At 44.3% G+C, this 142,557-nt stretch overlaps 8 protein-coding genes across 15 annotated transcripts in view; 4 read left to right on the forward strand and 4 right to left on the reverse strand.

The window, feature by feature from the left end:
* Positions 1 to 2,453: 2,453 nt before the first annotated feature.
* Positions 2,454 to 5,229, reverse strand: LOC144112943 (RING finger protein 145-like). 4 transcript variants are annotated; one of them, XM_077645782.1, is made up of 4 exons: positions 5,152 to 5,229; positions 5,011 to 5,074; positions 4,441 to 4,608; positions 2,454 to 4,372 (listed from the first exon to the last, which is right to left on the reverse strand). In XM_077645782.1, exons 3-4 carry the CDS (start codon positions 4,601 to 4,603, stop codon positions 2,736 to 2,738), a joined length of 1,800 nt encoding a protein of 599 aa, XP_077501908.1. In that variant the 5' UTR covers positions 4,604 to 4,608; positions 5,011 to 5,074; positions 5,152 to 5,229; the 3' UTR covers positions 2,454 to 2,735. The 4 variants fall into 4 exon arrangements, with proteins under 4 accessions (XP_077501908.1, XP_077501909.1, XP_077501910.1 ...); XM_077645783.1 differs by lacking the exon at positions 5,011 to 5,074 and having other exon boundaries at positions 5,152 to 5,227; XM_077645784.1 differs by having other exon boundaries at positions 5,011 to 5,196.
* Positions 5,230 to 6,404: 1,175 nt separating this feature from the next.
* Positions 6,405 to 16,961, reverse strand: Rbm13 (RNA-binding motif protein 13). The gene is made up of 6 exons (XM_077645791.1): positions 16,820 to 16,961; positions 16,352 to 16,398; positions 15,935 to 16,261; positions 11,547 to 11,676; positions 9,923 to 10,045; positions 6,405 to 6,619 (listed from the first exon to the last, which is right to left on the reverse strand). Exons 1-6 carry the CDS (start codon positions 16,832 to 16,834, stop codon positions 6,413 to 6,415), a joined length of 849 nt encoding a protein of 282 aa, XP_077501917.1. The 5' UTR covers positions 16,835 to 16,961; the 3' UTR covers positions 6,405 to 6,412.
* A 257-nt stretch (positions 16,962 to 17,218) lies between these two features.
* On the forward strand, positions 17,219 to 27,958 carry alpha-Cat (catenin alpha). Of its 4 annotated transcripts, none has more exons than XM_077645790.1 (18): positions 17,221 to 17,357; positions 21,163 to 21,288; positions 21,362 to 21,551; positions 21,607 to 21,773; positions 21,835 to 21,954; positions 22,017 to 22,106; positions 22,166 to 22,339; positions 22,422 to 23,103; positions 24,389 to 24,589; positions 24,649 to 24,800; positions 25,064 to 25,133; positions 25,207 to 25,268; positions 25,328 to 25,615; positions 25,674 to 25,808; positions 25,874 to 25,966; positions 26,032 to 26,055; positions 26,128 to 26,260; positions 26,537 to 27,958. In XM_077645790.1, exons 2-18 carry the CDS (start codon positions 21,184 to 21,186, stop codon positions 26,539 to 26,541), a joined length of 2,691 nt encoding a protein of 896 aa, XP_077501916.1. In that variant the 5' UTR covers positions 17,221 to 17,357; positions 21,163 to 21,183; the 3' UTR covers positions 26,542 to 27,958. The 4 variants fall into 4 exon arrangements, with proteins under 4 accessions (XP_077501913.1, XP_077501916.1, XP_077501915.1 ...); XM_077645789.1 differs by having other exon boundaries at positions 17,225 to 17,482; XM_077645787.1 differs by lacking the exon at positions 26,537 to 27,958 and having other exon boundaries at positions 17,219 to 17,357; positions 26,128 to 26,403.
* Rrp5 (Ribosomal RNA Processing 5) lies at positions 27,795 to 116,500 on the reverse strand. 2 transcript variants are annotated; one of them, XM_077645785.1, is made up of 33 exons: positions 116,414 to 116,500; positions 112,366 to 112,472; positions 108,868 to 109,155; positions 107,225 to 107,392; positions 106,924 to 107,157; positions 104,052 to 104,117; positions 101,763 to 102,136; positions 95,485 to 95,541; positions 95,307 to 95,367; positions 92,467 to 92,787; positions 89,887 to 90,018; positions 89,055 to 89,096; positions 88,934 to 88,978; positions 86,766 to 86,954; positions 83,456 to 83,530; positions 83,283 to 83,378; positions 80,217 to 80,430; positions 78,615 to 78,740; positions 75,832 to 75,959; positions 73,438 to 73,607; positions 70,068 to 70,407; positions 68,448 to 68,569; positions 62,412 to 62,508; positions 61,483 to 61,677; positions 57,493 to 57,576; positions 57,320 to 57,419; positions 56,984 to 57,230; positions 54,333 to 54,900; positions 53,021 to 53,205; positions 49,107 to 49,275; positions 37,193 to 37,346; positions 28,445 to 28,610; positions 27,795 to 28,139 (listed from the first exon to the last, which is right to left on the reverse strand). In XM_077645785.1, the coding sequence occupies exons 2-33, from the start codon at positions 112,450 to 112,452 to the stop codon at positions 27,971 to 27,973; spliced, it is 5,469 nt and encodes a 1,822-aa protein (XP_077501911.1). In that variant the 5' UTR covers positions 112,453 to 112,472; positions 116,414 to 116,500; the 3' UTR covers positions 27,795 to 27,970. The 2 variants fall into 2 exon arrangements, with proteins under 2 accessions (XP_077501911.1, XP_077501912.1); XM_077645786.1 differs by having other exon boundaries at positions 116,395 to 116,498.
* Positions 116,501 to 116,732: 232 nt separating this feature from the next.
* Positions 116,733 to 117,853, forward strand: LOC144112949 (enoyl-CoA hydratase domain-containing protein 3, mitochondrial-like). The gene has a single exon (XM_077645793.1). It carries the CDS (start codon positions 116,865 to 116,867, stop codon positions 117,795 to 117,797), a length of 933 nt encoding a protein of 310 aa, XP_077501919.1. The 5' UTR covers positions 116,733 to 116,864; the 3' UTR covers positions 117,798 to 117,853.
* A 5,326-nt stretch (positions 117,854 to 123,179) lies between these two features.
* On the forward strand, positions 123,180 to 124,273 carry LOC144112952 (uncharacterized). Its single transcript, XM_077645797.1, has 3 exons — positions 123,180 to 123,318; positions 123,800 to 123,901; positions 123,964 to 124,273. The coding sequence occupies exons 2-3, from the start codon at positions 123,824 to 123,826 to the stop codon at positions 124,048 to 124,050; spliced, it is 165 nt and encodes a 54-aa protein (XP_077501923.1). The 5' UTR covers positions 123,180 to 123,318; positions 123,800 to 123,823; the 3' UTR covers positions 124,051 to 124,273.
* A 4,405-nt stretch (positions 124,274 to 128,678) lies between these two features.
* Positions 128,679 to 141,569, reverse strand: Vha55 (V-type proton ATPase subunit Vha55). Its single transcript, XM_077645792.1, has 12 exons — positions 141,356 to 141,569; positions 140,623 to 140,678; positions 139,896 to 139,994; positions 138,198 to 138,291; positions 138,053 to 138,130; positions 137,852 to 137,991; positions 137,674 to 137,778; positions 137,430 to 137,527; positions 135,008 to 135,365; positions 134,828 to 134,932; positions 130,357 to 130,486; positions 128,679 to 129,270 (listed from the first exon to the last, which is right to left on the reverse strand). Exons 1-12 carry the CDS (start codon positions 141,438 to 141,440, stop codon positions 129,119 to 129,121), a joined length of 1,500 nt encoding a protein of 499 aa, XP_077501918.1. The 5' UTR covers positions 141,441 to 141,569; the 3' UTR covers positions 128,679 to 129,118.
* Positions 141,570 to 141,615: 46 nt separating this feature from the next.
* The window catches only part of Sld5 (DNA replication complex GINS protein Sld5), a 16,051-nt gene continuing 15,109 nt past the window's right edge, over positions 141,616 to 142,557 (forward strand). Inside the window, exons 1-4 of the mRNA XM_077645796.1 lie at positions 141,616 to 141,847; positions 142,056 to 142,202; positions 142,349 to 142,402; positions 142,469 to 142,557. The exon at positions 142,469 to 142,557 is cut by the window's right edge and continues 9 nt beyond it. Coding sequence (XP_077501922.1) covers positions 141,740 to 141,847; positions 142,056 to 142,202; positions 142,349 to 142,402; positions 142,469 to 142,557 — 398 coding nt within the window. The 5' untranslated portion in view covers positions 141,616 to 141,739. The remainder of the gene's footprint in view (positions 141,848 to 142,055; positions 142,203 to 142,348; positions 142,403 to 142,468) is intronic.

Genomic DNA, 142,557 nt, shown 5'->3' on the forward strand with positions numbered 1-142,557 from the left:
CAGCAGGTCACACTTCTCTTGTCTCATTAAAATTTTCAAAAACCTTGCTAGTCAGTACAAGTATTTGTTGCAGCCTTTAAGTAAATCACATTAGTAATCGTAATACATTTTAGATTTGTCCTATTAGCACGAAAGTCGGTGTCCGTTGCAGTCCATGAAATGAAACCCTGCAGTGAAATTCCTTAGCAGTAGACCGTAAGATAGTGACGTCTACAGCAAAGAAGAAAAACTAAAATTTCTTCCAAAGGTTTCAGGAAATCAAACCAAGGACCTTTAGATTGCAAGGAGAGCATGCAACGCGTAAGCAACAAAATTGCATTGCTTCTTGGCGAATGAAGGTGGACCTAGTGTATGCGTTTCCTTATGACTGTATGCTAATGAGTAGGTGTGTCATTTGAAAGGAAGGAATCTTTAATGACCCTCGCAGCAGGGCTCACGATGAGACAATGCTTTCACATACAAACCATGTAAGCAGTTAAGTGCCCTTAGTATTTTTTTAGCAACTGACTAAAGTTTTGAAGTCATCTGTAAGTACATGGCTTTTTTAATTTTATTATGGCCAATTTCTTTCAAAATCAAATGCGCAGCTATAACATAATGCGGCATCCCTGGAGTATAGTAAATATGCATTCCCCATTTTTTTGCTACACAAACAAGTTGGCACTAAGGAACAGGAAGATAAAAATAGCTGACAGTCAAGATACAGTCCTGCCTTTCAGTTATCACCTTGTTCAAGTTGGCCACATTAGTTATTCAGTGATGTCGGAGCACTCATTCTTCCGAGTGAACATTTCCAACTCCTCGCCTCCTGGTCTGCTTTAATCCTTTCAAGTAGCTGACTGCTTGCTAGCACATAAAGTGCTCACTGATATGGACTGTTATATCTCTATAAAATCTAAACACACCATTTACTGCCTTTTCTAGCTTCTTTTGCCCAAACTGAGTCTATCTTGGCACACAAAGCATGCAGTAATGTCAGTGCTGCCAGATGTGGATGCAGGGGTTTGGCAAGTCCAAAACTGGTTTATTAGTTATTCAACTATCTTTATGACAATTCCAAAAGAATTGACGATATCCATTACCTCAGATTATGTAATCATCAGTATAGCTCAAGTTCTTCTGCCATTGTGTTGAGCATTTATTCTAACTAAAAATTTTTTGCACTGCACAATTTCACCAAGTTTTTCTCTCAATGCTTTGATTTCAGAGCTGACCTTTTGATGCTTTCTGCCATGTAGCACAATTTCAGTCCCATTTTATAAATATGTGAAGTAAATGAACAATGCAGTTATTTATTACTTTACCTGTTTGTATAAGCACTCAAAGCTAGTCTCTTTGCTCTTCACAAGGATGAGCAAAAGAAAAATGAACTGTTGTACACATTTTCTAGATAAAATTGCTTCAATACAGTGTGAACCTATTTATCCACTGTTATCCACAAGACAAAAAAAAAGAAAGAGATGATTCATCTTTTGTTTTAGCCAGTGGTATTATGCACCTGCACCAATGTTCCAGCTGACAATATTTCAAAGGAAAGGATTGAGAAGAAATGGTATTGTCCACCTCATCACCCAACAGCAAGCAACGAAAATGAGTTAAAGGCAGCATGCATAATGAACATGTGGCTAGCATAACTGAAAACCAACATGCTAATGTTTCAATGCAAGAATTAAGATCACAAAGTGTTCTGCAGGTTACTTCCACTGTTATGCCGTTACTTTGACGAGAATCTGCCAAAGAAATTTGCAGTCAACATTCACTAAGCGGAATATTTTGTACACCACGCACATCGGGCTCAAGTACCTGAAACTTTTTTTTTTCTTGCACACATGTCCCACGACAGTCCTTTCACAAAGGCATGCACACTCGCCACAGCAATGCAGACTTTCATAAAAACTTCTGTAGTCACCCTGGCCCTTCGCATAGCTTGAGAGATGGGAAACAAGTGATGCAGTTTTTCCCCGCTTGTCTGCAGTCACACAGCACAAGCCATGCACAAGTTTACGGTAGTCATGATTCAGCTGTAATTGGGTTACACATACAAGGATATTCATTCAATGCCAATGCCATTGTCTTAGTGCACATAAGGATAGTCAAGCCATTCTTATTCACACTTTGCACGCATTTGTTTGCGAATGATTTGCAAAATACTTTCAGGCTTTTCATAAAAGTGCATGTTGCGAAACATTATTGAAGAATATTATAAGCACCAAATAAGAACATGCACCCTTCAACTACAGTGTCTTCTCTCACGAGTAAGGCTTCACTGGGCAGTACATTTCAACACTCATGATAACTGCTTTATGGGGCTTTTTGCAGCACGTTCATGGTCTCGTTGCTTAGCTGTAAACTTCTATTCCACACTTTGTACACTTCTTAATGCCCATACCTATTATCATATCAAGGAAACAGAGTACAGAAAAAAAAAAAAAGAAACAATAAGAGGAAGCAGGTAATGTGACACCTTTTTATTGGTGCCTAACGCTACCACTGTACACATCAAGAGCAAGTAAACAGTATTTACAGGACTTAACACTGGAAGAAAGTTGTGTTCCCAAAGTGGAGTGAGCTGTGGAGAGCACTCTGGTCAAGTCCAGAGGGGCATCACATTTTGTCCTCACTGTTATAACGGGTCCTTGAGAGGCACCTTGGGACAGTACTTGTCCAGCACAGGTAGGAGCAAAATGGAACGTTGATCTGCACACGGCAAGAGTGGAATTGTGAGCATTGCTGCTTCAGGAAGTAACTTCCTGGTTGGTGTCCTCATCAGCTGCTGCAGCTGCAGCTGGTTCAGGGTTGCACGAAGGTCCGGGATTTTGCTGGTTCTCAACAGAAACATGGGCATGGCACAGGGGGCACTTGTCTTGTATGTACAGCCACTTGCGAAGACACGTTCGATGAAAGAAGTGTTGGCACTTTGTGACACAAGCTGATCGCATCTCAGAGTAGCAGATTGAGCACACATCATTGTGCAACAAGAGCTGCTCTGAAGTGGCTTCGGGAAGAGACTCAGTCTTGCGCACTGCCTCACGACGCAGAAGGAAGCTCTTCCAGCCAGCCTGCATGCGCTGCCACACATTGAAGTAGCAGTGGACCAGTAGGATAGATGCATTGGCCCAGTTCCACTTTCCCGTTGTGGATTCCCAGAAGCCCATTCCCACAACAAACAGGGCTACCAGAAACTCAAGAATTTTCGTCACAGCTCGGGCGGCGTAGATTACATCATCTAAGGCCTCCCAAGGTTCTGTACGCCAAGCATCATATACAAAGAGGCCATAGATTACTAGCAGGCCCACTACCTGCACAGATGTGAGGATGCAAGATGACAGCACGATCATCATCCAGAAGTCAATGGGGAAGAGAGAAGACAGTCTCCAAGTGATGTGCAATGGGAAAGCCACCAAAAAGGTGCACATTCCCAAGGTCCGAACATGTCGCCCAAGCTGCCGACTCTGTGATGCACTCAAAGCCAGCACCACTGGCTCAGTAATTTCCAGCACTGACTGCAGCATAGACGACATGACAATGAAGAGGATGATAAGCAGCACGGCCACACGGCTGGGCATCTTGATTTCAGTAAGTCCAGTCTGCAGGGCCAGCAATAACATGGTGATACCCTCTGTCCAGCCACTGTGCATTGGATTGTCATTCAGGAAAGTAAGGCTGCCATGTAAAAATGCCTTGGTTCCTGACAGGGTGAGGTAAGCCAGATAGGAGACTGTAACTGAGGAAGCAACCAAAGTCACTGGACTGGAACAGACATTGCTTGCCGAGCTCAGGGCCAACAGATACCAGGGGCTCTCCCAGGTAGGGTAACTCTCTGCTAGCTTTACGCAGAATGCAATCAGCCAAAAAACAAGAAAGTGAGTTGGCACAAAGAGCTTGTGCCAGAATAGTATCAGCAAACCAACCCAGCCAAAGCGCATGGCCAGCACCAGTGTGTCCACGTAAGTGTCCTTTAAGAAACTTATCAATGACGGCACCTGGCTGTAAAGGTAACAGGCCACGCTGACACACATCAGAGCATTGCCGAAATTGTGAAGCACTTCCAGCGACTCGGGGGGGAAGTCCAGGGTACGAGCCAGCACAGGGAGTGTGTAACATGACAAGATGGGAAGCATGGGCCGCGAGCGACCTTCCAGCAGCGCGAACACTATGCAGGCCAGCACAATGTGGGCCAGGAAGGCAGTGAGCTGTCTTCGGGCGAAGCTTTCATCAACATCCAAATGCCGTGACAGGCTTGTCTCCATCTGGATGTAGTACTTTGACAGGAGATGCGAGCAGAGAAGTAGCAGCGCGCTCACGAAGTTGGTGTAAAGACAGCGCACTCTTGGAATGGGCAGCAACAGCAAGAGGAAGCCGTGGACAAGAACTGAAATATAGTTAAGAACACTCAGGTAAGTTTCCATAACTCCGCGAAAAGTACGTGCGCGTAATTACCTAGGTTGGTCAGCGCTGCATTCAGGACTCCTGGAAGCGACATGGACTGCGGTACCGACTTATTCCGGTCATGCTGCCACCAGTAGTCGATGATAAATAAGCCTGGTACACGCATGATTATGCCGACGGCAGCATCCACTTGGGCTCTAGATGGCCTCATCATGAAACCTGCGGATATCAACGAGAGATCGGAATTTTGCTCCTCACCGGTAAACGTTTAAGGTTTCTGACCAAAAATGACAGATCGCGTCTCTCAACGCACAGTCACCCCCTTCCCTCCCTCCCTTCCCAATTTGAGAAAAGAAAAAAACCCAGCAACTCACTAATCGCATTGATGCAAAAACTCCGCACAGGAACACACCCAAGCGACACACATTTCATAGCCTCTTATACATGGACGTGTGTCACCAGCTGATCTGCGCATTACAGGCTACTATTTCAAGTGCGCGTGTAACACTTCTACACTCGACCTGATAGCGCAACGCATCCGCACGCTTTGCGCAAAACTGCTGTCATGCGTTCGAATGGGAGCAACTAATGCTGCGTTGCACTGGCCCATTCCATACGCACCCGGTTCAGATCGCCACGGCAGCAGGCATGGAATACCAGGCTCTCGACCACCAAGTTAGTAAGTCTGTAAAAGTGGCGTATTCAAGTTCGCCCCAACCGACGGCCAGTTTTTCACCAAACGTTACATGTTCGCTCACACACCTCACATCGCTGACCCACCGCCGAAATGGTAAACACAGAGCAAGCACCCCGCAGCGGCGGTGCATCGAACTACGCCGCAGAGATAACGAGGAGCATCGGTGCATCGACAAATCCCCACTCGTCCACGTGCCGATCGATGCCACCGAGTAGCTGGCGCCGCTCATTTCGGAGACGAACATCTAAAACGGGACATTTTGCGCCTCCAAAATTTGTCGAGTTGCGAAGCAGTTTTTTTTTTTTTGTTCCACTGAGCGCGTGAAAATGATAAATTACACGTTATTAACCCGCCGCGGTGGCTCAGTGGTTAGGGCGCTCGGCTACTGATCCGGAGTTCCCGCGTTCGAACCCGACTGCGGCGGCTGCGTTTTTATGGAGGCAAAACGCTAAGGCGCCCGTGTGCTGTGCGATGTCAGTGCACGTTAAAGATCCCTAGGTGGTCGAAATTATTCCGGAGCTCTCCACTACGGCACCTTTCTTCTTTCACTCCCTCCTTTATCCCTTCCCTTACGGCGCGGTTCAGGTGTCCAACGATATATGAGAGATACTGCGCCATTTCGTTTCCACCAAAAAACCAATTACTATTACTATTACACGTTATTAATTCGAAAGTGAGTGCAAAATCAAAATAAACGCTTAAAAAGGGGGCTTTTTCACTTCAGTACAGAGGCCATAAGGTCATCCGGTGCCATGCTCATCAAGCGCAGAACACAGAGAGAGTACCAACAGCACATTATACCAGAGTAATGAGCTTTTTGCTCAGCTCCAAGGCAACGCGTCTGCCATCATAAAACACATCCCCACTTTCTTGTTGCTCCCTTCACAAATACACAACTCTCCTCTTTAAACAAGCGTCAGCTGACAAGAAAAGTTTGTCAGCTACAAGTTAATGTTACTGTCAGTGTCATGATATGCACCAAAGTAGAATATATTCCATATGCATGTACATCACTCCACTTGCATCTTGTTCCTTAAGTTACTGCACTTATTTGCTTTCCAAACAAACTGAAACCACTGTAACACAGTTCCCCAAGTATAAAACATCAATTATAAGCATCATTATATTGCCAGGGGTCGAGGCATGGACGGTGGAGGATGTAGTGATACAATAAAAGCATTCCTTCTTAAAAATCAGAGCTCACCTAGGTCTTGACGAAATCCGCCTGCACAAATAAGGGAGGTGGTTCACAAATCCCGAGTATGCTCACAGACTACAAGCAACTTCAAACTGATATAGTGACACTGTAAGGCCAATGTTTAAAAATCATTTCACATTTATTTTGGATGTCGAGGGTTCCACTTCTTTTTCATACTCTATTTCTACATGTGGCCGCTTCCTTTTAGCTGGGGTTGCCACGATCTTCTCTCTGTCTGCTTCCTCCTCTTCAGATGAACTTTCCTCTCCAAGGTCTTCCAAATCAGAGAGGTCACTCTCTTCCATATCATCAGCAGCAACATATTCAACTGCACCCTATAAGGAAGCAAAAAAAGAAAGGCACTCCTTTAGCCTCTGTAATCAAGTGAACAGAAAACTAACTCATGGCCATAAATTTGTTACAGGAAATCATTTTTATGTCCTGTTGGATCTCCAAACTGCCCCATTTACCAGTATAAAAGGCCTCTTCCAAGATAAAATGTAGGGAAGCAACCAGGCCAGGCACAAAACGTATTCATACACACAGGCTCTTCAAATTTATGCATGGGTAAAGCTGTGCACAGGATGCCAAAAATTGTTTAGTGGTATGTGCAGTACACAAGCAGTCAGCTGCCACATGCAGTGAAGCATGTCCTAACAAAATATAGCATATGTACTGTAAAATACAAATATAATCCCAAGAAAAGAAAAAGGGTGAGGAGGGTGAAAAATTTTCTGAATTGTGGATAAAATGATCAAAATGACTATAGAAATTGCCTGAAAGTTTATATTTGAGCATGGACACTCACAAGGCCCTTTACAACCTCAATTATTTTTTTTTAATTGCTGTTAATGCACTTGCAACTCCTGTAATCCTTGTGACCAGGTAAGCAAAGGAGAGGTTATGGGTATATATGACAGTGGTCAGTAATGCAGCATGCTTGGTCTAAATGCAGGTATGCTATCAGAAACAATATCTGATAGCTTTCACTAAGAAAAATAAGCATATATCAGAATGCACCTTCCAATTTACTATCGTGATCAAAAGTTTACAGGATGCGAGTCTACAGAAAAATTTTTTATTTCAGCGCAGTCATGTAATACAGTCGCCTGAAACGTGTCAGGTGAGATCATGTTCCATCCACTGGTAACAATACCGCGTGACTGGGTAGTGAGGTAGAGCAGCAATAATCTTTTTTCCGAGAACATGCATCCCGTAATATTTTGATCATGATAGTACATTTGAAGTGAAAGGCAATAAAAAACAAGCGGAGGACTTTAGTAACAATAATTATACAACATACAAAGTCAACTTCATGAACCATTGCAATACAGCCCATTTCATGAAGAAATCGTATTTCTCCTGTAATCCTTGTGACCAGGTAAGCAAAGGAGAAGTTATGGGTAAAAAAAAAAAAAATTCACTGCTGAAGCATTTAGCACATCTAATGGAACTTTCAGTGCATACTAGAAATAGTAGTATATACTGCTCGCATGTGATACATAAATATAATTCAGGCACGCACAGCACTACCAATGGCAATTTGTACTGGTTGATCTAGATCAGGTTGCAACGTTACGCTCATCATTTCGAAGTAACTTGCTCCACAGACGCACTTAGCAAGAACTACAGGCCGTGCCAAGGATGCAGTCAGGTATGAGCAGGCCAAGTTTGTCTAATATCTCAGTGCAGTTTATGCCATTGCCAGCTAACCCTGTCCAATTGTTTACATCACTGATAAGGCATTGAAGACTAGCTGTACATGCTCCAAAAGACGTTTACCCAAAAAGAATGTTTTCTGAACCATCTTACAAATGGATGAAAATCTCGAGCTACACTGATGCTATAGTAGTGTACTACTGAGATGGAGAGGTATGCATTAAATACAGAGGAATGCATGCATTCCTGCAGCTAAGCCTTGGTTATCATTGGCCATATGGTTTAACTAAATGCAGCACATCTCAGGATTGTAGGCAGTGACTGCTCTGCTTTATCGTTAACCACGCCTGAAGATGAGGGGCTTAAACACAGGGGCCGGTTGTGTATGACAACTTCCACCTGCCTCCCTGACAGAGCAGGTTGCTTTTCACAAGTTTATCTGGGTTACGTTGCTCTGTGCTAGATATCGTTGCCCTGGCATCTATCTTGAGATCCTGTTCCAAATCCATAATTATGTCTCGATTATGTTGTTGGCCGGAGGGCAAACAGGTCTGCTTAGAAGAGCCAGAAAAGTGCCCCTGTGAATGCTTGCAACTTTCAGCATTTGGTTAGCAGTTCCAATGCCAGAAACCCAACAACCCCCATGCCTGAGCTGCCAGAGTGCAAAAATCCCCGACTCTGATTGCGCTTGTGCATTTTCTGGAGATTACAGTGACAAGATGGCGTGTAGCAATAACTGATTTGTTTAAAGACGAAAGGCACAGAAGAGAACAAAGCAAGAGAATTGGTGTAGCACTATAATGTATCAAACAGCCTGGTCCAACACATTTTGGCATGGTACTCTTGTGCAACAATCTCATGTGGGAAGCAGTGGCCCAATTGTACTTCCCTGTCCACCATAAAACCAAGTGCTGGTGCTTCTGTGGCAGGAAAAATATCCTGCCAGCAAATATAGGTACACTGCTTTTCACTGCGCGCATTTGCTACTCCTAATTTTCAATGCCTATTCAAGCAACAAAAATTTGGTGTTATGTCAACAGCATCAACAAGAATGTTTCAGATAAAGTAAGAGCTACTTAACTTGAATTTAAAGAAACAAAACGTTCTAATTATCGAATGACTTCAAAAAAAGTGACAAGAACCGCTTGCATCGCGGCAATGACTATTTTTCACGTTATTGAGTGCACAATGTCCAGAGCGTCGAAGCAAAACTGCTCCAAAATGGTGACGGCCTCCCCGGCATCCTTCAGGATGTGACGCGGTAGTGCTAGAGCACAAAGGGCTGCGCCACTTCTGAGGAGGCTTTACCCATGCCCTCCTGGATCGGACACGTGGCTGTGCTTCACCGTACATACAACGAAAGGTGCGTGATGAGCATGCAATTTTGTGAACCAAGCAGATGGAAGTGAGGGAAATGAGCAACAGCGCCAATCAGCGGCCGTAGCGGCGTACAGCTGGGCTCGGCTGGCTAGCCGATGCATGGCTGATAGCTGCCATCGCTGCAGGCTGGCGCGAAGCTCAGAAAACCGAAACTATGCAGTTGGGACGATTCGCTTGGACAGGACTGTCTGTTCTTTGCCATGCCTGCTACTGCCTGCACATCAGAGGTGTGCAAGCGACTCTGCAGCATGTAATTCAGGCTTGAGTAGGGCTATTTTGACGACTGCTTGCCGTGCCTGTCATTCCTAGACACGGCCTCTCTTCAGCAGCCAGTTTGAATTAACTGGTGTGCAAGACCCATAGCATCCTAATTAGAGAGTGTCGGCATAGGCTTACATGGGCATTGGCCAGGACTGCACTGGCAATTCGAATTATCCGGGTTTAAAAATTGACGGGGGTCGAATTCATGAGCTGTATCTTATGAGACAGAAGTTAAAACACTACTCTTTACCAAACTCCCAGGCTTACTCAATCTCCCACAGATGTTTTAAGAAGAAAAAAAAAAGGGGAGAAAAATAAATAGGAAACAGCTCACTAACCACATCATGCTCATCCTCTTCTTCCTCCTCCTCCTCTTCATCTGATTCCACCTCACTTTCAACTTCTTCGCTTTTGAGAGCGTTGTCAAAGGCTTTCTGGGGAAAGTTGTAAATGTCCTTGTACTGAAAAAGAAGAGAGAAACAAGCAATTGAACACAGACTGGAAGGCACAGTTCTTGCCGCCGGCTTCTCCAACAGCAACATTTGATGAAAGCTTGCAACCATTACGAATTATATACTCTTTGGAGGTTGCAGAATGCTGTCAGGTAATACACTTCCTTGAACAGTTTCATACACCATGTGGAACACTGTCAAAACTGGTATACTTGTTTGCGTTGCCTACATTCACGACTGAAAAGGAGTGGTTTCTTTGTGATGGGCAAAAATAAAAAAATGTTTTCACTGCAGGCTTATTACATGATACATTTCTTTTCTCATGAGCTTGATAAAACATATTTATTACTTTTTTTTACATTTGTTTTTGGTTGTGTCAGGTTCTCACTTATTCCCGTAACCATGCTCCCACCACTTATAAGAAGATGACAACCAGCGCGCAGTGATTTCGAACTCTTCTCCCACTCGCATTTTTTTCGAGACTGATACTTCAACGTTATTGAAACACAGCAAACAAGTGATTGGGAATGTGTATGCTTATGCAAGGATCCGTTTCCCAGAAAAATCTGTCCATGAAATATGAAGAGCGACTGTGAACTTCACCTAAGAGAAGAGCTCCCAACGGGTGCTCAATTTTCCTATGACTACAAACGTGTTATACAACTTCAAGTTCCAACAGCACAAGAAACATGTTCAAAGGACATATGCAGCACTAGAATTTAGACTGCGGATTGCAGGCTGCTCAATGAATACAACCTGCATGAGAGGAACTCAAATGTGCAGTTCAGGTCCGCTATATTTAGCACTAATTTGAGTAAAAAGATTTTCAATGAATGAGGCTGATTTCAACATACATGTCTGAAGTTCACTGATACTTTCTCCTCAGTAGTGCCTTGCAAGTTGCAGTTGTGTGGCTGCTTTGGTATAAACGCGACAGTCGCAAATGGTCGCGTTGGCCAGAAAGGTACAGTCCCACACTGCTTGATTTTCCAGCTTAGCGACTGTGAGTCACAAACAGCTGACCAATCAGCAGTGACGCAGAAGTGAACGGAAGCTTGTTCCACATCAGGCGTCTTGTTTCCGGCAACAGTCAAAATAGACAACTCTTCCTCCGAATGAGATCAATTCAGGTAAGCAACCCACAGATCACCCTTGCAAGTGTGAACATCAGTACAGCCGAGCCGCGCCCTGGTCACGAGCAACAGCTGGTTGCATGGCATTCGCAACTTGCAAGTGCGAGTGTGATTTTAGACCACTTTCAGCCATGAAAGAAGACCACAGTAACCACCTCTCATTATTTTTCCATGTGGACTACTTGCATACCTTTCATAGCGTTGCACGTGATGTATAACCACTGGTGCCACAGCGCACAGCAGATGGTAGTAAGATAACAGGCCAGATCAAAGACGCGGTATAAATATCTACTGAACTATGCCTACACAATAGTTTCACAGGATTCTTTTATGTTCAGAGACCTCCAGTTTTATTGATCAATCAATGAAATACATACCGTGCCTTGCCGTAACCGGTCCAGAAGCTCCTTCTCAATGGCCGTGTCCAGACGGGCAGCCACTAGTGCTTTCTCTTCTCTTCTCCGCTCCCGCCGTTCTATCTTCCGCTGCATCGGTACCAGCTTCCGTCTGCAACAAAAAGAATGAGCACATGGATTCTTTTCGCTACTTGTGTGCTGTAACACAGTAAGTACTAACCTACATGGTACAATTTAGAGAATCCAAAGACTGCAACCTTACCTCAGTGATAATAAAAGGGGAACTGCTTTACTAAATCCACTTTCTTTTGTAACAGCTGCGCTTTCTTAACCCATGCAGCTAGAAATGGGAAGCCATTTCTTTTTGCATGAGCTTCACTGTATGCCTTTCTTCACTATTAATGAGCTGCAGTTCATACAAAGATACGAGAATGAAATGAGTAAAAAGATACACAATCTCCACCTTTGGAACTATGTCTTTTTAGGTGTTTTATCTTCAAGCCAAAGGTACATATACGTTTTTACAAGTGTCAATGTTTCATTACAGCAAGCACCACAAGGCTTTTCTAACAGCTACCGACTGCGCAGAAGCAGTTTTTCAGGTGGCATGGAATCGCATGCAGCATATATTGAGAGGGGTGCTACAGAGTGAAAGTTGTCCTAGAGGCCTTGTCATTGCAGCCGGCACTTGCACTGCAAAAGCATCACTTTGTCAAGCAGCCATGACAACAACACTGCAGTCGGACAGATATCAGTAGAGTAAGGCTCCTCAATGCCTGCTTACAGTTGTTTGAAAAAGCGCAGTTATGAAAACTCGTTGCAGTTCCCATGCAAAGTCACTGGTTTGCTTCTGTTCTGTTTGTGCCATCTGCGGCTCGACAGTGAAACTTTCACGGAAAGGCAGCATAGAGCCAGTAACCGTTGGCTTTGAGCCGGCAGTGAGAGGCACCACCAAGATGGGTCATGCTGGCATCAATGGCAGAGCTTGTAAAAATGGCAACAAGCATAAAAAGGCTGCAGAAATGGCAAGTAGTGCCCCTATTTTCACTTGTAACCCTTCCTACCGTGAGTGCATAAATCAGATTATGTTTGTTAGCTAGGGATTCCATAAGACTTGACACAAAGTGCAAACCAACTGCCCGACAAACTTCCACAGAGCAACCAGTGACATCTGCCACCTCATACTGTTCCCAAAAACCACCACCACTATTTGGCACTGTTAATGGCAGAATGTGGGCATCATTCTGTGGGAAATTTTTCAACTGCACCAAGTTCATTAAAATTATTGCTTTGCAAAACACTGGTCCGCTCTAAATTGGAATATGCTGCATCGGTCTGGAACCCTGGGGTCAAATCTCTTATTTCTGACCTAGATCCTGTTCAAAACCGCAGTTGTCATTTCACACTTTCCGAAAATAATCGCACTGGTAGTGTAACTGCCATGAAAGCTAACCTTTCCCTCCCGTTTCTTTCCCACCACAGGTCAATAGCTTCATTATGTACTTTTCACAAAATTCATCACAATCCTTATCTTAAAGACAAGTTATTAAAAAGACCATTGTATATTTCAGCACACACTGATCCCCGCAACAAAGTTTGGATCCCTCCTTATCACACAAGATGTTCTCACGATTCAATCATGCCTAGAACTTGTGTTAGGTGGAATCACTTTCCCCGTGATTTTGCTGAAATTACTGATACTGCTGCCTTTCGTAATCTGTTACTGATTTTATACAAGTGTGGCATGTAACAATGTTTTATTTATTAGCTGCTGTTTTATGGTTTGTTTTGTGTAATGCTGCCTTTTATAATGTTGTTATTGATTTTACGTTAAGTGTGTACCTGTAACTATGTTTAATTTCTTAGCTGCTGTTTTTTGTTGTTTGTACTTGTATGTTATTGCTATTGCCACTCCCCTTTGTAACACCTATCGGCTCTGAGGGTAAATAAATAAATAAATCCAGAGTACAACAAAATATTCCAATGTTGGTGCACTCAAAATCACAAAAGCATTGGCACCTAATATATCAAGCAAAAAGCATTCTACTACAAAGTGAAGCTGGCCTGTATCCGAAAGGCTACCGGGTTCTAACTACAAAGACTTGGCTTTTACTGAAAACGCAGCTTTTATTCCCTAGAAAAAGGTGTATCACCAGCCGATTTTGCAGGTAAACTGCAATACGTCAATAAAGTTTTTTGGGCGCAGATTCCAGAGGCTGGGTTACACCACCATTCACTTGAAAACAGTCATCACGGAGTCGTTGTCGGTGTAAATGCCGTAAGTTTGACTGAGTGGGAGGAAGATTTTTAAACGCAATTTTCTCAGCAATAAATGCGTCCTTTGCTGCTGGGTAAAAATCAATACACCTAAAAAGAGCCATGGACTCAACTTTTGCTAAGCACAAAAATTGGATGCCGTTGTCCTCAGTGCCCCTTGAAACGGCTACCCCAAGGCTTTTTGGACCCTTTTGAATCGACGATTGCGCAACATCACTTGCAATCCCCTCTTTTTGTTACAACAAACTGCACTTCAGATTACCCAGTAAAACAAGTTCAGAACAGTAATAACAACAAACTGGAACATTAATTTGGCCTTGTGGTAGAGGCAGAATTTTCCATGATGTAATGATGATATCATAAACATACTGGAAATGGTCTTGTACCAGTATTGAATGGTAAAAAAATTGACTGCAAATAGCGACTCTTCCCGAAATGGCTGAATGTACCGAAAACAACTCTTCAAATTTTTGTTTAGCAAGCGAGGCGAGCATATCAACGTGCAGGTAATGTTTTTAATGTCAAAACTGCAGTGTTGCCCATAAAAATTGCCTGACCAGAGGCATGATGATGGCATGTGGGGTTAAACATCCCAGAGCAACACATGGGCTATGAGGAATGCCATAGTGGAGGTCTCCGAATTAATTTAGACCAACTGGGGTTCTTTAATGTGCACTGGCATAGCACAGCACAACAGCACTTTTGCATTTCACTTCCACTGAAATGCAGCTGCCATGGCCAGGATTCAATTCAGTGACCTTGGGAACAGTAGCCAAACGCCAAAGCCACTGAGCCACCGCGGCAGGTGAACTGAGTCAGAAAAACAGCAAATTCTAAAATTTACCTGTATCGAAATGAAATGCCACACGACTGCCAAACTTCACGGAAATGACCAGGACAAGTGAGAAGCCACAGTACAAGCTGCTGTGTCGGGTTTTATGGTGCATAAGCAACTGAGGCTATCATGTGCCAGAACACCAGAGTATAAGTTTCAATAAGCTATGTAAGCCACAGAAAAACTCTGCAGTTGGCCTTTAAGCACACCTGGGAAAGCCCCTTACACTGTTTTCTGATCACCATTGCCATGGCTGTGAAACTGTCCACGCCAACTAGCTCGAAGCCTACTATGACCCAGCTATCGTCTCCGGCCCATATATCACCAGAACTGCGCCCTTTTCCACCCAGGGTAGTTGCAACAAAGACAGTTGGCGCAGGAAGCACCAGTAGCCAGCACCAAAGAGGCAGAAGAGAGCTGGCTATCAAGGACTCTGATTGACCACAGTGTCAGCATTCTTAATGAAGATTGTGACATAGCGCCCCCCATTGGCTTATCCCTATTACAAACTTTAAATTAGAAGGAAAAATCATTCACTTCAACAAATCCTCCTTTCAAAAGTGCTAGCAGACCACAGCAAAGTTTGCTGTCAAATGTTACACATACATTTGTGTGACCTACATGTTAGGTTTGTTAACTGCTCATGCCTTTACGTTTTCTTTGCTCCTGATAAATGCAACCTGTCTGAAAATTGCACAATTTGCAGATGAAACCAAACCCACTAGACAAAAGCATTAGTCTAGAAAATGACATCAATAAGCATAAACAATTACAACTCAATGGTAACCTATTCAGGCTGTTACACATAAGTATGCCTGTATGAAAAAGAAAAATGACCAGTGTAGAGGCAGTGCTAGCACAGCAATATTGGACAATATCTCATTCAAAAGTACTTATTTCATGGTTACCCAACTAATTAATAATTAGCGGCACTTTACGAAGCAATGAAAAAGTAATTTCCAGTTTAGTACCACATAGGGCCTATTATAAAACACAATTACATGCTGCAATTTGTGGCGATATACCACTAATGTTCTCTGCATGCAAGCTGCCCCAAGAAAAACTTAGAAGCTGCCTACATGCACAGCACAGTGCTTGTTTTACACTTCAAAATTTGCCCAACTTAGAAACCACATGCAAGTCACATAAAAATGCTTCTGCTGCAGTGTATCGCTGTTTACAGGAGCAATCTTTGAACTATTGCAGTCAAACTGGACAAAAACCTCAAAATCACACATTGCAACTGTCAGCACTTCAGTGGACTGCAACAAGACACGTAGATGTGTTATGGACTTACTGGCGGGACAGACGGAGCTTGCGCATGCGTATGATATATTGATGTATCTTCAGGAGACGTTGCTTGCATTTTTGCCTCACAAAGCGGGGCCAGTAGACCAGATTTTGGTTTATTTGCTCCAGTGCCTTTTCAAAGTTCTTGGAAAGCTTGACTTTCTCCCAAAGCCGGTCAGGGAAAGCCGCCCTTTCGATGGTCTTCATGTAGAGATAGCAAATGCCTTCTTCTTCTTTGATGGTTGCGTAGAAGGAATTGGCCAGGGGGCACGATGAACGATTGCAAAGACCCGTTAAGTTGAAATCGTTTCGGCAAAACTGCTGGCCTTTTGTGCTGCAAAAAGATTGTGCGATGAGTAATCATGCATCTCGTGGCAGGGCAGAGCTGTACACAACGCTAGTGCCATCAAATCGAACCACTTACTTGACTTTGAAGGAGCAGAAACTTCCCTTGATGATGCTCCATATTACCTTTAAAGGAAGATGTCACACCACAATTAAATACATGACCAAAAGGCAAACTTGCGCGCGAAAGCGAAAAGATGTTAGGACACTGCTGAGTTCCATATCCCAATCTGTTACTAAGCACGTAACTATGTGTCGCGCATCATCTACACTTCTTTACTCGAGCTCTGCATCATCTGAAGTGTGAAACTCGTTGGACGTGACATGCCGGAACGCAATCGTTCATCACACAGTTGTATTCAAAATCCATTATAACAATTGTTTAAACCAACACCATCTCATGAGAGCGAACAGTTTGCGATTTCCTCACTAAACAGCAGAACACAAGTGCGCATGCAAGGTATGCAAGTGAAAATATTAGAATCACAATGACCTATCCGCGATCAACTCAAACAAAGCTTATGGAATACAAGCACACGAAACTTACGTCGTCGTTTTGCATGGCTTCAGTATAAACAAAGTTAACTTTTCTCTACATTAAATTTTAACACAAGCTGGAATACAGCCTGTTCAACCGCGCCTGATTTACTTCGGTCCACCTCGTGCTTTTGGCCACCCTGGCCCTCAGAAGCCAATGAAGAAAATGCAGTTTGTCACCAGCCTTCTGAAAATCTATGTGCTGGAGCAGAGCGCTACATGTGAGATATCAAACGTCCTTGCAAAACAAAATTTCTGCACATATGGCAATTAAAACTACCAAAATAATTTAAAATGTATAAAATAAAGCAACTATATATAACATAAAAAATAGTCGTTGCCAGCATCAGTTTGTTTTCTCGTCGAGTTTGGTATGCGAGTGCGGTAAGTGCGGTAAGTGCGGCAAGCAGCGAGTGCGAACAAGCGGACGCGGCCGGTAGACGCGGGCGGACGTTCCTTCTGTTCCCACTTCCGGGCGTTTGTTATGTCTTTTGAGTAGAAGTGTACGAAGCTCGTTTTGTATCTCCTTTTGCTTCTCATACAGCTAGGTACTCATGTTTGCATTTTCATTTGGTCTTTTGAAAGAAAAGCGATAGGAAGGGTATAGTAATACTTCGTTCGCAAACAAGATTTTATTACGACCGGTAGCTCTCAGTTGCAGCCTAATCTACGGGTAAGCCTATTGCTGTACTTATTTCTGGTGAAACTTGTATGTAGCTGTGCTTTTTAGCGTCTGAGCAATGTCGGTAGATTCATGATCAGGAAAGCTGAAACTCGTCTTTATTCATTTGTTGCAAAATGCCTTGTACTGATAAAGCATAACCGCCATGCATCACAAATGTAGGGCGCAGGCAGAGCTCTGGCAAAAAGTAGTATACACAACTACTTTTCTGGCCACGACGTGTTTCTGGCTAACGCCCTATAGTCGTTTGTCTTTTTTTTGCCCTTGCAAGTGCTCCTCCGTTATCTCTGTGTTTCCGGAACATCCCCATTGCGCCAGCGTACGTTTAAAATAGGCACTTCTTTGCGCGATTTTTTTATGCGAGTGTTATGAACGCCCAGGTAGAGATGGCAGCGGTAACCATATTGTATCCTGCCATTAAAAAGTATTTCTTGTGGTGCTCCTAAAAGGAAGCTTTCCTTCGAGAAGTGCGAAAGTTGCTTTGGAACTAAATGCTTCACTTGCGTAGCGACTGTGGTTCACATCCTCGTGTAGTATGGTTGTAGAACGTCGTGATATTGGCTCTGGATCTCGGTAGTGCGACCTGGGTAAAGCTATAGCCAATAGTCTGTTGCCTTTAAAATAGCACAAAACTAGCTTACCTAGATAGGCCGATAGATTCAATAGAGTGTTATGCCAGTTTATTACTTGGATCGCGGCTTGCGTATTAACGTAAAAGCAGAGTATTTGCTTGCTGTTTGAAAGTTTCGCTTAGTGTGGTTATACCGTTATACAGCGTAACACCACGCTCCATAAAAGGAGTTAATGTGGATGATGTCATCAGAGTTCTGCTGCTTGTGACTGCAGAACCGTGCAAGTCAAAATTAGCAAAATTTTGATGCGATGTGTGACTGTTCTGTGAAATCTGCGTTTTTGTGTGGCGCCATAGCTGTAAACCCAGCTTCGGGTATATAATAATGTGATAAAAAGAAAGCTCCGACCTGAGGATCGCAGCTTTTTTCTTACCACTCAGCATTTATTGCAAGAGCACTGGTGTGTTTGATACCAGCACAGTCGTGCCTTGTTAATATGGGCACTTTCGTTCATGAGCAAAGCTGTCCATAAACAGAGTTGTTCGTAATAACAGATCTAAAAAAAAATTGTTTACATAAACACCGCGTGATTATTGTCTGCCTCTGTGCATAGTGGTGTCAAGTGAAATTGAAATTAGACCTCATTCTGGGACCTACTGCCCCATTATCCTGGTTGCTTATGCTTGAAATAATGTGTAGCTTGACGCCCCCAGTGGTCTATGATAGGCTTGATGGCGTCCTATGGCTAAATGACCTAACTCCTGCTATGGCTGTTCACATCCCACAAACTGCTACTATACATATCAGCTCTCGTTTGGTTGACAGCTGCCGAGATATTTTTCACAGCCATTCATGCTATACAGAAAATTGTAAGGCACGTTGACTGGGCAGCTTTGTATTGTAAAATACTCAGCATAGTGCAAAGCTTTGCACAGTAAAGCACTAGTCATTTGCACTTTTTACTGCATTCCTCTGGTGTCCTACATTCAAAATGCAGGAACTCAAACATCTGGTTGGGGCATTATATATTTTGTTCTCATCGCCATCCATATTAATATGACAAATACATGGGTCCCAATGAGCTTCCCAGATTTTCTCACTGGACAGCGAGTTTCCATATTAACACTAACTGCGAAATTAATTCCCAAAAAATGTACCAAAATCTCCTATTTTTTTTTTGCAATTTTTGGTGAAAATGACTGTTGTCAGGTTTAAAACACGGGCTAAAGGCACGAAACATGTTGGTGGTGGTGATGATGATATGTGGCTGTTCCCTTTGTATCGGGTGGGTGCAGGACTGTTCCCAAGCCAGGAAAATTCATGAACTACTACTGCCGTCTAGTGTTAAAAATTGCCACCAACGCAATTGTCGACCATAACTAGTCTTTGGCGGTGGGAGGAGTGCAACATCGGGCCGGAGGAGTGTGACTTGTCATTGGCGATATTAGTAAAATATCCCAAGATGAGTACAGCTTGGGGTTGGTGGTTAAAGGGTTAAAAAGGATGCAGGGCTTAAAATGGTAAAAGGTAATGAAAAATTTTATTTTTCAGAAATGGCATATTCAGGTTCAATATACTCTAAAGTGCCTGTCTGCAAAGTTTCAAGGTCTAATTTGATCCCTAACTATAGTTGGGTACAACTTACATCAGTAGTGGAGCTCTGCCCACATTCAGACCCGCCACACAGAATTCTTCCACGACAAAGAGTAGTCCATTGTTAAAACTTTTCTTGTTGGCTGAGTGTAACACTGAGTGCAATGCCCTTGAATTTAAAATGAGTGGCCTTTGTTGTGCTGTGTCAGTAGGAAGGTTTGGAATAGGGGACCCAAAGAAATGGCAGGCCGCTAATGCACAAAAAAGGGTGCTTTTGGTTTCGCATTGGTCCCAAGAAATAAGCCAATAGCTTTGGGCAGCATGACGGCCCCCTTAAGAGTGGAGGCCACTTGCTTTGCCACCAATCAGTTGTCGCTGCTGCAGTGTCCTACTTGCACCTAAAATGAATGATGCATGAAGCAGTTTGTCTACACCACAAAGCTCCAGAAGTAATGTGCTGAAAGATTTAAGATTCCTTCTCGATTTTTAATGGCTGCTAGGCTTAGTGAGGACGCAGTCTGGTTGCCATGGGGATATGTTGAAAAGCGCAAGTTGTTCAAATGGGTAAATGTTCCCGACTTGGGACGTGTCATAAATAATTGATGTTCATCAGACGTGTAGTATGTATCCGTCACCAGTGTCACCAAGTCCGGGCTGTGAGGTGGGTAGGGCAAGGCAGCAGCTCTCATCCTTTTATGATGGCATACCGAGAGTAGTGCACTGATAGCGGAAGTGAATCACTTCTGGTGGAGACTATATTAGAAAGTGATGAGCTGCTGGGAAGGTGTACTGAAAACTTATCTGAATGTAACATCATTCAGTTCCATCGCATGATAAAGTTGCAGCCCTGGGCAAATGAAGAAGCTATTGCATCACGCTGTAACCCAATCTAGCCCAAGTAGACACTTGTTGTTGGTCTCATATTCTCTGATTTTGCTGTGCTGAAACTATATCACATTGAGCTTTTAACTTGAATTTTGGATATTCGTTAAATGGTGCAGCATTGAGCTTTGAGAAAGGACGTCTAAATCTTCTTAACTCACAATCCAAACTGTGTTATATGCGAAATCTGGTTGAACCAGAGGTGCTGATCACCCACATTCTACGAAGCTGACAAAAAAAGGAAGGGGGGGGGGGGGGGGGGGGGGGGGGGGGGAACAGGAGAGACCAAAGAAGAATTAACTCAATTTTGTTCATACAGAGAGGGGACATTCCAGGCAAGTGTTAAGTGATAAGCTGTGATGCAAGCATTGACACTGCAAGCAGGAACACCACCCCAGCCATTACAGTGATACAAGAAGCGACTTTTTTTGCACTTGGTGCATATTGTTAAACTGACCACACCAGGACAGTCTTGTTGAATGACATGACATGACATGCATTGTAATACTGGCAGCATAATGTGGACAACTTATGAGCACTTCAGGTTCAGTGAAGCTGACAAAAGTGCTGTAGGAATGGAAGGAGTGTCCAAAAGTGGCCCCGTGCTATTACTCTGACCCGTAGGGACACCGAGTGGTGCGAGACATGTCCACTATGGAGCCACCGCCAGTTGCACTCAAGTGGGATCCCAAGAATCTAGAGATTAAAACACTTTCTGTGGAGAAGACACTGGAGCCTCTCGTCATACAGGCAAGGAGAATGCCTCTACGCTTGTGGTAGTAGGAGGCTGTTATAGTGAAACCTGTGCATGTTGTTTGGCTAGGTAACAACACTGGTCAACACAAAAGGACCATCAAAAAAGAAGAAAGGCCGCTCCAAGCGGGCCCATGTCCTGGTTGCTGCTGTCGAGCGGGCCACAGAAAACTTCATCAAAAAGGGGGAAGAGATTGCAACAGAAAATCCTGACATTCATCAGGAAATGATGGCAGCTGTGGACGAAGTGCGGAAAACAGGTAAGTAAGGTTGTGCATCTGGGAAGGGACTGGCATGTTTGCTGACGTCTTGCAGGAGAGGCCATGAGCAAGGCCTCGCGTGAGTTTGCGGAGGACCCTTGCTCATCAGTCAAGCGGGGTAACATGGTGCGTTCAGCACGGAACCTTCTTTCTGCTGTCACTCGACTACTGATTCTTGCTGACATGGTGGATGTGCATCGGCTGCTGAAGTCGCTGCGTGTGGTGAGCGCTGCTGGATGTGTGCCTTGCGAAGTTCTTTTGTGGAAACGACGTGTTATCCCAGGTCGAGGATGACTTGGACAAGGTGAAGAATGCATCCAGCCAGTCCGAATTGATGGAGTTTTTCCGAAACTTTGGGGTCAACACTGTTGAGCTAATACAACAGGCTGCACGCAGACAGGCGGTGAGATCTGGCTGCTACCAGTGTATGCTGGAGGAGCACAACTCCACCCTTCTTTGTTGTAGGAGCTGAAGGACTCAAGGTTGCGAGACGACCTTGCTGCTGCGAGGGCAGTGCTGAAGAAAAATAGCATGATGCTTCTTACAGCTTCCAAGGTACTACAAACAGTGGCCTTTTGGTTTGTTGCCTCACAGAACTCGCTTATTGCCCACAGGTCTATATTCGTCATCCTGAGCTTTCAGCTGCTAAGGAAAACAGAGATTTTGTGTTTCGGCAAGTGTGCGAGGCAGTCAACACAATTGGTGACGTTGCACAAGGCCGTGCTGGTGCCCTCGTGCCATCCTACGAGGGCCCTGGGGAATTAGCAGCTGCACTGGATGATTTCGATGTAAGGCCTGTGTCCTAGCCTTGCAGGTATGTTGGGAATACGGTTAATAAGGTTGGCTCCCTTCCTTTGCCTTCTTTATTAGGAGCGTGTTGTTCTGGATCCACTGACATACAACGAACTGCGCACCAGGCCGGCTTTGGAGGAGAGACTGGAGAGCATCATCAGTGGGGCCGCCCTCATGGCTGATTCATCGTGCACTCGTGATGAGCGCCGGGAGCGTATTGTGGCTGAATGCAATGCAGTTCGACAAGCCTTGCAAGACCTGCTGGCTGAGTACATGGCAAGTGCAGGCCGCAAGGAGGATTCCCTGGACAAGGCAGTGGAGCAGATGGGGCGCAAGACACGGGACCTGCGGCGGCAGCTGCGCAAGGCGGTCGTGGACCATGTGTCTGACTCGTTCCTAGAGACGCAAGTGCCTCTCTTGGTGCTGGTGGAGGCGGCACGTGCTGGGGATGAGCGGCAGGTCGAGGAGTATGCGCGTGTGTTTGCCGAGCACGCCCACAAGCTGGTTGAAGTGGCCAGCCTGGCCTGCTCCATGTCCAGCCACGAGGATGGCGTCAAGATGGTGCGTTGTGCGGCTGCACACATTGAGGGCCTGTGCCCCCAGGTTGTGAATGCAGCCCGTATCCTGGCAGCACGGCCACGCTCCAAAGTGGCCCAGGAGAACATGGATGCCTTTCGGGATGCCTGGGAGACGCAGGTGCGTCTTCTTACAGAGGCTGTCGATGATATCACTACAATCGACGACTTCCTGGCTGTGTCGGGTGAGGCTGAGCTTGCACAATATATCTTGCATGGGACCCTAGGAGCATTTGTCTCTTAGTGGCCATCTTCTTGTAACTGTTATAAACAATATTGGTAGTTTAACTTTGGCATGAAGCAGTCCGGGCATTCAGCTTTCAAGCTAAAAGACAGAAAAATATGTTTCTTCAAGAATGCACATGGTTCAGCTATGGCCTAGTGGTGGTGCTTCCCACTGTTGCTAGCCAGAGAGAGAGCTTTGTGGAAAACAGGGATGCTGACCAAATCAGCACTGGGAACATACAGGATTTTTAAGCAGGAAATTGCCAAAGAAAATATGATAATTGTAGGGGAAGCTCTTTGTTGTTTGAGGCCAGGGCAGCAGTTTTGCGGACTAAGACGCATAGAGTCAGGTACCTTGAGATAGACACGTTGTGTGTTGCGTGCAGAGAGGAGGAGGAAACGGCTGAACACTTGATACTTTTCTGTAAAGGGCTTCACCCTACAGTGGAAACCAGCAAGGCTGATTTATCCAAGGCATTGGGGTTTAAGGACAGTGAAGGGAAAGTAGATTTCAAGTGGGTAGAAGTAACCAAGCGAAGGTTATCTGACTGGTGGCTAAAATCAAGAGAAGAGTAAAATTTCATAAGTCATGGCTAGGTGGCTTGAGCCCCCGCCCGATTTAAAGGGTTCAGCCGTATCCATCCATCCATCCAGCCAGCCTCTGGAGCTGCTTGACATACATTAGTGAAAATGCACACTAGAAACTGACTTCATGCCAGTTCTGCCCCAGTCTTCATTGTTGCATGTGTTTTGCACTTCTCAAGCTTATCTTTCCGACATGAACAGGTGCACGAGACATGTTATTTGGTCCCCTAGCATTCATTGTGGTATCATGAGTGTTACATTGGTAAACAGTATCCTAGATATTCTCTTCAGAATTCTGCAGGCTTGGCTATGGAAACAGTGTGCAGTCACTCACTTTAGTGTCAACGTGCGAATATCATGGTACATTGCTTTCTTATAATGGTGTTTGAAGCCAGGAGAACCTATGAGGAAAGAAAATATAGCGTGTGCTACCATTTAAGAAGGCACACAAATCAGATATCTGTGCTTGCAACAATATGGTGCTTGCAAGGGTAGTCTTTCAGGCTTGGCAGTACCATTGACATAGATGAAGTTTGAATGCCAGTCTTTGGACATAGACTTCAGATTCACTTCTCTCTTCTGCAAATAAAGGCATAGCCAACATCCTTTGGACTATTATATTGTTGACAACATTGCTGACAAATAAACTTTCTGTTGCAGAAAATCACATCCTTGAAGACGTCAACAAGTGTGTGCTTGCTCTACAAGAGAATGATGCAGATGCACTGGACCGTACTGCAGGTGCCATACGAGGGCGTTCAGCTCGTGTGTGTAATGTTGTGACCTCCGAGATGGACAACTATGAGCCAGGAATTTATACAGAAAGAGTGCTCGAGGCTGTGGCAGTCCTCAGAGACCAAGGTAGGAATGTTGTCTACACTCGCGTTCATTTACTAAAGCTGTCCTCCCACTCTTTGCAGTTATGCCCAACTTTGCCCAGAAGGTCGAAATGGCAGTAGAAGCGCTTAGTGCCAGCCCCCAGAAGGAGATAGATGAAAATGAATTTATAGATGCTTCCCGCCTAGTTTATGATGGTGTGCGTGAAATTCGCCGTGCTGTCCTGATGAACAGGGTAAGTTATTTTTCAAACAATATGTCACCTATTTACCATCTTGAAATCCTTTATTGTGATGTTGACTCAAGATGGAATGGATGGTTTAGGCAACTGTGGAACCTGGGCCTTTCTTTATTCTCAGAAGAGTAGAACCTGTGAGGACAAGTGTGTGTTTAGGTTTGCTTATTGAACTGTGCCTGTATGAGCTTCCACTGGCTTGCTTCTTGGTGTTGGCTGATGGTTTACGGTTGCTTTGCTGGGTGTTTTTTTTTTATTTTTAGAGTGCAGAAGAGCTGGACTCTGAAACGGAGATTGAGTACGAGGACAACACTTACGAAACACGCAGCAAATGTAAGCTTCTGTCGCTTTGCCGAAATGCTAGTAGGATGACACATTAGCTACATAAGTGCTCCTTCTCTTGTAGCCAGTGCCCACACTGCAGACTATGACGAGTACCCCGACATCAGTGGCATCAACAACACGCGGGTAAGTGCCTAATGTAGCCCTGCAAAGTGGCAGATGCTTCATGTTGTGCTCACATGCAGGACGCGTATCGCCTGGTGTCGGAAGAAGAGAAACAGAAGATTGCTGCTCAGGTGGAGACATTCCGCACAGAGAAGAACAAGTTTGACCGCGAAGTGGCCAAGTGGGATGACACTGGCAATGACATCATTGTGCTGGCCAAGCAGATGTGTATGATTATGATGGAAATGACAGATTTCACCAGGGGCAAAGGACCTTTGAAGACAACCATGGACGTCATCAATGCTGCAAAAAAGATATCTGAATATGGTACAAAATTAGACAAATTGGCACGAACCATCGCAGACCAGGTAATGACATAGTTGCCCTGGCTCTTGCAGAAACACTGACGTGTTTTTCTCTTCACAGTGTCCAGAATCTAGCACCAAAAAGGATCTCATTGCTTACCTCCAGCGTATAGCTCTTTATTGCCACCAGCTCAACATCACAAGTAAAGTGAAAGCCGATGTGCAGAACATCTCTGGGAACCTGATTGTGTCTGGGGTGAGAGGCTGAGATGTTGCTTGACCAGCAGTACTGTCATTAAAGTGCTCATCATTGCTTTACAGCTTGACAGTGCCACTTCCTTAATTCAAGCTGCTAAAAACCTTATGAATGCTGTGGTGCTAACAGTAAAGGCATCCTATGTCGCCTCTACAAAGGCAAGTACTCCTATTTTGTGTGCAACATTGTGCTGTGTACTGAGTTTTTTTTTTTTTTTCCACAGTATCCAAGAAGTGGAGTTGTGAGTGTAAGTATGGGCTATTTTGGATATAGCATTCATAGGTTAGGGAGCAAAAAGTGATGACAGTGTTCCTTTCAGTCGCCAATAGTTGTGTGGAAGATGAAGGCACCTGAAAAGAAGCCACTGGTTCGTCGTGAAAAGCCTGAAGAAGTTCGAGCTAAAGTGCGCAAGGGTTCACAGAAAAAGAACATCGCGCCCATCAAAGCGCTCAGTGAGTTTCAGAGCCTGGCCGAATCAGTCTGAGTGGCATGCCCTCCTGCACGGCCTTTCCTCGTAGCCCCATCCGGTGCTAGGTTGTGAAGAGCCACAAAACGTGGTCACCTCCCCAATAAACAATATCGCCTCCTGCCTTCACCATGTGTATGCAATGTGGCATGCATCCCACCTGCCCTTCTCTGCTCGATTGTGTGTCATCTGTGTGTGTGTGTGTGCTTGCTTTTCTTGTCAAAGTGCCTGTTCATAACCAAGCTAGGGTTTCTATTTGCAGCATGAGTCACTACTACTGCTGTGGCTGTCACTGCTTTCTTGCCCGTTCGAGCGAAGGACGTGCTCTACTTTCTCCTAGCACTTCGTTAGTGGTTTAGAAACAGCTTCATCTCTGTGTGGAAACGTGGTGGGCCCACTACTGCATCCAGTCTCGTAGCAATCGCACCGTATACCTTCCTGTACACGTGGAAAGTCCTGCTAGCATCACTAACCACTCTGTAATCACTACGGTTTTGGCTATTTCTGTCTCTGTATAACAGCACGAGTATGCTCAGTGGCGTTTTGCCTTCATTTTCCCCCTCTGTGATGCTGTTGCAACTTAAAAGAAATCTCTTCATTGTATTATTAGAGCCAAATGAAATATGAATAAATTATACATTTGAAGAGCGCAATTGACCACCTCACCTTCAGTTTGTACTTTCATCTTTGCACTTCCTTCAACCCTGATAAATTCACTACTTACAGTTCCAAATAGGAGAGCCGTTTATGGACTATCTCTTTGTTGCAGTGTTTTGTTTGTAGTATATTATATATTTAAGACATTACACATACTGGGTGTTTCACCCAGGATGTTTTGAAATTTCTAAAAATAGGATTAACATTGTTGGCACTATAGTGCATCAATACGTGCCAACTAGTGGGTTAACTAATGCTCATTTACTTACTCGTGTAGCCCACTGTATGTGCAGGCAGGGCAACATTTTTTTTTGTCTGGAAAAGTATGCAGGCAATATCCATATCAGTTATGTGCACTGAAGGGGCTGCTTCGCCTGCAAGCTTTTCAAAAGCTCATTTATTTTGACGCGATATGGACAAAATTTGGCTGCAGTGCCAAGGGCAAGTGCATTCTCGAAATTTTAAAAACTGATATGGATATTATTTATGGTGGGTTGCAAACCTTAAAAAGAGACCAGGAGTAATAGCCTAGAATGTATTTACTCCATACCAATTGGCATTTTTAACTGCATTCTGACTCGCTACGTTGAAAAGAGCCTGTTCTTAACTGTGGAACATCTTCGGTGAAACACCCTGTATATGTGGACCACAGGAACCTTGTGTGTTCTGTTTATGGTTACTCTTTACACAGACTGCCATGTGCACCCCCCCTTTTTTAAACTCCTTCCATTGTGCCTATGAGAGTGTCTGGTGGTACTCTTCGGTGTGCACACTAGTGCAGTTTTTTCTGGCTCTGTCAATATTCGTTGTCTTCTGAATCACTTCAGTTATGCATAAAGAAAATGCCGTGAAAACTGGTCTGGTGTGCTGCACCAAGGGTTCCATAAGTTTTATTTACAAAGACATGTATCATGCTGTGGAAAGCCACACTTTGGGACATTAAACCCCAATAGACCTTTGTACACTAATAAAAACACAATTTTCTGTAAACCTATCTTGATGAATAAAAATGTCCGCACCTTGATTATATCATACAATTTCACTGGGAAACACTTGTACGTTGCTCAACGTACTGCACGGCACGTTGCTTCACTTCTTTACATGATGCTGCATCACCGTACTGCTTCTCAAAGTCCAGCCATTTTTTAAACAGAGACTTCATTTTCTTTGGGTTCAGGTTCAGTGATGTGGCCTTCTCAAAGGCTCTCCTGTGGGTAAAAATAATACATTAGATTAAGGAATTGCACTTTAGTTTGTAATCAGAATGGCAGCAGCACATTAGAGTCTGATAAAATGAAAGAATGCAGCAGCAAAATGGCCCTCCAGTCAATGGTGTCGACAGATTTTCGCGTTGCAGTTAATCCCTTTATGACCACATTTTTAATCGAGACGTTGAGACTGGCAGTGGCTGCCACTGGCTGGAGGGCCTCCTCTGATGGGCATTTGCCGCTTTGCTCTTGAGTTGTATCCCAAATATTGCAAATGTTAAAGCTGCCTTCTGGCAGTTACTCACCGTGCATTATCGAGGTCACAGTGTTTTATGAGCATGTCCACATAGACCAGCCACAGGTCTGTACGCTTGGGGTAGTTGTCCAGAATACTGATAAACATGCTTCTCCCCCTTTCAGCTTCACCATGCTTGAATTCCATTTGTGCAAATTTGGATATGATTCCTACATCTATACAAAAGCATGGCAAACAAAATGTTTATATCAGAATCTGCTGCACTAAAAGCAAAACAAATGCTAATGAGCACATTTATGCAGGACAGAACCAAATTATTTAAAGGGACCATGAAATGTTATACACTGACGCTAGGAAAAGCACACAAGCGATCGGTATTCTATCACTTGTCATGGCACCGTAAAATTTTTTAAGCTAACTTTATTAGCACCGAAAATATCAGCGAGTAAAAATGACACTCCCCCTGAACTCCTACAGGCTGAAGCGCCAGAAAAAAATGTAAACTGGTCAGAACTGCACCCCTCCACGCCTCATCTAGCCCCATCCCGCCAACACCACATGGGCATGCCCATTGTGAAGGCTCGCCGGGTCTGCCCACTGGCGTGGTATGGGTAGGGGATGGGTAATTGCTAGGAGCTACTGCGAGCGGAGATTTTTAGAAATTAATTGACTAATACTTACGAACACCACCTCTATAGATCTGCAGCACAAGAACATGACCATCAAAATCATTTCAGGGTCCCTTTAGTACTGAATGTCGTTCGGAAAATGTCGCAACATTTATTAGCCAATTTATTTATGCACACTGGAATGGAAGAAACCAGGTCTCAATGTGGATCACTTGTTTTCACTACCACACAGACAACTTCAATTATTTTTGAAAAAGAAGTGGCGAGCCTACGTATTGCCATGCTTAAGGACTGGTACGGTTTTCAAAAGTTAATGATGGCAGCAAAAAGAAAAAAAAAGCAGACAAGTACACTGCAAAGGAGTTGTTTAAGAAACCTTATGCAACCCAGATGCTGCAATATGGGATAAAGCAGGCATTTCATCAATGAGAGGTAAACACACTTAACTGCCTTCAGGAGTTCCTACAACTAGTGCTCACTAATATTGTGCCACCTGCATTTGTGAGCCTTCCACATGTCTGTACAAAAAGCGATTGGCACAACCTCAGTGCAGGTCTAGCCTTCATGATCAATAAAGACTATGGATTCCACTCAACACATGTGTACGTGTCTTTTCACTTGTTCAGTGTATTTGTGCCATTTTGCACTTCCAAAACTCTGTGGCACTTAATACAGCGCTTTCAAAAGGGAAACAGCAAAGTAAGCCAATAGCTGGCTCTGCTATAAAAGAACTGTGCTACAAATGGGTAGCCAAACTTGTGTTGCCTTAACAATAGCACATGCAAGAACAAATCTTTCTGATGTGTCAAAATGACATTGGGCCGTGGAAGACGAAGCCATGTTCACGAAACAATTTGGTTTTCACACGGAATCAAACTCTCATTATATTCATAGCTGCATTGTATTTGTGTAAATTGCAGTACTTCCACAGGACTCAACAAAATCGAAAACTAACCTGATAAGTGAAAATAATGACAAAGGGACGATAACAGCCGAACGGAAGGTATTTCTGATTATTTTCTACACCAACGCTGTGTTAAGCAAGTAGCCAAATAATTTAATATTGGACAGCTTTCTCAGAGCCACACCATCACCAATAGCTCATACAGTAAGAAGCTGAAATATCAGATTTTTGCTGGTTTGCATGATGTTACTATAAAGGAGTTCTACTATATATGATTTTTTTTCTTCAAAAATAAGCCAAACCAAGAAAAACGCAAAAGTTTGTTATCCGCACAAACTGTAGTGCTATCCAAGCTGATAAATGCTTTACATGTCGGAGCAACTCGCACCACGTTGTAATGAAAAATTATGCAATTAATTTAGTCAGTATCGGCATATAACTTTGGATTTGACTCTTTTCAATCTGAAACTGGATTTGCTCAGTTTAGTTCTGAAACCTTTTTTTCCAGAGTTGTTTTCAAGCTCTGTTTGCAAAAAAATAAAGCTTAAAAATGACTATGGTGTGAATCCAACACAAAACCAATTGTAACATTCAGAGGCACTGCTGTACAGTCAAACCTCGATATAACAAACACGGGTATTAAGAATTGACAGCTGTGTTGAACGTAGTTGACCATAAAACGGACATGCTGAACTGCCAAGCACAAAGCTGTGCCCACTTGGATGGCAGACGGCAGGCTGTGCCTCACTACACAAATGACTGGTGGTGATGCGGCAAACGTTCACGCCAAGGTTTGCGCTTTAAGGTGTATCCAGACGACGGACCACAGACCTGTTCTGGCCCCCGGACTAGCGGTCACGTGGGGTTTCGCTTCCGGTCTACGAGGTCCGCGCATGGTCTGCTGGCCGGATCGGGCGAGAAATGCGAGAGCATTTTTTCTGGCGGCGGACCACGGACGTTTTAGCCTACTCGCACACATCAAGTCTGGCAACTGCACCACACTGCTCTTTCCCAACTCAGTGCTCCCGGCAGTCGAGGGGACGCCAGCGAAAGTAGTTTTGCTTCCACTGTTAACATGTCAATGTGGTCGGACGACGCAACGTTTTACTTGTTAGCCTTAGTACAGCTTTATGGTTCGTTCATAATTGGGCATTCGGCGCCGAGCGCGAGCGAAATTAGTCGCAACGTACATAGATATGGTTAGAAAAGAACAATTTACGCTGTCTACATGCCACAAGCGTATGCTCTTTCATGTACGCTAAACGCAGGTATTTTTCGGCACGTTGCAGCATTTGTCACATTTCCCACTTTTAGTTCAGCGTATGCAAACACAGACGGAAGGATATGCTCAGCCTTGTGGCGCCATCTAGTTGTTAGGATGGGTAACTATTCCTGTCAACAAACGTACGCTACACTTAAGCCTAGAAGAGGCACAATCGCAACTCTAAATAAAAAATAAAGCAAACATTTCACTCATACGTCATCTTATAGGCGAGGTGAGACCAAGCGAGAAATGGGTGCGCCATTTATTGCTAGTGAATGCAACAAAAAAAAAAGGCAGCAACAACGATGAATCCAGTCCGAAGCGAGCGGTCCTGTTTGGAAGCGCGCCGGCATATTCGCCGCCGTGGGAATGCTACCTCCTCCTCACCACGGCAGAAATCTGTCCCGTACCGATCGAGCTTTTCGCTGGGTATTTAGGCAGAATCTCTGCCGCGGTCGCGGATTCTGCTTGTTTTCGCCACCGAATGTCGAAGCGTGAGACAAGCGTTCCTGCAGGCTGATCAAAGAGGCTTGGCCCGCCTCGTCGTCTGCTCTTTTGGTCCGTCGTGTGGATGCTGTCGCCGGCCAGACCCGGCCGGGCCACGCGTGGTCGACCCCACGAGATCGGTCTGCCGTCCAGTTTTTCATACGACATTACTATAATGCGGGAAAGTCACCGAAGCTGCCGTTTGACCTGCCGCCTTGGCGTGCTGTGCGGGGAAGCCGTCTGACGTATGGTGCTCAGTTCTTGGCGGCCTCCGGAATTGTCGCGAGCAGCATTGAAACGGCGCTCAAGCTTTTGAAAAGGTCCTTTCCAGCCGCCATCCTTTCACGCACTAAATTGCACTTCTCCAGTGCAAGTTATTGGCAAAATTTTGTATTACTAATTTTGGCTTTATCAAACTATTTTACAATTTTTTTACCTGCACCGCTATAACGAGGTTTGACTGTAAATGCGAATATAACAGGCTTTTGTCACACACTCATGTGACAGCCTTTTTTTCATGTGTTCCTACTTCAGCAGCGGAAAAGTAGACTAGCTAGAATGTATGAGATCTAGAATATACGTAGTTTGCTTCACCGTAGCATTCTACATTCATGAGTGGTAAAAAAAAAAGGTAGATGCATACAGGACGTAAAACAATGGGATAACTGCTAGTATTGCTGATTCCTGTCTGCCTCTGCTATTGTGCTTGTAATAATGAATTGAAAAAGCCATTACCAACTAGCCCAACTAAACACTTTAACGTTCACTTTAGCAGAGGCACTTTTTTCTTCATCGGGCTAATGATATCGTCGTTAATGTCACCTTCTGGGTTAGTATCTTCCACTGACCTCTTCACATCCTTCGCAGTCGATGAGAAAGTAATGCTGGGGAAGGAATAAATGAAACCATGCTCCAAACAGTCTGACCTATGAGGCTGAAGCTGACAAAGAAGGCTCTCACGAGTGGATTTGGCTCATTTTAATTTGTATATCGGCATGATCTGGCTCATTTTTGATTTGACATAGGATAAGCACACAGATTTTCTGCAGCTGAATAGTTGGTTTTATGGGGTTTAATGTCCCAAAGCAACTCTGGCTATGAGGGACGCTGTAGTGAAGGGCTCCGCAAATTTCGACCACCTGGGGTTCTTTAATGTGCACTGGCATCGCACAGTACACGGGTCTCTAGCATTTTGCCTCTATCAAAATACGCCGGGGCCGGGATTGAATCGGCATCTTTCGGGTCAGGAGCAGAGCACCATAACCACTGTGCTACTGCAGCAGCTGCTGCTGAATATTCGTCACTGTTTAAATGAAGCTTTTGTTTCCAGAAGAAGAAAAGCTCACAGAATGCAGTCTGCATTCCATGGTGGATTCGCAACCACTGTGGTCCAGCCAAAAAAAACCTGACCGATGATTCAGGTACTCCCTAATGCGAAATTTGAATGCAGCTCATTTTGTGATATGTTGAGGCAGAAAACTTGGAAAACTATCACATTGAACGAACACCCCTCAGTGGTGTAGAGCGGCACGGTGCAACCCTTGCCCGGTTGCGACACCCTCATTCGCTGCTCCCTGCGAGAACACATTGCAACATGCTGGTCTCATTGCTTCAAGGAGGAACGCTGAAGCCACAAAAGAAGTGTCTTCGCTTGGAGCGGATCACGAGGCGTGCGGCCCACACACTCGGAGTAGCATGTACCCGTTCCCAAGGTAAACGGCGTGCACTCCACAAACGGCCCCCACAGACGTCTGTCTATGTGCTGGTTGGCCGGTCGGCTGCTGATTCATGGACTGGCAGTTCTGTGGTAATATTTTGCTGATTTGAACATAATCAGCCATGCACCACTGCAGCAATAAAGGGGCTTGCAATCACTGCGCAAGGAATCACCTCACATGGGCAAGGCAGTGTAGTTCGTCATTTCTCATAAACCCTCTAATGTGTGCAGCCTGCAACAGAAGGGTTGCTGGGGTATTTACTTGCTACCACATCCATTGCAGTCACTTCTGCGCATTCTAAGCATGATGGCTATCTGTAAAAGCATTTATGAGGCCATTACGCAACAGCCGGCACAAACTGAGTGTGATTTCTCCCACCTGCCCCTGCTGTACCTTCCACCTCCTTTCTTCACCTTCCACTCTTCCACCCCTACCTCCAACTCTGCCTTTTCATTCTTGCCCTCCCTTTGTTACCGCCCTACTTTCTGCCTTCGCCATGCTGTTCTCTTTGCTATAGTAGCTCTGCTGGTTGCTCTGATGACAATGACTCGCAAGCCAGAAACAGGTGCCTAAGAGCTGCGCTCAAAAATTATCTTCCTGTTGTCTTCAACATTATTCCTCCAAGGGAGCCTGAACACGTGCACCAAGCACTCCCAACACGGCAGAATATATGGGTTAACCACCCGGTAATGTCACCCTAACCAGCCAGCAGCCACATCTTCCAGCGCTTTGGATATAAGGGCCTGGAGAAATACTGCCGTAGAGGACTCAGAATATTTAAAGGAATACTGAATAAAAATCTGGAAATACTGAGAAAGCGCAAGATTTTCATTCGTAAGGTATGATTACCCAAATATACAGTCATCACTCCAGTTATTTTTGAGCTGATGGCTGTATTTTGGATGTTTTGTGAGCAGCCGCCAGGCTGCACTCAGTGCGCGCCTGCCTACGAGCTGGCAGGCATGATGTCAAGCCTAGCCTGAGCAGTTTTGTAGACAAACTGGCTTGGCAGTGCGCAGTTCAGGCATCTGCGCCCGCTTGTTCCTCTGGTGGGCGCGAGATGGTGCTATCAGGACCATCTCTGCGAAAAGTTGCTTTTTTGGTTCGCCGTCGCTATGGAGGATGGGGATTTCCAATTTATTCTGATTGAGTCAGGCAAGTAGTCACTCAAAGTATAAAACCACGAGATGAAGGAAGAGAATCTTGAAGCGTGGACACAAGGAAGTCAACTGAAATGAACTGTACAATAAAGCAAGAGCACGCCAAACATGTTAACCTTCGTGCAGTCCATGCTGGCTATAGCTTGCGATGGGTACAGTTGATGTCACATTCCATATTGTGAGAGCTTTCACATGAAGCCGCTAGGTGCAGCGGTTGAGAAATATTCATGTAAATAACTACTTTCTGCTCATCTCTGTTTCAAAAGAGTGTTGTTCTGGTCACTCTCAGTGCCACAGCTATCATATGGATCAGAAATCTCTGCGGCAGGTTTTTGCTCATTATTCCTTTTACCGTGTTTTCTATGGTTGGCTGAAGCTGACACACGCCATGGCAAAACCAGGTGTGCGCTAGCCATTTCATTTCAAGTACCCACTCAGGATTGCTACCCCACATCATGCACAAGCACGCCGGCTGCAACGGCGCTAGCACTTGCTGGCAGTGGACTAAACCACCAGCTGCATTTTCCTAGGTTTACACGACGGCAGGCAAGCCCGATGGCATGTGATGGCATGATGGCTGACGGCGGAGGGAACGAGCTGGAGGGAGAGGTCGTGTGTCGCTGAGTTTTAGACTGCTGGCAAGCCAGGCAGGAACGGTGCCAGGAGCGCACGTCCTTGTTGATGCCGGACCAGACGTAACATTTTGTGAGAAGATGCGGCACGATGAAGGAAATGATTGATTTACTGGCTGAAGTACTAGAATGTGCAGCTGAACGGTGCGTTGCACCGGCAAGAGGATGGGGCTCAATTCGGCCGCACTTCGGCGTCATCATCTTCGGCAGCTGGTGCTGCTCCTGCTGCGTAAGGCCGCTGCTACTGCTACAAGGTTACCGGCATCTCCGATTACTTGAGTACCATCGCGTGTAGGTCAACCTTTCTTGGGGAAAAACAACCATGCAATATGCCCGAGGTAGTTTTAGACGAGCGGCGGGAGTACGCTCCCCCAGTCGGCGACGATTTATGGCAGGACCCATGGCGCTCCAGGCATAAAAAAAAAGTTAATTTGTATGCAAATTGGATACGCTAAGAAAAATTCAAATTGCGCACTGTTTACCTGATTCGTTTGCGCTGCGGTCGCTTCCTAGGGTGAGAGATTTGTAGTACGAGAACAAATCTCCGATAATCTCTGAGGCGTGCATTGCGCCAGAATCCAAATTTACAGGACTATTTGCAGTTCAGTTTGCCGCTATAGTAAGTTGGGCCGCATGCAAGTTCATGCCTTCAATACTGCTTATCCGTTTGGGAAATGACGACAAAAACCAATATAGATAAATTATTTGTTTTAGAGAAATGCATATTACGCATTATTGCGAATGCACCCTTCACGGGTCATTCCGCTCTGCTTTTTAAGAACAATGTATTAACAATCGGAAACCTCATTACAGGAAAACAGCAATTACAATATTCCAGGCAATCAAGCTTAATGAGAGAGAATTCCTTCGAAAATACCTCCCGAACGAACAGGAATATAACACGAGGTACACAACTTACAACAAGGGTAAAATACGAACTAATTATGGCATGCAACAGCAATCATTTGTTATACCAGATTTTTTAAATCGCCACCCTGCCATTATAACCTTAGTAAATCAATCATCTTCATTAGCAGTCTTCAGAAAAAAGTTGAATGCATACTTGTTGTAACTTTAGGAGGAATTTGACTACTTAAATCATGTCCAGTTGCTATGCTTTGAATGCCTGCATTATATTTTTTTAACCCCACAATGCCACTCTGTGTCAATGCCTGTATTATTTTTACCGTTTTTTTTTCTGCTCTTCATGTGACTGATTCATTTTTTTTTTCTCGCCCTATGCTGAGGTGTTGTGTGCACTGAGAGACTGACAATCGTCAGGCATCCATGTCTTTTCGTCAGCCTCTTAGACAGACGTGTACTTTTTTTTTGTGCCTTGTTTGCCTGAAACAAACATTCAAACATGTAGGACAGGATGGAGCACCGTTTTTTCACTCTTGATCGCTATTGGCTTCAGATTACTACTCTTGTGATCGCATCATTTAGCGTTAACTGCTTTGAAGTGCAGCGGCAGGATGATGCAGGAGGGAGGGAGGGTTGGGTGGTACTTGCACCAACATGTATTTGGTGTCAACTTTTTTCTTTTTTTTTTGGCCAGCAGGGGCTATGAGTTGGGAGGGTAGACTGCAGGGCGGCAGTGCATGGTAATCTAGATATGGTAACATGGAAGTTTTCGGGGATACGGTGGCCGCAGCCGGCAAAGGACAGGGTAAATTGGAGAGACACGGGAGAGGCCTTTGCCCTGCAGTGGGTAAAGTCAGGCTGATGTTCATGATATGGTAAGCAAAGTATGTGCAATAAAGGTAGTGCGTTTTCACGATGAAATTTTTCGCCTGGTCCCATTCTTTTCTTGCTGTGCTTGGTTAATTCAAAAACCCAGTTAATTCGAATATTTTTCGTGGTCCCAGTGACTTCAAATTAACGGGGTTTTACTGCACAGTATGATACAAAAAGTGCTTGCAAATGACTATTACTGTTTGAGATAATTCACTTCAATTCAAACTGAACTTTTGGCAAGGCCAACTACGAGCAATGTGCACTTACGTTCCCTGCTTGGCAGGCTTTTAAGGGCTCGTTGCAGAAGGGCTCTGCAAGCCTCAGCCTGGTTGAACTTCATGTAGAAGAGCCCAAAGCTGAGCCAAACATCTGCATGCTGCTTGAACTTGTTTAGCATTTGCTTGTACAGCTGTTCAGCTTGCTGCAAAAAAAAACAAAAACAATTTTATCACACAGTGGAGACCAAACAAATGGTGTTAAAGCTGGCTGTAGTACCACTATGATAAAGTGGAGCATGTGCACAAGCAGATACGCCCACACACACATACTGAGTCACTCATGCACTCAACTAGTAAAATGTGAAGATGTCCCACTGGCATGCTCTTTTCGACTACATGTGGTGAGGTTTAAAGGAGTATCGACACCAAAATTTTAGTTGCATACTTTCTTGTTTGGAATAATGCGCAAGATACAGTAGCCGACGGGTAATTTGGACTCCAATAATTCGGACCTCGATGAGGTGCCGTCAGTCACCCCATAGACGTGCATACATATTCGCGACAGATATTTCGACTTCAGAAGTCCGAAAGCTCGATTTTCCGGACTAATTTCAGTCGCCTGTGGGCCAAAATCGGCCATCTTATCGTCTTTTCACCGGCGCAGAAGGCGCCACCATGGATTGAGGTGGATTTACGCTGCAGTTGGATTGACTTGACATACTTTCGGTACCTCATTGTTGCCAGTAGAGGTCCCTGCGATCTCCGACACTTTGAGGTAGCAGCCGCATTGTCAACGCCATCAAATTGCTCCTGTCGCCGAAGTTGTCGCGGGCAGTTATCGCTTGTCCCATACGTTGAAAATTAATTGGTTGTAGGGGGAAGGAAATTGTGCAGGAGCTATCTCACATCTCAGCGGGAAGAGATAAAAGAGGGACTGAGAGAAGAAAGAGGTGCCGTAATGGAGGGCTCCGGAATAATTTCGACCACCTGGGGATCTTTAACATCGCACAGCACACGGGCGCCTTAGCGTTTTGCCTCCATCGAAAACGCGGCCACCGCGGTCGGGATCCAACCCGGGTACTCCGGATCAGTAGCCGAGCGCCCTAACCACTGAGCCACCGCGGCGGGTCTCATACGTTTGCCATTCGTCGTTTCGTCACTTGGGTTCCTCTGACCGCGTCGACCGAGTGGCGCTCAGTCTTCACGAAGTTACATCCGTTCGCCGTTTTGTGATTGCGTCCAGCGGTTCTGCCGCTTTGCACAAAAAGTGCCTTATCTTTGCGTGTGTTTGACGAGCGGTGTGGTGCACACTCGGGTTGTGGACAACATGGCCCCGCCGGGTCCGTCAAAGAAGCGTGGGAAGTATTCCAACTAAATGCGGTGACCTTGCTGTCTAGCGTGTACAGTGAAAGCACAACTTTGGCGCAAATACAGGTGCAAATCGTCGCCAGCAAGAGAAATTTGTCGCGAGGTAAAATCAGTGACATTATTAAGCCGATTTCATCTCAATAAAGTGTTTTTTTCTTGTACTTCACGGATTTTTCGGACTGTTCGATTATTCGGACCATTTTCCGGGTCCCTTCGAGCCCGAAAAATCAGTCGGTGACTGTATTAATAACGCATGGATCACAACATGGGATTTGCTTATGCCTGACAGATAATTTACAAGTAAATTACAATGGAACTTTTCATCTTTCAGTTTCAACAGCTCAATGGTAGCTATGGCATCTTTAATTCATGCCATGCGAGGCATTAAAAACTGCAATGTAATCGCTGCTTTGTTGTTTTAATTCGCTACCATGTTTACACCAGCCTGCCCCAAGAGCCAGAATGATAATGAATGAAGAAGCAGCAATAACATCTATATTTTTGTGTGTGTGCGCGCGCTTGCCTCATGCAACCTGTACTAAACTTTCATGTATAACCACGATTTGGCTGTTGAAACTGAAACCAAAACTGAGAAAATTTTCACTATATACTGAAGGAACATAAGTGTATTCCATGTTGCGATTTACATTTGATAATGCCTTGCGCATCATTAAAAAAAATGCAACCCAAGTTGGTGCCCGGCTTTCTTGATGCCCTGAAGCCTCATATGCCAGGTGCCATGTAAAAATGAGGCATTGCTTTCTGCCTCTATATATTTCAGACTGCCACATGCCTGCTGTATGCTATATGAAGTCTATTGCTGCGGTGGCACCAAGCTTAACCATCAATACAGCTCAAGACCATTTACAACGTAACTGCTTATGACGTGGGACCGCATTATATTCGGCTTTTTGTGACAACCGCTTCGCTTCCCATAGAGTTCAATGTATTGGCGTACTGCTTAATACGCGGGAGCGCGTAACCGGAGACCACGTATAGTGCGGGAAAGCCTGATGGCCCGCGTACTGGCGCGGGCCCGTGGGTACCAGCGGGCACGAGGAGCGTGCTTCCCAGATTGCACAAGAAGGGGGCAACAGGCAGGGTGGGGGAGCGTCGTCAGCATGGTTTAAGGCAACGCATTTTTCCTCTCACTCTCCGACGTGCCTCCGTTGGGCAGACTGATTGGACAAAACCTGAAAGCACATGATGGCACGGCCAGACGGGCATGCTAAAGCGGCAGCTGCGCCAAGTGCGCACCGCGCGCACGTGCGGCAGCATCTTGTCACGCCTGAGCCCATGAGCGAGGTACGTGTCGTCACGAGTAGCAAAAAGTTAACGTAAGCAAGTCTGCTGACAACGTGAGCAAGTCTACCAGCCTGGGCTGTCTTCAGTTTCAATAGCGTCTGCTCCTCCGAAATTCAAGAAATGGCAAACTCTCGAAACTAAGCAGAGCATTGTGAGGGACGTCGAGAGCGGTTTGAAAAAGGCTACGGTGGTAAAAAAGTATGGTGTTGCCGATGCTACTGTGTCTGCCATTTGAAAGAACAGCGACAACTTGCGACAACAGCTGCAGGAAGACTCCGCGTCGCTTGTAAGGAAAAGGATTCATGCGTCAAAGTACGAAGATGTCGCCACTTTGTCTGAACGGTTTCGCGAGGTTTGGACCCAAAGCGTTTGTGAGTGGCTCGATATTGCAAGCCAAGGCCGGGTGCCTTTGGGGCATGATGGCTTCAACCCACTGAACGGTTGGATTCAGCGTTTCAAGGACCGGCACGAGATGAGCTCGTCGTCGTCGTCGCCGACCCTGACAGCGTTGTGTGTGTGAAGTAACCGCCACAGATGAAGACATCGTGGCAGTGGTGCGCGGTCGCAATTAGCGTCTATCCGAGTGAGTGAAAGTGCAGCAGGATTTTCGTGAAAAGACGCGCTCGACTGTTGCAACAAACTGCGCCTCTACTACGTTCAGAGAAACCTCAGTGGGCAAGCACTCAAGTGCCTCTCTGTTTTTTGAGATGAAGGCATTAGCAACGCAGTTCAATCGCAGCGCCAGACTAAAATAACATCGTTCTTTCATTCATTACGACGCTTCAACAAAAAGATCAAATAAACGTCTTTGTTGCCTGCGATTGCAGTGTTGTGTGTCTGATGCGTTGTCAGGTGCCCTTTGAAAGGTATAGGCTGGCCATTCTGAAAACGCGAATGCATGAAAAAGTTGCGTTTTGGTTACAGTGCAATACCGATTATAATGCAGATTTTCCTGACTCGCGCGGTATGCGTTATAAGCAGTCTGTGCTGTATTTCATTAGTATTTCCAAAGCAGTTTCAATTCTGAAAATTACAAGGCATGTTCAAAATGTTGCATTAAAATTACAGTTCTGAATGTCCTTTTTCCAAAAGCATATAAATAGTCCCCATTAGTGGTGATACACGTCCATCACCGGTACACCAGTGTCTGCATGCAGTCATAGGAGAATGGGGGTGACTGTTGACGGCACTAATGCTACACCTAATTTTTGACCTCTTCGTTGGACACAAACTGCACACACACACAATCCTTTATTTTGAGGTACAGTCAAAAGTTTTATGACACCGCTCCAGGTCTGGACAATAAAGCAGGTGAAGCAAAACAGCAACCATCACTTTAAGAACAACACGCTGATTAACCACCCGTATTCTTCCATGAAGGCATGCAAAGGCTAGCGTACTGATGGCACAAATGGATCACCTCAGCTGGGGTAAGCAGACATTCGCAACTTTCATTTGAATGTGATATCTTTCAATTTCATCATTTTAAAATACTTTGATTTCCTCTCCATTCTTTCATAATTCCCTTTTTGTTTTTCTTTCATGCCGATGGCATACTGAAAGGGGGGAGTGGGAATGCATGGGCAGATGCTGGGGCCTTTGTATGATATCGGAGACATTAGAGATGCTTGGCTGTAGATTCTCTAACTGCAATACTTGTTCTTTCCATAAAACAGGCTCCTTTCACATGTTAAATAATTTGTTGCCAACTATATGAAACCAGCTTAATTTGCACAACATGGCTCTGTTACGTGCAGCCTAAAGAAATGGTGCTTGACACAACTCAATAATCCTGGCAACAGTCTACTGCTTCAGCTAAAAGCAATGCGAAAAGCAGTCTTTCGAATGCTGGTTGAAATGTGTCCACTAAGCAAGAACACAGGGGGTGTGCACTGCCTTACTGCCATTGGCATACGTGGCTCGGGAACTGAGCACATGCACTTGATTAATTTCTTTTCTTTGTTCTGCTTATGGACCTTGACCAAACTCGATCCACTTTGAAAAGATGAAGGTTTGCCTCCTTGAAGATGCTATCCCCAGGATCTATGAATGTAGAAAATGACTAATTCTGCGTATATGGTCACTAAACCATTAATGCTTATGATTTATGGGGGTTTAAAGTCCCAAATCAACCCAGGCTATGAGGGATGCCGTAGTGAAGGGCTTCGGAAATATCGACCACCTGGAGTTCTTTTTTACGTGCACTGACATCGCACAGTACACGGGCCTCTAGAATTTCGCCTCCATCGAAATTAGACCAGCACGGCCGGGATCGAACCCACGTCTTTCGGGTCAGCAGCCGAGCGCCATAACCACTGAGCCATCACGGCTGCTAAACCCATCAATGCTATCTCATCATAAACTTAGAGTGGAGTTTAAGTGTTCCATACACTTTTTTTGAATTTTTGCCTGCATCAAAATACGGTTCCAGCAGCTAGGATTCTGTATAAATGTACATACCATAGATTTGCTTCACAGTGTAATAATTGAATGGTAATTGCACCAAGGTGTCAACTATTCCACTGAGAAACCATAGATTTGCTTCAAAGTGTAACAATTGAATGGTAATTGCACCAAGGTGTTAACTATTCCATTGAGAAACAAGAGGCACATCATTATCAGCCTGACTACACCCACTGCAGGGCAAAGACCTCTCCCATGTCTCTCTAATTAACCCTGTCTTTAGCCAGTTGCATCTACCCTTTGCCTGCAAACTTCTTAATCTCATCCGCCCACCTAACCTTCTGCCGCCCCCTTCTACGCTTACTTTCTCTTCGAATCCACTACGTTACCTTAAGACCAGCGATTATCTTGCCTTTGCATTGCATGCCCTGCCCAAGCCCATTTCTTCCTCTTGATTTCGACTAGGATGTCATTAACCCGCGTTCGTTCCCTCACCCACTTTGCCCGCTTCCGGTCTTTTAACGTTACACCTGTCATTTTTCTTTCCATGGCTCGCGGCGTTGTCCTTAACTTAAGCGGAATCCTTTTCGTTAGCCTCCACTTTTCTGCCCTGTAGGTGAGTACTGGTAAGATACAGCTGTTGTAAATTTTACTCTTGAGGGATATTGGTAAATTTGAATTCATGAGGGTAGAAACTTGGGCGAGTCGGTAACGGTGATCCATGGAAAGTGAGAGTAGCGCAAAACGGGACAAAGGGACAGAGAAAGACAGACACAACACAGGCGCTAACTTCCGACTGAAAGAAACCAGGGCGGCCAAGACGAACGTAATCCGTGAGGGGAAACAGGCGCATGCGCCCAGAAAGATAATGAAAAACAGGTGAATAAGGAAATACGGATGTGCACGATTCAGCGTTTCTTTAAGAAGGCCAGCTCTCTTTTGGACAGGGAGATAGACGGCTTGCTTACACATTTATCGTCCAAGGCAGCGATACGAGCTGCTTCAATAATCTCTCGCGTTAACTGATCCCGGTGTCTGGCAACGATCGAGCACTTGTCCAGAAATGGCACACAACCACACTCCTTGCAGTGTAAAGCCAGATTACTGCCAGTAAAAGTTCTCAAGTTATTTTTGTGTTCGCGAAGTCTCTCATTCAAGCACCGACCTGACTGACCAACATACCGCTTACCGCAAGAGAGAGGGATGTCATAAACAATGCCTTCAGTACATTTCACGAATTTCTTTCTGTGGTTAATGGTGCACTGCAGCTTTTGGGGACGTTTATCAGCGGGCAAAGTTTTTTTGGAAAGCGCACTTAGTTTTTCAGGGGCAGAAAAAACGACACGAACATTAGCTTTTGTCCCAATTTTCTTGAGATTGTGGGACAGGCAATGAATGTAAGGAATAACGGCAATTTTGTCTTTTTTTTCTTTCTGAGGGCACGGACGGCAGTTGACCTTCCTGGCGCTTCTTCTTTAGTATGCCTTCGGCGACAGAAACACAAATATCAGCTGGGTAGCCTGCTTGATGGAACCTTGCGAGTTGAGCGTGAAAGCTCTCGCTGATGAGGTGGGGGCATGACTTTTCCAGAGCATTCTTCAAGCATAAATTAATAATGCCCCTTTTAACGAGTTTAGAATGGGCAGATGTATAGGGGAGTAGAGGTTTGTTTGCCCGAGGTGCATAGCTCCAACACAGGTGGTTGTCCAGGAATTTAAAACGGATATCAAGAAAGCGAATCTCGTTGTCGGTTGGCATTTCGTTAGTCAATAGCAGCGGTGAAAAACACTCTTGTACCTTAGCTAAAATACCGGATGCAACTTGCTCTAAGCACGATGGCGTACACTCAACAAGGAAAAAGAAATCGTCAACAAAACGAAAGATCTTGACGACATGAGGGCTGGTAAGCCTCTCTTGGAGGCTCCTGTCAAGATGAGCCAGATACAGGTCACTAAGTACAGGGGCTAGACAAGACCCAATGCATATTCCCTGTTTCTGAATGTGAGCAGCGCCTTGCCAGTTTATGAAAGTGGAGCGGAGATAAAAGTGTAGCAATTCTAAAAAGCCACTGACGGATAAACCGGATTCATTCTGAAATGACACAGCGCCGAAATGATGGATCGAATCTTCGACAATTGTAAGCAGGTTATGATGGGGCAAGGAGTAATAAAGATCTTTCACATCAATTGAGAAACCAAGAAGGCTCTTGTCAGAAGGCTCTTGCCACTGTGTGCAAAGCACGTGCTGCAGCTTTTTGCCTCCGCTCCGGGATTCTACCCGATGACGTCAGACTTCTCTTCAATGGTCTCAACCCCTCCACTGGGCACTCCCGCAGAATATGCAAGATTGTAAAATCTGAATGTCATCGTTATGTACGTCTTCTGAGGGAGCACTTAGCCGTGCAACTCCAACAGGCACTGGAACCTAACGCCGCTAAACGTCAGCTGCGAGCGTATCTGCTTCTAGCGGACCAAACAACTGAAGCCCTGTGGCAACTTCAACTCCGATCCCTTCGATCCCTCTGCCCACCTAAGGGGTCGAGAAAATGCAACAGCGTATACGTCTCCGAAGGAGTCACCCTTCCTGAGGACGTCAACCGGTTGTTGTCCCTTGGACCCAAGTTTGCAAGGGAGACTTCGAAGACTCCGCATGAGCTACTTTCCATGGTGCGACGTGTGTCTCGCCTAGCCGACAAAGAGGACTCTGGCCGGTGCACCTCCGATGGCGTAGACGTCCTACAGTACTGTAAGCCTCGTCCTTCAAAAGTTCGTGTGGATCGTGTCGTGTCCTACCTAGCCGAACAGTCGCTTTGCGTCATCCCCTCTGACAAAGAGGGCGGGTTTGCTGTCTTTCCCCACGGTGTATTCAATGAAAAAGCCAATCATGCCATAACAGAAGTGTTTAAATGTGGAAGAAGTGTTTCACTTCCCAAACTTAAGGTTCAAGCAAAAAAACTTTGTCTCAAGCTTAATCTCGAAAGACTAGCCAGCAGCATTGAAAGCAGTAAGCGCCTCTTCCTAGAAGTGTTTTTCAGCGCAAAAACGCATAAGGCTGGCGTCCCCTTAAGGGTAATCGTTTCCGAACAGGACACTTGGCAAAAGTCAATCGCTGTGTTTCTAAAAGAAAAACTAAACATGTTGACGATAGATGACCCATTTCTAGTACGTAGTTCAGAGGAAGTGTTAAGTGCTGTGAAATCGCTTTCTGACAAGAGCCTTCTTGGTTTCTCAATTGATGTGAAAGATCTTTATTACTCCTTGCCCCATCATAACCTGCTTACAATTGTCGAAGATTCGATCCATCATTTCGGCGCTGTGTCATTTCAGAATGAATCCGGTTTATCCGTCAGTGGCTTTTTAGAATTGCTACACTTTTATCTCCGCTCCACTTTCATAAACTGGCAAGGCGCTGCTCACATTCAGAAACAGGGAATATGCATTGGGTCTTGTCTAGCCCCTGTACTTAGTGACCTGTATCTGGCTCATCTTGACAGGAGCCTCCAAGAGAGGCTTACCAGCCCTCATGTCGTCAAGATCTTTCGTTTTGTTGACGATTTCTTTTTCCTTGTTGAGTGTACGCCATCGTGCTTAGAGCAAGTTGCATCCGGTATTTTAGCTAAGGTACAAGAGTGTTTTTCACCGCTGCTATTGACTAACGAAATGCCAACCGACAACGAGATTCGCTTTCTTGATATCCGTTTTAAATTCCTGGACAACCACCTGTGTTGGAGCTATGCACCTCGGGCAAACAAACCTCTACTCCCCTATACATCTGCCCATTCTAAACTCGTTAAAAGGGGCATTATTAATTTATGCTTGAAGAATGCTCTGGAAAAGTCATGCCCCCACCTCATCAGCGAGAGCTTTCACGCTCAACTCGCAAGGTTCCATCAAGCAGGCTACCCAGCTGATATTTGTGTTTCTGTCGCCGAAGGCATACTAAAGAAGAAGCGCCAGGAAGGTCAACTGCCGTCCGTGCCTTCAGAAAGAAAAAAAGACAAAATTGCCGTTATTCCTTACATTCATTGCCTGTCCCACAATCTCAAGAAAATTGGGACAAAAGCTAATGTTCGTGTCGTTTTTTCTGCCCCTGAAAAACTAAGTGCGCTTTCCAAAAAAACTTTGCCCGCTGATAAACGTCCCCAAAAGCTGCAGTGCACCATTAACCACAGAAAGAAATTCGTGAAATGTACTGAAGGCATTGTTTATGACATCCCTCTCTCTTGCGGTAAGCGGTATGTTGGTCAGTCAGGTCGGTGCTTGAATGAGAGACTTCGCGAACACAAAAATAACTTGAGAACTTTTACTGGCAGTAATCTGGCTTTACACTGCAAGGAGTGTGGTTGTGTGCCATTTCTGGACAAGTGCTCGATCGTTGCCAGACACCGGGATCAGTTAACGCGAGAGATTATTGAAGCAGCTCGTATCGCTGCCTTGGACGATAAATGTGTAAGCAAGCCGTCTATCTCCCTGTCCAAAAGAGAGCTGGCCTTCTTAAAGAAACGCTGAATCGTGCACATCCGTATTTCCTTATTCACCTGTTTTTCATTATCTTTCTGGGCGCATGCGCCTGTTTCCCCTCACGGATTACGTTCGTCTTGGCCGCCCTGGTTTCTTTCAGTCGGAAGTTAGCGCCTGTGTTGTGTCTGTCTTTCTCTGTCCCTTTGTCCCGTTTTGCGCTACTCTCACTTTCCTTGAATTCATGATCTGGGAGAACCTGCCATATGCGCTCCACCCCATTCTTATCCTTCTAGTTATTTCCCTCTCATGATCCGGATCAGCTGCCACTACCTGCCCTAAGTAGACTTTACCACTTCCAGCCCCTCGCTGCCAAATGTGAACTGCTATTCCCTTGCTAAACTGTTGACCATTACTTCGGTTGTCTGCATGTTAATTTTTAGACCCATCGATCTGCTCTGCCTGTCTAACTCATTGATCATGATTTGCAGTTCACCTCCTGAGTGACTCAGCAAGGCAATGTCATCAGAAAATCGCAGATTATTTAGGTATTCTCCATTTATTCTTATTCCCAACTGTTCCCAATTCAGGCCTCGAAATACCTCCTGTAAACAGGCGGTGAATAGCATTGGCGAGATGATCGTGTCTCCTTGCCTGACACCCTTCCTTATTGGAATTTTATTGCAGACTTTATGGAGGACTATGGCAGCTGTGCAGTTGCTATATATATATATATCTTCCAGTATTTTGACATAAGGCTCTTCTACACGCTGATTACGCAATGCCTGTATGACTGCTGAGGTTTCCACTGAGTCGAATGCTTTCTCGTAATCAATGAAGGCTATATATACAGGTTGGTTATATTCTGCGCATTTCTCTATCACCTGAATGATAGTGTGAATATGATCTATTGTGGAATATCCTTTACGAAAGCCTGCCTGATCATTTGGTTGACTGAAGTCTAATACCCCTGTCACACGGGCATTTCAAAGGCCCTCGAACCGATAGCCTATCGACTCAGAGGCGATCAAGCGCTGCTACAAGGGCAGTTTCAATGGCCATCGAGTCAATAGTCTATCGAGTCAACGGAGCAGCGCGGAACTCCATCCAGATTTCGAGGGCCTTCGAGCGCTGCCCAAGGTTGCTAGCGTTGCTTCGAGCGGCGCCAAGCACACTTCCGTACACAACACATTCACGGTACAAAAGCATGAACAAACATTATTCGCCTAAAATTTAATGCAATCAGTCTGTATAATACTTTTAAAATTCTATCAGACTGGTTTTAAGCGCATTAATTTTGCGCTGCGGTCTTTGCAACTTGCTTGCGTACTTAGCGTTGACAACATGGTGGCGCCCTGCCTGCCCGCTTCGCAACGATAACAGCTTCGTCGCTAATCCCTCAAAGCAATATCGTGTTCTAAGCTGTTGTATTCGCCTTCGATTTGCCCATTCTTACCCTCGCATAAAGTTTCAAGAGACAAATAGCTCGTTTTTCAGATATCAAGGTGATTTCCCAGGTCTTAAGCCTGACGAAGCAGCGCTCCGACGCAGTTGGACTGGCTTGGTTTTGGCTAGTCTTGTATTAGAGTGGCTACAGCAGTGTCTGCATCTGTCCATCGCATACGACATGCGCATATGCGTGTATTTCAGCATTTAGTATACATTTATCAAATATTTTTGTTATTTTTGCAAAATTCAAAGTAGCGATTGTGGCGCCGCACAAGCTTGGCGTCAGACACGAGAATCATTTCAATGGTCATTGAGATTTGCCATGTAGCAGCGAAACAACTCCGAGTTCGATGGCGATTGAGAATTTCGAAGACCCTCGACTCGATGGCCATTGAAACTCGCCGTGTGACAGGGGTATAAGGTTGCCCTGACTCTATTAGCGATTACCTTAGTAAATACCTTGTAGGCAACGGATAGTAAGCTGATCGGTCTGTAATTTTTCAAGTCCTTGGCATCTCCTTTCTTATGAATTAAGATAATGTTTGCATTCTTCCAAGCTTCTGGTACGGTCGAGGTCATAAAGCATTGCGTATACAGTGTCGCTAGTTTTTCTAGCACAAACTCCCCTCCATCCTTCAACAGATCTGCTGTTACCTGATCCTCCCAAGCTGCTTTTCCCCTTTCCATTGCTCCCTAAGGCTTTCTTTACTTCCTCCTTCGTTACTGGCGGGATGACGCATTGCTGTGTGCTACTGTCTCTCTCATTATTGTTCTGATTACATTGGCTACTGTACAGATTTGTGTAGAACTCTTCGGCTACTTTAACTATACTATATATAGGCACACATACTTTCATACAAAAGAGAGATCGACTGCCAGAATGCCGAGGATGTCGCCAACAAAGTGCTCATTGTGGGGCTGAGTCACGCATCCAACTATCAGATGGCTGAAAACTCAGCATATGCCTCAGCCGGTACTAACCTCTTGCTTATTGCCGGCCACATAGATCTGTGCCAGGTGCATGTAGATTTTGAGAGGGTCGTTGAACTGCAGTGCTTCCTTGAAGACGCTATCAAGCGAGTCCTGGGTGCCATACAGGTGCTCCAGGTTGAGTAGGGCTGTCCACACATTCAGCTTTTCCTGCTCTTCCCTGCATTACAAAGGTAAAACAGCAAATTTTCCTGTACTCAGCACAAATCTGATCTCCACAACAGCTAAATGGCAGCACATTCACTTGAGCATAAAACCTGCCAATCCATTCAGGAACCTAGAACTCTGCTGCGCTACAAGGTTAACAAGCACCGCAATGCTATCACTCTGGACTCAAAACACCAAGTGTTCCGTTCCTATAGGATGAGGACAAATATTGAACGGTGCGCCCTCCAGAACTGCTTGCTCATTTGTGCGTAAAACTTCACCCGAAGGTCATGGCATGAATGCAACATGCAACTCAGTCAGTCATATCTCGACACAGCCCCTCACCTCTTGTCAGGTGCCCATCCGGATTAACCAGTATAAGCTCAGCTGCGTCCTAATTAGCGAGTGTCCGAAGCCATAGGCATTGGCATGGACCACAACAGCAGCCCGAATTATCCGTATTTCCAAATAAACAGTGGTAGAATTGATGAAATTTTACTGTATAATGCACTGCAGTACAAAGTTACATTGCAAGGGGGTCGCAGCAGATGATTATTATCTTCGTATGGACTGCATAGGTACCATCCGTGCCACAGCAGCAAAATTCATGCCACGAGTTACATGTGGAAAGCAGCAGGGGGCTCTTCCTCCTCATCAGATGACACAACAAGCTGTGCATATTTCAAATTTAATTCAAACAAAGCTGCCACTTTCACAAACAGGAACACAAACTTTTCTTCCCGTTCCTGAAGTGGGAACTTCAAAACCCTATAACTTCTATGAAAGGCAGTACGACTATTTTACCCTTATTGCATTCCTTGATATCCTTGATGGCAAGTGAGTACAACAAATCACATTTTAGCAAGTTCCCTTCAGCAAAAGTTCTTGAAAGCTCTTCACAAAAAAAAAATTACGAAACATATGGCATAAGTACACAAGGAATTTTTTAAATGAAATTAAATGACATATTTAGAATTTGCACGCAAAAATACATGTTCCCTGAAGATATCACAATTGTGACTACATTAGTGAAATTTTCTTTCAGATCCACCGCTGCCCCAACTACCACCAAGCAACAGCTTTGTGGAAACTTCTGGCACAGATGAAACACTAGGTCAGGCAGAACATGTACTATATATCAGCCAGAAAAGAACATGGACCATGGGAGTGGCTCAAATGTTTTACACCTTCAAACCTGGCATAGCAGTAATAATTTACTCTGACAGCAGATACTGAGCATTGTAGACTGTGCCTGCTGTGCTCATCATTTTTTGGCTGCAGGGCTTTCATGGTCCATTTAATTTTCGTGATGGTAGTACCTATATCTGCTGCTGATAGCTAACATTTGCATAATGACTAGGCATGTGACTTAACAACCCCATACACAAAGCACCACCTCTGCAAAAAGGCCAGGTTAACATGCTTTTTCAGTTCTCATAAGTAAATGAATATAAATAAATTGTAAATCGGAGGGTTTAACGTCCCGAAGCAAAACATGGGCTATAAAAGACATTACAGCCACGGGCTCCAGATTAATTTAGACCATCTGGGGTTCTTTGACATATTCCGACATCACACTGCATACTGGTGCCGTTTGCATTTTGCCTTTCATCGAAATACGGTCGCTGCGGGTCCTCAGGCTCAGTAGCTCAAGCACCCTAACTACTAAGTCACTGCAGCAGGTCTGTAAATCAATGGAAAATGAAAGCACAGAGTAGCGTCATCTGAAATAGTTTAATTTATAGGGGTTTAACGTCCCAAAGCGACTCAGGCTATGAGAGACACCGTAGTGGAGGGCTCCAGAAATATCGATGACCCAAGGTTCTTAAACGTGCACTGACATCGCACAGTACACGGGCCTCTGGAATTTCTCGAAATTCGACCACCGCGACCGGGATCGAACCCGCGTCTTTCGGGTCAGCAGCCAAGCGCCACGAGCCACCGCGGCGGCTCCGGGAGTACAGTCGAGCCCGCTTATAACGAGCATGAGCGTCACGCGGCGTCCGTTCGTTATATCCCGAAGTTCGTAGTAAGTGGATCACAGCTTTATAAAGACAGTTGCTTGTCAAAGCACAAAATTTTTCTTCGCGAAAAAGTCCGTGATGGACATCTGTTTTTGCAGCGCAGATCCGATGAGGGAGGTTTCCAGTTTTTTTAAAGCAGAAGCGTGCTCTTCACCGAGGCCCTTGGCATACACAAGTTGTCTGAGGCTTTCTATGCAGCTTATTGCTACAGGTGCGCTTATGGGTGCTGGTTCTGAAGTTTCATCCTCATCCGATTCCTCCGCGTCACTCTCATCCCGAACTTCAGAAACGATGCCCTCGTCCGTGCACGGTTCCGCAGTCTTAGCATCATCATCGACAGAAATAAAATCATTCCAACCAATGCCATGACCTCCCATGTCGGAGTCGACGACGCACTGCCACAAATCGCCGCCGGGCTGGTCATCTTCCGAGGCATCAGGCTGGGCAGCAGACACCGTGTCGACGAAGCCGGCCATGCGGAAGCAGTTCCGCACGCAAGTGGCCGTCACCTCCACCCAGGCCGCTTTCATCATCTCGACCGCAGAATACAATGGAAATGGGCACGGTGTTCCCGTCCGCCATCCCGAATTACAGCCAAGGCCCGAGATTCGAACGAAACCAACGAAACGTCCGCACCGTAACAAGAGTGACAAAGGTGCGCGACGGGGCAGACGTGGCAGACAAGCGGCAATCAAGCTAAAGATACAGACGCACAGCGCCAGCGGAGAGACCAATGAGGGGCGTCCGTGAGCGTCAGTGCAGCCACCTGTTGGCTCCCACGGAAGGCTTACTTCACGGAGCGTGGCCTCAGAGATTGACAAAGGTGGCGGCGTGGTTAATCGTGGAGGCCAAGCACGAATTTGCAAGAGAGTGAGGAGGCGAGAGAATAGTTGCGAGGAAGGGCAGGAGGGCGCTCTTGGAAGTGGCGTCGGCGGGGAAAGGGTAGCTCGCTTGAGAGTGGCACGAAACGGGGCGGGCAGTTCGCCTGTGATAAGGCTCGGGAAAACATACCGTCGGAGGCAGGTTATCTCGCATTGCGGCGCCGGATTTAAGCCGTCTGTTTGCGTGAACCAATCAGCAGGGCTTAATAACGTTCGTTATATGTGCGATTTTGTGCAATTGAAACAATGTTTTTTTTGACGGTCGCGCAGGTCTCGTTCGTTATAAGCGAAAGTTCATCTTAAGTGGGGCCGTTATATGTGGGCTCGACTGTATAAGGACTGAACTTCATGCTGGAACAACATTGAATGTCTACAGTAGGTCGGATGGGTATTTAGTCTCAAATACAAAAAGTGGGCCACATTTTACGTAGACCCCCAAAGTTCGAGCCACACGATAAAACATTGTCCCAATACAGGCCATCTCTTATTTTTAGGTGTGCAGAATAAAATTATAAAGCACTTTATCTAGGTCATTAACCACATAGACATCAAACTTTTAGCCTTCTCAGAATGCAAGTTGAAGTTACCCACGTAGCAACGACTGGAGTACAAATTTCGGACGGCACGAACATCTGCTCTTTCCATGTTTAGTTACGACAACCAGCCAGCTGTCTTACATTACACTTACATTACTCATTGGTTTTGGACACTATGCCTGGAACAAAGGCTGACCTAGAGTTTAAAAAATACAATAAGTAGCTACCTGCAGTATACCTTACCTATTAGAGTTAGAAATTCAGCTGAAAGTAGCCTTCCAAATAAGTTCTTTCCAAAATACAAAGAAGCACTTTACCTGAATTCAATAGAGGCCAAGGCACGCCTTGCCACAGCACGTGCCTTCTCAATTTCGGCCTGCCGCAAATGAAAGGCCATGTAGCGAAGCCAGACTATTGAGCTGTTGGGTGACACCAGCACCAAACGATCAAAATCGTCCACTGTTTCAGGCTCACGGCTTGGGTCGACCAACATGCGTTCCTTCTGCAATGTAATAATAACGTACATATTAAAGGAGTCCTTCAAATTTTTACATGATTGATAAATGATCTTTGTGCGTTAATACTTATCACTGAAGAGTCAAAGCCTGCATGGTATGACTGCCTGGTGAGGGCAGCCCACAACGCATAATGCAGCCAATATCTGACCCAATTCTATTTTTATTCACCGACTTCTAGGCTGTGGGTGCTTGTGGATTTTGGCTTTATAGTCTTAAGGTTACCAATATAGAAACTGTGCCAATTTCTTTTATAAATTAGAATAAGAGGCTTTCCATGTTTAAAGAGCGTGCATTAGAGGCCTCAGTATTACTAATAGAAAGGAGAGAGATAGTGTTAGAGACTATCATTTTTCCAATGCAACAGTTTGAGCAGTTTTATTTATAGCTTCATTATGATGCATTCAATTTGGAATGCATATATTCTGTCCCTTGAAAATAAAATATCACTGTCTGTTCTTATCGTATTCATGTTCATGTCCTACCACTGCATCCGTATAGGAAGCGCAGCTATACAGGAGAATATCAAAGATACGATCACAGCTGATAACAATTTGTAAAGTTCCCTAGCCAGAGTGTACAGTGTACAATATAGAAAATTTCTAATGCAGCTACGTATGATAAGCCACAACTGCGCTCTCGAGCACTAAGTATTGCCCACATATCACTAAAAGCACAATTGCCAGTCATGTTGTATGCTCTGCGAGCAGTGAGCAGCAGCGCGTGGCCCCCACATCGTTGACATCGTAATAGCTAGTTGCGGGTACGGACCGCGAGCAGCGAGCGGTGGTGAGTGGCTATAAACAAGTCCCGCCAGTTGTAAACAGATCGGCATGAATGCATTTCCACTGCTTCTCCGTACCGATTTTGTTCGTTTTGAACAATACGAACATTTATCGTGACCCTGCAAAAATCGAATGATCAAGATAATACTGCGCCACCTGTATAGTTGTGCTGTCTTCCACTGTGCGAACTTATGAGACTGAGCATAGTAGCAAGCCAGTCACAAGAACTCAAATGCAAGAAAACAATACCAAAGGGGATTGGACTTTAAGAACACCTGCAATGCAAAGGTATGCGGCACTTTGTGACAGAAAATGAATATCCCACTTGCCTTGCGCAGCTCTGCCTCAGCCTGCTCTCTCTCTTGGCGAATCTCCTTGTGGCTTTTTCTGGCTTTGCTTCCATCGTCTTCGTCATCACTGCTAACAAGAGATGGCCGCTCGTTCAGGAGGGTAGCCAAGTCTGGTGTAGCTTGGACATCCCAGCTAAACCCTTCATCTAAGCTTAGCCGCGGCAGTGGGTCCAGACGTGCTCTTTTTTCACTGCTGTCGAAAATAGGCTCATCCATTGATGAAGTTGACAACTTCCTCTTGCGAGTCGCCTTTGCCTTCACCTGCCCGCAGTCGACTAGATCAAGGAAGAGCCATCTCTCCGAGGCTTGAATCCTTCTTACGACCACATCAACCAGCTCACCCACTCTTATCGCCTTATGGTTCCGCTGCAACAGAGCTGGCAACTTTGACATCGGTATCAGCCCATCCACGCCGCAGCCCACAGTGACAAAGCAGCCATGCTTGTTTATGGTCTTGACAAATCCTCGCAGGGTAGAGCCCACAGAGAGGTTGCTCAGTGCTACCACTTCCTTATCTACAACCTCCCTGCCACTTTCAGGATGTAATCTGCAACAAGTAATGATAAAAGGAAAGGGTGACTTCTTATAAGAGCATGTAAAGAGAAGCCATGCTTGAATTCAGCTCAACAATCATGCAACGAAGTTTATTCGTGGGCTAGAACATGTACGAGAGAGAAGTTTTTGTCTGTTACAAAAGAGGTCTCTTATAAGCAGAGTTCTATGTTTTCATTATTTACTGATCAACTTATACAATTTGATGTCACCTAGTGACTAAGATTTTCACAAAAGAAGGCTATAGCCTGTTGTGAAACTTTATTAGTTGCAAAAATAGCTTTATACTTCTGTCTGCTTGACAGATACATGGTTTTCATGTCTTCCACTACACTGCAGCTGCATGTGTTGGCCAGCTTTTCACACTAGTCCTTTATTTTATTTAGCAAGTACTACCGGCCGGTCTTTGAAGCCCTGCGTCTTGTTTGCGCTGTTTGCTGTTTTAGAATTAACGTCTTTCAAGCCTTTGGCAGGAGTGAGATACAGAGGTGCTACAAACGCACACAAAACAAGCATGTAGCAACAGATGTAACGCACAAGCAGTCAAAAACAGTTCTCCAGTACAACACCAAGTATGAAAAGCAACAAAATCAAGGACATAGCAAAACAAACATTTCGTGCAACACAGAGGTAGATATGTGCCATATGCTTTGCTGCCCCACAAGTGGCAATGTTTACATCCAAGGCATTCTGTTCAGTGTGTTTGTTCCATCGAAGGTCAGAGTTTAGAACAACTTTTAAGTTTATGTATAAGTATTTACAACTAAAAGAGGCTCATTGGCTAAGTGATATAATAAAACTTCTGATTCACTGCTGCAGAAAATTAAAGTTAGCTCTTAATAACATGAAAACAAAAAATCAGATACATTTCAAGATAAAGGGAGTTCCAGGATAAGCGAAGCACAGAAATTAGCTGCGTATTGATCGTGAATTGTAAAAATTCAAGCTTCTGTCTTGTGCTATTTTGCAGGACAAAGTGCACTATGCATGGGTACTTATTCTAATTAAGTTACAATAATTACAATAAAAGGAGCCCTGTGAAGCGGTATGGCAACACACGAAACATGGCCGATGATTAAGAGCATGCCTGCTCTTGATAAGTTGGGCACAGCCACCCTTATCTGCTGAGAAGCGGCTCAGAGGCGTGCGTCTTTCCACGTGTCCCCTCCTCAAGTTGCCTTGAGAAATGCACTCTGCTCGCATGCCCCTGTCGCCAAGCTTTGAATTTGGGAGTGGAGGTGGTGTGTGTCAGCTGTTAGCACAGCACCGAAGTTGTAGAAACTATTGAGATGGGGGAGCGAGGGTAAGCACTAGCAGGGGCTTGCTTGTTGGTTCACGGCATGATATGCAGGCCATGTGAACCACTGGCTGATTGCCTTTTTTTTCGGGTTTCAAGCCCCTTGATTGTGGGCACAGCGAGAGCAGAAATGCCCACCACAAACTCCTTCCACACACTCCCGCCATTCTTGGTGAGGCTAGGCACCTGCACACTTGGTCTGACCCCAGGCAGAGGGTGGGAAGCCCTTCATTATGCAGCACTCACAGTTAAGGAGTCCTTTGTGCATGTGTTGCATCTAGCCGGCCCACTCTGTGTTCCTTGCAGTTGTAAAAATACACCGTGAGTGACCAATACTTACCGTCTCCCTCAAGCATGAATGCAACCACAGTTTGTGACCAATGAGAGAGAACCCCCTCGAGTTAAAACATCTATTATAAGTGAGGTTGTAGATTCATATTCAAAGATAACTTGTCCCTTCATACCAAGCACCCTCCATTCCCAATGTCTGCTACATAAGAGGTCTGCTTAACAGGAGAGATAATGCGACCAAAAAGGGATGTGAAAGTCTCTCATTCCCGGTTGTCTTTCAACCATGCCTCTTAAAGCAAGGTTCACCTTTACAGTAATAACTGCGCAAAAATGTCCAGTATTTCAGAGGTTTTATCGGTAGGGCTTGCTTGCAAGTTTTGCTTGTTGCTTCAGGCCGTGTTAGCTAGCACATTCACAGGTAACAGTATCAAAGGCTCTGTGAAGACTCCATCTAGCTTGGCATTTACAACAAAACATAACACGAACACACCTGGATTCCCGTGTGGAAAGGTGGTATGTGCTGGTCTCACTGTCAACATCGAGGATGTAGCACTGCAAATAGCGTTCTCGCTCATAGTCCTCCATCAGGGCAGCTGTCTGAGCAAAGTCATCGCAGACATCAGTAATACTAATTGTCCCATGATGACCAAGTGGGAGGGAGACGCATGCACCCACACCGGGCCGAGTGTTCACGATGCAGCCAACAACCACGCTGTCCACTGCCAGTGTGGTCACATCTGTGGCAAGAAGTATATAAGGCATAACAATCACTGCTTGGGGGAGCTCTCCAAGCAAAAAGCACAGGTAAGAAAAGAATGGTACACACCAAGCTGTGAGAGTTCAACCATTGAACTCTCATCGGCCCTGAGAACTTTCAGCTTCATAGCCTGTCCAGCCCTAAAGTCTCTCTGTATATAAGCAAGCCTCTGCAAGCAAAAAATATGAGGTTAAATACATTATACACACAAACACTCCATGAAAGCAGCTGACTTGGCATACCGCTGGTGGTAGGTCCATGTTCAACACTGGAAGCTTGCCCATTTTGTTGTGTGTTAATGTGAAAAACAGATTTCCCTCAGAGAACTGAAAAGTAAAAGGAAATGGAGAGGAATAACTACGATTTTTCTTTTGATAACGATGCTGTGCATAGAAGAACTTGACGTAAAACTAACAGATACTTTGAGGGGGGATGCAGGCATTTATTTTTTTTTATGCTAGGAGTCTTATTAAATTCACACTAAGTGTTTTTTTTTTATTGTAAAGTCCAAATATGCAATCAGAGTTTGAATAGTACAATTATAGCTTGAGTTATAAGGAGTTTTGTGATTTTAACTGAGCTCTTCATTACAGGCAATTAGCCAATAAAGTTTATAAATTATTTAAAATATTTACAGAATTGCATGGCCCAAAATGCACTAGTGCAATGATGCTGTCTTTACACTTTCCTCAGTGATAACAAATTAGAAAACATCATGACCAGAATGTACAAAACAGGTTGGCTGTTAATTTAGGAAAGCAACTAATTAAATTTAATACATAATGTAAAAGCCAGTAAAAATAGCATTCCGCACTGCTCTATTCTTCCCGAATAAATTGATACCAAGCTCATTTCAGCTGCCCAAGGCAAAGCAGAGAAAAAAACAACCGTAAGGCAGACTGTATTTGTAAAATCATGAACAGAGCCTGTTTTCACTTTTTGAGTGACGGGAAATCGCGTCACAGGAAAACAGCTGTAGTGCTGGCTGTGCTGCTGTGATGCCATCTTGGAAGATGTCATACACAAGGGTGCAAAATGAGCTCTCAAACGAAACCAAAATGGCGGCGGTCGAAAAGCAGTTTCAGAATTGCAATCGCAAGAAGTGGAATGTCATTTCGAAGCTCATGCTTCATTTTTCGGCTATGCGACTATTACAGTATCAATTTTTTTTCTACCTTGGGATCATTTTGAGCGGAAGATATATTGCGGAAATATAGTTTGAAGCATGTTTAGTACGAAAAAACAGGCTTTATAAAAATAGATTCTTTCGCAATTTTTTGCAATCCCAATACTCCCATCCCCCCTTAAGGGGGGACACTGGTCTTAGACCTATTTTCCTTATTCAATCCTAATGAAACTGTATCAACTTGCTCCGTTTTTTACTGATTTCAAATATGAAATTTCTTTTTAAATTAATTTGTTTGTTCTTAAGATAATTAATTTTAATCAGTCATTTATTAGTGCCTCAGTACAGAAAAAATGGTGCAATAAAAAATAATTTTCACCCATGGCTACATAGTATGGTGAGTAAAGAGTGCAATAATGATAGCAGTTTTTTCATTTTACACTCATTAGTAATTTTGCAGCACTTAGAATAGCAGCATTCAAAGTGTTAATATCATGCATAGATAAACTTTGCAAAATTATAAATTCTTGAAGCATGATTGAACAATTGTGCTCCAATTATTACATACATTGTGCCTTCAGCTTCAATTAGCAAACAATATGACATGTCTACCTGTCCTAGACGTTGAGATATTGACGTACTAAGACAGCCACGTGTCCACAATTTTCATCCTGCACAAATTGAGCCCACACAGTGATCTAAATTTAATATTATGGCCAAAATACAAATTTCCTGGAGGAGAAAACTGGTAGAGTTGAAGAATAACAGCTATAGGCTCCAAAAATGTCATTTTAAAAAAATTGATTGGTCCCAAAGACCAGTGTCCCCCCTTAATGCAATATTTACACTAAAACATTAACAGTGTACTTGTGGATTCCCTACGATTAGCTGCCTAATCAGGTGCAATCACAGCAGCTGTCATCTAAAAAGCACTTGCTGCAATTATTTCATTTCATTTTTATTTCCTTAAAGACCCCCTGTAGGGGGTTTTACATAAGGGGTGGGGTTAACATGAGGAAGCAAAACATTTTTTCATGATGACAGGTGGGATGTAATTTTTTCTATGAAGGAAAGTCGTGAAGAAACTGACATTACCGCCAGTGAAAGAAACAGTTGCACATGTCGCAAATTTCAGTGAAGTAAATATGCAATCACTGAAAAAAGTCCTCTCCAACGTTCAAACACTTGGAAGAATATGTGAGTGAAAAGTCCCCACTCATTAAAGCTATGTCCCACATACAGGGTGTTTCAGCAAACCATGACAGTAATTTTGAAAGACAAGCTTTTCGAGGTACAGGCATTCTAAGTAAAAAAGAAGGCTCTTATGGCACAGTAACATCAGTGGCAGTGGATGTCCAAAAACAGGTGAATCATGTTAACTGGTTCACTGGTTAACTCAAGTCTAATATAACCAGTTAAGCCTAGATGTAATGAACCTCCTTGTAGTGGATTCCTTGATATTACGAAGTTTCTCAATTCCCGAACACCATTCCCATTGAAGCATGTGTATTTCTGAACTCCATGTAACGAAGGTGTTGCGGCAGTTTACCTTGGTACAGCGAACTCACCACGCCAACTACTATCCATTAACTAGTGCTGCGTTACTTGAAATTTGGCCGAATCACGCAAAAGTTTTAAATGATAAAACACAAACAGCCATGAGAGGACTGTCTACGATCGCAACAGCAAATACAGTTGACACAACGCACCATGCTCACCGCAGTACACACTGTAGTCTCCACAGCTTTTAGTACTTTGTAGCGTCACACCAAGTGGCACTACAACAGTTCATGTTAAAAAGCAGAAGAAAACAACAGGCCATAGCAAAGCAGCCACAAGATGGACAGTGCAAGATGGTCCACTGCTTGGTTGCTTGCATGATTCATGCGCTGACAACAGACACTGCAGGAGTGGGAACGGTGGACAGCACCAGCAACGAGAGGCGAAGGGTCAGTTTCTGAGGGTCATGGTGGACGGACAGACCGAGAAATTTTCCTTTTTTTTTTACGAGGGAGACGCATGCAGAAAGAGGTGGATGCTTTTGACTACCCCACTCTCCTTCCCCCGCGTGTAGCGGTGTCGTGCAATCCGTGGTGAAGACAGTACTGGCGTTATCAACACTACTACAAACTGAAAAATCTCTCTCTATGTTTACGACTTCGAGTAACGTGGGTACACTATGAACATTTGCTAGGCCATTTCATTAATTTATTTTCATTTTGGCTTCCGTTCTGCACAGCCACTTCGAGTTTTCATGCAAAAACTTGAAACAAAAATTGCAGACACTATTCAATTTTGTGATACCAGGTTTAACTGTATTACAGTTAGGCACCTGGCTGCAATTAGATATTTAAGACAGGCTGTCACCTATCGGCATATCAGTTTTTAGAATTTTGAAAATGCTTTTGCACTCAGCACTATGGCTCCACAAATTCTAAAAATTCTGACCATCCTACTCATCAGAAAACTACACAACTCTGGAGCATGTAGCCACACCCACCGGTGAACAGCAGTCGGAGCAAGGAGAGCAACAGAGAATGGAAGGTCCCACTTGTGTGCTGCGTTGCCTCTAGTTTACCCCCGAAATGAAACAGTGCTATAAAACGAAAAATTCTCCACAGTTGCCTGTTTTGAGCGTTTTTTTACGAGTCGTGTACTCCTACTTGCGTTGTACTTGATAGTTTCGATTATCAAACACGCCTTTCAGCAGAAGTGTAAGCAGAAGTCAACAGAGGTAATGAAATCAGTGAGTTCTCTGCAGCTATCCCAATGTCAACATCGCCTGCAGGTGAACCAGCCGACCAAGCTACTGGGATACAACACTGCTATGTTGAGTAAGCATGAAGGCAGCAGTCGCACCAGGATTTTAACCCTGTTAACAGGCCACAGAGTCATCAATAAAATTTGTTTTATCAATCAACAGCTCCCTTGCCTACTGCTGTAGTTGTGTGTGGGTCCTATTTTTGATGGTGTCAGATGCAGAAAAATCGGTCCTGAGCACTTCCAATGACTGCAACACAAAAGCAGTCTCTGTTAAGCCTGCCGAAGACAGGCTTGCTTTTCCCTCGAAACAAATGGCAGGCCAACAGCTAGCATCAGTACTCACATGGGAGAAGTATCCAAAGACCTCGCTGCCTGGTGCAGGAGCAAAGTCAGTACACTGGGCTGGGAAGAGGCTACATTCACAGAAGTTTCTGCGGCCAGTAATGGCCAATGCCCGGCTGTGCAGAGGAATCACACGCTTCAGCACATACACCTTTATCTCATCACCTGGCTCGAACCTCTTCAGAGGACTCTCCCCCTGCAAGCACAGATGTGCCAGGCTCAGAATTATATCACTCACATGTCACCTGTTGGCACCAGTACTCATCTAAGACAGTCAATGTAACTTCATGACAACTGAACACTTAAGAACTAGTGCGGAAACAAAAAAACCAGACCGCACAAAGTGAAGCACATTCTTATGCAATAGCCTTCCTATGCAGTAGGACCAATTTTTTAAAACACTGGCTCGTGCCAACCCCTTAAACCTCACAATGTCACTGCACACCTAGCGGTACCAACCCACTCTGGCACAGCAGCACAACATATTGGGTTACTTGAACCACTGTACCACAAGTTACATGAAATTATGTGACTAGAACGAACAGCTCGCAGGCTAACATAAAATAAGGTCATTGCTCACAAGGTGCCAACAGTATGCAAAGCCTCATGAAAAAAAAAAACACGCATCAATAAATATTAAAAAGTAACAGAGTGGATTCCAAGAGAAGGCCAGCATAGCAGGGGGTGGCAGAAAATTAGGTGCCTCCCCCCCCCCCCCGGCCCTACGCCTAAAAACAACAACAATAAATAAATAATAACAAAGAGCAGTCTTTCATTAGTGCCTCCATGTTTTACAACACAAGTGAAGCTGCTGAGACTTCAAGAAATTGCGTAAAATTATTTATAAATAGGAACCCAAGTACTCAAACGTGACTGGATTCCCAATTTAGACCCCTCTGGTCGCTGTCAAGCTTGAAAGAAGAAGCTCACCTCCTTTGGCTGTTCATCAACAAAGCTGATGTGTACACGGCCCTTGCAACCAGTCTCAAGAGTCACTTTGAGTTGTAGTTTCTCCTTGGATCTCACACTAGGTCAGAACAGACAGCATTAGTTAGGGTTACAGCAACTTCACTCTAAAGTACATCACGGCACCGCACGACTTTAAAGCAACAAATAAAGCCAGTAACCAAGACTGACTGAAGCATCGACTCCTCAGCCGCTGGAAGAAGGCACACAAACACACTACAATAGGATAACATGGTACCAGTGAAGGCATGCATTTCAAATACCCTCACAGGCATAAACTTCAGACAAAAATTTTACTGCTCTTAAGAAAACAATTCATCGTATTTAGTGATGCCAAAGTCCCCTATACATCCTTTAAGACGAAGGTCAGTCCAGCAGCCAAAACGTAAATACAGACTGTATAATCTTGTGTAAGGGCCACACCCTGCTTTGGACTACATTAAGAAGAAAAAAATACAGTTGTACGTTTTTCTTTTTAATTTGTGTATGGGCTGCACCTTCAAAATTCAAACCCAAATTTAAAAACAAAAGTGCAGCCACTACACGAGTCTACACGGTAGTTCGTTCACCTGCCTGATATTCGCCAGACTTGTACAGTAGAACCTCGATACATATAACGAATTCCTACTTGCAGCCGAAAATTTCTTTACATCGCGAATTTTGCTACATCGAGGTTCCCATGTTTCAGCTGTCCAAATAAAGTATAACTGGTTCACGGAACACTGCTAGTTGGAGGGAACTTGTAAATCACTTATTGAGGAAACAGGCAAGAAAATCTAAAAATAGTAGCGCTAACAATGGCACCGGATGTTTTTCCTATATCAGGGGCATAATGAGTGATAGCAAACGGAGGCGACGGCATCATTTTTCTCCGTGTGCGCATAGCAAAGAACGAGCGCAGCGCTTAGTTCTCGAAGCCGCAACAAGATGTCACTACTGGTATCATCATCATCATCATCAGAAGTAAACATTTGCAGAGGAAAAAAAACATGTTTGCATCGCTCTCGCCAGGGCGGCTACCTTGGGCGTGGCAATCGTGGCTCGTTCTTGCAGACAGTGGGTTCGTGCTCGCGACAAAGCGCTTGGTGAATGCTTGTGTGACGGTTAAGTGAACAGTTTCTATCAGTGCTTAATTACGTTGCATTTCCTGCTGCGCACTTTATTTTATTCATTGTATCGGCCAGGGCACGTTTTTCTCTTTTTCGCCGCTAACCTGTTTTAAACGGACGGCCACACTAGCTCCATTAACGCTTGTCGACGCTGAGGACTTATTTTTCTACAAAAACATCGCATGCAAAAAAAAAAAAAACAGATGCTGCAAGAGAATTCGGCTTATTAACTCAATGGTCGTGTTATTAATAGAATTACGCTGCAGTTTCATGAATGCAAAAAATATTTTTGGGAACTTTGTGGAGTACGTGCAGTCGATCGAGTTCATATGGCAGCAAAGAAATCCCTCAACTGCATATGCCGCTTTTTATAAGCGTCGCCGTTATAAAGCGCTCCTATGTTGACAGGGCACCAAAGCCTGTTCATGTGACTGCGCGCCCGCGTACGCACGCAGGACATCCAGCGCATCCATGACTTACGTCGGTGTAGGCGCGCTGCTTGCCACATGGGCGTCTTGGTCAGAGGCGTCGTCCTCCATTCCCGTGTCGGCGAAACTCTGAATTATTGTCTCATCATCCAGCTCTTCGGTTGTAAGAGCACAAGCGTCACTGAAAACAAAGTCCTCAAGCGTCACGTCGCTAGGAGCACCACCCTGATCGCAGAGCAGCTGCCACGAGTCACCGAGGTCTGTGTTGGACGTGGATGGCATGCTTTGGTAGTCGTCGTCAATCGTTTCGCAACCCAGTTCTTGGTTTGAGTACGTGCTATCCTTGAAGTACACCTTTTGAAGCAGTTCGTTACAATCTAGCTCTTTGTCGACTCCCATGACTGTGATAGCATCTCCAAGGCCACGAAAAGGTCGATTTTAGTCTCTCTTTTGAGCTCAATGTTGAGCAACAGCCTTTCAATGACCTGCTTGCGGTACGAGCACTTGACGCTGTTAATATTACTCTGGTCTAGTGGTTGTATCAGGGAGCTACACTTTGCGGGAAAATATTCGAGCTGAACGTTAGTGAGCGCACAGTCTTGAATATGATGCGCGGAGCAATTGTCCACAAGTAGGCAGACGCTTCGTTCTTGCTTGCGCATTTCAGCATACAAGTCCTTTAGCCATTTCGCGAATAAATCCCGCGTCATCCACACCTTCATGTTTGATGTGTATTTCACCGGCATTGTTTTCTTGCCACTAAAGCAGCGCGGCTTCTCACTTGTTCCAGTTACGAATGGCACCCGTTTATCGCTGCCATTCATGTTAGCACAGAAAAAGAACAGTCAAACGCTGCTTACTGTGTTTGCCACCATGGCAGAGCCAATGTTTCCCTTGGCAACAGCCGACAGAAAAATGCTGTCTCGTCAGCATTGTAAATGTCGGCGACGTCGAAATGTGCCAATATACCCGGGACATGATAACGCAGCCAGTCGGCTGCTCTAATCCTGTTTGCCTCTGCCCACTCGCCGCTGGCCACCTTTCCAACAATGTTGTGCCTCCCCTTAAATCATTGCAGCCACCCGCTGCTGGCCTTGAAGTTGTCACACCCAAGAATGCAAGCGAAGTTCAGGGCCTTCTGTTGTAGAATGGCACCGCTCAACGGCATGTTCTTGGCACGCATATTTAAAAACATATGAGGAGGGCTTTTTCTACGTCGACGTAGCTTGCCTCCTTTAATCTTTTCCGCTGCAGGCCCGAGCCACCCGCACTAGCGGCATTCATAATGCTGTCTTTCAATTTCAAAATCGTAGACAGTGAACTCTGCGAAAGTCCATACCTTTTGGCAACAGTCTTCTTTTCACGGTTTATAACTTCAGTGATGATCTTGGCTTTCATGTCCAAAGACAAAACTTTTCTCTTGCGAGGAGCGCTCATCTTGAACTGACAACTCACTGCACGATGAACGGAGCCAAGTCGAAAAACGCTGCTGCTGTTCGTAGGCTTCAGTAAAGCGATCTCGCTCAACAATAGTGACTCGCTTTGGCAGCCTCCTCAGGCCTCACGCACGCATATTTCCGGTTTGCGCTTTCACCTTCAGAGTCTCAGACTGGCCAGTGGCGTCATGGCGTGACAAGTCCTGAAACTTCCGTGCCGCGGGTTTTGTATGCGCACGACAGGTGGCGCGGCGGTACGTTCCTATCATCCTCCTTTTGTTTCACTCTCAGATTCCCACACTGCCGGCAAAATTGGCACGTAAAAGATACAAAATGCGTTTTGTCTCGGCTGAAATTTCAACTCTCATCCGATTGTCAAGGTCGCTCCTGCCAGATGCATGCGATGAGCAAGGAGTTCATTATATCAAAAGTGCGGCACAAAATTACTTCGTTAAATCGCGAAAAAAATACATGGTTTTCAATGGGGAAGTGATTGGGAAATGAAAAAAAAATGCGTTACAACGTGAGTTTGCTTACATTGAGGTTCGTTACATCGAGGTTCGACTGTATCACATAGTACATACACACTCATTTTTGAATAAAACCAGGACCCAGATCGCAACTCATCAACTCATCTGCAGGTTTCATCCATAGCACCACTGTACAAACAGATACAACTGAAGTGTCATCTCTTGATGGTAAATGCAATGCTGTTTGCAATATTCTCATTCTTAAGAAAATTCCTAGGTTTTTCCGTGCATTCCTGTGAAAACCGCATTGCAACAGCATCACAGTGGCCTTTGCCAATGCACAGAGCTGAAGATACTACACGAAAATTAGCAGAGGTGTTGTGTTCGTTCTACAGCACCGTTTTTAGTTATTTGCTGATGACTTTAAACCTCTTTCAACTCTTATCATGCATGGCATAGCTTAATCTAAGGACAAGTGCAAAACGTATGTTTCATTGGTGCAAGTCAGAACACAGGTACTAACAAGGCACCTTATTGGCATCATATATCAAGTGCTACCGATGCTAACAACTCCCTGCTCCAAGGCTCTTGTGCATCTAAAATGGCCGCTGTTTATTGAACCAATGTTTTCGGAATGTACAGGGTGGTCCACTCTTACGGTGAGCACACAAGTGCATGGCCAGGTTCTCTGAAACACCAATGTGTTCCATATGGCTCCGTATCAAAGGCACAGGCACAGAAGGTCTTGAAAGTGCTGTTCTACATCGTCTGCCACTTCACTTCGATGTGTGGCTGTGACAGATGCACTAGCACCACAAAGAGCGTGGTCATTCCATCACATGCTCAGCTTAAGAGCAGACCACCTTGTTAAAGGGCAGGCCGGTCCAGCACAGACATGGAAATGCTGTGCATAAGTATGGCAATGTATTGGCAGTGTATGTGACTAAATACAGTCGACGACCGATTTTTCAGACCCTCTAGGGACCACGAAAACGACCGAAAAATCAGGCAGTCCGAAAAATCAAATTTCACCGAAAAAATCACTAACTTATTGCTGTTATGCTGGAGGAAGGGGTCAGTTGTGTTGCACACATTCTAAAGCTCCTAATGACTCAATTTCGCCGCACGGCACGTGCACAGACGACGGGCGGCGACCGCTTTCATGAGCTCGGCCTGGCTGTGCTGCCCTCGGCATGTCGCCGATAAACGCACGGGTTGGGACAATATATAAACGGGAAAGCGAACACGCCACTGCGGGAACTGCATTGCGCCCGCAGTACGAAGGGCCCAGAACGAGAAGCGAAGATGGTGAAACAATAAGAACCGAGAAACGGCCGAAACAAGTGCACCGTCGGTGTTGGCCTCCGTCGTTAGGCCTAGTGACTAGAGGCAAAATCCGCATCGTATTCGGCGATATGCAGTCTGCAGTGGCTTGCATATAATGAGAGGCGTCTTGCCTGTCATCGAAACACCAGTTATTTACGGTTTTACAATAGAAAAGTCAGGGTTGTGGTGCGTTTTGCCACGGGTACGCTGACCTCGCTTTAAAATGCACCACCATTTCCTCCCGCTCCTGCAGTCTCCGTGAAGCCATATGACTCCCACGCGCTTCGCTGCTACCTCTTTCCGTGTTCGAAGCGAAAGACTCGGCATAGATGAGTACCGCGAACTTTGACTGCTTTTAAAAAAGTTTGTGCAGCGGAAGACGTTCAAGAACCATACGAATTCGAAACCACGCGGGCGAAATGTGCCGACGCGCGCAGAATTTTAGTACCGCAAGAGGCGCCCTTTAAGCTTGAATTTCGTTATATTTGATCAAGTTTTCGATCTCTCCTGCAGTTTAAAGTAATGAGGTTCCACTGTACACATTATATGGCGGCGAGTGCGAACAAGGTCCGAAAAACCGAGAATTCAATTGTGGTGCGTCCGAAATTTCAGGCGCACTTCTACAATGGCTCTATGGGCCATGTCGCGGTGCCGCGAAGTCCGAATAATCAAGCATGTCCGAAAAATCAGGTGTCCAAATTTTCGGTCGTCGACTGTAATTATAATTATATAAAACGGAGTGAGAGAAAAAAAAATCTGATTTCCTAACTGGGTGCAACCTGCCATTTCTTTAAAGCGTTCACTTTTCTTAGCTTGTTCATCACTTTCACGCTGTCGTGGTGCGGTGTCGTCATCTGCAGCAGCAGACCTTGGCAACACCAAGATACCGTATGCCAATAACATCATGACATGTTTATCTTTTGATGAGAGCTCCGGTCGTGGTGGCTCACTCGGCGAACTTGACGGAGTGCCAAGACGCTGAGCACTCGATAAGAGCACCACTGCGTGCCTGGCTGCACCAGTGCACACTTCGAAAGCAGGAAGCACTCCAGCATCGAATAGGATCACACTGCTAAATATTTTTTGCTCTCACACCACAGCTAACGCTGAGTGCTTACTCCTTACATCCTTACATGAAAACTCCTCACATGAAAAAAAAAAACAAGCTGAATCTGCTCTAGACACAAAATCCGAAACCTTGAACATGAAAAAAAAAATGCCAAAAACTCACACAGCACGATAAGTCTGCATTTCTTCCTTCACTCTGCTGTATGACTGTTCACTAGTTCCTCTTCCAGGTTTCTGAGAAATAGTTGTTATTTCACCCCTAGATGCACTTTCAGCAGCATTCTCCTGCAAATACACAAAGCAAGTATCAATTGTGGCCAGCAAACTATAGGCAAAGATTACATGACTTGCTAGCTGCACTTTATGTGCTACGACAGTAAACTTGCTGACTGGTGCTCATATACACAAAATAAAAATTTTGGGTAAGTACCAGGACATTCCATTCACTCCTATACTTCGTACCTACCGTATTTACTCGAATGCAACACGACCACAAATGTAATGCGAGGGGTGACTTTACATGCTGCCCAGCGGGAAAAAATAAAACCACGAATGTAACGCGAGGTTTAAGGACGCAAAACAAAGTACCTTTAATAGACATCGTGGCCAACATGTTTATTCATCTTCCTCGCATTAGGAGGCCAAGTTCTTGGAAACGGAGTCCTTTTAGCTATCGAATTCTCCCGGTAACTTCGGCCACATCGATGTTGTTCGCCGCAGAGAGAATCCATTTCTCTTTATGAAAGTTTGGGCCCACCCACGAGATGCTCAGAACTTCCCATCTCCCGAGCAATGTCTAACTTTCCAATGGATCAGCTCGACACTGACCCCCATGAGACGGTTGTGCTGCTCGATAATTAAGTCCGCCACTTTTTTCTGCAGCTCAACGTGATGGCCGTGGCGAGGCCCCCGAAATCTTTTGTGGTCGGGCGCACTATTAAAAAGCCCCTCCCGCTGCAGCCGCCATCCGCGGATGGTTGACTCATTGAGGTCAAGTCTTCGAGCTGCCGCAGAATTCTCGACCTCTTCAGCTAACAGGATCGCTTTTCTCTTAAAACGACCATCGTACTGAGCACGACGCATTGCCATCGTGCACACTGAATCAATACACCGCGAGCGACGCCACAAGAACACGATGCATTGATGAACTGAGCGCGAGGTCGCAACAAACACAAAAAATGACAGAGAACAACACTTTGACTTTGGATGGATGAGGATTTGGCTTCCGTGGTACCCATGTTGCCAGCATAAGATCGCAAAACTGCGGAAACCGAAACCAAGCCGATGGCTTGAAATGGCTGCACCGCAGCACTGCTTTAGGGCAATAAAAGTGCGGTATTCGATTATAACGCGAGGGTAGACTTTAAGGGAAAAAAATATGGGAAAAAACTCGTATTACATTCAAGTAAATACGGTACTTGAACAGTTTCCCTAAACAGAGACTTGCTGGCAGAGCTCAAAAAGCAGCTGCCCACTAGTTTGAAATTTGCTTTACTAAGAGCTAATTCATGACTTTTGAAAGTTAATCAAATTTAACAGTGCAGCAGCTTGTTTTGACAGTCAGACTGACTTAGCTACGCCACCCAACCAACAGCTCTCAACCTGAACCAAATGACTACCTAAGCAATAGTGTAATTTGTTGGCATGACTTTTACCGAGGAAAATATAAAATTCTCCAGGCCAGTCTAACCTGCGCCCTGCTACAGTGTCGCTAAGCTGAGCAAGCATAACTGCTCCCAGCCAAAATGTTAAACAATGATACAAAAACAAAAAAAAAACTTACCAAATCATCTTCAAGTGCAGGTGCTTCAGCACTGCTGTCATACGACTGCACATATTTGCAAGCTTCAAGGGCATCTTTTTCACTGATCGTTTCAGACTGTAATCCTTTTCGTTTACATGGCTGCGCCCCAATGACACATTGCTCGACAGACTGGCTGCCATTCCTTTCTGGGGAAACCAATGAGACTCCTGCAGCCTGCAAGTCATGCCTGCTTGGTTGCACCACAACATTGCTTGCCAATGCTGCTTTCTCCTCCTGGGAGATGAAATCAGCAGCTTCCATATGCTTCAGTCGGTCAGCAGTGGCCTTTGTGCAGCCAATAGAGACGTTTCCGCACACCCTGTGGCAAGAAATAAGATCTATAGATTAGTGGCACAAATGATGAAAATAAAGCAAGGCATAAAAATGTGCATGGTGCTTTTTTCATGTGGTTTCGCCTCCATCGATGGAGGCAATGGAAGCGCCTCTATCGAAATTGCTGCCGCAGCTGGGAACTGAGTGCCATAACCACTAAGCCACCCAAAAATGCACAAAAAAATTCTGTTTTTCAAAAGTCTGAGTACCTGTTCGAAGGACTGTTCTTAGCAGAAATCTATCGCGAAGTACTAAAAAAAAAAAAATTGTTTTACCAAATGTGGTGGTGCATACCATATATATCTTGAAATGGTAGAAAAATGGGCACTTTTTAACCGCGACCAATTGCAGCTGTCTTGGCCTTCACATAAAGCTTATTTCCTCCCCTTCAAATCTGCCATTCTAGCTCAATGCCACCTCCAAAAGCAATGATGCAAAAAAACAAAAGTTTCCAGGTCTTGCCGTGTGACTGCCACGCGTCAACACTGGTCTCCTGGGCGGCTGCACCTAGCAACCAGTAGATTTCACAAGGGAGCCTATGAAGCAGCATCGCCTCTTGTGATCGGTTGGCTACGCTTGCCCGATTTTCTCAGACTATACTGTTTTGGCAGCGCCATAAAAGAGTGGAAGTCTAGGTTTTGGGTTCGGACTACTGCGATCACAGACCAACAATCCTTTAAAAATAAGTACAAAATGATGCATTATTATGGCAGCTGGAAGCGAAAGTCGCCAATGGCCAAGAATGGTGAGACGACCTCTCTGCGAGCTGCTGCGAGTGAATTTATCATGGAGGGCGTCACCGATGCGCACCCGAGCTCTTCAAGCTTAGCTGGTAGCACATGTGGGGAAAGTGGCTTGCTTGTTGGACAACATGGATATGCAGCCAAGTACTTCGTACGCAGTCGCTAGCATGCAAAACCTGACTAACAACCAGCCAGAAAGCACGCCGGGCTCAGAAAGAGGTAGCCAAGAAACACTGCTTTCAAGGATGCCAAGGACTCCGACCATGCTATCTTCAAGAGAAGTAAATGTGGTGGTCAACTTTGAATGCCTTATTCTCGATATTATTTTTCTCGCTTGTTCCTCATTTTTTAGCGACTTCCGTTTATTTTTACCTCGTTTGTTTCGTTGCACTCCTAGAACTATACTACAGGTCAAGGCATTCTTGGTTTTCCAATTCTATGAATGAAAAATTGTTTAATATTTCTTTTTTACAGCGATGTCACTAACTGCGCAACCACCAGTGTTGCGCTAATTCATCATAAAAATGTGCATTGCAGCATAAGAGGGGGACTCGTAATCGTGGCTCCAGTGCAGTCGAAAAAATTTTATGGAAAAATGCCAATCCTGCAAAACGCTGCACCTGCCAAAACCGGGAAAAGGAAAAATGTGCAGCCCTTACACAAGTATATAGAGTGTAATGCAATTTTTTTCTTGAGCCTGTTTCAGAAAACCCCTTGCGTTACATTTGGAAGCAAACTACATCATAGATTGAGTTTTTTTCACTGTTCTTTGAGATACCCACACTGGGCTTGCCCACCAGGGCTGTGATAGATAGATAGATAGATAAACAGGAGGAGGGAAAGGCAGGGATGTTAACCAGAAAGGTGTTCCGGTTGGTGCTCCTACTTGAGAGCGACTGGATTGAGTGACAAATTGTGACAGCGTTGTGCGTGTGTGTGTGTTATGCCTTTTTTCCCTTCTCTCTTCCTCCTTTTAGTACCAGGGTTGTGAGATGTGAGAAAAAGCCTACTGCTCGACAACCCTGGCTACTGAGGCACAGTGCACAGTGGCTGCAATGCGAAAGACCACATGTGTTAACGCGTGGAAGGCTTCCCACGGAATACTACAGATTCTTTGTTTGCAACTCATGGAATTAAAAATTTTCCGCCGCAGAAAGATACCATATCCATAGTGGCACGGAGAGCATTTGAAACATCTGAAATTCTGCCTATTGTACACAATGCACTCCGGCCAGGAAATCTTGAGATTCGCATCCCGAAGTTCATATAAGCCATGATCGTACCATTAAGTTTCTACTGTACTTTCATTACACATGTACGGTACTTTTGAACAAATTATTTAGAAATACACCATGGCCCAATGGTTTCTGCTTCTTGAACGGTATCAATAAGGGCACCACAAAGGTAGCACCACTGCACAGGTAGCACCCGCAGGTGAATGTGGGAAACCTAACTCTAGGAGATGTGTTGAGGGAAAGCCAGCTACTTGAGTCTACCAGTGTTGTCTAAAGTTCAATCTATCGGACGTGACTGCTAATTTTTGTATGATGTAGCCGTACATTTTTCTATACATTCACACTGTAGCGTCACGGTGTTCAGAAATTATCTGATATAAAGGATAATTTGATCTAACAGAGTTTGATATAATCTGGTTCTGCAATACCACTATGCGAAGTCGCAATGATCCATGGTTGCTGTACAAGCTGTCTTAGCAGAGAAACAAGCAAAGTGGTTCATATTAAGCGGGTTATTTTACAAAGAACCTGACATCACACTGTTCGTAACATCTGAGAATTCATCTAAACCAATGCAATATCCAAGAATTCCTGAACAAGGCACCTTTGTAGCTGAAGTGAATAGATGGGCCTCGCACCACTCCAAACTCTACATTACCCCCTTAAGATGGGTTCACTGCAGAGAAATCACCAGTTGAAGTTCCAGAATTTGTGAAGTCAATGACAGTGTAATGACAAAGCGCTTTGGTAATGTTTCACTGCCAAAAAAGGAAACAGAAATAGAGCCCATTTGTCCAAAAGCTCACCCTGAAATTTTTTAGAAAACCCTCTATCAAAGTACAAGGAAGCACAAATTATGTACATAGAAATCTTTGCAAGCAAGTAGCTTCTGCTTCAAATGAAGGACACTACACAATTTCGGTAGGTAGTGAAGATGCACAGCTGAATGAAAGAAAAAGCCCAATAAAGAAACAAGGCCAAAGGGACACCCATAACTGAGCTGAGAACATGCAGCCATGAACATGCAGTCTCACTTACTTCCAAGTCCAGACAGACACTGTGGCCCCTTTCACAAAGGGCTGACAGAAGGTGGAATTGAGATGGCTCTTGGCAGGCACCAGGCAGAGGTGGCCAGAGTGCAGAAGAACGACAACGTGGCTATGCATTACAAGTAGAACTCGGCCAGGCTGGATGCGTCGCTGAACAGGCTATGATAGACAGGGCAATACGAGAGGCTTTCAGCATCATCACAGGCACTCCAAACAAATACAGTAATCCCTCGTTACAACCAAATCTCTTTACTCGAAATATTGCTTTATTCGAAATTTCTCCCGGTCCCGACCCAAACGCATGCATTTTAAGGTGCATTACTCGAAGCACACGAAGGGCTTGACCCGCTCAGAGCGAAGGCATCGCCGCCGCCGAGCACGCGACTCTTTTGCGCATGCATTGTCAAATTAATACCGCCGACGAATTAGTCTCATGCAGGCACAGAACAGGCCACAAAAGTACCAAACCTACGACCGATGACCTGCCCAGTAACGGGTACCAAGCGAGTGCCAAGTGCCCCCAGCTGTTTACAGCAAAGCGAACGGAAGCTGTCAAATTCCATGGTGCAGCGCACCCGAATCAGTCACAATCACATCGCTGGTCTCCCCCGTGATAGAATCCACACGAAAATAAAGTTTTCCTGACGCTTTGCGATGCCAGAAAACCACGGACTCTTAGATACCGAAAAGTGGCCAAAAGACCGCGGGCAGACTTGCGCCGTAGTATTCCATGCGGTGAGCTTGATGAGAAAAATTTTAGCACTCTAAAGAGCACTTCTGGTACTGAAACATGCCAAAAAGCACAAAATAAGTGTCCAGTCGCCACTTGCCAGCCGAGCTTTGGGCAACAACGCCGACCGTGGTCACGCTGCGAAATGAACTGAGCTGCACCCTCGCTGCCGTGGTCGTTGCTAAGCCTAATTGTTTCACATTGGCTAGAGCAGACAAAACTCTCGAAAGCGCACTAACGTCATTCCCAAGAGTTTTCACTTCAAACAAGAAGACGACCCGCAGGTCGCACTTGCAAGAGTGAGCAACAGTGTTGTCGAGCTACTGCCTGGTCGCAAGCGACTGCTGGTCGCATGCCTTTTGCCATGTTCGACACGAAAAGCTAGGTTAACAAATCGGGAAGATGACTTTGGGGAAGCCGGCCTAGAAATTTGCTTGCCGCTCGCCATAATAGGCCTGTGTCACAATGAAACACCACCCCTAGCTTCGTTGCACTTTTGACGATGCAAATCGACCGATAACTTGCCGAACACGAAAAACCCGAGCGTCGCCAGCGGCGAGTCAGGCTGTCAACATGGGAGGTCAACACAACTATGTTTCCCCGGCAATTTTCTCGAGCCGGTCATGGTCGATTCACGCCATACAACTAGACAAACAGTCTAAATGTGTGGTAGGGTCATTGAATTTTGTTCCTAGACATTTGACGACAGTGCGGACGCGACGCTGCACGAACACCGACACTCGAACCGTAGAATAAGCACTGTGTCGTCAACAACTGTGCGCCGAAAAACTCTTGCCGACAAACTCGTTTTGCAAACTTCACAGCTGCACACCTCGGGAAAAAATTGCCCAGTAATCATGCAAAGCCCCTACTGCAAAACCGTTCAGTTTTCACGATTGCGCTGCGTACCCACAATGAACGGCTAATCATTTTTTAAGCACAACAAACACAATCTCAGACTCGAGCGATGGCATTTGCGGCGCTTTCCAGCGTGATACTCTCGTAGTCTTCCGTGACCCCCCCCATAAAAGCACTACTGCCTACGCGATTCGAAATACCCCGAAGGTTGAATGCATGGGCGGCGACTGCACCCTCGTGCAATGCTTGGTCAGGTTAGAGCAGGGGTTGCATGCGCCCTGTAAGAACTTGAAACAGCCAAAGCTCACTGCCTTTCTTGCACCTGATTAAGTTTTGCTTCACTGAATACATTGTATTTTGACTTCCTCGCAGTTGCGGCGCAATTAAAGCTCGACTGCTTTAGATTTTCTCGGGTAGTTGCTTATATAGAATTACCGCTTATAACGAATTTTTTTGCTGTCCTGCTGACTTTGTTATAACAAGGGATTACTGTACATAGTAAATGTAAGTAGACAATACCACAAAGCAAACTCTTATTTGAAACTGGCATTCCTAGCTAGACCACATACATGCCAAATATGCACACAGCCTGCTTGAGGCCAGTTGATGACGTTTGTGAATGCTCTGTCTTGAACAGCACAATTTTTTTAGAACAGTAAGACAATTGTCAAAAACAAGCTGTTTGATCACAACCCAATTTGTATGTGCACCTTAAAGGAAAACCCACAAATTAACATCAAGGTAGCCACAAGAATAGCAACCATACAAAGACAAACTTGAAGTACAAGGCACTACCTTCCTTTTCCTGCCTGTGTTGATACTCCGCACAACTTGAGGGTCAAGGGAGAGCTCAAGAGCCGACTGCTCAGGACTGCAGCACAAAACAACGGCCTCATGTGTGCTTCCACTTGTGATGCTCCTGCCTAAACACACATAAAATATCAATATCAACAAATGTGACCAGACACAAGGAAGCTAGTTTGCAAGCTCTATGGGACAAGAAGAAACTAACAAAATACAGTAGACTCTATTCATTAACTTGAAGTGAGCAAGAAAAGTGACAAAAAAAGTGAGAAAATGGAACATTTATTGCACTATGAATGAAGTGAGCGGAAGAGTTGGGGGTACGAAACAGCCTCTTGTTATTCTACTTGAAAATAACATTATTCAGGTTTTTTTTTTTTCACCGTCTTTTTCTCACTCTTCTGCAGCAACTGATATTTGTGTCACTTTTCTGATTTTTACTAGCCTCAGAGAGCTCCGAAGCCAACATGTCTTATCTTGCTCCTTATACAGCAGGCAGCTTGCAGCACAGTGAAATAAGTTAACATTCTGCCCACGTGTTCAATCAGCAGAAAATGGTGCTTTGCTTTCAACCAGTGGGGGGCAGAGAAGGAGGGGCACACATGCACCATGAGGCTATGTGAAAAGGCCTGATTGCACTTGGCGACTTTAACAGCGCCTGCCAACACCACTCCCATTTCGCAGAGCTGCCCACACTACAGGTGGCTTGCAGTGCAGACCGTACATGTTAGAAAATCCCCCCACTGATATAACTGCAGTAGGTAGCAGCAGTAGCACGGTTAATTTTTATATCAAAAACAGATGGAGTGCACTACTAGCTCATGTAGCACACTCGCAATGTACTGAAAACCCCGACGGCGGCAAGGAGACAGTGCAATAGGTTCACAGGTTTCAAAAATTTCACATATCCAAGGTCTGTACACCACTTGACAAAGCCAAGTCTCCGGCCATTTTGGAAAACACTTTCTAAATGCCCAAGTCAACCAGACATAGCAATGAAGTTGCTTTTGCTTTATTTAGCATTGGTGTGCAGAGCACTTGAAGGTTTTTTTTTTTTTTTTTCAAAATGTGTCAAATCGAGAAACAAACTAAGCAAAATTATGCTGTAATGGCAAAGAAACCAAAGCTTCTTTCCCAAGAAAAAAAAAGCTACTAAAATGAAAAGAGCCACATAACACCTGTAGAACCTGCGTACAAAGTTCATTTCAAATAAATAAGCCAAATCTTGCTGATCTGCAGATCTAAATGAGCCAGCCAGTCATCGCAGGGTGCATACTATGTATAAAGTAAAATAAACATTTTGAAAATTTCCTTTCTGGTTCAGTTTGATAACTTATAGTAAACTGTAACGCATCTCCAACCAAAACTTTAATTTAAATCCCAATGTTTCAGAGCCAGCTCAGTTCCTTCTTCAGGGGAGACTGGAGGAAGAATGAATGCGGCGATGTGAAGGGTTGGGGACAGGTTGAGGACATTAAAGGGGGAGCCTGGTCTTGAAAACAAAATTTTATTAATGTAGTCATACTTAAGAAATTCGCATTTCGCATTTCTGAGGTGACAACTTCAAAACCCTATAACTTAAGTTCTATGATAGGCAGGAAGACAATTTTACCCTTATTGCATTCCTTGGTATCAAGAGAACCCAATGGCATACATATCAGCAAGTTTCCCGCAGCAAAATTTTTTCAAAGCTCTTCACAAAATACATGCATAAAAATTGCATAAGTGTGCAAGGAATTGTTTCACATGAAATTAAATGACATATTTAGAAACGGCAGACGAAAATACATGTTCCCTGAAGATTTCTTACCTGCGACTTCATTAATAAAATTTTTTTTTTTTTTTTCAAGACCAGGCTCCCCCCTTAACAATGGGGTTACAGCTATGAGTCACGGATATAGTCCTTGGAGTCTTTTCTTCTGTGGGCTACAGAGCGAAGTCTCTGCGCATACACAGGGGGGTTTTCCCCTTGTGTGGCCGACACTGATTGGGGTCGTTTGAATATGCCAAGATTCAAGTAAGAGGGTTTTTTGGTAATTTGTTTTGGTTACAAGGACAGTGGTTTCCTCAAAGCTGATCCTTTGGTCTGTGTCTATGGAATATTCGGTTACCAAGTTGCGTTTTATTGTGAAGTTGCAGACGTCACTTTATTGCTGTCGAATTTAATCTTTCAGGTTTGTTTGTTTTATCAATGTAGCCCGCGTAGCATACGGTGCAAAGAATTTTGTAAACAATGCTGTGGCCGGTCTTTTGGAACACATAGAGAAAGCACCATCATGTTTGTAGGCTTGTGTGCTACTCGAAGGTGACCTTTGCGTCGCAGTTTACTATACAATAAAGCCTCACCAGTTCCAAGGCTGGTTTTCATCTCTAGTCTCTGGGCCTAATTATGAAAGCTAATGCCGATGGAGCGCCTGCTTTGACTGTCCGTTATATTCTTCCTCTCTTTATCACTATCTTTGCCTTTTAGCCTCAGACCCATTGAATGGCGGCAACAGCGCTGTTCCCACAGCGGCAGGTTCATTTTCACACCTGGACTTTGCACCAACCCATGCATTCTCTTCATTTTCTATCTGATGCAACTAAATTGAACTACTTCAGAAGAAAAATAAAGAAACCAAAGTGCATGTAAAACTCTGAAAGTTAGTGCAGAGATACGAATATTACACAAGCAGCCTGCAACTTTTGCATAAAAGTAGGATGCTGATGAGACAACTAATATTCAGAGCACAAGTGAGAGATTCAGAGGTGATAAATTTGAAAATGTCACCAACCAGGCACAGTTGCAGCAGTTGCAAGGAGTGAACTGTCTGCAATCAAGCAATGGATGACTTTGTCCTCTTCATCTACATATTGAACCGTCACTCTGACGATGCTTGAGACACTTGGAACTACACTTTCTGCAAAGAGCAAGCATGCAAAGATCACAAGGCATGCACAGTCAAATTTTTAACAGTGAAAATGCAAATGATTACAGATTTGAAATAATCAAATCAGTGATTTGGGACAAGCTGCTATAGGAGATTGAAAATTCACAGTGCTTCATTAGATGCAGTTCCACTGTACTGCCAGGCCACAATGAAATGTGAACACTGCCTATGAGCAAACAAAACACATTTTTGCATATATACCAACCATAACAATATACAGGATGCAGCAGCTAAGAGAACCAAGAGTTTTAAAAAAACCAAAGCTTTCTTCAAAACTGAAATCAAGTGGATTTTGTTAGGTTATGTAAACTGCCTGCCAGTACTTTTTTCGTTTTGTCTGTTTTAAGGGGGGATGTGGGGATCAGATGGCAAAAATAGTGAAAAAAGTCGATTTTTGAAAAGTACACCTTTTGGTATGCACAACACTCTATGTTGTATGTACTGAAATATTTAACCCAAAAATAAACTCTAAGCAGTCCAAATAAATATATTTGTGAGCATCTACACATACACAGTGTGGCTAGTTTAGAACTTTCAGGCTTGTTTTCTCAAAAGTTTGTTTTGAGCTTATCACCTTGCTCATGGAAAGCATAGCACGGCAATGGGAGCATGGATTTTAATCCCGTTTGTTTTGCTGTAACTGCTGAAATGTGCCTTACGTCACGACAGTCTCAGATTTACCGTTATGGCTCACCTGGAGCATGATACATACAATAACTGGAGCATGATACATTCTAAACACAAAGAGAAGGAGCATACTATGTCATTTAGAAAAAGAGCAGAGAAATTTAAAAAGAAATTAAGAGAATCTTGATTTAGGCCATACTTCTTAGTAACTATTAAACATTTACAGACCCATAACCCATTTTGCTGTCACGCTAGGCTTTCCACGAGCAAGCAACATGTGATCAACATATAAACAATGATAAAATAAAAACTACAGAAGATATCATTGTGAAACTTTGTAGCTGTCTGTTTGATGCTATTTCAAGCCTGTCTGCCAAATTTCATCACTCCAAGTAAAAAAATAAAAGTTTGCTCCGATCCCCTCATCCCTCCTTAATAACTATAGTTGAAATTATTTAACTTTTTAAATATGGCTTTAAACGACTAGGCGCGAATAGGAAAGCTGTCGAGCACCATAGAAAACGGTCCAACCCAGGTTCTCCCAGTGAAGTAGCTAGGCACTTAGGGGCTGAAAGAAAGGCAAGGAAGCTGATCATGCAGCCCTCTTGACAGGGTGATTATCAACATTTTATGTGTTAAAAAAAAATTGCATTTAACTGAACAGGAGCAAAAGAGCTTAGTGGGCACTGCCCAACACATTGCCAAAATGGCTGTTTTCTGGTGTTGCAAGGTACTGGACCAATGATTACAAAGGGTCAATTTGTTTTCTCAGGTTTTTCGAGCAAAAGCACTGAAATGAATAAGAAGGAAACAACTTACGCTCCAACCTCGAAAGGAGTTCCTCGTCGCCAAGCTGTGCTGCCAAGGACTCCATGGTACCCCGGATGCCCATTTCACCCCCACAGTTGCGCATGCTTGTACTTAGCCAGACTTGGCGTGTCTCAGAGTTCACTTTGGTTACCTTGGCTACCAGACACTGGCCAATCACAAAGCCCGATTTGGATGCGTCACTCAGAAATTCATCAGCAACATCCTGTTTCGTAACAAAATGAATAAAGCGGCGCCATTAGACAACAGATTACAGCATATGAACAATGACAAGCGGCATTACTCTCGGCAAAACTTCAACCCTTTTTAGGACACGTGTAGTCCCATTTAAGTACCAACTAACAGCAAACGGTGCACTTACACACTGTATTTTTGCATGCTGAGTACTACCTAACTACCAAACAGTTCTAGCTGAAGCTGTAAAAAGATACAAAGATAAAAAGATGTGTATCCCACAACACAAGCAGTACCATATAAACTCATAAGGGCCGCACTCGTGTATGGGCCCCAGGCTGTTTTCACAAACAAAATATTTTAAAAAATAATAATATCCATGCAAGGGCCACGCCCAAACTTTCCACGACCCACGCGGGAATAGCCTTCGAAATGCACGCACCGTGGTCTCCACGATCAGCTCCGGCTGCGAGCAACGGCACGCTTGATCGTGGAGGCAACACATGCACACAGGAGCTTCCAGGTGCCGCCCACGGATGGCGCCAGAGGCCGCGGGTCATAATCACCATCGTCAACTTTTTACTCCGCCCGAGCTCCCGCTATCCATATCGGCATCAGTATGATCAGCTCCAGCGTTTTGTGGCTGTTAAAGGCACGAGAGTTGTGGTAGCTTGGTAGTTCACCATAGTTGTGGCTTTCGCATACTGCCACCGAGCATTGTAGCTTTAGCGCGATGGGCAAGCACCTTAATAGCTACACGGCTGGGAGTTGGCTGTAGAACATGTCAAGCGTGCGGCGGGAAGGAAATTTGATGCGGCCAAGAAGTATGTCCGACGAAGGTACAACCAAAAGGATGCATTGAGGAACACAAGCTGCAAAAAGCGTGCTTTCCAAGGCAAGCCGAGCAATGTTTCCGGAACTGGAAAAAGAGCTGCTCTGCTAAGTGATGGAAGCGCAGAACAACGACTACACGTTGACAGTGGGTGCGCTGCGCGACTTCTTGTGGGATCAGCGTGCACCAGAGCGCAGCACCAGCTCAGAGTCAGAATACACCGCAAGTGCCGATTGAGCGTAGAATAAATGCCACTAATTTCCTGACTGGAGCGTTTTTACTTTTAAAAAATCTTTCGCAAATCTTGTGTATGGGCCGCACCCCGAGAATTGGCCCTCAAATCTGGAAAAAAGTGCGGCCCTTACACGCGTTTATACGGCATATACTGACTTTATATATCAAGGCGAAAGCATTTCTTGCCTCATGAGTGGCCTGGACAGGATGCGTCACATTTTTTCGCCAATCCACAGCCAATCCACAATCCGTAGGCATCCAGCAAGCCAATCCGTAATCCAACAAGTTTAACTGTAATCCACTATCCAATGCATAATCCAACAAGCCAAACTATAGTCCACAATCTAATCCAATCCATAATCGAGCAAAGTGTGAACTGTCAATGAAGTAAAATCTGAAAAAAAAAAAAATTGGGGGGCCTAGGCGGGAATTGATCCCGGGCATGCGGCGCGAGAGAATGGGACAATTCCATTGCACCACGACGGCTCAACGTTTGCAGCTGAATAAAGACTCGTCTAGTGAATGCACAGTTGTCTTAGAAACGCATCTGCGAGATATGTACTGAGGCGTACGTGAGTAATTATGAGCATATAAATTACAGATGTCGCAATTGACCTAGTACAAAAATATGTTTCCAGTAAATTTACTTTTTGCTTGGCGTGTCGTAGCGCCATCATGCGGCAGCCACTGAAAACCCCCCTCAAAATGTACGAAGCTGGCCCAGCAGATTGCGTGCATGTAGCACCACAGCGGACTCCACCTCTATTTAGCCAAGCACAGCAACATACATGCTAATGAGATTGGGCTCCACGTCAACAAGCGTCAACATTAGTACAAAAGTATGTTTCCGGTAAATTTACTTCTTGCTTGACAACAGGAGACCGAACAGTCATAATACAAGCACAAATGCTTTCACATTACCGCACGTTAAGTTGTCTTAAGTGCCTCCTTGAATTTTTTTAATTAAGTTAGCATATATTCACTTCACGACTGTGATGTCACACATATGAAAATTATGTCTTGCTACTGATGACGACAACAAATGAACTAAAGCCACATCTCAATACGTAAGAAAGGCATGAGCTATGCATGAGCTAAGGCCTCCGAGATCGGGCATCAAGACTGTTTGCTAAAGCTGCCCAAGCCCTGCAGAGTCGAGCACTCATAGAGGAGGCCATGCATGAGCATTATGAATGCCGCCACACAAATGAACCACGTCAAGGTGCTGGACCTTTCATCTCGTGCAGACTGATCGTGACAGCCGGCTGCGCAACATCAGAGTGGGCCGTTTTCGAAAAAGTAGTCAAAGAAAATTACGGTATGCCTTATTCAAATTTCATTCCAATTATTCGAAAAGTAAACAAGAGCTTGAGAACAAATTGAATTCACTTTGAATTATTTGAACATGCACTATCTGGTCCATTTAGTGAACTGAATAAGAGGATATTCAATTCACTAGTTGAAAAGAAAATTTTGAATATTCGCACACGCCTACTTACAATAACACTAGCATGTTGCTAACTTTGGCTCATTTCAATGTATTACATACACCTGTCAAGGCTTCACATGCTTGTCCTAAAATTATCCCGGACGGGGTTGGTAGGACATGTAAATTAACAGTGCTCCATATGGAAAATTGTGTTAAATCATGTATATAAACCGTGCATTATTAGTAAAATGCACTGGCAATATCAGGTCCACATGTGCCATCTGCAAATTCTTTTTTTCATTCCCAGCACTTAGCTCTTGCTGTTTAAAGAAACAGCTATACAGGGACGCCAATGCCATCTACCAAAATGAATATGGCCTGCACCTACCTTGAGGGGGACAAAACCACGGATGCCTGCAGGCAGCTCGAGGAGCATGCCATGTCTCACGAAGGACAGCAGCACACCAAATACAAGAGTGCCCGGCTGAAAAAACATTGAAAAATGTGTTACACACAGTTTAGTCGGCCACAACAACACATGCTGGTACTGCAAGTACTCACCTCCATGTTTTCGATACCAGAGACAAACAGCCCTCTGTGAGCTGCATTCACAAGCGATGCTTTCCGTGATACAACCTGAAGGTTTGAGGTCAAAGAAACTTTATAACCATTTTTTTTTTCTTTCAAGTAATATACAGAGTAAACTTGGAGGAAACAGAAAATTTGTTCAAATTAAGGAAAGCCTTTCAAACACAATGGATGCTGACTGGACCAAAGCGTCAGCCTGAATAAACTGGAGAAGACTAATTCATAAGACTTCACTGTACTGTGCAAAATTTTGAAACACTGTCTGGATCCATAGCCACAAGCTAGTTTTTGGTCCAAATATGCATGTTTATATAGGTAGCCATACACACCTGTATAAACACATAGAAAATAAGAAAACATACAAAACATAATCACACCAATGCAGGGAATAAAGGACGAGTAGAGTGTGTCAGAAAGGGCGCACAAAAAACTACACCTATACTTCATCTCAGTAGTTCCTTGCAGCACTACCAAAGCTGCGATGAGTGCACAGGCGACGTTCCTACGCTGCAGAATGTAGTGCTAATATAAAATAGGCATAGGCTATATGGGATAGCGTGCTTTAAAGTGAGCATGTGCCAAACGCTATTTCATATCGAGCCTTAATGTGTGCTTGCGTTACGTATGCAATTTGCCAAGTTTAGCATGTGAGACTCTTGCATACGTTCAAACATAGTTTCTGAAATGGCAGCCCTCTTCGAAACAGGACCCTTCGCCTCGGACTGAATGCATCATTGTTACTGCCGTTTTCAGCACGTTTACTGGCCATAAATGGGCCACTGGGGTTCTGCTTCGCCTCATCTAGCCTACAACAAAACATATGAGCTAAGAGACTCCATTTTTTTTTATTTTGAGTAGAGATTCTGCAGCTTCTAGTCCTACGCGGAGCGTCGGTTTGTTGACAAAAATGATTCCCATTCTAACAACCAGATGGAACCACTGGGCTGAGCTTATTGTCGCGTCTCCGTTTGCATGCACTGAATTAAAAAACTAATGTGATCAATAACGCAACATCCCGCAAAATGCTCGTGCTTAGCATATGCAAGCATGCATATGCATGTGGTACGTAGTCAGCATCGATTTAGGCCCCTTACAAACCATATCTGTGTATGTCGCAAGCAGACAACAGGTTGCGGAGAAACATGTTTAATGTGCTCTCCTGATTGGCTGAGGATGTCTACCTTCCATAGCGCTGCAAGGAACGTGACTTCCCCAACTGCTATACAAAAGCACACATTACAGAAAACAGCACAGGATCTGCAAACAACCTATGCTCAGATACCACAAAGCACTCCTATGACATCTTAAAAGGACCTTGAAATGATTTTGATGCTCATACTTTAATGCAACAAATCTGCTCACAATCGATTAGGGCGACACCTCACCACACAACCTTGCGTCACTACACCCGCTTGCATAGAGTGGGGAATCTGGGCGAGCCTTCTCATTGTGTGTGTTGAAATGTATGACTTCACGGGGGAGAAAAGTAGCACCACTTCAATTTTTTCTTGAAAGTTTTTGTGATGTGGCAACGTGTGATGAAATACTGATCACTTGCGCAGTGCTTTTCCTGACCTCTGTAGATATCCTTTCATGGTCCCTTTAAAGCATATGCTCTTTCTCCATTTTGGCGTTTCTTGCTAGGCTCGGGATTTGGTAACAGTGTGTCTCCTTATCTCGTAAATGGCAGATGTAATTTACTGAAGATATAAAATTTGACGACAGCCTAATTTGACCCAGCTCAACCACGGATAAATTTCATGCGAGGTGAAAAAAAAAGGAGGGAAGTTCATTACTAAGCTATCAAAGTAGGCGTTTTGTTCTTTTTTTGTGTGCTGCATGTCCATGACGCGTGTTTGGACAGAGAAAATTAGCTGCAAGGAACTTGTTTAAAAGCATGGCATTACTTTTTTTTAAATTTCTGAAATGCCTTTTCCAAAAGACTTGCATAACATTGCATAAGTGCACAAGACTTATTTAACATGAAATTAAAAGACATTTAGAATCAGCACACAAGATACATGTTCCCTGAAGATTGCGTAATTGACTTAATTTAAGTGCCCCTGAAAAAAGATGCGTCAATATGCTAGGTGTGTCCATATATATGTCATCTGGAAACAATGAATAAAATAGCCTGTTTGAGAAAGGATAATTGCAAACAGGGCAATTAGCATCATGCACAAAGTATAAGCTGAAGACTGAAAGCATGAAACAAGTTGACATTACCCTACTTGAAAATGCCATTGGTATATTTTTCTTTTTTCAGCGTCTCTTTTCTCACACTATATCCGACAACAGCTGCTATTCGTGCATAACTTTTTCTTTATTTTAGCTTTCCCTTCCCATCCTGCTCCGAGTGTTTAGAAGGTCCCAGAAGGGACCATAGCTGTTACCAACACCACAAGCAGGCACATCACGTGTCTATCTGTACGCTGCAGGCAAAGCACGTGGCGCCAATATCTGGTAATCTCTGCACCATGGTAATGCGTTATGACAACATGTCAGTTGAAAATATGGCCCTGGAGCCCCAAGTCAATAAGTGCCAGCACAAGTGTGATGTTGCCCTACTTTTTCTGCCCCGACAAGAAAGCTTTCCCAAGAATGAGCGTGGTCCTGCAAGACTGCTTCCCCATAGTTTTGCGCGAAGGTGTGTGGAAGCCATTTTGGGGGAGGGGAGGGGGGGGAGGGGTGACACTTTTTAGCGTAGAAACATTTTATTAGCTTTACTTTCCTAAACACTGCCGCGCAGACGCCCAGTGAGCGCCGTTGCGTGGGATCGCCATAGTTTGTCGGCGAAAGTTAGTCTTAGAAACAGTTCGTATTAAGCAGATAAACTCTAGATGGTTAGCTAGATTAGCAAACAGGTCCCTGGGACCGCATACTAGTCTTCTCATTGTGGAGCAGCAGCTTTCGAGGCTTGATTGGTCTGTCTGAAATGGAGCTTTGTTCCAAGGACAAGAAGACATTGTCGAGCAGTCATGACATCATCGACGCAATGAAGTTTCTAGTGGAACAGAGCCGTAGTACTATCTCTGCTTCTTCTGCTGGCCATACGAGTTGAGGGGGGGAGAGGAGAAACACATTTTTAATCATTATCGTTGGTGTTAATGAAGCTAGCTTAAAATGTTTTCCGGCTGTGCGGTGACGAGTGATGGAACACCGATCTCTTGCGAGCTTTCCTTAACCTCAGTAAACATAATTTTATGCTCCCCTTAAAAACACAACAGGGCCCTCAAGAGTCGTGCCAAGGTGCTCGCATAACACCGCGCAACAGCAAGGATACAAGATGCTCTGCCGAATTGAAAACCACAAGATTGGCGAGGCTGCATCGGTCTGGAAGAAAGCGCTGCAGGCGACTACAGTGCGACTCTGTGTCTGACAAATGCCGCCTGGGAAGAGATGCACGTTCCCCAGTGCGAAGTAACACAGTGAAGCCGTCGTCCACTCTTGCTTCAATGCTTCCAGAGACAATCTGCAACAGAAGAGGACAAAATTCAACACCAAAGAGAAAATTCAACCACACTATCAAAAGCACAAAGAGGGCTACCAAAAGAACCCGAATGAAATAAGAGGTGCACCAAAGATACACACCAATATGAATATAACTCAGAGTAGGTTTTATTCCGATACAAGACACTCATTACACCACAATATAGATACAAAATGTTCACAACAACTATTTTCTACTCACATAACACCAGGGTCATTGTTTCTTTACTTTGTCACCACCCTAGCCAAGTTTGTGTACCGGCTAAAATCACAAAATACAAGCTCAGTTTGTTGATAGATATTCCAAGGGCAAGTAAGCGCTCTGTGAAGTACCATGGGTAATATATCGTACTACAAAATTTCATGTACCCCTAATATATACAGTAGACCCGCTGCGGTGGCTCAGTGGTTATGGCACTCGGCTGCTGGCCCGAATGACCTGGTTTTGATAGCGGCCGCAGTGCTCTAATTTCGATGGAGCCAAAATTCTAGAGGCCTGTGTACTGTGCAATGTCAGTGCACGTTAAGAAACCGCAGGTGGTCGAAATTTCCGGAGCCCTCCACTACAGCGTCCCTCATAGCCCGAGTCGCTTTGGGACGTTAAACCAAACCAACATATATGTATACTGCTGGCTATTACGACTGAAATTTGTTCATCAGTGTATTTAACATTGCAGGACACAGCTGGTGAATGGTTCACGGGGGTTTAACATCCCAAAGCAACTCAGGCTACGAGGGAAGCTGTAGTGAAGGGCTCCGGAAATTTCGACCACCTGAGGTTCCTTAACGTGCACTGACATGACATCGCACGGTACACGAGCCACCAGAATTTTGCCTTCATCGAAATTTGACTACCGCAGCCAGGATCAAATATGCATCTTTCAGGCCAGCAGCCGAGCTCCATAACCACTGAGCCACCGTGGCAGCTACAGCTGGTGATATGTGCCCAAGTTTACTTAAATGCACCTGACCTCTCCAAGTAAATTATTTCCTCTCCCTACCTAAAATATTCTGGTATATATGCAGTGGAATCTCAATCATATGACCTGAGTTAACCCAAATTTTGGAATGAAATGGATATTTGGAAACCCCTGGGTAATATGTATTCCACACAATGCATTCCACTGCAGGATGGAATGAATACATACTTTCTAGGGATGCCAGATTACATGAACTGACAAGCGACCATATATATACCAGCAGGCACTCAGGACCAGCCACAGCAATAACTGCAACAAACTTGAATGCTACTATAACTATGTCATGGCTTTGTGTACCCAAAGCCATTGTCTCAATAACTCCTTTCACAGGTGTGAATTTTCAGGCCTGAACAGCAGCCTTCCAGAACGCACGAAAAAAACTTCGGCCACGGAAAGCTGGAAGAATTTGAAGTTTAATCACAGTGTGCTAGCTGCAGGATAAGAATGCTGAAATGATAGTTCCTTCGAAAGTTTTGTGATGTGTTCCACGAGCCTGTGCAGGATGGATAATATCATGTGCACAAGCACTTACATACATAACATGAAGCAAATTAAAAAAAAAAAAAGTTCTAAATGAGAAATGAACTCTACAAATTTTTCTTACTTAAAAGTAACTCACAAAAACAAAAAGCAGGCCTTTACTTCACTTTTGTGCTCATACCTTGGCCTGCTTTATATTAAAAATATTTGACCCTTTGAGTTTTTTTTTTTTTTTTTACAGAAAGCGCGCTCCTCTGGTATTTTTTTTTTAATCAGTGATGCTTCAGAATGGAACAATGAACCTCCCTTACATTAATGGAGAAGTTCAGAATAAACCTCCCTGCAAGCGCCTACTTTCAGTATGGTGCTTGCACACGCGATCTCTGCAGCAACCACCAAAAGGTTAATGACAATTTTCCCCACTCCCAGAAAATTCGTATCATTAAGATTTTACTGGACATACACCATACATAAATATTTCATAACATGCCTGCCTACTTACCATTCCCACTTCTGGAGCGCCAGGTTTCAATGATCTCTTCACTGGCTGAAAATAAATGAATCAATTCAACATACCGATCCCTGCCAGTGTGCTTCAGGAGATTTTGAAATGGAGCAGTTACCTCCACAGACTCCTCTTTATCCTCTTCACCTTTTGCCGTCAGCTGAAAAATCAATAAATTTCATGCTAGCACCGCCCCTTCATAATGGCCACGAAGATCATTGGAACACTGCCATTGTTTGCACAAGTACCGCTTGCCTTGCATGTTCAATCAGGGACTGCTTTATGCACGAGTAACAGCCATAAGTTGACAGCAACAAATTTTAATATTAGATATATTTTTAAACCTCCCGAGAGGAACAGTTTTCTTAAGTATTATGTTCGAACATAGGCTTCTCAAATACCCCTGTATGCAGCGTAACTGACAGCAAGTGATAATTAGCAAAGCCGTTACTACCCATATCTGGTGGGATGACATATCCGAGCTCAACAGCACAAAAGGAATGAAATAGATGCCTCCCATTATTTTCACTTGGCACAGGACACCTGAGCCAGATGCTTGCTGTTTGTGCTCAAAATTCACTAGTCATCAAAAGAGTTACGGTCCTCACAGCATCAAGTTTGCACCAAGCAGTCCTTTTGGTTTGACCCGGACACTGAAGCCATGTATATGACCCTCCCAGGAGCAGCATCATCATAACAGGTTACAATGGGACACCTTAAAGTGACAATTGCAATATATGTGCAAGAGAATGTATGCACGCTACTCAGCTTACAGAAGATGAGGACAACATAAGAATGCAAAAAGGAAGAAAACCATAGATACTAAAGCAAGGTCCTCAGTGTGTCAACGTCTCACTGTGTACTAATAAAGGTTAAAGCAAAACAAATGCAATTTTTTTTTGACAGCAAAAAGGTAAAAGATGTGACAACAGAAAGTAATGTAAATGCACCTTCAGTGACAGTGTCAAGCGCTCTTCAGAGGGTTGGCAGTCAATCACACGGCAGGTGACAATCTTGCCTGGTGCATAGTTTGCCTCAATGCCATGAACAGGGTTTGGTATTTCCAGTGGAGGTATCCAGCCCTAAGCAGTAAAAGGGTCCCAATTTATAAGGCATGAAAAGCATAGGAACATTAAAGAGAAAAGCAATGGTATGACACAGTATGTGGAAATGCCCCAAAACAACACACGAGATGCACCGTAGAGGACGGCTACGGATTAATTTCAACCACCTACGGTTCAACTGACGGTTCAACTGACATTGCATAGTAGACGGGCATTTCAGCATTTCACCTCCAAATAAGAAACGACTAGGATTTGGTCCCACGTCCTAGGGCTCAGCAGCTGCACACCACAGCCACTGGGCACAATTCAGTGGGCAGGGTTCGTACAAAAAATTTGACCTAAAATTCAAGAATTCCAGGATTTCAAGACTACAAGGGAGCAATATTTAAGAAGGACAAGGAAACTTTTTATGGGTCACACAGAAAAAGGAAAAAAACCACTGCCCCTCTTAAACAAGCACACAAACATGCCGCAGCACCGAACGATCCCGCAATGCCTGCATCAGGTGCGGACTAGAGTCCGGAAATTATGTTATATTTGCCTACTCCCACAGAAATTCAAGCATTTTTGCAATTTTGTCGTCGTTTTTATTTTCAGACCTCTCCAGCGTCTTCCTTTTCGGACATGCACACATACCGGATGATTCTTAGCCAGCACGCACAAAATTTCCAATAGCAGAGCTGCTTCTGCATGCTGCTAACCTAGAGATATGCTTTGAGCTCTTCAGGTGACTTTTCAAAGCTGTTCACACACTGTTGCCACATCAAAAGTCTTCTGCGACAGCATGCACTTTGCTCTATTCGGATCACTCAATCCTATTCTCATCACCTGCCATAACCCCCGTGTTCAAGCCAAGCAGCCTGAAATTTTCATTTCCCACCTGGCATGGCATTTCAATTCGCACTACACACAGGTCTTAAAAACTGGAGAGCGAGGGAACAGCGGAAGCCAGGGAGAGGACCGGGAAAACAAGCAACCTCACCACCCACAAGATATTTAAGGAAATGATGCACCCTCGGTGGGTTTCAGCTTTCAGACCGAGTTATTCAGAACAGTTTGTAAAAGAGGACAGACTAAGGAAACAAGAGAACACATACAGGAAAAATGGAAATTGGGGAAGGGGAGCAGGAAGTGTGCCTTGAAGGATTCCTGGCCCATAAAGAGATAAAGAGATTAGATAAAGAGAGAGAAAGCAGGCCATCATAACCTTGTTCTGCCTGGGTGCCGCATTGTCGCTTCGGGCTTTCCCCATCCTAACCCTGTGTTCCATAACATTCATTCTGATGGAAAACTCCCAAGTCACCATGCAGCCTTGGTTTTTAAAGATAAACCAAATGAATCCAAATTTTTCAAGACATTTAAGGTGCGCATTATATTTTAAGAAGTTTCAAGAGCTCTTGAAACAGGTTAAGAAATCAAAGGTATTCAAAGATTTCAAGAGCCACCCCAGCAGTGGGTAAAAAGCAATTTTCACACATGAATGCACAAACTACACATTCACACAAAAGTTCAAGAGATATAGGTCCCAAGAACCTGGTAGTATTTTAATGACCCCTGAAGGTTGGCTTCCCCATGTGACCAGCATGTAAAACAGTATTAGGAAAGCAAAACTGCAACTTCGGTAGTGCAGGCATGTGAGAGACAGGTTTTCAGGCCACTGCCTTGGGCAGCTTGGTGAAAATTGGTCTTGTAAGGCTCTTCGACAGCGGGATGGAAGTAGTACTCTACGGTAGTAGCATTCACTGTAGCAGGGCACAACTATATTCATACCGTATCCTATCTAAAGCTTAATGAATGTCTCTTGAGACCGCAAGTGCTCCTACAAGCTGCCTTCTTCCCACAAGGATACCGCAGAAGGGAACTAAAGGTATGAATGAACCAAAAATGCCTAATGAATCTACAAGAATGAAAACACTCACAACTAGCCAAAATTTGAAATTAATTTCAAATAACCAGAACTAGTACTAGTCAAGTTTGAATAGAAACGAGTCGAATGCATTTTGAGGTCAGGCCACTACAGTGCACCTTGTAGATGAAAACATTACCCCTTTCAGAACCCTCCACCATTGTTAACGAGTTCAAAAGAAGCATGAGCCGATTTGGACTCGTGTAAATCGCCAAGTAGCCTTCAAAAGTGGCACTGGCCTGTTGTAATGGTGCTGCGGTCAACTGACTTGCACTTCCAATGATTGGTAGAAGCTGCATACTAGCAGGTGCAAGGCAGCTGACCATCACATCGTGGCACCAAGTCAATGCCACTGGTTGGAGGGCCACCTCTCAGGGGCATTTGCTCTTCATTTTTGAGTTGTACGCAACTGAAGTAAAAATCTTCAGGGTTCTTCAATGATTACATTGCGAGCTCAAATTCACCATGAAATGAGAAGGTGCTGTAACGGATATTTTACCAACAAATTTAGGAAAATAATTTTGACAACTTTGAGTGGAAAAAAAGGAAAGCGCTCTCACCTTGATATTGTTGTACAGAGTCACAAGCAGCCCTTTTGGTGTGACCCTGACAATGAGGCCATCTGTGACCCTCCCAGGGGCAGCATCATCATACGAGGTTATAATGGGGCGCCTTGAAGTAACAAGGGCACGCCGGCATGTCAGAAGCAGCCTGGGCGGATCAGAGCTGCGATCGACGTGCAGCAGACGGCATCGCAATGAAGATCCAACTGCTGGCTTCTCTCCCTTCCGATCGCTGAGGTGCAAGGCTTGAATGAAGCCTGCCAGCCATGGACTCAGGCTGACCAGCACACCAGAAGCCTGCACTTGCCGCACTGTGCACTGTACATACAAGCACAAAAAAGACACAGATCACACATTTTCACAGAGTTGTCGCCACAAACAGAAGCTTTGCGAGCAACCAGGCTGAACAAAGGATGGACCAATACTTAGGCACAGGCTAGAGGCTGGCAGCAGAACCACCTAGTGGTGATATGTCATCCCTGTTGTCAGTGTAAAGAAGTGCAGTGAACCCTCGTTAAGGTGTACCTCACAGGATAGCAGAAAAACTAGGCACACAGTAGCAGTACACCCTTACCGAAAGCAGCTTTAACATATCCACTGACCAGGTAAAGACCGACACCTGAGACGCTTTTTTACACGTAAGACCACAGGAATCCGTTATTTCTGTCTGACGTCAAGGTGGCCTTGCAGCTCCTAGTGCAGCCTCGAAGGCACTTCAAAGAGGGCCCAAATGCTCTATTAGGCCCTATATATCGGCATACAGGCGAAACAAATCTGGAATGCAAGCAGTTTCTCCACTGGTAAGGCCAGGGCTCCCTTCACCTTCTTCACTGCCGTCGCTTGCACTGGATGCTTTGCCAGTGAAGCAACAATGGCTTGGTTTGTGGAGTTTTTCTGTCCCAAAGCGACTCAGGCTATGAGGGACGCCATAGTGGAGGAAATTTCGACTACCTGGGGTTCTTTAACATGCACTGACATTGCACAGCACACAGGCCTCTATCATTTCACCTCCATCGAAATGCAGCTGCTGCAGCCGGGATCGAACCTGAGTCTTTCGGGTTCAGCAGCCGAGCATCATAACCAATGAGCCACTGTGGCGGCTAGTGCGGCAACAATGTCACTATCACACCACACTGGAGAAGTCTAAACTCCACTATCTATACAAGTTTCTAAATATGCAAAAGGTAACGGTTCTCATTGTGCCTTCTCGCTGCAATACTGCAAAAAATGGAGATTCAAAAACATGCCCTCTGCAAGCCTTCTATACTTCTCACCAAAAGAATGCAGCTCACCACTCACTGATCGGTCAACGTGCATTTAGCAACAGTTTCCCCTGAGCACCACGAGAGTGCCTGCGACCCGAGCACAACCAGCAACTAAAAAAGCTCATCACATGAATGGAGTTTTCTTAATGACACCTTCACGTCACTCTCACCTTAATCACAGATTTTTGAAACCGAAGGCACCTTGGCTACAAATTTCAACACACACAACAAAACAAGAGCATACGCCAGTAAACTTATGCTCTCCAAAACCGCTATGAGAGCACTTTTCAGACTTGCAGATAGACAGGAAAATTGATTTCAATATTTGCCATAAGCTCTGTAACAGTTCCCCTTTTTTTTATACTTTCCTTTGCATCATGTTACGGTGCTTTTTGTAACATTTGATCTGCAGAGCATCTTCTGCTCTAGTACTCTGGAGAACAAAACATTTAATTGAATTGAAGAAGTCTAACGCGTGGGCACAGCGCAAGTGGTGAAGGCTACAGCCTTTGTCCCAAAATGAAGCCATCGCTATCTACTTTCCTATACTGCGTGTTTTTAACCTTTCTCTCCTCTGCAGGCAGGCCATCATCTTACTGCCAGTAAGCAAAATTTTTTTTTTTTCCTTTTCACAGTACAAAATGCTTTAGGGCAAAACAGCTTGTCAGAGCAGAAGGAAGAAAAAAAGAAAGCTAAGTGGCTGAGATGCACAGTCACTTAATTAATGGTTTTAATTTAAAACCAAAATCTGCTTCCACTGTCCTTAGGTCCAGCCAACCTCCTTATCAACTCTGCTTTACTGTGAACACAACAATGGAAGCTGCTATGTAAGAAAGGTGCAAGCATTTTTCGGTCATCGATCATCTTGATTGATCAGTGAAATGATTACTATGCCTGCATTCTTCCGTTCAGCCATTTATTTCCCTACATGAAGCAAACATTATGTACTCAAAACTCATGACTTTATATTTGTGCATGGCTTGTACATATTTTGCTTTCTGATTTCTTTTTATGTAACACGTTTGCCATATGCTTATCGGCACACTGTAAAGAGAGATTAGAGCACTATCCCGAACCTTCTGCTGAGCACTGCATTACTGCACTTCCAGACTCAGTTACTGCATTAGGTGTATTTTAGCACACCGCAATAATCAATCTATGGTTGATCAACTGCAGGACAGGTGCAGATGTGCACCTGTTTGGCATACGTGTAGGCTTGTAGAAGGAATGTCGCTTATGGTGGCTAGTTGCTGACATGCAAGAGAAACTGTTTAGGATGTCAGCGTGGTTCTTCGAAAATGGAAAAACAGCTCGCCTGTGACATCATTCTGCTATTACCAAGCCCATATAAAAATATTCCTGGAAAAGGTGCACTGTTTGAGTGGTGGCTCACAATCACTTCAGTGCAACTAAACTGTCCTGAAATAGTTTAAATTATAAACCCTTTTAAACAAACTTTTCGAATGTTTTCCTGGACAATTCCAAAATTTTTGGAGCCAACACATATCCTGGAGTTCCCAGTAGCTGACCCTCCCTAATAAACAAAAGATGCCTTTGGGGCACAAAGCTTACTTGAAACTTTGCTCCTGGAACCAAAGCTTCAGGGGCAACATATTTTTCTGATAACATGGATCTGCAAAACAAAACAATGTGGGGGGGGGGACACAAGGCATTAGAGATCAGTTTTCTTGCTTAAAACTGCTTGAAGCAGAAAAAATAAAGGCGAAAAATCAAAATGCAAATAACTCACTTCTTAAGGGAGACGACCACAACTCTGTCCATATAACTGAGGGCCATGACACGGCAGCTGCAGTGTGAAAAACCAAAGGAATTTCACTAATGAACTTCAGCTTATACAGTGAAACCTCGTTATAGCGAACAAGTAAAAAATCGTAAAATAGTTCACTATAGCCGAAATTCGTAATATAAAATTTCGTCAGAAACACGCACAACAGTGGTGCAATTTAGTCATTGAAGAGACAGCAAATCTGGCGAACCTTACAAGAGAACCAGAGAGACCTTCTCCCAGGTTTTGGCGGCGCTTCGAAGGCGCTCGCGGATATTCCGAAAGCCGCAAAAAGACGAGCGCCAGTTAGATTGGCTTCCCCGCACAGCACCGCAAGCTAAGCATCGGCTACAGTGGCTTCCCCGCATCGCAACCATGTCGCGTGGAAAGCGGTACATCAGAGAGAAAGCTATCGCCGTTTTCACCACCTCCACGACAGCAGACATGAAGGAAGGATTGTTACTGAAAGCTTACAACCAGCTGGGCTGCTGCTTCGAGGACACTGCTTCCAGTGGGGTGAATGCGTGCTGACTGCCGGACTGCAACCCACACGCCACTGTTGGCGAGTGCGAGATAAATGTGCAAACCTTGGCGCGCACACTTGCCGCATCACCACCAGTCATTTGTGCAGTGCAGCGGAGCCTGCCGCGTGCCATCCGAACGGGCACAATTTGGCGCTGGGGTTCGATATATCCGTTTCATGGCCAACCGCGTTCGATATATAGAGTATAAATTGCATGCGTTTGTCAAAAATATGTACGAAAGTTCGACATAGCCAATAATTCGTAATATTCGTGTTCATTATATCGAGGTTTGTCTATCTACACTCCAAAAGACTAGCAGAAAAGTAATACCGTACGTCACTTTGTACAGTACTAGCTGAAACACCTTCCGAGGAGAGCACATCAACTTGCTCAATCACTGTGTTGTCACGAACACTTGATCCAAAAATAACACTCTTCTATACGCAGCAAAGAACACACAGTCACGCACGAAAGTTGGCAAGCCCTCTCCGGCTACCTTTACATGACCGCAACCCCCCCCACCCCCTCCGTCGCACCACTCCTGCGAATATCACTTCAGAGATAGCTGTTGGTTACATTCATTCAGACGTCAGGCAGCTACCATGGCCGCGGCCAATAAGCGGCATAACACCGGCAGCTCAGGAAGCTCCGCTCTCGGCGGTGGGGCCAGCGAAGGAGCGCCGACCTTTCAGCGTGCAAAAAGTAACGAGAGGAGAGGGAAAGGCGCGAGGACTCAGAAATTCAAATTTTTACTACAGATAACTAAGCTTCTACAAAGCACATCGAAAAAATTCTTGCTGTAGGATATTTGTGAGGTAGCATCTTTTAACATCACAGGTATACCACAACTTTACTACAGCCCCCTTCAGAGCCCCTTTAAGATTAACCTTCCTGGCAAACACATAGTATTCATTGCCAAGAAGTGTCCGTAACCACCCCGTGTACATAACCAGTGCATTGCGCCTCATGTTATAACTTCAGACGTTATCAGGAGGAGCGCATGGTCATGACAAGACAGTGCCTAACACTTTCAAATACTGCTCGAGATTACATACTGAAATGACTGCATGCTGCAGCATTCTGTACGACTGTGCAGTAACCGGTGCAGCAGTTATGATCAAGATGCCATCAGCAAAGTGGCACACCAGTCGTGTTGTGGAAAAGCCATGGATGCAACCAAGGAAAAGTATTGTGCTCTGAACGCTGCATGTATGTGGGAGGCCAGAGCCACAAACATGCAGCGGGTCAAACAGAGGACACACTGCTCTTTGGACGCTAACTGCAAACATTCCGCACGACAAGACCAAAACCATCATAACCCACTCATGCATGGCAGCAGCATTTATAGGAAATGCAACAACTGCAAAAGCAGGTGCAAAATCACAACGTAGAGAAGCTGTCATTGCCACGGGTGTAACTGCCATTAATTTTTCTTTTTAGTGCATTTCAGTACTTATCTGATGAGTATTCATCATGAGGATCTAAACTACACATGCACTTGCTCCTTATTTTGCATTAGCCCTTTTCTAAACTAAACAGCTTTCTCTCTGAGTGCATGCACCTTCAGCAACTACTATAAATGATCATAAGGTAAAAGCTTGATAGTGCAAGGTCAGAAAAAAGTGCAGCTAATTAGTAATTTCCTGCAGATAGCACTCCTGTGACCAGTCAATACATCAATTTTGGTTGCAACCTCCAAGATGAGCAAGTGCCGTACTGCCTTTACACTGCCATTTGTTTCTTCATTATGAGGTAGATGGCAACTTGAGCTGACTTTTTTTTTTCTTGACCTACATGTCTCAGTACTTTGGTCCTTCCATGCTTCTTTCCTCTATTACATGAAAGTGCTTTGCTACATGTGTGGTTCCACTATGGACACAGTATACTGAGGAACGTCTCCTTCACTGAACTCTTCGCTGCGCCTAGACCCTTCATGCAGGAAAGCAGCTAGCCTAGAGGTGACCATTGCTGATAAGTGGAAGCAAGGTTTGCCCATCACTTAAAGGGCAACTCTGGGGGTTTTTCCAACACCGAGTTAATTTTCACATAACATTCCTTAGAGTCCACCGTCACCAGCACAAGCGTGCTTTTCAAAATACCAAGTAGAACTACGTTATAACAGCAAGAACAGCAAACCGAAACTGAAACTCAATTCGTAGCCAGGGCAAATGCTCCGGTTGACGCAGTGATGACATCACAAACATTATTGGAAAAACATCCGTAAGCACGTTGCACGGCTGAAAATAGCAACTGAAAACAACAATTGCTTTCATAAATATCTGAGACGACCCAATTCAAGACTCAAATACAAGAAGCAGTGTTGCAATTTTGCCTGCAGAAATCAGGCGCCTAAATTGAGGCCGCAGAAGCGACAAACTTCAAAAACCATTTTATCAAAATCAATCCACTTTAGGAATCAATTGCATCACGTCTGCCAAACTTGGTGGAAATGATCGTAACTGGGAAGAAAAATCTAGAAGAAAAGTTTCATTACAATTTACAATACATCAGACTCACGATTGACTAAACTCATAATTCGAACTTTCAGTTAATTCAAACAAATTTCAAAATCTTGGTTGGCTGGCTATATTTTCAATGCTTTTTAAAGCCTGTAAAGTCGTACTGTGGATTCTCTTAAATTCACTAATTTCAAACTTTTTGGCTTGTTGCAACGCTCCTGACAAGCGAAAAAGTGATGGCCAAGGTCGAATACCTCAGATCTGTGGCACCGCATGAGCTGAAAATTCGTCCCCTCCAACTGATTAACTCAGATGCGGTTCCAACACATGCGTGATGCACTTCGACGCCGTCGGCCTGACTTATGGGCATCTGGACAATGGAGCCATCTCCACGATAATACAAGGCCGCACACTGCTCTCAGCGTGATAAAATTTCTCGCCAAGCATAGCATTACTGTACTTCCCCATGCACCATACTCGCCTGACCTCTCCCCATGTGAATTTTTTCCTGTTTCCTCGTGTGAAGAGAGCCCTAAAAGTTCTCTGGATGGGGAGCGTGGAGCCCATTCAAGACGCCACGACAAAGGAGCTGACAGCCCTGCCAAAAGAAGCGTTTTCCAACTGTTTCCAAGACCTCAAGAAGAGTTGGAAGCTGTGTATAGATTGCGAGGGAGACTATTTCGAAGGGGTGCTGCACAAATAATTTCAATTTTAAACGCATTTTTTTTAAATGCGCTCTGTCTCGGAACTTTACGGATAAAGGTTGTAGTTTCGTTTTCTGGGCTTCAATACCAGCCTATGACAATATCGGCTATCGGCCATGCATCAGGGAGCCAAGGCCAGCTGCACGCCGATTCGGATGCGAATTGACGCGTCGCTGGTAATTTTTTTCTTTTTGGGCGTCACGCTGTTCCGACGCAAATATGTTCCCTTCGTTTTTTTTTTTTCATGCGGTCATGTGTGTGAAAATACGCAATCACGAGCTGCTCCTTGAGTGGCGGCTCCACCACTACCATGTCACACTTGTAAAGGAGGCCGCAGAAGGCCTTACTATTTTGGAGCAGTTCTGCTTTCATATTCATGGCTGGAAATGCAGTACACCATGACGGAGTTGCAAAAAATTGCCACTGCTACACAGTTTTAACTAAAAAGTAGAGTACCATTGCTTACCTTTTCACCAGTTAAATTTGCCGCATTTCAAAACTTTTCTGAAAGGTTTTTATTAGAACTTCACTTTTTTTCAGTCTCTTGAGGTCCCAATTAATGTGGTTTTACTTTATTGGGAAACCAATGCATTACTGAACTTTTTTTTAACCATACAGCCAGTTGGAGACTGCTAGTTGAGTAAAGACATCAGTGCCTTTCACCCATATTTTGTGTTGTGCTAAAGCACTTGTCTTTGTTTGCATAGTGAAATAGTTATTAGTTTTTGTATGCATAAATGTCCATAAAGCAAATCACATTTAGACTTGAATCATATTTAAGGTGCACTTCTGATAATTCAAAGCCACAGTGGCTAAGTGGTTATGGTGCTCGGTTGCTGACCTGAAAGAAGCGGGTTCGATCCTGGCCATGGCGGTCGAACTTCGATAGAGGCAAAATTCTAGAGCCTCGTGTAATGTGCAATGTCAGTGCAAGTTAAAGAACCCCAGGTGGCCGAAATTTCCGAAGTCCTTCACTACGGCGTCCCTCATAGCCCGAGTCGCTTTGGGATGTTAAACCCCTCTAAACCATAAACCAAATTTCTTATAATTCATATTTCAGATAATTCAAACAAAAATCTTTGGTCCCTTGAAGTTTGAAGATCTGAGAGCCTACTGTACATGAATCTTGAAAAACCCCCAGAGTTACCCTTTAAACATTGAAGAGGGTATGTGAACAATGCTGTATAAAAGCTGAAACCGGTATATACCATATAAATTCGTGTAATGAACCCAATTTTTTTTCCAGAAAAGTTGAGGCGCGTGGGAAAAAAGGTTGCAACAAATTTTTGCAAGAGAGTCGAAACTGCCATATGTCCATCCGCCCATCTGTCTGTTCGTCCGTCCGCTTGCCTGCGCACCCACCTGCCCGCCCGCCCATCCATCAACAAAAGCACGCGGTCAGACATGTTCGCGTCGCTGGTGTTTAGCATTGTTCACTTCAAAAAGTGCTTGCCATATCACGGCATGATCTGACCATTTCGTGATAGACGGCCACGCAGGCCAATCGCAGCGAGATACAGCAGAAATGCTGATCAGCAGCCCAGAATGTCAGGTGCGCATTTTTTAGGTTAAAAAAACTCGCAGGATGATTACGAGTGTGTAATGCAAAAGTGTAAGCCTTAGCTGCAGTGAGGGGTTAGGCATTTTCGCTCCAGATCTCGAGGTTGCCGAATCGCTTGGGGGTCCGAAAGTTCTGTTTCCTTCATAGCATTACAGTGTAGACGATAGCTGCTACGCTCCCCTCCAAAGTTCAAAACACTCGCCGGCTTTCCAAGCATACAGAGGCACAGACGGGCGCGCAGTAGCACGCCGAGCAAGCCACTGGCGCTTCTATCAAGGGCACATGCACGTCTTCGCATTCTGCCAAGTTCGCCGTGCGCCCGAAGCTGGTGTATGCTAATACTATTTTGACCCGCACCCTATAACCTTAATGACTGCCTCAATTGGTTGAGAAGCACGCAACATGATGCAATCTAATTAGTCCTACAATTTAAGCATCTCAGCACTAAAAGCTTGAATAACTTACCTGCTCTAGCCTCATGCCGTAGGATAGCATGTCGACCTTTTTCATAAATTTTCTCATTCTTTGCCTTGTGATGGCCCACACCGCACTGCCTGCTCCAGCCACCTTAATACAGTTTATCCTCCACACACCTATACTGCAACTCTTAGCAGTCATTTTTCCTGCGAGCAGCACGGGACTGGAATGGCCTGCTCACCGAAGCTGTTGCCATCATCAATCCACTAGTATTCAAGCGGCTCATTGAAAACATTTCATTGTGATTTTGTTATCTTTGTTTGCCATGAAACCCCACTTCATGCAATGTGTCTCAGCATGAGACCTTTGAGGAAATAAATAAATAAATAAATATAAAAATAAGATAAATGATTTTAAGTTAATGAGCCTTTCTACACATTAAGCATGATTTGTAGTTCACTACAGATATAATCAAGAGCTAAAAAAAAGCATTTTGAAGGGCCTTAAATATCGGATTATCAAATTCAAGTGTCTCCAGAGACCCGTGTTGACCCTGCAGCTAAAGTAAGTCACTCACCTGAGGCATTGACCAGCAGTGATGAAGTCGCGTGCATCCTCCACATCTTGATCAGATACCAGTGGTCGTGGGCACAGAGCACGCACACCACTGGGCTCCAGACGCAAGTGCACAGCACCAGCTTCCACAGCCACAACCTGAGCTGCATATTCTAGTAGGGCTCCGGGGCGGACTGTTCCAAATGGTACCCGGCCCAAAGGCGCTTGAATACTAAGGTAGGGTCGTTGGACTAGTGGCTGCACATACAGTAATGTGCCAACCATTGTCTCACCAACAACAATGTCTTCTGGTTTGTCCCAGGGCCCAGGCAAGTGGCTACGATGCACACACGCCTCGATACCATGCCAGCTCACCACCAGCCCTTCTTCCTGCGACTGAAGCAAAAAGGAAACATGAGATGTTTAACTTAAATGCTTCCAGGGTTGAAGATGACAGCTAGGAGTGAAACACCAGCGGCACGACTTCAACATAAAAAATACTACATCTCATCATCGAGAAGTAGGTGTAAGCATTAAATTAATTGTACGAGAGGCATAGCCCATTCAAGAACGTCTCAAATATGGCAATAGCCACTGCCTTTGCCCACCTCTATTCTACCTGAACAATGGACATGGTTTCCCTGGCTGCTTTCGAGGCTTGAGGAGCCACTTCCATCAGCCGCTTCTCGTCCAGCTGGACAGCACACTCAGCGTCCCTTGCCCCTTTGCTTTATGAGCTCATGTATCACCACGTTCAGCTGCTTGTCTTTATCGTGATGGGCAATGTGCTACGCGTCCCCACTCTTTCTGCTATTTGATGTGCCATAGCACTCGCCCGGTTTTCTTCAGGCTTAGCGAAACACTAGACCATTTTTCCACCTTTATGAGTCACACCTCAAGCTGCTGTTGAGAACACAGACAGCCTTTTTAAATCGACTCATCTGCTTCCACTGCACAGCCATGGCAACAGCACTACTGCCACAGGGCGGTTGCACATAAGATCGAACGAAGGGCAGCTGGTCGACTTCTTAAATTTATTTAAAATTTTTATATATTGTTGCCCATACGACTGGAAAGAAGGGATCCGCCTCTCTTAATAATGCCCTCTGGGCCATAACAGTATCAGAAATAAATAATTTTGGCTTCCCTTCTGGAATTAAGATTGCCGCAGTTTCCGCACGAAGGTCGCCTGAATTTTCCCAAGAATGGGAGCTAACAGCATTACAAGTGACTGAGGGCTGGGAAATAAGTCTGCACAGGATACAACAAAATTTTCACCTAACGATGCCCTACATGCTCTCATATTACCTCATAGGCTGCCCACTACTTTTTAAAGACCTCTAGACAACTCAAGTCACAATCGGTGGATACAATCCGAACAACTCATTTTGTGACATTCCCCAACACTGCACAAGACAACAGTGACCTGCAAACCATTTTATATTCCTCAGGACTGCAGGCAGCCCAATAGTGTGCAAGGCAACAGTGACCTGAAAACCATTTTATATTCCTCAGGACTGCAGGCAGGCTAGAAGCATGTAAACCTTGATGTTCGACAGTGCTTTTCTTCAAAGTAAAATGTAAAAGGAGTGATAGAAGTCAAACAAAAACACCACTCTGCCTTCATCACCCACTGTGGTTGAAAGGAGCCTGCCATCAGCTGCACAATCCCCAGACGATCAAGAAGCTGCCACAAATGAAAATGGGCTTTAAACCAAGTTCACTGCATAGCTCATACATTCACCTAAGTAAATGCAAAAGCTTCTCATTTCAGTGTTTCAATGGTTGTTATTGCTGTTGGCATGACTAGCAATTTTAACATATATTTAAACATGAAATGATCTTAGCTCCCATTCATGGCAAACTGAAGCAAACATTGTCTGGTAACCGTGGCAAACCTAAGTTGCACATGAGGGCAAACATGAAGGTAACTTTTCTGTCATACTTCAAACATGAAGTTAATTTTTCTGTCATACTTTTTCAACTTTAACATTACTTTTTGCAACTTTTGGCTCAGTGCAGCAGCTTATTTTTGTTTTGGTTGTATTTTTTGTGCCACCAAAATATTTAACCAACAAATTTTTAAAAAGTTTTGCATACATAACTCTGGAGTTTCTTCGTTTGAAAGTATAACCAATAAGCTACAGTTTCATGAATTACAATGCGCAGTACATTTAACAATTTAAAACACTCAAATTAGTCATTTTTTCGCAGTAGCGAAAGAGTTAACAAACCTTCATTGGCCCCACAACCCAAAGATTGTTTCATCACATTTAGCAAGTGCAAAGAAAAGTAAGTGCAAGCACATTACCTCAATTACTGTAAGCTCTGCCCGGAAACCAGGGAGAACGTGGTCCAAGCTGAAGTCCTGAAGCTCCTAGACAAAAACGGCAGACACAACCAGGTGTCACACATTTCCTAAAAACTGAACAGCACAAAAAAGAAAAGAAAGCACACAGAATGCAAACAGCAGTGATTTCACTAACTTCACCACCAGGGTGCCTCCCATGTGTCAACTGTGTCATGCAAATCATTCTCTGAACCTTGCACAACGCATTGGCACTTCAAGAGCAGTGCCTGAATTGCATAGAGGTAAAACCGATGTATGTTGAGCCACAGAAAAAAAAAAAAAAATGTAGCGCAGGAACAACAGTCAACCTGCGGCTTAGCACCATCTAACTGGCCCTGGAACCTCAACTGCTGGTGACCCACACCACACTCCTTCATTTTGCCAAAGCAAGTAAGGAGTTTTGCCAACCCAAGTAAGGAGCTAAAACCGCAACGCTCGGCGGCAACACATAAAAGCCCCAACTACATTGAACTAACACAACTCCCGACAAAAAACAGCTGGTGATACTGATGCCAATATAGATAGCGAGAGCTCGCGGCGGAGGACAAAACTGAAGATGATGAGCCGCAGCCTCGGGAGCCATCCGTGGGCGGCACCTGAAATCTCCTATGCGCGCATTTCAAAGGCTATTCCTGCATGGGTCGTGGAAAGTTCCGGTGCAGCCCTTACATGGATCTTTTTTTTTTTAATATTTCCTTTGGGAAAACAGGGTGCGGCCAGTACACGAGTGCATCTCTCCTGTTTTCAAAAATATAATTAATTTAAGTATATCTCAATTAGTTAGCATATTATAGGAAAATAACTGAAGCCAAATTAGGTCATTTCTTACGGGTCGTTAGGACACTTTCCCTCACAATTTTTTGGTTCCATCTGAAATGAGGCTGTAGCCAAAGACCTGCATGCGGACCTATGCTATTTATATTGTTATTGTGGTATAGCATCATACAAAATGTTCAGTTATGTCACGGCACCATAATTATGAAATTATGGTGACAACACTGTTCACAAAATTCGATATGTTTCACTTCAGCCATAAAAGACAGCATATCTCCATAGTTTACTTCTAACTTCAATGGTATAAGATTCATTTAAATTGCACCATAAAAACAACAAAAACTTCCACACGGCTAATCAAGTGGTCAAATCTCCATTTGAAGTGAGTGCGTCAGCCATTCTGAGGTCGGTGTATAGGCCTCAGAAAATGGCGGAATGCAGACATTCTGAAAGGATTTCACAATAGTGGGTAATAATACCAGGATGTAGGGAAGGGCGCCAGCTTTCGAACAAGACCAAGATGGCGGCCACCGGGGACACGGTCGCAAGAAGCGACGGGCACGAAATTGGGCCTCGTTTTGCTCTCAAATCACCATTTCAGTGCTTCAGAGGCGTAAATGCAGTTCAGCCCACTTATAACGAACCTGACCGTCATGTGAATTGTGTTCATTGTATAGGAAGTTCGTAATAAGCGGACTTCCCCTATTACAGTAAAAAAATTACACTAAGAGAAAAATGGTGTTTATTTCTCTTAAAAGTCCATTGTGCACATCTGTTTCTTCAAACAGACTCTATCAAACCGCTTTCTAAGCTCTCTAGCACGGTCATGTGCTCCTGACCGAGACAATTTCTGCGGACAAGCCGCTTTAAGGATGCGTAATGTCAAAAACGATTGAAACGTTCACGGCAACTGGTGGTAGGTACGCTTGCTCGACCTCGATCTTTGACAAGGATGCAGCAGCGAAGCTACCGCAGGCCATGTGCGCGTAGGGCGTACAGTATGCGCAACCCTTGTGTAAAGCGCTCGATTACCGCATCAGGCTTCATATAAAGCGGCACCTCTCTGCAGCTGCTAAGCTCTTGAAGCAACCTTTGCGCGGAGGAAGAGCCCATAGGCTTATAGGAAAGACAAACTACCACTTGACCCAAAAACCATCGATTATAACTGATTTTAGATATCTGATTTTCCCTGACCGCTTTACACAAGGGTGACACGGGCTGTCTGCCATCTGCGCACTGCCTGCACACGACTGCATCGAAGTAGGTAGAGTTTCGACTGGGGAGGCGACGCACACCACGAGACCGGGTGAGCCAGCAGGGCATACGTCGACACTGCTTACAAACTTCTCAAATCGCTGCCATTGTTTGATCAACGGCCATGTGCAGTAGTTTCGCTTTGAATGCTGCCCCTGCCTGGCGCTTACTAGGCTTCCGATTCCACTTAGCCCACACGACACGCCCGTGTGCACCGATTGACCTCGTAGCCTGTCGGGGCGCGCTTGACCGGCGGTTCGCAGCAATTTTATCGCATCCTTTTTTGCTACTTTTTGAGGGGTTGAGACTTCCCTTGAAGGGGATCACGGGAGCTAGGAGGCGCTCTTCGTTCTTAGCGATGACGGAAAGCGCACGTTTTTCGTCTGCGGGAGAGAGTTTACGGCACCTCCTCATTCGTTATAACCGAGTGGTGCGGCCACAGTTTGTTTTATGAGGCGCAGTGCCGTAGCCCTAATGCATATTTAGACGGTAGTTCCGCCGTCGTTCATAATAAGCAAGCGTTTGTTATAACTGCGGCTGTTATAAGTGGCCTCGACTGTATAAAGATTTTTTTAGTAGCTGGAAGTGAAGTAAGACTTTTAAATTTTGCAGGTAGATACTTTACAGTATACTGAACCCAAATATGTCGTTTTTGAGAAACTTAAATTTTCACATTTTTTTTACTATTTCAAGATGCACGTCTCCACTTAGCACATTGCTAAATTTAAAAAAAAGCAAATGCCTAGTGATGGCTAAGGCCACAACTGATAAAAATGACAGCTGCAAACTGCAATAATCTACATACCACAGGTGCATTGACAGTTGAAGGCCGGGCAGTCAGCTGAACAGCACGGCCACCCCTGGTGTCAGCTAAAACAGCACACTGGATAAGCTGACCAACAGCAAGAGCATGACCGGCATTGCATTTTTTGATAAATGCAGCTGCTTCAGCTCGAGACAAGAAGGCATTAACACCTTCTACTCCACAATCCATGGTGTAGCCATGGTCTTCTATGCTTGCCACTGCCGCCTGAAGCACCTGCAACACAAAATAGAAACCCTTGTCAGAAATGCTTCCCAAGTAGCCTGATGAAAATCCTGCGTACCATTCCTTTCTGTAGTGTTGACGGCGTCATGGAGGCATTCACAGCTGACGGGTCCAAGGAAAGGTTAACAGACACCTTAGAGGATCCCCATTCTACTGGAGCAGCGGAGATTACTTTGCAGACAACAGTCTGGCCTTCTTGAAATAGCTTTGGCAAGGGAAGTATCTCCTGTTGGGAGTCGAGAATACATAACAAGCATGCATTCAATATGCACACACACATTAAAAGCACATGTTCCACTTTTTTTTTATGTGCTGAAGCTACAGTTGAGCTAAAGGTGCACCTCAACAGTACGCTTTACATTCTAGATCAGCTGGGGATATTTAAAACATTACACTGAAATCTTGGTATATGGGCATTTTTGTATTTCCCTCCTAGCAAAATGCTACCACTATGATTAAGAACTGAACCTCCAACCTCGTGCTTAGCAGCAAAAAGCCATAGCTGTGCTCAGCCTAAAACGGACACTTCCCAAAAAGTTAACTGATGCACGCTGTTCTGCATTATTGGATATCAGATCAGTAATAAATCCTCAATGCGTAGACAATTTATTAGTGATGTGATCTCCAATGATACAGAACAGCGTGCATCACCTTACTGTTTTGTGGCCTAGTGGTTTGAGCATTGCCCTTGCATGCGGGAGGTGCGGCGTTCAATTCCCCGTGCCGCCAGGTACCCACCGGTGATACAAAGTTCCTCCAGTGCTGGTGCTTAGCTTCTCTGGGGCGAAATGCTTGAAAATGGGTCGTTGACCCCACCATGTGTAATCAAAATACCTTGTGCCATGGCACACTTTGGCCGAAGCTGACCTTGCACCAATAAAATTAATCCTCATCAACAGTTCTCCATATCTGCTCAGGTACCAGTGCACAGCGTTCTGCAGTTCTCTCATTGACAGTCAATGCCAATAGCCAGGCAAAAAAACAGCACTGCACCTATCCATAGCATCTCTACCACTGCAAACAAAGCACAATGAAAGCTGAGCATTTTCTTCACTATTCACAGAAAGCTCAAGTGTTGGGATTGCAGAGATAGTGCAAAGCACAAGCTTAAATGAGGGTTCTAGCACAAAACTTCACCTTCTAGAGCAGTTTTTTTATATTAAAGCTACTAAACCAGGCTGCTTTTAATGCACCTGGTAAAATACATGACAAGGCCATAATTTCATCACAACTGGGAGGCCACAGCATCACAACAGAGAATGCCTGATCATTTTTCCCATCACTGCACAGCAGTTGCTTCGCTGCTTTTACTGCTTTTGGAGTGGTTCTGAGTGAAATGCAAAGCCTTAGGCACTGCAGTCCTGGAGCGCAGCAACTAACTTCAGCAGGTGTGCAGTTAAAACGCATTGCTAACAATGCACTTTGCAGCATCAGCATCAGCAGCATTGTCACAATTTGTTTTCTGTATTTCCCCATTTTTGTGCTTTTTTTCATCATGTGTCAATCCCTGCATTTGGCATTGTGTAATGATGGTCCACTGTATGATTCCCCCACTTCTGCTTGGGCCTTTTTGGCTTGCAGTATTGTACAAATAAATTAAATAAACCTCCCAGTCAAGGTTGCCAGACTGTGCCACAGAAACATGCTTCTGAGGCACCGTCTTTGCCCCACTCTCTACTGCCAAAAATGAAAAGACCTCACCATGGTTTCCTCCTGTACTCCCTGGGCAAACTGGCGCAACAGGAGGCTGTACGGTTGTGATATGTTGGTCAGAGCCACACGGCCTGTGATGGCCCCTGGGAGTGACACGCGCAACCCAAAGTCTTGCACCTGCTGCACGCGGCCCAGCAGCACCAAGCCTTCCGCCAACAGCCGGATCGTTAATGGCTCCACAACCACAGAGGAGCCAATATCCTCTGCCGACTCTAGTTCCTGCGACTTCTTTGGTCGCTTCCTGCTGCGTTTCTTCGGTAGACCACTGTCGCGTGCCTGAAAGCAGTTTCTCACATATGACAATGACACTGTCAGTTTTTTTTTTTTACTCTTTGAACCAAGCAGAGAGAAAGGAAATGAGAAGCCAAGCAATTAAATGAGACTGGCCCACAATTACTGCCACCAAGATAGCACCAGAAAACAGCAGAAGTCTAAGTACAATTTATAGTCATTGGACAGTAAATTTATAGTCACTGGACAGTAAATTTAAATAAAGTATAGCAGAAAGGGCAACACACCACATCCGGGGGCCCAATTCACAGCCTGAACATGAGTGCAGTGTGTACCAATTTAGAATGTTAATCAACACCACCCCATTGTGAAAATAGATAAAATGACCTACCAGACTGCACAGCTAGCTAACAAAACTCAAGCTAGGTTGTGTGTTCATGCACATAAACTCCAACGAAATAAAGGACATTCACCACTGAAACTCCCTTGGTAGAATGCCACACAACATGTGAACACTGCTTCTAACTTTCTTGCCTTTGCACTCCGTGAACATTAAAATCATTTATTGCATACACCTTAAGCAACAAAATTTTTCTGATGCTATGCTCACTTTCCGTAAATGCTGGGCGATTCTAATTATTTGCTACAAACCACGTCACAAAGCACACAACTCAAATATAACGGCCATTTCCAAATTCACACATTTTACTGCTGTCAGAATACACAGGCAAACGCTGTCACTTGGGCTCAAGACTTCCATGCCAACTGACAACATGCAACTATGGAGATCAGGATGTCTTACTGCAACTCTGACAGCACTCGCCCTCACCTACGCCTGCCACTTGACAACCCATCCTCAACAGCGGAGTGCCACATACCAGTGGCGCGAAGCCTTTGAGCATCAAACTCAAAGCACTCAAGCCACCTTGCTGATAAAAAGTGAACAACGCCACCTTAAAAAATTGTAAGGGCGATTACGATACTCCCTAATGCGAAATTTGAGCGCAGCTCTATAGGTGTTTTGATTTTGCAATATGTTGAAGAAAACAATTTGAGAGATAGGTGTATGCATCTACAGTTACAAAGCACTTTTTATTTTCCACACATGCTCTTTCTTCAAGTAATTCTCCTCTCCTAGTCTTTGATTGTCATGAAGGTGGCTTTGTGGATGGAAAAATGGATGGAGATATGCTCTACCTGCTGCACGAGTGCATGGTTCATAAGCAGAAGGTGTATACTAGGAAGACAACACTGTGAGTGGCGTGGCCGACGCGGACAATCTATCGCGTGCAGCACATTTCACCGCACCGCCCGCCAACGGAGCGGAGCACAACGTGACTGAGGGGAGGCAGGACATGAGTGCGTGTGCCGCCGCACACAAACCTCCAATCTTTTAGCCACCCCACCTCCGCACATGCAGTGGAGATAAACAACGGCAATGACGGCGCGCGCGGCGCGCTCTCACGCCAACAGGTTGGCACTACTGGCACAACCGGTCTCGAGAAGAGCGCACTCGCACTCCCCTTGCTCCCCTCCCCTAGCACTCGGTTACAACAACGGTGACAGCGATGCAGGTCAACCCACAAACGGGTGTATAAGAGCTGTGCTCCAAAGGGGAATTCATAAGGCATGCACGCATGAGGTTCGGCTATCTCAGTTCTAGCATGCAACCCATCAGGGCAAGCATTCTGGCAAGAGCCTCTCCACCTAAAGAAAACAATTATTCCACTACAACAAGGAGATTCCTGGTGCACAAGTGCACTCGCTAGTTAAATGATGAGCCACACTTCTTGATCTGTTTAAAGCCGGCCTGATGGGAAATACTTTATTCATTATTCCCCCCACCCCCTCACCCCCCTCAAATGGATAGCACTCAGTAAACACTCTGGTTTTCAATACTGAAAAAATAATTCTTAGCACGTCACAAATCAATGCACACAGATCACACTGCGATATTAACATGTTCACCTGAAGCATCGAACTTTTACTGCGGGAGTAGCACCAGTGACACAATGCGAAAAAGCCGGCATCTGTCCACCTGTAACCTTGGATAGTGAAGCCTCTACCCTCCCAAAACACCACCCAGCAGCTACCTCCCCAGCACTCCTCCATAGCTACGGACTTCCCACCCACCCAGGCACCTTCACCCTCCAGAAGCACCATCCTACCTCCGCCCACACAGCAGCAGAACGAAAAGGCAACAACAAAATCGAATTCAAATACACAGTGGGAAAGCCAGCTATACCCTCTAAAAGCACTGCCCACCAAAAACATCCCCACCCCCCAGCCAGGGGGCTGCCCACTCACCCGCCCCCACCACCACCCTCAACTTCCTCCCCCCCAGAAAAATTATGTCATTCGTGTGTAGCCTCGGCATAGAGATGAAAGGCATCAAAGTAATGATCCAGGGTAAATGCAACTGCTTTCATAGAATTGCCACATCACGTCTCAGCATCTCGTAATTTTTTTTCTTGTTTCAGTAATTTCACTTGTACAATACTATAAATATTTGCAGGGAGGCAATGAATAAGGCAGTAGTATAAAAATGTGCACGACACACAAATATGCATGTAAAAATAATTAGTGAATACACACATCTGCACGATTACAAGTGCAAATGAAGGAATATAATTCTCTAGAAACATCACCATTCCCATCAAACAAAGCTGCATTAAAATACAGGGAAAGGCAAGAAACTGCATGGTGCAAATAAGGTCACGTAAAAAGCATAGAAAATCATTCCCATGCAATTCAAAGGCATATAAATTAGAAAAAAAATTTCAGGTATCACTGATAAATAGTGTGCTATACAGTGTTCACAAAGTGCTCTACAAGATGACTAAGAATAGTGTATCAGCTGCACTGAGGTGTCACAGGAAGACTGTTTCACAAATAGACAGCATAGGGCAATGCAAAAAAGATAAATAAGTGGTGCTGATAATATTTCATTACTGCTGCACTGCAATTTGAGGTGACTTTGCAGTGAATAAAACATTGGAAACTAAGCATAAGCGTCAAAAGCTTCAGGCAGTGCAATGGTGTCTACAGCTTCACTTCAACAAGACACAGCAAACCTGTAACATTTGTGAAGTTGAAAGCTTACTTCTTAAATGCTGCAGCCGTTTTTGCATTCAAAGCAGAGAATGACATTACTACATACCTTCCATTCCTTTTGAATAACAACAGAAGATAGCCGATTTCTACATAGATATTCTGCTTGCACTAAGTCAATATTGCATGTGATGCTTTGCTCACCTTGAAAAGGTCATCTTTCTCAAGATTTGACTTCTTCACAGAAGACGGCCCCCTCCGCACTTCCCCACGGGGCAAGATTTCTTCCATGGTTCTTCAGTATCTCACTTCTGCACAAAAAACATACCACCAAAGCACTAAGATTACATCCATCACCATGAGAAAAGAAGCAAACAATTCCCAGCAGTTATCCTCACAATTAAGATGACATGTACACAACTGTATATATTGCATATCTGCAGGTTTTTGTGGGAATGTGCTACAGTAGCAGCGATTTCTAAGATGAATTTAGCACTCCATTGTGGCCGTGGCCACTGGGCACGCATGCGCTCCCCCTACTGCAATCAATAAGCTGCCTACAGTGAATCTAGTCTAGTTTTTTTTATTAGGCTGCGCTTCAAACATGCATGTTTTTCTTGCATAAATAATTTGATTACTGCCAGATTTGGTGCACAACTTTCCAGGCTTCTTTAGCGTATACCAACTTTTCACTCCAACGAGCACTTTCCATTTGTGGCATTAAACAAATCCGTCAAATGACAGCTGGCATCTCTGGCTTGATGCAATAGTAATGAAACCAGTCCGCGGCGGCTCAGTCGTTATGGCGCTCATCTGCTGACCCGAAAGCCGCGGGTTCGATCCCGGCCGCGGCAGTCGAATTTCAAAGGAGGCGAAATGCTAGAGGCCCAGGTGCTTTAAACTTCCGGAGCCCTTCACTACAGCGTCCCTCGTAGCCCGAGTCTCTTTGGGGCGTTAAACCCCCATAAACCAAGCAATAGTAATGAAAATGCATCACAGCAAGAATTTGACAAGGTCCAAGAAATGGAAACCAATTTTTAAAGCAAACCCGCAGGCCTTTTACTACACATACAGCAACTATATTTTTACTCTGATGTTCACTGGCACATGAACTTATGATTGGGAGAATTTATAGTTCAAAAAGTGCTAGAATGCTACTTTACATGCAACGAAAATGCGATTTTCCTCGAAAGATAAGTTCACTGTGTGCACCAGCTCTATTCACACCATTACACAAGCATTTTGAATATGAAAGCAACCAGCAAGCTATCATGAGAAGTGAGCCAACCAAATGGACAGCTGCAGAAGAGACATAGGCGACATCGACGTATGTAAATTCTTCAGCATGTCGACCACAGAGTGGCTGAGAGCACTAAGTGCGGCCTGTAGTTTTGGTGGTGGCATAGGAAGTTGCAGTAGTCCATAGTCTAGCCACACTAGTTAGCAATGTGACTATGTGAATTGTGATGCGAAGTAAACAGTGTACAAAATGGACATGTTTAACTGTGGAGTGAACTAATCTGCAGCGTTTTTTCCTTTCCCGAGTCTACTAGTTTGTATTTTATTTTGCTTTTCTTTTTAGTGCTGCCCCGCCAAGAGGCAATAGCAACTGTTATAAAGGGCATAGCCATCATCACCATAACAATCATGAGCTGGAAAGGAAGAATTATCACGGGCAAGTCAGGCAGGTCACACACACTTTGCAGATGGTACTGATAAAGACATTCTATAGAAGCATAATATTGCTTGGAAAAAACAAAAAAGTGCCAACTACATTGAGAAGTTTTCGCAGGCTAGTTGGTTATAAAGCATCATGAAGTGAAGAGCGTGTGTCTCAGATTGCACTGTTCACTTATGAACTCAAAAGGAAACATAGGCTTGACATGCACAGTGTCTACATAGTTTTGTTTTTGACACTGCATTCCACAGCTGATATCACACCACCATATCAAAAAGTGATCGTCATGACTCACAACTTTCACTGGACATAAGTATGCAGCCCACAGGCATGGACAACACAAGCCGATAACTGAATGAAGTATTGAACCCCTTCCCTTATCAAGTAAATTTTTATTTTTGGTCACAAAAAAAATTAATGACCACAAAATGGGATGGGAGGACCGAAACCAACCTTGGCTTTCAGAAAAAAAAAAAAAAAAACATGTGGTTACAACATTTTTTATCTGCACATATAATATTTGAATAATAATAATAATAACAGACTTAGTAACATTTGCGCATCAGCTGAGCAAAAACTTGGGTATTTGAAACGTAAACCAAGTTTTGCAACTGCAAATGTCAGCTTTACTGCTAACATGACTCTAGTACACTCCAAGCTGGAGTACGGAAGTGTTGTATGGGATCCGTTCAGAAAAAAAACAAGCAGATAAAACTTACAAATTTCAGCGACATGCAGCAAGGTTTATACAGTGAAAATACAGATCTGTGCAGCCAGATTCATTTAAACCCTTTCAAATACAATGCGCTATATCAAATGCATTAAAAATTCCAGGCACCACAGAAAAATTTTTTTAACTTACCAAATAATTTCAGTGGTGTATGGAAGTATCTATGATACAGTATCAACTATCTGTATCGGAAATCAATTTTCGTTGAGAATCTTGTATTGGTATTGGAAATACAATTTGAGGATATCGGGTAGCAGTATTGAAGATACTTTCTCCAAGCATCGTGCCCAGTCCTGGGGCCTGGACGTGCCCCTATCCCCACCAGCTGAATGGATAAAGAGCTTGCACGTGACCTAACAGATGCCATAATGGTGACGCAGTCGTATCCGATATAGCAGTGCAAGCCAGAACAGGCTTTGATAAGCAGATTATAGAAACAGGCACCTTGTCGCAGAGCTCCTAGTTCGACAGCATGGCAGCTGCTGCAACATTGACGCAAGCTATATAAACAGGGCCCTACTTTGATGATGATGATGAATTTTTTATGGCGCAAGGGTATCTGTGGCCAAAGAGCGCCATGACACAAGGTTCGTTCTTCCCCTCAAGATGAGGTCGAAGACCCATTTCCCAAGCATTTCACCCTAAATAAGCCGAGCACCAGACCAGGGGAAAGCTTGTACCCATTGTACCACTGGTGGGTACCCAGCGGCACTGGGGATCGAACCCCACACCTCTCGCCTGCGAGGAGGATGCTCAAACGACTAGGCCACTGCTGCGGTACTTTGGTTGCAGCCCTACTTTGGTTTCACCATAAAATGCTGGAGTCCCGTCACCACTTAAGAACAGTTCTTAATTAAAAAAAAGAGAACCTAATCTTCCGAACACTAAACAGTATACAAAGCCACATGCTTGCGCGGGAATAATTTTCTGCTACTGAAATTACAAACGAAACAGAATAGCAAAATTGCTCAAACTGCATGCTGTATTTTATGTGATATGCAAGCTCCTCTCTCACAATGCACTCAGAAGGCCTGTTGCGCCAGAGACTGTAGAACGAAAAAAAAAAAGGCCATTTTACTACCTAATAATTTTTTATACCGCCTGTTAGAATTTAAAAAAAAATTAATTTTCTTTACCTACCGAATTTCTTCAAGAAACACACGACACTGCCTCCACGCACATTTGGAAAGAAAACCGCAGGAAAAACCTTCCCGACACTTCACAGGGGCACTGTGATGCCGAATGAGCAATACTTTCTTTCTTACCGTTCAAGAAATACGCAGCGTATCATACATGATGTCAAGCGGTAAGGGGCCTGTCCCTCCCAAGCCTGCGCCCATCGACTATTAGAGCTGAAGGCTACAGCAAAATAAAAACCTGCCGCCCAACTAGCGACAGGTAATCAAGAAGTGCTCAAACCATTGCAGTAATCGCGCTTTTGACCCACAGCATCGCTATAATCAAATCTAGCAACACCAATGGCCCGGCGGGAACACAGCAAAACAGTCTGCTTGCCAACAATCTACACGTGGCTACCTCGTGCCAAATGAATCTATCCCAGCAAAAAAGGCTGCCGTGTTGAACAGGTATTAGACCACATTTCACACATACACACCGATATGTTAACTAAAGAACCCTCCATTAACAAACAAAAAGATTTATATCCATGGTCAACACAGTGGTCGTTTGGGCAAGATGACAGACTCAAGCAGCACAAGTGCGCATAAACAGATTTATGTGCATTCTTCGAAGTACCTCCATCAAAAAAAAAAAAGAAAAACCTTCGATGGGGAGCACACGTATGTGCCCTGCAAGGGCGACTTACGTGCAAAATAACGGTTTACCTTGTATGCCAAAAGACTACTCGGCAAAGGAGCGAAGAGCTGAAGCCCGCCGCCTGCCGCACGTGGAAAACAGCAAGCAAACACTACAAAAAAAAAAGGATTACGTGGCCAGACAAACACTGCTTCAAACCACTTTAAGCCCTTTGGTGCCTTTGGGCAGTTACATTGACTACAACTATAACCGCTGTAGTATTTTGTGTACATTAAGTTAATTTTATTAAAAATTTCTTTTTGAAGTTCATTTTTAAAATATTTTAGCACATGTAGTAGTTGTTTTTCATAAGTAACTTATACTTACTAGTTTACCAAAACAAGACAGTAAGCAAGCCAAGTCAGTGCTTGTTTTTATCTGCCTCTGCCTTGAGGTATGTGGTTCACCTCAGCCCGTAGAACCTCTATATTTTCATGTCCTGGCTAAAACAGTGTAAACATTTTGCGTAGCTTACTCATAATGATGCCCACGTTTTCTTGCCTTAGCATAAGAACTTGTGGGACAATGCGCTATTGTTTACCACGTTTGTTTTCGAAAATGAAACGCGAGATAACGCGTACTAGCCTGACGAAGCAGGTTCATTCGACAGCACTGCTTCGCTCTGCTGATCTCGTCTCGGTGCACGATGCGGGTGGTGTGCGGAAGATTACCCTCAACAACCCAAAAAAGCGGAACGTGCTGTCGTTGGCTATGCTTCGGGAGCTGGACGCCCAGTTCAAGAAGACTGATGTGGAAAGTTCCGTTCGCTGCGTCGTTCTCTGCAGCAGCGGTCCTGTTTTCAGCTCGGGACATGACCTCAAGGAGCTGAAAATTGATTCCAGCGATACGGCCAAAATTCAGGAGATCTTCAGTCTTTGCACCCGTGTGATGACCTCTATACGACGGCTGTCCGTCCCCGTCGTTGCGCAGGTGAACGGTCTAGCTGCGGCCGCGGGTTGTCAGCTCGTCGCCACCTGCGACATCGTGCTAGCCACGGACAAGTCGTCCTTCTCGCTTCCCGGTGCTGCGTTCGGTCTCTTCTGCTCAACGCCTGGCATAGCGGTGGCCCGTTGCGTTCCCCAGAAGACGTCCGCCTACATGCTGATGACTGGCAACGCGATAAATGCGCAGGAAGCGCTGGCAAGCGGCCTCGTGAGCAAGGTGGTACCGGAAGAAAAGCTGCAGGAAGAAACTGACCGTGTGACGTCAGCCATCGTGGCCAAGAGCAGATCCGTTCTTGCCCTAGGCAAAAAGTTTTACTACAGGCAGATTCAGATGGGCATTGAGGACGCGTACGCGGAGGGCGAACAAGTGATGCTGCACAACTTGCAGTACTGTGACTCCCAGGAAGGTATCAACGCATTTGCTGAGAAGAGGAAACCGCACTGGGAGCACACAGACCGAAAAGTTTAATGCCTGGGCTCACAATCTTTCAGCAATAAATTTCTGTGATCATTTGTATTAGGAAATTCTTGACACTGCAATGGAAAATTGTAGTTTCGATATTGAAGTAAAGTCATTCAGGGAAAAATTTGACAAGGAATGGGGAATGAACCGTACATTTCATAGTTTCTGAAAGTGGGAGTTAAAGCCTGAAAAGACATTGTCCAGACCGCATACTAGATGGTTTCCCACAAATCCTCCAGGGTTTTGGTTTGTTCACACATAAAGATGCTTGCCTGTTTACAAGACTATACTCTACTGAATAATGACAATGATGGAACACTTGTTACTGCTTAGAAAGGCACTCATACCAGGTGACTAATGCTATATGCTAGTGAAAAACATATTCAGCCATCCACTATGGCCTCCACCATTTTTGTGTGCAGTGCTGCCATGTTATTTCCTCTGAGTTTACAAAGTGGCTCTTAAATATTGCAATTTCCATTCAGTAAACTACGGTAGCTGTTGAATGTTCAAGGCAGTCTAATAAGTAAAAAAAGAAAATATAAAGTTAAGTTTCATACAAATGGGCTAAGGGCCACTGATCGACATTGCTGTCGAATTTATTAAGGCTCTTCCAGGCTTTTAAAGAATTGCATTTACTAGCCAGCAAATCAGTATATAGCAGTGATGCCCTTGTGAGTACTAAGAGAATGCCTACAAGTTGAACGAAGAGATGTGTTGTATTCGAACAAATATTGAAAATGGTACTGCATTCAGTATTTGGTCCCATTCAAACTGTTGCTTGCTTACACCAAAGTTATGGTTGTACAATAGTTGTAACACAGCCATACTGATACAAACTGTAACAAGAAATAACCAGAATGTGCAGGGGTGATGGAAACAAATGGGGGGGGGGGGCAGACAGAGCGGAGCCTAGGTGCTCTGTTGTTCGCATTTCTTTTCCTCGCGCTTTTACTTCAGTGGTAGCAAAAAGACACTAGAATCGTCCGTGATGCATTCTGATACATGTGATGCACGTTTTTCATCTTGACAAGGCATGGCAGATGCAAAGCTGCAAGATTTATTCAGCCTGTTTAAGCAAATCCTCAGCCTCTGTGTTCAATTTCCTAAATGTTTTCGTGATAAAACATGAACAGAAGTAATATTCAGCTGTCTGTTGCAAGAAAGTGCCTATAGCTGGAGACAGAAGCAGTATTTTTATCTTTACACTATCATACGTTACCACATATATGTTGTTGACATGCAGTGCTGGCATGCCTAATTCTAGAGAATAGAGGCTATGGCTATGACCCGCCGCAGTGAGTCATTGGTTAGGGCGCTCGGCTACTGAGCCAGAGTTCCCAGGTTCGAACCTGGCCGCAGCGGCAAAAGGCGCACATCTGATGTGCGATATCAGAGCACTTTAAAGATCCTCAGGTGGTCGAAATTATTCCGGAGCCATCCACTACAGCCACCTATGTCTTCTTTCTCTCCCTTCTTTATCCCTTCCCTTATAGCAGGTGCATTTGAGGTGTGCATGAAGATGTCAGACAGTCGCTGCACCATTTCCTTTCCTCAAAAACCATTTTTCAATTTTCCAGTTTTTATGGCTCTAAAGTCTGGATGCAGTACACTCGCACACAATTATGCTAGTGTATTTTCACAACTCTAGGAAGCCATGAGCGAATGAAAAAAGAAAAAATGAAGGCTTAAACTTTTTTAACCTTAATTTTGTTTGAAAGAGATATTTGGTGAAACACTGTAGAGAGAAAATTATAGCTGCCTACTCTCGCTTATGTTGAGGCATGCATGAGCTCACTGAAGTATTGCAGATAATGTGCCTGTGAAGAAAGGCAGCGTTGTAGTGCAGTTATAAACATTGCGGATTAGTAGACCTTTTTTGCTACCCTTGGAACCCCTGCTTTGTAGAGTGCAGGTAGAGCATGTGGGAGCTTCACAGCTCAGCTTTTTCCTGATGTTCTATATGGCAGATGGTCTCAACGTCTGTATAGTGCACCTACACCACATTCTCCAACATAAAGAGAGTTGTGTACGTATGACATTATTTTAGTTTTATTGGTGCCTTATACGTGTTGGCCTGCCCTTTTATTTATCTGTTTCTTTTCATTTATTACAAGCGCTGTCATGGCCCTGAAGGTGTAATTGGGGGTAGTGGGATGGTAGGTACAATTAATGCAGGAAATTGCAATACAACATATGGCTCATATTGTTGATTTGTTGATGCATTGCTGAGGAGAGCGTTGATTACAGCAGTTGTGCATCTACGTCCATAAGAATGAAAAAAAAAAAGCATATCAGCATACCTTTTCTTTTTTTAGTTTGGCTGCGCTTTCAGTGAAGTAACTGCAGTCATGAACCATAGCTGTGCATAAACAAAAGTATCATGTACAAAGTGCCAACTTTGTACATGATTTCCTACTAGAGTGTTCTCAGAAATCGTCCGAATGAGCGTTTCAGTATTAGTACATTGATACATCAAGGTGTATACCAGACTGGATTTCGTAAAGCTGTGGCGTCTTCTAGGTAGCTTTGGTCGCAGTGAACAGTGCCACAATTTGCTGGAGCTGCTTTCCCAGTAAACCCTTGGAAAGTGCTGCTAACGTGAGATTGTTAAGTTTAATTTTGTCGATCACATCAGCATTACATATCTTCGAATCCATAATAATAAACTCTGCACATCTCCAACCAAAAACTTTAAATTGAAACCCAACGTTTCGGAGCCGGCTCGGCTCCTTCAGGGGTGACTGGGGGCAGTAGCTAGCATCGTTATGTATGCATTAAGGGGTCAAAATAACCAAAGCTGTGATGCAAAAGGCGTGGGGGAGGGCACGTGGGTAGGGTGTGAGTCACAACCCACAAGACACATAACTTCTATAAAACGTCTTCAAACAACTCCAAACATCTAGCAATGTCTAATTCTAGATTGAAACGTTTAAAAAACATCTCAGCAATGGAGGTTTATCCACAAACATTTTAAAAACAATGACAAAAGAGGTTTATTCACAAACATTTTAAAAACTTCTCTAAATATACGTTTTCCACGCAACATTTTAAAAATTTCTCTGACGAGAAGTTTACTTGGGAACGTTTTAGCGAGGTTTTTTAACAACAGTTTGTTCCTAACGTATCTTTGCATGTATGTCCATAGTTGACACAAACAGTCGGTAGATGTGATCTAACGCCGCAGTGAACCTAAGTCCAATCATATGAATTTTTATGCATCTTTTATTTCAGTGATTAACGACGACTGACCTAGTCATGTACGTACATGACTCAGCGCCATTAACATGGGATAATTGTGCACGGCCGGCCGTTAGGGCAGCAGGAATGTCCATGCAACGAACCTCGCGAATAGCAACCTTCTTAAAAGTCAATATACAATAAGAGTAATAAGGGCAATATAGAGTGCGCGTCGACGTACCATACATAGTAGGGTGCGAGACAATTTATACGACTATGCTGGTTTCAAGCTCCATGCACAGTGCTGGCAGAAACTGATGTACTGATGAAACTATGGCATAGACTGATGAAGCAGGTTTTCTTGCCTCATTTTCATGTGTATTTATGCTGCAAAGGGCAGCTGCCTACTCTTTGCAGTTCGAGCTATACTGCACATATCTGAGCAAACAAAATCTGCAGCTCTAAAAAAAGCATGAGCACTAAACCTAATGAAATCCCACTGGTTGATTTTAGAGGGTTCTAAATATATAGCATTCTGTTCTTGAGTCTATAGGCTTCATATAAGCAGCCATTTCCAAAAAAATAAAAATGTCTAAACATGTTCTTAACGAGTTCTTACGAAGAAGTTTTCTAGATCTTTTTTGGCGGAGCATTTAGCAGGCATATAACACCTCTTTTTGCCTCATTGTCTACAGAACATCTGAAAATGGATTTGATCTAGACATCACCATATACTTTTATAGACGTTTGTTACCCGTTGCGTAGCCCTTCTTGTGTTTCGTGGGAAGCCTCGTTTACGTGACCCCGACAGTGGTGGGTCGAGTCAGGGGACCGAGTTGAGCAAGGTCAGCCCACATCGACGACTCCGCGTTTACATGAACTCGATTTTAGAGAGTCGAGACCAGTTCAACTGCAGCGGCACCAAGCGTTGGGAAGGCAACGGGAGAGGGCAGCGGCAGCCCCAAGATCGCGGAACGACACCGCTGTCTCGGAGGCGCGACGGCGCAAGCGAGAAACAGGTTCGCATTATAATATTATCTCCCCTCCCACTAACCAGACTCTTCGACTCGATCCGGTTTACATCTGCCCCTGGGGTTGAGCGAGTCAACCCAATCCCTGCAGCGGAGTTGACTGGACTCGCTCCCTCGACTCCTGGACCCGACTCTGCGGTGTTTACATGAACCCAGTACCCGGTTTTCAACTCAACCCCGTCATGTAAACGCCGCTACAATGTTGGACTGTGGGGAGGTGGTCAATGGCGGCTTTTCTTCTTTGAGTTGCAGAGCGAAGTCCCTTGGGGTTGATGTTGTTCGAGGTGGTTTGAATTAATGTCCCTAGATCAGCTTTTTAGAAAAGGTCATGAAGGGACTTTAGTTTGAATGTACCAGGATTCGAGTATACGAGCCTTTTATTATAATTTGTTTAGGTTCCTAGGATGCTGGTTTTGTTGAAGTTTATGCTGTGGTCTGAGTCTTCGAAATGTTCGGCTACAGGATTGCGCTCTCTTGCGAAGTTGCGGACGTCGTTTTTATATGTTGCCGAATTCTTTCTTTAGATTTCTGGTTTCACCGATGTCGGCGCCAGGAATTTTGTCGGCGCCAGGAAAGAGCCTTGGGCTCTTTCTCTCTGTGGCCAGTTTTTGGGAACAGATAGGCAAAGCGCAACAGTGCGTAACCTGGAGACCCCCTTTTCTCAGGATTGGGTACCTTTTCTGAGGATTCGGGCATCGCCCACTGCCCCCAATCACCCCTGAGGAAGGAGCCGAGCCGGCTCCGAAACGTTGAATTTCGAATTAAAGTTTTTGGTTGGAGATGTGTAGAGTTTATTATAAGTCTTCAAACCCAATCAGACAGGCCAATCTTTCAAATTTTTAGTCTTCGAATCCATTTTATACATTCGAAGCTCGCGCGCGAAGAGAGAGTTGAGAGAGAGCTGACATCAACCACGTTCATGCCTTGCCAATCTTTATATATATATATATATATATATATATATATATATATATATATATATATATATATATATATATATATATATATATATATATATATATATATATATATATATATATATATATATATATATATATATATATATATATATATATATATATATAATTCTTACTTGTCTGCACAACTTGCTTGTCTTTTAATTTACTATTTATATACAAATAAGTTTTTTTAATATTTTTAGTACATTTGCTAGCGCCACGCACCTTGTGTAACTGAATGTTAACGCTTGTCTAGCCCTGCATGGTAATCAGTTTGCCGGAGAGCCAGCTTGGTGCCGGGTAGGCTGACCTTCCGCATAACCTCTGCTTGCGATTTTGGTTTACCTCGCTTGTCTGGTAAGAGTAATTTCTCTTAGTATCTGTATCAAGTTAAGAATTAGTGAAATGAGAGTGCATAAAAGTGCTTGTCGAGGCCACGCTGTTTACAGATCACAACCTAGTGGAGTGTGGTCTCTGCACGCTTACATGATGTAGCGTGGATGGACCAGACAGCTTTGGTGTTATCGCGCCTTTGAATGAAGAGAAAAGTGTTCAGAAAAAAAAAAAAGAAAGGAAATGGACGGAGGTAACGAAGAGCAAACCGAAATCTGAGGTGTGGCGGAACTGTTTTGCCAAGAGTTATTGCAAACTGTAGGTGTCCGGGCGCCGTCCGGGCGAGCAAGACTTTTAGCCATCAATGCATGTAAAGTTTACTTTTTCATATCACAGCAGCACGGCTCTGTTTGCTGCATTTGTTGTTCCTGAAACGCAAACGTTACCGTTATCGCTTTGATGTTTTTAACGCAGCAGTTTCTAAGATTCCTTTTTCACCTCTCAGTCAATTGCAGATCCCGGCTGAGTGATGGCAGGTGTGGACGAGTCGCAATTCAAAGGTCTTTCTAAATACTTCAACACTTTCACCAACAGAGGCCGAAGCAACGTAAGTCAAAGGACGTGAGTGAAGCACAGTGGTGGGTCATTAAATTTTGTTTTTCTTTTCAGATTGCCAAGAGCACCTACTTAGTACTTGGCACCATAGGCTTCCTGTACTGGGCGAAAAAGAAAGCCAGCGGTAAATCTGCAAAATAGGTGCTTTAGGACAAGCCACAGGAAAGGGTACGGGGCACCTCGATGGGGCTCGCTGCCACTGTTCGAGCGAGCGTGCTTGTGCAACCATGTCTGCTTCAACCCAATAGCCATCGAGCTAATGGACCCATAGTGTCAGCTAAAAAAATTTCAATCACTGTAGCAGCAATGTGTGCTGCACGCTGCTCCATTAAATAAAAAAAGTGGTATAATTATGCATGTTCAACATGTTTTATTGTGAGTTTATGTCAATCTTTGGCACCAGGCTTCTCAAGTGGTGTGAAAGCATTTCCAGTGTATTGTGAATGTGGTGTGCCAGTGATGCAGCATGCGCATGCATCGAGTCAGAGGTGTGAAACTCTGGAGGCTTGTTAAAAGTTTTTGTGTCAGATGAAAACGTGCTTACTTCACAATTATTTAATCTCTGCAAAGTGTACTTAGCTGGCCCTTTATTTCACTAGAATTATTTTTACTTCATCAAAAGCTGTTTGTCAGTGCAGATGGCCGCTCCTTTGCCTGGACACTTGTGGTAACTTTGTAGTACAGCTCTACTGTAGTCGCTATGTCGTGCAGAAAGACTGCATAATGCACCACAATGTACCCAACTACTGATGCCAAGCCCTGCATTCAAATATGCATCACTGTTGTCAGTACTCTGTTGTGCTGAAGCAGTGCTTTACATTGTATACTAAAGTTGCACTTAGTTGCTGCTCAGGCTGTCACATTTAGCAGCAAGTGTAAAAGTTGCTGTTCATAATTTTAGAGTACCTGCTAAATGCATTCCAACTAGTTACTCTCCTGGTTATTTCCTTCTTGCAGTCAAGGTTTTCAGGTTGATGCTAGATTTGATGCACAAATGTAGACATGCTTCTGTAAAGTACTTGATTGGTACGCTGACACAAATGGAGCAGAATCTTTGCAGTGCTGTTATGTTAGCGTTGTAGTGCTCGAGTGCAAGCACAGTGTTTGAAATTCAGTACCTGCTTTAAGATTTCACTCCTTTTGCCTCGCAGAGCACTGATTAAGCGCTCTAGGCAAGCCTGCTCACACCTGAACATACTTCCTTGCCGCTTCCAGTGTCCAACCGTCAGTGATAGGCAATCCAAAGAATAGATAACGATGGTGCGTTATGGTACCAGAGTGCAATTCCAAAGGAAGGAAAACATAGTCGAGGGTGGCATAAAGTTGTGGCGAGATGAAGTGAGTAGGCTTTGCTGGGACAGGGTAATTGGTTGCTTTGGGGCATTAAACTCCTATAAATCAAACCATAAACCTACCAATTTTATCAAAGGTTATGGGTAACGGTAAATTGAGCTTTATTTGCTAAAACAGTGCTGTGCTCCATCGTGTAGTGAAGGGCTCCATTGAATTTTGAGCTCTTGGGGTACTGAAACGTGCTCTGAAATCTCTGGACGCAGTTATTTTTTCGTTTTGCCTCCATCAAGCACATTTTTTTTTTTTTCCTTTTTATGGCTGAAATGAACTTGTCTACCATATTCAGCCTCCCTCATCTGCCATAATGTGAGTTTGTATTCATGCTTGGTTTCTTTATTTATGCAAATTCATCACAGCTCTGAGAATACTTGAGAGGAGCAGCATTTTTGTTGCCATCTTTTCTGTAGAGACATGGACACACCTTGCAGAGGAACCTGTAAACATGCACTGCGTTTTACCCACTTCTGACGTCGCGAGGTTTGCTACATGTAAGTGCCCCTAAGTATTTGCTAGAATTTACCTACAGCAAAGCTTTGCTGCAGCAAGTGGTCTGTTTATCACCTTTCATTGGTTGCAGTATAACTTCTTTAGCAGAGGCTGGTGTATCAAATGGTACCGCTTGGTAGATAGAAATCAAATTCAATTTCAGTGACTGCGAACATGAAGGAAGTGAGGGAAAAGAGAGGGCACACATTGTGGGAGGTTGGCAAACGAGCTAGTCTTAGCCTCGGTTAGTAAAAGTAGGCAAATATCACATGGTGATTCATGCGTAGTGGTGTCTTCGGCATCATTGTAGAGAAGAAACATGCCACCAATATTAGGTGTCTATACTTCTTTAAAGGAGACATACCTGATTGCCTCCTGAAGCACATTGAAAAGGTGTTTGGGAGGACCAGTGACTGAGATTGCACCCTAGGTGGTGCAGAAGCCTTCTTGAGGGCAAATAAAGTTCGTTGTTTTTTTTTACATTTGATCAATGTTGATTATATGATTGCTTGGAGCATTGAAAAATTGTAATCTGAAACAGCACTTGCACATCCTCAGTGGCCTCTGTTTTGAGGACAGGATTAGCATGTAGTGACACCCATCGTAAGTAGTGGTAGGAGCTTCTTGTTGGTTAGACCCAGTGCTTAAAGTCTGGCTCCGTCAAAGGGGGGGCCCGCCCGAGTGATTTGAGCGCAGGTGCACAGGGAAATAGAGGGGCAGCTGGTGGCCTGTTTTACACATCGTTTTATAAAGAGGGAAGAAATCAGTTTTAAATGTGGTTTTTCACTCTGTTTATGACTCAGACCGGTAACAAATGGTCCCGTTGCTCTGCCAGTGTGCTCGATGTGTAGCTCCAAGCTCGTGGTGCAAGAGCACGGGTTTCCCTTTTTCTTCCAGCCTTTGTGTAGTACTGCTGACTCTATTTTTCTCCATCTCAAGTTTTAGAAAACATGCTAATGATTCTTTCTTAAAAACACTGAAATTTTCAAAACGATAGAGAAGAAATGGTCCAGTCATCACTGACAAGAACGATAAAAAATTCTTGCCTGCTTCAGATTCCTGCCGTCGCTACATTTTAGCACGTGGGGTCTTGGGTCCCTTGTCAGTAATAGTGTGGGGGCCTGAGAACACCCCCAAGACACCGTTGGCTTTAAGCCCTGGTTAGACCTATTGACTTGTACCAGATGCTTGGCATGGTGGCAAAGCTCATTCAGTGGTGCTTTTACAGAGTGGGGTAGGCAGGATGCTTCACTAGGGCATTTCTGGAGCATCACGCATAAGATTTTATGCATTTATTTTGAACTGCCACAGGAGCAAGATGTTCCTGGATAACCACTTGTGTTTCTGCCACCCACACCTTTCAGACATTGATGTCTACTCGATATCCAGATTTCTCTAGGTCCTACTGTGCAGATGTACCACTTGATGGAAGCAAAGTGTAGCTTGTTGAATTGTGCTGTATTCAGAGGGAAAAGGATATGAGGGGAGGACACAGTACTTAGCAGAGTTTGTAGTTGTCGGTATTGCAGCCAGTTCCGTGCAATGGCTAAGCACAAGAACTTTGCGAGATCATTACGAATGTTTGTACATGAATCTTTTCATGCAGTTCGCATACTGGCATGCTGCGGCACAGAAGTACCATCATTGGCCAAGGTCCCTGCCCAGGAGAAATGGATAACGCATTTATATGCACGTCAGTGTGTTCTCAAGCATGCCAGCAATGCAGAGGAGAAAAAGCCTCAAAGCAAGGTGTTGTTCATGGGCCTTCCAATTAGCGAAATGCCCTGTGGCACGCTGGTTCCTACGAGCAGCGAAGCCAAGTGAAAGTGGAGAACAAGTTGTGCTGTGGCACACCCATTCGACTGCGTTCTCCAGCCTTGGAGTCCAGTCTCCTGAAAGATTTTGCGAGCATTGGGACTGGACACTTGAACCACTACATATATCTATACTCCATGTTTCATCACATGCGATGCTATGAAAGGTACAGAAGTAGTCCGCATGAAAAAGTAAAAGGAGGTGCGTTATGCAACGCTTGTTTTGTGGCAGAGTGGTCTAAGGCACAAGAAAGCAAGAGCGTGTCATCTGCAATAAGAGCGAATTTAATCAAGCTCATGACTAATGTACCACATAAGAAACCTGTAGGCAAAGCATTTACTTTTTGTTCACCACAAGGAACGCATTTTTTTGTTGATGTAGGCAGCACAAATGCTAGCTTTAACAGTGTTCCACCTGATATGGTTTGGTTTATGGGGGTTTAACGTCCCAAAGCGACTCGGGCTATGAGGGACGCCGTAGTGAAGGGCTCCGGAAATTTCGACCACCTGGGGTTCTTCAACGTGCACTGACACCGCACAGCACACGCACACGGGCCTCTAGAATTTCGCCTTCATTAAAATTCGACTGCCGCGGCCGGGATCGAACCCGCGTCTTTCGGGCCAGCAGCCGAGCGCCATAACCACTCAGCCACCGCGGCGGCTGTTCCACCTGATATATGGACAGAGTATAGCTATACAGAACCAACTGAAGGCATTTCAAACAGAACCAGGTATATTCTAGTGTGTAAGGAAACTGCGAAATGTTTTGGGGTTGATAGAGATAAATTTATTGAAATGAAGGCAAAGAGGTCGGCCAGAAATATTGATATCTGGCCTGCTACTCTGCACTGGGTAAGGGGAAATGCTGAGCCACCAATGTAGTTTTTATTGAAACATGGATGTGCAGTTAGTTTCTTTGGGAACTCTCACACTTTCCTTGTATGCAGGCATATTATGGTCACATTAAGGAACATCAAAACCACACTTCATGAAGCACGTTATCTTCATAAGTTGGCTGAAAAACCTTGTGGTTTGCATATTGCATTGCACAAACTGCATCAGTAGCAGCTGCTGTTGGTTTTGTATGTGGTTACAACAAATGAATGAGAGAAGGCATAGATTCTGAATCTGTTTATTCACAATCAGATGAATACATTAAATAAAACTGGCTTTGGACAACTTAATTCTGGACTATTGACAGCCATTGCATCTCTTTGTTCTGCATGCATGCTAATGCAACAGGGCAAAAAAGCTGCTGGTGGCAGCGGCCACAAATTGCAAATGCAGCATAAACAAAAAATTATTGCTACACTTGCTGGCTTTCACAGACCTTTCCAGACACTGCTACTCCCATCAATGCTTACATGAAAGCTGCTACGGTGAGCACCATTTTACAACAGTTGAAACAAGTGTACAAGTACGTACATTCACTACATTACAGGGTTCTGACCAGCACAATGGTCCTGGCCAAGTGAAGGTGTGGGAGGAGGGAACAATACACCAACTTTCAGATTTGGAATGCAAGGTGAAGGCTGGGACAGGTGCAACCGTCTTGACTACTTGGCTTCGGCACCTTGCCTGCCATCACGTGGATAAAACTCCTGCAATAGTGACTGAGGAATCCGCTTCAGCATTTCTTTGGGGAAAATTCGTAGCAACTGCCAGCCAATGTCCAGAGACTCAAAGATGGTCCTGTTCTCGTAGCTCCCTGCGTACATGTACAGAGACAAGGATAACGTTTGGAAATAAGTCGGGAGAGTTTCTGATGGCGAGATTTCTGCGAGAGCTCCAGATGAAAGTTCCACGAATAAAATGGCAGAAGTGACAACAGCAGGTCAGCAAACAAGATTATGAATAAATGTAGCCCCTCGCATATATGCTGCAAATGTGTGCAGTCACAACTCCCTGTGCTTGCCACCAACTGTTGATGCAGAGTCTTTTTTCCCTTGCTAGTGGTAAAGACTCTTGCGTTTCAGGAGGCTGCTTCCCGTTTTAAAGTTCGAGAAGTGAGGTGGGCAGCCATGAAGACTTGCAGCTAGTGTTAATCACCAGTGATGCATATCTCATAGCAGTTAACAAGACGTCCCTTTTATTCCATTGCTCTGCTACGCAACATAATATGGAACTTGAACTGTATAAAAAAATTTTTTTGAATGTGCAATTTGAAATAGGGTGGAAGGTGGCTAGGGTTGGACTGAGCTGCATGGCCAATAGTGCCTACAAAACATTTTGGTGTCACCAGGTGCCATCATTTGGTTTGGTTTAACATCCCAAAGAGGCTCAGGCTATGAGGGACACTGTGGTGAAGGGCTCCACAAATTTCGACCACCTGGGGGTTCTTTAACGTGCACTGACACTGCACAATACACAGGTCTCTAGAAATCCACATCTATCGAAATTCGACCGCCGCGGCCGGGATCGAACCCACGTCTTTTGAGTCGGCAGCCGAGTGCCATAACCACTGAACCACCGCAGCGGCCTTTATCATTTAACAGTACATACATACATACATACATGCATACATACATACATACATACACACACACACACACATATATATATATATATATATATATATATATATATATATATATAATATATATATATATATATATATATATATATATATATATATATATATATATATATATATATATATATATATATATATATATATATATATATATATATATATATATATATATATATATATATATATATATATATATATATATATATATATATATATATATATATATATATAAGTAGAAGCTTTCAGTACACGCATCCTCACCTTGAGAGATAAAGTTCTTTTCAAACTTCGTCAAGAACTCTAGGTAGAGCAGGTCCTCAGCACCCAGAGCTTCCTCTCCTACAACAGCCTTCATTGCTTGCACATCTTTGCCTATGGCGTAGCAGGCGTACTGCAGAGGTGGAATCACGTTTGCAGATCGTCACATAACTCACTTTTCAGGAACAAACTTCAAGCACAGCACGACAGTACCAATACAGTCTGTGGAACGCACAGGTGACAAAAACAAACAACATATTCGAACATAAGAACTAAACAGTACAGTTATATAAGCCAGGAACTCTCATGACTGGCAGCCAAACTGTCCTACCAACAAGAATACAATTGTGCAACAGACAGAGGAACAGAATTTATGAACTTGCATACAAAGGCCCTGCTGGTACATAAAATAATTTTACAAACAGTTCCTGTGTACAAATCAAGTCTGTATAGGTAGCCTATACTAAAAAAAAAAAAGAAGACATCACATTGGCATAGCTTAGCAAAGTGTGACTGCAACAAATCAATGAAGCCCATACCAGAGACTTTTTCACAACTAAATGCTGCAAACTGGCTACACCTGTGGTACAGAACAAATGGTACTTCCTTTCGAGCCATTTATATTAACAAAAACCTTCTCACTGATCCTAACTCACATGACTGGTTGACCAATTACTTGCATTCACCTTCTCAGTTTCTTATAATCATTAAAACTGTCTTGCATTAGTAACCTCAGGAGTGCCACAAGGCACAAGGTCTTTGGGCCAATGCAATCCTTATACAGCAATGACATTGTGAAGGTTCGTAGCAGCTTTCTAGTTGCAATATATCTACTATATGCTATTGCATGACGGCATGCTTCATTCTAACGTTTCCATCGCTTGTGACCCACAAAAGGCAACGCTTTAACTTTTTTTTGTCAACATACTGTGGTAACAAATGGCAGATGTCATCTTTTGCGACATGAGCAGTTGAGACTTGAAAATAATTTCAGTACACCTGCAGTACTACATCTAAGGACCTCGCCTCTGAATTAAATGCTATGGAACGACTCAAGCCTAACCTATACAGCATAGAAGCAGACTTAATCATTGAAAACGCACAGCAAAAACTAGACCATTTAGTATGTAGTAATAAGGGAATAACTACTGACATCCACCCAAGCACAGCCACACAGCTACAAAGGAAAGATACACGTATTTCACAGAAATTTCATTCGTCCTAGCCCAGGGTTCGAACCTGGGACCACCCCTTCACCGGACCAGTTGCTCTACCAACAGCTAGCCAGGACAACTTGCATATGGCAGGGAGAGAGAACTGATCAATAACTTGAAGTGGGAACAAAAATGTTTAGGGGAATCCCCAAATGTGTAGTCTCAACAGTGCACCAAAATAATGCAGGGAAATTAATACAAGTGTATAACAGAGCTATTACTGGAATAATGCAGGCAAACTATATACAAATGTATACCAGAGCTATTAATATATTCTACTGTGTTCACCTCATGTCCATGATGTCAGAAAAAGGTCCTATTTTTTTGTCAGTCACCTGTCACCAACTATCACTTTATTCTCGTCTACAGATGCATGTACAGCCTTTGTCAAAAGTTTACAGCCCAAGGGGTTTGCTTCTGAGCAATGCTGTGTAGCTTGCTATGCACTGCCAGTGATCCAAATATCGTGACGAGAAGAACCCTCGTCCTTGTCTCTCCGAAAGTCGGGACTTCCAGGGATCTTACAAGAGCCTCCCTACATGGCTTAGAAGCAAACCCTTTGGGCCATAAACTTTTGACAAGGGCTGTGCCATCATTGCGACAAGTAACCATATAAATCAGTAATACATATCAATAAACAAGTATTCATTTATTCAATCAAGATCTGGTGTGTTCTTGTTAATTTGTCATGAATACTCCTTTGTTAAACTTTTCATTTTTTCTTTATTGCTGATCCATTTTGTTTATGAATCATTTGTGGTGAGTTTTTATCCTTAATATTGTATTTGTATCTTAATTTCTTGATGCCCACCTTGCAAAAATCCCTTCCTGGGATTGCAGTATCAAATGGTTGGTTTGGTTTATGTGGATTTAACGTCCTAAAAAACTCAGGCTATGAGGAACGCCGTAGTGAAGGGCTCCGAAAATTTCGACCACCTGGGGTTCTTTAACGTGTACCGTAATTGCACAGTACACGGGCTAGAATTTCTCCTCCATCGAAAATTCGACCGCCGTGGCCGGGATCGAACCCACGTCTTTTGGATCAGCAGCCAAGCACCATAACCACCGAGCCACCACGGCGGTGCCAGTATCAATAAATAAAGGTTTGCTTCACAGCCATGGAGTGCAGCCCTTATGGCACCCCCAAAGACCAAAAGGTTTCAGAAGGTGAGGACAAGGGTTCTCCTTACATAACACTGATGCTCCACTACATGGCTGAGAGACAAACCCTGTTTGGTTACTTCTGGAAAAGACAGTACGACCACATCATCCCTCTGCCAAGATTGCCCACACTATCACATCCACACAAGCATGCATTAGTTAACCATTCTACCCACTATGATGTACTACCCCATGAAATGTCATTCATACAAACCTGTCAAGAACTACTGCATGTTGACTGGCGGGGTATTTGTAAACCAAAGACCTATTGATGCTGATTTTATGACAACTCCAACCAAACTGTTCAATCCAAGGTCTTGCTAACTAAGGCGACAGTACTGGTACATAAATAAAACCTACCTTCGCTCTTATACTATCTCCAAGTTCAAATGCACGACTAGCAGACCAGAAGTTCGACCTCAGCTGTTGTATCTCACACTGATTTCAGAGTGAGCACAGACTTGGGACTGAGAAATTGTCATTCTATTCATTTCCCTTGTGCAAATGTGTATCACACTACAACCAGCACTTCCTCTCCATCACATTTTTCAGTGAAAAAAAAAAATTACAGGCGAATGTTGCCAGTCAGCCTAGTGTAGTAGAAACCCCAGAGTCCTAGAGTGAGCGAAGCTAGCCCATGCTGGATGGAGCTGGAGCCTTTGTAGCAGTCTCAAAAGAAAAAAAAGGATGCAATCCTACTACGCCACTAATAACATGCCCAAGAAAGTGAGCCCAGGAACATTAAAGACACATTAGTGCTTCAGCTTTAGTTCAGCTTGAGATAGGCACTTGAGAACAGCACAAAAGTTATCAGGTGCTCCTGCTGAATGCATCCCTTCAGTATTAAGTGCATCATCTTCAGATAACCTGAAGGCACTGAAGCAAATCCAAAGCAAACTCTCCTGAATAAGAAAAGCCCACGAGTAATGAAAATTGTTAGTTCCTCACTAATGTTTACTGGTACTTGGTGATAAGCCAAAGTGAGGCCCAGATTTGAGAACCACTGTGACATTACCAAGCTGTGTAGGAGCTCTTGTTTGCAGCAGAGGAAAGCTGTCAACCATAAAAGCTTCTTTTCTTTGCAAATCCACGACATGTGGATGGAGCTGTCTTTTCTCCGACCAACTACTATCGAAGAAATCCTCTTGGAAGTGCCAACCTGCCCAATTGTACCTTTACTTTGAATTTCTAGCTTTTGCAGTTCTGCTGAACCTTGCTCACGGATGGCCAAAAGCAACCAACAGAGTTTGCAGGCGACTGGAGGGATGAACTCCTGTACAGATTTTATGCAAATAGCCGTGGCCAACTAAGAGTTCCTTGATGAAAAGATGCTTGTATTTCAGACACAGCACAGGAACAACAGGGCTTACTTGCTGGAGTTAGAGTATGATACAGACATATTTTGGCGCAGAGGATGCTAAGTTATGAAAGGACCTTTGGGTCTTCAGCCACCGCCGCCACAATTAATGGACAGAAAGATTTATTCAAAAATCATGAAAAATTCAGTACTTTGCTGCATCTCTTGCTGCAGGAAGTTGATGTAAAAAGTAGTGCTAGAGCTGGCAGCTTTGTGCCCAAGGCTACTAATCTGCCACTACATTAACTAATGTAATAAAGCTCATATCATCCATTACGAAGCATCACCAATATTGCATGAGGCATTGGCCTTTTTAATTAACGCTGTGCTTCTATATGTTATCCATGAAAAGTTTATGTGGTAGATAGGCCTCATCACTAATGTGTATTGAAGTTTGGACAAGTGGCATCTGCTCTCAAGTAATGGCATTCATGTTTTACGAACTGCCAATCTACATGAGGAACACTAATATAGCTTTCGAAAATTGTGAAATTTTCACTGGTCCTGCGAACTTCAATGTATAACAAGAAAGCACTCATGCTATGAAGTATAATACTCGAAGCATTTTAAAAAAAGATGCCATTTCTGCAATGCATTTCTTTTGCAATATGTCCAGAATACATGAAGGTACCACCACTCGCCTGACCCATGTAGCTCAGTCTTGACATTAACACTAATAACCTGTTGCAACGCAAAACCAAAATGCACACAAAGGAAATGTTAACGTGCAAATGACACTTGCCAGTTGGTTGGAGACGTCTGCATGGTCCTTCCTAGTCATGCCTTCTCCAATGGCAGACTTCATCAGTCGAGACAGCGATGGCAACACATTGATGGGTGGATAGACCTACAACGATTGGGCACTCTGCTTTACAGACTTCTCCGCAAAACTGCATACCGGCCTCAAAGGCACTTCACTGACCTGCCGGTTGTGTAGCTGTCGATCAACATACACCTGGCCCTCCGTAATGTAGCCCGTCAGGTCAGGAATGGGATGAGTGATATCATCGTTGGGCATGGTCAAGATTGGAATCTGAGTGATGGAGCCGTTGCGGCCCTCTACCCGTCCAGCACGCTCGTAGATGGTGGCCAAGTCTGTGTACATGTAACCCGGAAATCCACGTCGTCCAGGGACCTCTTCTCGAGCAGCAGAGACCTCTCGCAAAGCTTCCGCATAGGAAGACATGTCAGTCAATATGACCAGCACGTGCTTTTCACACTGGTAGGCCAGGAACTCTGCAGTGGTCAGGGCTAGGCGCGGTGTGATGATCCTCTCAATACTGGAGAGCAATACGAGCAAGCACAGCTAGTTACACACTCGCAAACTCCTGACTTTAATAAAAACTTCACTCTAAGGAACAGCAGTTTATGTTCGTCTGTACATCAGGAATCATTTTGCACTGCATTATAAAACTGGATATGCAATAAGCATGCAAAATGCACTCTGCTGTCTGTTTTTGGCATTATGCAGAGAGTATCGAAATGGTGGCTATAGCTGCTACCCATTTGGGATACCCATTTTTGAAAGAGACATCACCACTATGTTGACAATCCCAAGCACTGCGTAAGTGGCTTAAACTCCCTCTAATATTTTGAGTCAGATACAAATGACACTACAAGAAAATGTTCCAAATACACAAGTGAACAAGAGTTTACAAAAAAAAAATGTTTACGCACTGATCTTTTGCAAAAGTAGCGCAGATTTCAGCATCTTTAACCAGACTGGGATAAACCAACCTTAGTAGCATGCACCATGCTGCTCCTCCTACCAAGCAACTAGAAGCTTCTTTTCATCACTTTTGGTTCGGTTTATGGGGTTTAACGTCCCAAAGAGACTCAAGCTGTGAAGGACGCCATAGTGAAAGGCTCCGGAAATTTCGAACACCTGAGGGTCTTCAATGTGCACTGACATCACACGGGCCTCTAGAATTTTGCCTCCATTGAAATTCGACCGCCGCGGCCGGGATCAACTTCCCATCAGTTTTGGAAGGTCTACTATTGCTTCTGAACTCATGACAATGTCAAACGGTCGCTAGTATAACCTTTTGGGAAATACCGTATTTTCTCATCTATAACCTGCATCTTTCATGGTCATGTACGGCGTCTGGAGTCCCCACAGTCATGGGCACTTGTCAAGCAGACGAGTGGCCAACAAAGGACTGTATGCTAAATAGAAGGCTACAAGACTTTACGTCCTCACACCTATGCTTCGTGTCCAAAAGGTAACACATCGCACTGTTTTGCCAATGGATCATCTATGCGTGGAAAGCAATCCCAGTCAACATGGTGTGCAAAAGCTTCATGAAGTGCAAAATTATGAACAACTTGGATGGTGAGGAACATGATATCTTTGACAGCAGTGACAAAGCCTCGAAAGAGGTTAGCGATGGCGATACTGAATGTCGTGAACCCAGTATTGCAGCGAGGTTTTTGAAATAACTTTATTCGATAACAAAATTATTACTGTCTGGTGCTGTTTTTAAAATGACTAGATTTAGTACTTTCTTTAGGTATGAGTGCGGGTTATGAGGGGATTTTTTTTTAATCATGGAAGCAAACATTAGGGGTGTGGATTATACACATGAAAATATGCCAAGTGAAAAATTTGCCGAGTTGCAAGACACCCAATGACCACTGGCAGAACTTGTAGCCCTCCTATAAATCGGACCACAAGCACCAAGTGTGAAGGGAACAGGACGGCAAGTGGCGACAGTACAAATACAGGCACGTTGATTTTGAGGCAGTTGAAAGGCAGGGACACTGAAATTTAGACGCTCTTTTAGACTATTATGAGTGAAACCCCTGATAACATAAAAATCAAGACTTCACCAAGGTGTAGTACCCAATGTCAAGGACATTTTTTTATATGATTTTAATTTCCTTGATAACCTCTCGAACCCGGTGAAACTGACAGCAACGTATCACTGACAGGATCCTAACTATACCATAATTCCTACAGGTTCATTCAGCAGTTATTGTCCAATTTTCCGCAAACCAAGAACAAAGCAGTCAGCAGGGTCCTCAACCACATATTTCTGCAAGCTTTCGGACATGCTTGATAGAGCTTGATACTAGTGTTGCCATTATGCACACTAGATGTTCAACAGAACAAAAACATGCACAGTATGGCGTGGAGAGCAAGTAATTTTACGTAGATGTTCATAGCCCCATACCAACATTGGATACCAGATTTGCATTTTGTGCTACTGTGGTAACATCACACTGACCATGCTGTAATGTCACATTTGAATTAGCCACACTGAGAAAAAAAAAACAGACAAGGAAACAGAATTCATCCTAAACAATGTGAATGGCAGCCATAATGCTGTTTCTGAATCTCTTACGTTGGGTCATTTGCCAGGTTTAAGAACAGGCACACATTCTCCATAGAACCATTCTCCTCAAAGTCCTGCTTGAAAAATCTTGCAGTTTCCATGTTCACCTGTAGAAAGCAACACACGCTTCACAACTGTTTGCCCATGCAATAAAAAAGTAAAAGGAACAACCATCCTGCACAAGGGTTTTGCTCAGGGAAAAATATCAGCCTGTTAATTCCACACACTGTACAAGAGTGAAAAGTCCACTTACACCCATAGCAGCAAACACAATGGCAAAGTTGTCTTCTGAAGAGTCAAGGACACTCTTTCCAGGAAGCTTCACGAGCCCACCTTGGCGACAAATTTGGGCTGCAATCTGAAGAAGACGTAAATCAGCTTCTGCTTTTGCGTCGGCAGACAGAGGCACAACAACGAACGAATTCACTTACATCATTGTGTGGAAGACCAGCCGCAGAGAAAATAGGAATTTTCTGGCCACGAGCAATACTGTTCATAACATCAATAGCAGAGATGCCAGTCTGAATCATTTCCTCCGGGTAGATGCGAGACCAAGGGTTGATGGGCTGGCCTAAACAATACCAGACATCACTTAAAAATTTTTCAAACTGATTGGCGCCATTGCTACTTACCCTGGATGTCCAAGAAGTCTTCAGCCAACACTGGAGGACCTTTGTCAATAGGCTTGCCTGACCCATTGAATACTCTGCCTGGAATGAGACCAGGATGAGGGTATAAAGCACTTGTGCTCTGAACAACGCTTGGTCAAATGCTTACCAAGCATGTCTTCAGACACTGGGATTCGCAAAATGTCTCCAGTGAATTCACACACAGTGTTTTTCGCATCAATACCAGATGTGCCTTCAAAAACCTGAGGGAAGAAAAAAAAACCAGTCCAATGATTATGGGTGTTCGGGAAATGCTGTGTGCAGCAGAACAGCTGCAATAATAGTTTGCCTCACATGTCTGCAAACTATTGCCACAAAAGACTAACAAGTAAAAAATTGTGACGGACCAATTTGAATTAGCAGAGGGCAGCAGAAAACACAGGTACATGTTCAGAGATGAATGTCCAATGGCAAAAAGGTTGCATATGCCAAAAACAGAAGTCAATATGACAGGTGACTATTCTATAAAATATATAACATTTTGCCAGAAATACATACTACATCCTTGAAGTGGTGGTCCACTTCAAGGATATAGAGGGAGCTCCAGGCTGGGTGAACTACACATGAAAAGCAATACATATAGTTATAACACCAGTCTATATCATTTATACACAAGGCAACCTTTGCCTTAAGCAACAAAATGAAGTTTGTTTACAATGAACTGAACTTGATTCATGTCATGCTGCCACTGACAAGACAGAGCCCGAGAAAGATGGGGGCGGGAACTTGGGTGTTCAGGTGGCCCCTGCAGAAATTTTACCTCCAGTACTGCATAGCTCAACCAAAGAATAATGTAGTAATAACAGTTCTCAATTATGCTTTGAGAATAGCTCATGTTGCATTGATATGATGCAAAAACATGAATACAGGACAGAAACATTAAGCACTGCAAGCATACACATTTGATAAAATTAGTTTGAGAGTGCCACGAAGCAATAACTTGCTTTAGCATACCATGTAAACTTCAGTTTTTGGTTGACTAAATGGCCAATTCAAAGCCTCAGGGCTAACTACCTGGATGAATGGCCAGGTGTGCAGGAATGTTTAACACTGTGGCATTAAGTGCCACCCCTGTCTCCATCCTTTCTTCATGTGCAAATGATTTCTATAAATTGAAGCACCTGCCCAAAGTGTGGGTATACTACACGAAATCCAGGTTTAACACATGCATACCAGAACAAGAGGCACCTACTGTCGTACAATCAGCAGGGGGGTCTCCAAGATGCGTGGGTAAATTTAACGGGCAACTTGAAGGCAGTCTCGCATATACAATGCATGCATGTTAGAAGTGAAGGCAAATAGTTTTCGCACTGAAAATATCTTATCTAGGAGAAGGGCTACCCAAAAGTGTGGCTTTTTGGGCTTGTTGATGCATGATCATAGCGAGAGAATATAGCGCAGAGAAGGACAGGACACAAGAAGAAACGAACAACACGAGCACTGTTAGTTTGTTCTTGTGTACTGTCCTACTCTGCGCTATACTCTCGTTAAGGGCCACCCCCCTTTCGAGTCACAACACCCTTTATATCCAGCCATGGCAACATGGCAACGAGCGCCCGTGCTCGTCTTGTCTGTATCTCGTCCCGTCCTTTGCGCTAAAAATATGCCTGTAAAATCCGAACACCAACTAGCCCAACAACTCACCCTGTTGATGGCAACAAAGTATGCATATACACGCACACACAAAGAAAAACAAGTGGAAACCATGCCCTGCACCAAAGTGGATGCAAATTTTGGAGTTATTCTGATGGAATGCAGGGACACACTGACCCCCAGAAAGCAACGCGACGAAAATGCCCATTCGTACCTGTACAACAGCTTTTGACCCACTGACTTCCAGGACTTGTCCGGTACGAGCTGTGCCATCAGCAAGAACCAACTGTACAATTTCAGCATATTTGGGAAACTGGAAAACAGGTTTCAGAGAGTTAAAAAAGGGTCACTCACAGGTGCAACATAGGAGCAGAAGCCTGTACGCAATCTAAGGCTACCCACATAGCAAATTACAATAGAGCACGCAACCTCAAGTGGGCCATAACTAACAGGCAAGAATGAGGAAACATTTTAAAAAGCAGCGCTCCATGCAGGAGAAAATCACCCCAAGACAAACTTCACAGAAAAATTCTTGAGACAGATTCTTGACAACGGAGACACATTTTCCACTAAAACAGGTAAACTGCAAGAAGAGTGGTTAAAATGAAAGGTATAAGCATCGGTTGAAAAGTACATGCAAGTATACTTTGTTGCCATTGTGCGCTTGTAGCTGCTGCATTTTTGCTTCCCTACAAACAGCAATCAGACGCTGCTCGAAAATGACAGGTTAATTGGCACTGACAAGAAACAGTTAATTTCCTGTTCAATGTATATTTTCTTTTTTGAACGCGAAGTAAAATCTTAATGTGATTGAACCTACATATGAGAAGTGAGCCAACTTGAGAAAAGCTCAAATATTTGACAAAACGGGTAAGCAACAGCTCGGGCAGCGCTCCAAGAAAAAACAAATGAAAATACAGCCACCACAAGTACTACGTTACCTTGACTTCGTCCAAAATGACCAGGGGACCGTTGACACCACATACAGTCTTGTAGACTGGAAAAGAAAAGAAAGCACTAATTACGCAAATTACAACATACAACTCATAGAGGAAGCTCAAAAACAACTTTCTAAAAGAGGAAAGTACCTAACAGCAGGTCAGGAAAAAAAGCTGAACATCGCTTACTATTTCATTGAGCACACCACAAGTTGAACGAACCGCGAGCGACAATCTACAGCTCTCAATAATGGTCCGTACCGTAAATTAAACAGATTCAGAGACGAAATACACGAACATTTATACGGAATGCAGCTCTTCACGGGCAACCGGGCGTTATCCTAGGAGTAGCACATGACATCCGCAGTCACATGATGTCGGGCACGGTGCACACGCTGAGGCCTACGCGCCGCTCCGACGGTTGTTACAAACAACCATAGGTTAGGAAATAAATCTTACTGATCGTAAGTAGTCAGACACGCCAATTTCACGAAAGCACCAGCCTGATTCGGTACTGAGATGATGAGTAGCTAAACGTTGGATCGACAGCGCGCAGCATCGCACAAGCGCCCGATCTTCCCAAATGGTCCTATTTTGTAAAGAACAAGAAATTACACAAATGTTTCTTACAGTAACAAAACTGAGCTTATCGCAAGGAAAGCAAACCTCACAGAGGGAAGGGGCTCGGGTGTGAAACAAGCCAGAGCAGTCGACAGACTGATGACAAGATGCTTACCAAGCCGTGGCTGAGAAATGTAATCTCTCGACACGGCTAGAGCGTGCTCCCTGCTTGCGGCAACGGCGGACTTCGGATCGGGCATTCTGTTCCACTTTCAGTGATGAACGGACTACGCTAACACGAACGATGCGCCGCTTCGCAAGCACCCAGCTAAAAAACTGCAGTCCGGCCCTCCGGCCGCAATCTATACCCTCAAACCGGCTTGCTTCGTCATTACCGCCTGTTGTGGATAGGCAATGGAGTGCTGTGGACGAGAGTGTCCTACCGTCATGCTGCGCGAGAAGGAGCAAGGCGGCAAAGTGTTATTGCGCGGTTTTTTGCGGTGCGCGCGGAAAGTGCCGTGGTCAAGAAGCGTGAAACTGCGTGGTCTATTCTGCGTCAATGGATAGTGAGCCGGATGTTGAAGGTATAGCAAATAAGTATGGCTATGCAGAAAGTCACGAAGAGGAGTGCACGTCAGCAGAACAAGTCGTACATAAACTGGAAGAGGTGGGAACACTTGAAATTTTCGATGCGCAGAGTTTCCCTTGCTTCAGCTTATTTTAGCAACATTTTGTACGCGGCTTCTTCTCATTCATCACATATATACACCCTGATCTGACTGCAAGCCTGCACGTATTACCTTTCATGCTGAGCGACTTCTGTAAAGTTTGACCTGAACCGTTGCGAAATAGTTTTTCTTCTTTCCGTCTTGCAGGCATGGTTGAATGAGTCTTTTTCTCCCGAATTGTTGCCTTATCAAAATGATATCGTCGAATCCGTTTTGGACCAGCTGAATTATATGAAAGAAAATCTGCAAGGGGTCGGTAAAAACGGCTTCCGAGCTACAATGCACAAGATGGAAGTAAGTAAATTTGGCGTACTACTTACCATGGTGAACGTTGAACAGGGCGAGTCCTTGCTGGCGTTGCATATGTCTCCTCGCCATGTCTCGTCATTGAAACGGTCCGTGTTAGAATTCCATTAATCCACTTCCTTTATCTCTTTCAGGTTGAGCGGATTCAGTACGTTCTTTCTAGCTACCTCAAGATACGACTTGGGAAGGTACTGCCACAACACTTTTCAATACTAAGTGAAGATTTGCATATCGCTTTTTCTTTTCATTTCAAGATTGAAAAGCATGGCGCTTTCGTCCTGGAACAACAGGAAAGAGGCGAAATTGATTCAGATGATTTGCTTTCTTTGGAGGAAAGAAGGTT

Source organism: Amblyomma americanum, chromosome 1, assembly GCF_052857255.1.
Source record: "Amblyomma americanum isolate KBUSLIRL-KWMA chromosome 1, ASM5285725v1, whole genome shotgun sequence".
NCBI classification, from domain to species: Eukaryota; Metazoa; Arthropoda; class Arachnida; order Ixodida; family Ixodidae; genus Amblyomma; species Amblyomma americanum.

What these genes read in the sequence shown, in the direction of transcription:
- LOC144112943 (XM_077645781.1), bottom strand. Translation starts at nt 4,821, where the DNA reads ATGAAATGTGTGTCGCTTGGGTGTGTTCCTGTGCGGAGTTTTTGCATC. An exon ending in TTTTTGCATCAATGCGATTA is followed by an intron (nt 4,609 to 4,763) that starts GTGAGTTGCTGG and finishes TGATATCCGCAG; the next exon opens with GTTTCATGATGAGGCCATCT. An exon ending in TGCAGCGCTGACCAACCTAG is followed by an intron (nt 4,373 to 4,440) that starts GTAATTACGCGC and finishes ACTATATTTCAG; the next exon opens with TTCTTGTCCACGGCTTCCTC.
- Rbm13 (XM_077645791.1), bottom strand. An exon ending in ACCGGTTACGGCAAGGCACG is followed by an intron (nt 10,046 to 11,546) that starts GTATGTATTTCA and finishes CTTCTTTTTCAG; the next exon opens with TACAAGGACATTTACAACTT. An exon ending in AAGAGGATGAGCATGATGTG is followed by an intron (nt 6,620 to 9,922) that starts GTTAGTGAGCTG and finishes GCTTCCTTATAG; the next exon opens with GGTGCAGTTGAATATGTTGC.
- alpha-Cat (XM_077645787.1), top strand. Translation starts at nt 21,184, where the DNA reads ATGTCCACTATGGAGCCACCGCCAGTTGCACTCAAGTGGGATCCCAAG. An exon ending in TGGAGCCTCTCGTCATACAG is followed by an intron (nt 21,289 to 21,361) that starts GCAAGGAGAATG and finishes TTGTTTGGCTAG; the next exon opens with GTAACAACACTGGTCAACAC. An exon ending in CGACTTCCTGGCTGTGTCGG is followed by an intron (nt 23,104 to 24,388) that starts GTGAGGCTGAGC and finishes TTTCTGTTGCAG; the next exon opens with AAAATCACATCCTTGAAGAC.
- Rrp5 (XM_077645785.1), bottom strand. Translation starts at nt 112,452, where the DNA reads ATGGAAGAAATCTTGCCCCGTGGGGAAGTGCGGAGGGGGCCGTCTTCT. An exon ending in GTGGTCGTCTCCCTTAAGAA is followed by an intron (nt 95,368 to 95,484) that starts GTGAGTTATTTG and finishes TTTGTTTTGCAG; the next exon opens with ATCCATGTTATCAGAAAAAT. An exon ending in TTGATGAACAGCCAAAGGAG is followed by an intron (nt 61,678 to 62,411) that starts GTGAGCTTCTTC and finishes CTGTGCTTGCAG; the next exon opens with GGGGAGAGTCCTCTGAAGAG.
- LOC144112949 (XM_077645793.1), top strand. Translation starts at nt 116,865, where the DNA reads ATGATGCCCACGTTTTCTTGCCTTAGCATAAGAACTTGTGGGACAATG.
- LOC144112952 (XM_077645797.1), top strand. Translation starts at nt 123,824, where the DNA reads ATGGCAGGTGTGGACGAGTCGCAATTCAAAGGTCTTTCTAAATACTTC. An exon ending in CCAACAGAGGCCGAAGCAAC is followed by an intron (nt 123,902 to 123,963) that starts GTAAGTCAAAGG and finishes TTTTCTTTTCAG; the next exon opens with ATTGCCAAGAGCACCTACTT.
- Vha55 (XM_077645792.1), bottom strand. Translation starts at nt 141,440, where the DNA reads ATGCCCGATCCGAAGTCCGCCGTTGCCGCAAGCAGGGAGCACGCTCTA. An exon ending in AGTGTCTGAAGACATGCTTG is followed by an intron (nt 138,131 to 138,197) that starts GTAAGCATTTGA and finishes GTCTCATTCCAG; the next exon opens with GCAGAGTATTCAATGGGTCA. An exon ending in GACAGCTACACAACCGGCAG is followed by an intron (nt 134,933 to 135,007) that starts GTCAGTGAAGTG and finishes CAATCGTTGTAG; the next exon opens with GTCTATCCACCCATCAATGT.